Genomic DNA, 144,179 nt, shown 5'->3' with positions numbered 1-144,179 from the left:
GCCTCTGTCCCACCTTCTTTTTAATACTATTGTTGGAATCTCCACACATTCTTTTGTTAAAGGTACTGTCATTGTGTGTGCAAAAGTATGTTGGTGGATCATCAGCATCTCACTGAAATAGCCAGTACTGGGGCTATAGAAAAGGAGAAAAGGGCAGTTGTCAATTCTATCAGCTGTATTATACTATTTTGCTGTTAGTAATAGGGAGAACAGCCTTGTTTTCTGTTGTGATTTGCTGTAGAAAAGGAAGTATGATTAAAGGCAGCCACTTGAGAGTGAAGAAATAAATTTCTTCGTTTCATTTTTCACTTTTTATTTAATGTAAACTCTTTTCAATATTATAGATTATTTTTTATCACAAACATTTAGCCAGCAAAATAATTTTATATAACAGCAAATAAATTCTTTTAATGCATTAATATGCCACTGGGCTTAATTTCTTCAGATAATAATTTCCTTTAATAAAATCAGTGATGGGAGTTAAGTAACAGAAGCTGATATAAAAACATGGTGTTTAACCATTGAATGCTATTTGGTTTTGTGGTTGATCCTCAGTGAAAAGTAAAATTGGAGCTGGATGACCAAGAAGACAGGGTAGATCGGAGCACTGGTAATGTAATTCTCTTTTTCTCACCTGCAGGTCACTGGTTCATATCTGTCTCAGGTTGCTAGTGACTAAAATTCATTACTCTCCAATGGTTGACCAGTGGCCTATGTAAAATGAGTTGCCTTCTTAGTCAAGTTACTATTAGAAAGGTGTTCATATCACAGGAAACTCCATAACTGACACCTTTCCTGATTGATAACCCTTGTAATGGTGCCAAGCACCCATTTGTCACAGGGACGAGAGTTTGTTCCTAGCATGCTCTAAAGATTCATTGTTTCTTTTTCATAGAAGAGGCACTTTGATTTTAAAGCAAATAAAAGCCCTGCATAGAATGTTTTAGTACTCTGCGTGTGGCTCCTGGGCCATGCTGTTATCCTGTTTAGAATGTTACTGCTATACTATATTTTGCTTTTCATTCTCATGCAGAAAGTTGGTATCAGAACATCACCTACCTAGAAGGCACAGTAACGTGTTTGTTCATTATGATTTCATTCAAGGAATCACTGTTCACTCAATGACTGCTAGGCAAACGGCTTAGTTGTCAGTTTGATATATTGGCATTTTCTAGAACATTTTAACTTTATATTCTGAACCTAAAAAGTATGCTTACTTTAGGCTGCATGGAAACTAACAACCTTATTTTTTTAAAATCATTTGGTTGATCATGGCAATAAGTAAATTCAACAAATTAAAAAATTGAGCAACATAGGAATAAAAAATGCACATTAATCTTAAAGTGCTCCCTTCCAAAATGACACTTCTTTCTGTCTTTTATTTTTCTTCAATTTTTTTTTCCTTTTTCTTTCCTTATTTTTTCCTTTTAAAAAATTGCATATATTTTTATTATTATACATTGTAGCTTATGTATCCTTTAACTCATGCCCAAAGGATCACCTCAAGGATTCAGGTTTAACAAAAACAGTTCCTAAGACAAGACCCTGAACAGGCTTTTAGATATTTAATATTTGTTATCTGATTTCTGATATACTGAGCCTCTGCAATTCAATTGATGATTTAAAATCTAGCAAAGTCTAGTGTAAGTAATATTACTTACGGTGAGAGGTTTTTAGTGTTTTTCCATAAAAGAAGCATCAGAAATGCTTACAAATACGATGGATATAAGTTTTCCTTTCTGCCTCACAATTTCCCAAGGCACTATAAAATTAGAGATTATTGCAAATTTTTGTTTTGTTTATGCCAGTTAATTATTGTATTGTTTATGCCAACTTCTGGTTCAGCTGCTCTATTAATAGCATGGTATTTTTACGCTTATGTATCCATAGCTAAGCAAAGCGCACTGTTTAAGAACACCATCCTCAAGAGAATATATAATATTGGTTTATATAATATTATATAACACTGTTCCATAGAACATACAATATTGATTTATAGTATAGAAAATTGGTTTTTATACCACTTAGATAAAGAATACTTTTACAAAAATGAGATGGTTTGTCATGAATCTCTGTGCTTACTTAGGAAATGTATGATGATAAATTTTACTACATTGCTAATGTCTTAAAAGTTCTAAAAATAGATTATCTACTTTCTAGCATGCTCTCTAAAATATTTTGTTTATTTGACTTGGTAGTGAGTGCCTGTATTTTGTATGGTAGAGAAACCAGTTATGCACTCACAATTTTTCACCTGTGTTTTTGTGTTTTATTATATTTTATTTTTGTGGAAGTATGTCAGGAGGACCAAAATGTTCCATACATATGAAGTATGGATGGCAGGCTTCTTCAAAGGCCATTTCTTCTTTCTAAAACACAGGACTATGAACTCTTGGTGCTGTAATATATAAGTGCTGAAACAATTTGGTAATTGTGCAACTAACGCAAGTCTCAGTGGCTATAAGCTGCAGTTGACATCACTTCCCTGTCAGCTGATTTTCAAATTCAGGTATCTAATTTTCCTGGCATCCAAAGTAAGTAATTCCAATCGCATACTGAAGAAATACTTAGAAAGTGAGCACCTGGAGTTTGTTAAAGGCTATACATTAAGTGTGAATAGAAGGTGAATATGACTTTAACTTTCTGAATATTAAGGTATTTTGTGAATAAATCCAAAGTGATTAAAATTATATTAAAGAGTTTGTTTTAAATCTCTTTACTGAATAATCATTGTACAGTTCCTTTGGCCATAGTAGTTCTGAGAACTGTTCACTACAGAACATATAACTCAAATTAACTTCATTGCCTTGTGGGCTAACAAATACATTCTGCTGTTTTTGGCTGTCTAGTACTTGCAAGGAAAGATTTACAGTCAAGACTAATATACATAGATCTTGGTATGGTTCACTAATTACTCACAGTAAGATAGATTAATCACTTGGATGTAATTTGACCCAGAAAAAGAGTTCTTTTTAACAAGCTAGAGTGGATTTGAAAACTCTTTTTTAATTTGGGTTAAGAAAAGTAACATTTAGTAAATCATATTTTTCTGTTTCAGACAGGGTTTAATCCAGCATTAGTGTAGAGCTGACAGAAACAAGCTGAAATCGGCTTCCAAAGGAGAAATTCCTTTCACTGTGATCTCCTCCAGCTGCTCAGAATACCTATTCTTATAGCCTTCTGATAAAGGAAAAACTGTTCTTACAGGAGTTTGTCTTTGCTTTAAACTTCATTTTTATCGAATGTCTGTTCTTCCTACTGGATGCAGCACTCCTCTAATTCTTACAGCAGAAGTATTAGTATTTCCCCTATTCTATTTTTTTTTTTTTTTTTCAAAATAGTAGCATTGAAATATGAAAATTCTCAGAATTTCAAATGTAAATGACAAATAACTCTAACTCTGAAGTTTTTCACAACATAATATCTTTAAAGTATAATTGGGTCTGACTCAAGCCATCCTTTCTCATTTTGCTTTTTGGCATTAAAAATGTCCTAGATGCCATATGAAGGATTTTCTTTGAATATCTTGTACAGAAAATTCTAATATCTGTTTTGTTTTGTTTTTTTTCCTCACAGAATATAAGAAATTAGAAGTAAACACATTAAATGCTTAAACTAAAACCACTACCCGATAAATCACATCCTCTTTCATATTTTTCTTTTAAATAGATTGTAACTGGGAAAAAGTATTTGAGAATATTTTTCACAGAATATACTAAGAGTATGACCTAGATAATGGGGATTAATATGTTTTCTACCATCTTTATTGACATTGGTATCACTCCTGAAAGGTGGTGAAGGCATTAAGGTAAAAACTGAATGCAAGAGATAAAAAGTGTAACCACCTAGCTTGTAAAAAGCAGTCTTCTGGTATGGGACACACCCACAAGATAGATAGTGATTGCTTAAATGTAATACAGAAATGATAGCTAACTGCCTTTGAGTGGATTTTGATCAGTAGGATAGAACAAAGAAAAATAAGAAGCTTTTAATAAATAAGACACTTTGAAGATGGAAAATACCTTTGTTAATTCTGACTAATGATGTTGAGTGCAGATGTAAAACTGATTTTATGTGGGTGCTTAATAGAGGTAAACTGCTGGTCATAGCAAAACTCTGAAAGCTAACTCCCAACTAAAAACCATTCTGCAATATATCATTGCAGTGCTCTGAAGTAGTGTCTTGAATTCATTGTAGTCATTGATAACTTCTTTCTTTCACAACTAAGTCAGATCAGCACTTAGCTGTGAGAGCTCCTCCAACCGCAAAGCCATTCTCAGCAATCATTACTCTGCAAAATTCAAAGTACAAAATGATTTATGAACTCCTTACCTTTAACCAGGACATTCAAGAATGGGACACAGCTCTGTCAAGTTCAAAAAATGTTTTGAAACATTTTTGAAAATGGTGCATTGATAAAATTTTGTTCCTAACAGGAAAAAGATATATAAATAAATAAATTATAAAGATAAGTGCTCTGTTTGTGAGATAAACCATACCAAGCACAGCACAGCCATTGTAGTCTATTGGTTATCTGTAGGGTGAAAAATATTCCAATTAGATATTGGTTTAGAATAACTCATTTTATGTTTGTCCTGCTCCACTTATCTGGAACCTGTTGCTTTTGAAGTGCTGAGTATACCTGAGCTGAATAAAACAGGATCCAGAAACAAAAAAAGAAAGAATATGGAAGTTTCTTAGGAGAGCAGCTCCCATTGGTATTAATGATAGGACCTAGTACTGTGATAATGGAAGAGAAAGTTCTTTCATCCTAAAAACTGAGCTAAGACTTAAGGGACAGGTATGATCGCTGCATTTATTTCAGTAACAGCTGGTATAACTATATAAAATATTAGAAAAATGAACCATCAATTGCAAATATTAACTAACTGCAGAACTTAAATATATCAGCTATTCTTCTTTTTAATTTCCAGAAAAGCACGCAGATGAGAAATACTCAAAACAAACTGTTGGTACGTTCCTTGTCAGCAGCATCCTTTTGTCGCGGTGACTTCATCTGAAAGTTTGAAATGGAAGAGTACAGGAGCCACACTCCAAAGTAACAGGTTTAAAATGCCATTATTTGTATATGCAGCTGTCCACTTGATTTCACATTTGTCTTACAGCTAAAGTGATAGAGAGTGTCAGAATTAGTGGTATGTATGTGGTGATAATAAAAGAATGGTCTTGAGATGTTTTCATACGTGTGTGGTGGAGGCAGCCAAACTATCCCTAAAAATCACAGTCCACGGTCTTCAATAATGTCATTCCCCTTTGACAGAACTGAGTATGTAGTTCTTGATTTAAGGTGATATTTAGAGTGGACCGGGGAAGCAGGGAGTTGGGGGAAAGAGAAAAGGAGCAAATGGCTGCACTAGACATCCTAACCTTTTAACAGCCATGGCACTTGTGTTGAGCTTTGATGCTCAAAGATTTTCAAGGGCTTTTTCTGAACCTTCAGTTGTTAAAACTTGGCCAGTCTACAGAAGCCAGGATTACAGCTCAGTTTTTGTTCTGACTTCCCACTGTTAGTGAAAAAAGAGCTGGAGGATTGTTTTAAAGGTAATCCCCGAGCACTTATCTTTGGCCTCCAGATAGCACAGGCTGTTGCTGTGGAAGCAGCCAACTACAATGTGTAAAACATATTCATTAAAAATACTGACAGGCTGCAGTTTAGCTCTGACCTCATGATTAACAGTAGAAAGAAAGGGGATTGTGTGTGGGGGGGTGGATTTTTAATCTCCACCCAGGAGTTGCATGAGTAAATCCTGTTAGAAAGAAGAGGATCTGAGCATGTATTTCAACATTTGAAATGCCTTAGATATCATTTGGAAGAATCTAGGTTTACTGGGAATTAATAATTCAAATCCTTCACTCCTATTTTTAACCTTCTTTGCTGCTAAATTTTTAAAAATTCTAGTGAAATACTATATCACCAGTTATGGGGGCAAAGGTAGTCTCTACAGATGCTATATATTTAATGCCTAATAGAAGAAGGGATGTTTTCTTCAGATAAATACTGTTTTTTGTTTTGTTTTGGTTTTTTTTTGGTTGTTGTTATGGGGTGGAGAAAAGTCAAGACAATGCAGGAAATTCTACAACTGAAAAGTCAATAAATGACCCGAGCAGTACAGGGTGTTGATATCATTGTCCCAGGATGTGACTTACAGCATGTTCAAGACTGCTTTAATTCTGTTGCTTGAATCCCAGTGCATATAAAGCTGAGATGAAGGCTTTTCAGCTTAGGAACATCTTCATTGTCTCTAATATAACAAAAAATGATGGTTTATGATACTCTGAGATACTTAGAGGTAGTTTGTGATACTCTAAATATCTAGAACTTAGCAGGATATATCAGAAGCCTTTGGAAGGCTGATTGGCTGAAATTCTGTTGAGAAACCCTGATAATTTCTTAATTAAAAATATGTTTATAATAACCAGAGCACACAATTTGAGCACAAGTGTTTTTACAACCAGAGAGCATCCTTTGCCTGATGCACTAAAGATATAAATATACAAGAAAGAGATGCTGCTTGAATTTCAGAGGCTTACATTTTAGATGTTTCCAGAGCTCCATGGTAGCCTAAGCAATTCTCTCTGTGAAGTCCAGGGACTAGTGCACAAATCTCTTGTATCTATGACTTTTTTTTTTTTTTTTTTTTTTCTTCTCTCCAAGCGTGCAATTAGTAACAGTAGTAGTTTAAATACTAGGAAATCTGCTGCATAGTTACCTAATGGCCTTTAGTTTTAATGGTTAATTATGGATTTTTTCCCCCTTTAAGTAGAAAAGTGTTGTTATAATGAATTTAATTAAGCAAAAATGGATATTGGCTTACAAGTTACAAAAGGTTGCTATGCTCCAATAAATCATAATTAAATGTATTTAGTGTAATAGTAGCAGTCATTTACAGTCAGTTGCTCATAACTAATGTTAATTGTTTCCTTAAATGACAAGCTCTTCTAATTATAAAGAAAGCAAACCCAAAGCTCAGTTTTGTTAACAAACCTGATGTTTACATTATAAAGAATATCACTGTTTTATTCATGAGCAGTTGTACAAAATAGTAAAAAGGTACTATCCAGGGTGCCTGGAAGGGTTTGAATGTGGCTTATTTTGTTGAAAAGTAGTTGCTGGTTGCTTCAGTGAAGTGTTGTTATGGTTAGGGAAGGGACATCACATGAAATGTAGAGAAGATGCCATAGGGAAAATTTTGTAGCTCAAATGTACCAGACAAAGCACTTCAAACTGAAGTACAGACTATGTGAACTCTGTTCATTATGAGGTGGGAACCAATACATTTGGGGTTTAAATGTGGAATTTGGCAGCATGCAGTGAGCACATGCATTAAAGACAATGGGATTATTCAGATGAATGACTAACTGCACTGTTGTAGTTTTAATGAACTATATCTTAAAAAGCAACCAACAGGCAATCTCTGGTTACACTCTCTTTTAAAAAATGCTTTTATACACATCAAAATATTTACACAGAAAGTGCTGTCCATTTTATTTGTAAATGTGAGTAAGACTTTTGAAAAAGAACGTGTTTTTCTGTGTATTTGGAGAATGTGTATCATTTACGAGAGCACTGCCATAGTTAGTGAAAATTAGGAAAACCACCCCTGCATACCCAGTTTTTATTACTCTGTGGAAGCCACTATGCTGTATCTCTTTTGCTCGCAACAACATCCTTATGTGCACGTGCTTTTCTGAACCCTGAAGTACTGATTATTAATGCTGAGAGGAGGGGCGAAATTCTTTCACTGCAGTTGATCACGACTTTGTCAGCATCCCCACTGACACTGATTTAAACTTCGACTTTGGGGATCTGTTTTAACAGAGGAGAAATGCTGCATGTGCAAGTGTTGCAGAGAAAAAAAAGGAAATTCGAACTGTTCACTATTGTAGCATTTGGAATATTTTGAGTCCTGTTTAGATACAAAGTATAAGAATGGCTGCACTGCGGATCTGAGTGTGTTGTTATTATATTAAATATTTAAAATTTGAATTATTTTATTTATTTCATTGTTTGTTACTCTCACTACTTCCAGTCTTGACAATGAACAATTCTGGGAGACAGGGATTAGAAGCAGCTGCAGGCCTCTGTGTGATCTGAAGGGCACAGTAGGAGTATAAGGAGTTTAAATATCATTCATTTTCCTTTCCTTTCCTTCTCTTCCCCATCTCCTTCCCCATGCCACTCTGCATGGGAAACAATCAGTCATTCAGAGCCAGGCACAATGACCCCCTACCTTTCCCAGTCTGTATCCAAAAATCCTTTGGCAAAGCAGGCCTAGACTCCAGCTAGCTCAGCACTGCTGGAAGTCACATTCTGTTCTGTAGGACGTTGGGCTTCATGAATCATGAGCTTGTACTGTACACCAAGTACCTTCAATCACTTGTCAAAAATACTGGCTGACCACTGCCAGAGCACTTTGCATATTTCCACTTTTGTTTTAATCCCTTTTCAGTTTTCACAATGAGCCTGTGGAACCTCATTGGAATTGAATTCTTTTCTGATTAAACTGTCTTCTCTTCAAATCCAGCTTTGCAGCAGGAATGCCAGTGTAAAGGGCCTTGCATGGCAAGGGTACACTTCTGGTGATTGATACATCTTCACTTCCTTGATGATTATCCCCAATAAATCTTGTTGGTATTTCCAGCCATGATACAGTTGCCCTTTACACCCATATAAATCTTCAGACCAAGCAGAAAATTAGCTGAGTCTAGACATTGATCTTGTGATGTAAATTGTACCTAGCCAGCAGGGACTCCATTGATAAACAATGAAGCAATGCAGATAACTTACCAGCTTACTTTTAATCAATGCAGCTTCTCACAATGTATTATTCCAGCTATGAGTCTAAATCACTGTGCGCTATAAGAGTTGTTTTCAACACCTTTTAATCTAATTGGAAAATCTTCCTTTCTACTGGTAATAAACACTCACTAAACTGTCTGCACCTAATTGAGCTGTAGTAATTTATATAAGTTCCCCACTGCTTTTTCTCCCTTTAATCAGACAGACTGCTTTATGTCTTTAACTAATGAAACCTAAGACTTCATCAAGTAGATCTGATCAAATGTCGCTACTAAATAAATCTTCATTAACACTGACATGTCCTGCACATCCCCGTGTCCCAATTCATCATTAACTTAGAGCAACATCATCAAAGGAAGGTGATGGCCACTACTTTATTTACATATATAATCAAGCAGTAGTCATCTATGTCACACCAAATAAGAATCTGAGAAGACAATGTATCAGAGCTTTGTGTGAGGTCTTAATAATCATAACTACACTGATGCTGTTTTCTGAGTACACTAGATGTGACAGAAATGCCACTAATTGCCATGCACATCTGTAGAAAGTTTTCCCTCTTGCACTAGCTATTCAGATCAATCCACCCTTGTAAAAATAAATAGTGTTTCACACCTAGCAGAAATAATCAAGCTGGCTTAGATAGCAGTAGCTGTACAGTTGCTTGCACATTGATTTGACTTGCATATCAATGAACTGAAAGCACTAGTCACCTAGCTGGAAACATATGCTGGTATCGTTGTATACCAGCCTAGGCAGCAATGGTTGTTACAAAATAGAATAGAAAAAGATAGTATTCCTGTATCTGCTCTGAGCGACAATAAGAGGGTTGTCCAAAATAGGCCACTATCTGCATTAAAATTACAGAGGAAAGAAAGATAGACTGCTCCTCTGGGAGGCAAAATAAAAACATGGTGGTGCAAGAAATACTTGAACAAATGAGAGATCACTGTTAAATGTTGCAACAGATTTAGTGGCAGCCAGAGATGCTGGAGTTTCTAAAGATGCCCATAGGTGCTAAGTAAAACTATAAAAATATGGAAGAAAGCTTTCTTCATTGAAAAATGTGTCTTCTTTACACACAAAGAAATCAGTGGTGCTGAAGGACATGCTCAGAATAGCAGTTGTATTTCAATGTGTTCTCACCATTATTCCTGCTTATAATTTTGATTCTATACTGTCTTTCATTAGATGACAGTAACAAATGAGTACTTCTGACATTATGTGTCCCTTCAAATATTTAGTAAGTTGTAAATGACAGAAAAAAAAGTGACTGATATGTCAATACTGGTATACATTCACTTGCCATTGGGAAATGGGATGAGAACTGACAGATGAATTGCAAAATGTTTGAGAGGGAATTGAGGGGACATCAAATTGGTAAACTGGACAAGAAGCAGCTGAGAAACAGCTAGCTCATGGTGTTATGGTCTGATAGGATGAAAAAGAAGATAAGTTTATCATTAGAGTTTGTCAGCATTCTGGTAACAAAGATAGGGCCAAGACGATGGTGATATGCATGCACTCACTCACACATGCTTAGTTTTGTAGAAAAAGAAAAATGTTCTGTGATTTTGAAGACTGAATAGAGCTGCATCTGTCCTAGCTTGGTGTATTTCTTGAAAACCCTTTTGAGCAATCATCTGCATACTCTGATAGAATTACACCTACTCAGTTCTATGTATATTTCCTGTCTTCAGCAATTACTGTGAATTGCTAACCAGACTTTCTGTATGTGTGCATACTTGTGCAAATCATGTTTGATTCTGTCTGTGATAAAAACTATGTGTGAGCAACCTTCTGAGAAGACCTCTAGTCACTTCTATAAACGTTTTTTATTCGCATGCAGTGATAACAGTTGAGTGAAGGTGTGAAAAGAGGATGCAGGACAGGGATGGATAAGCCAGTACTTTCATATCATGATATGCAGGGTGAAGGAAAAGTTAAGGTCAGGAGACAGTGAATTTAAGCCTTTGTCTGCTATTTGTAATTTTTGGGACTATTCATCCAGACTATTATCTCCTGAGTTTAATATTAGTCTCTGGAACATATATAACAATTATTGGTTGCATTTTCATTGTAGATGGAAAATATAAACATAAATCTAAGTTCTAATCTTTAAGAATAGATGGTCAGACTTGCGTTTTTCCAAGGGAAGATTTTAGCTAGAAATAGTTCTGTTCACTTGAATTCCCAAGTATTTTCTAATAAATAATAATTCTTCATAATTCTAATGCCAGAAGATAAAATGAAAATTCATAGGAGGTTATTCAAACTTTAGAGATTACTCATGTTCTGTGTTTCTTTAAGAATAAAAAGTGATATTGACTCAGTTGCACAAAAATTTGCTGACTGGAGAAAGAATATTGTCCAAAAGATGAAGATGAAATTATATTTTTAAGTACACTTGGAAAGGCAGAAATGGAGAGATACTTGTTACCTTGTGGTTAATACTACTCCTCTGATACGCTGAATATAACACGTACATTTACCAAGTGAATTCCAGAAGGGATTGATATCTGTCAGGTATATTCCAAAAGGGCATAGTTTATACTTGGAAGTCATTTTGCACTCATATACACATACAACAGTTAAAGCAAATTGCATATTTAGGTTCCGAGAAAGAGATGTCACAGAATTCTGTTCATGCATAATTCATCTTTCTTGGCTATCATCTCATTTTTAAAGAGGTCATCCAGCATTTCCAGTAAAAATGCATAAGATCAACTTAAGCTAATTACTTGCCAGTCACTGCTTTTCTTTTTTCTCTTTTTTTAAAAATCTGGTTCTGAGTACTGAATGTGTAAAACATGCTCTGATCAACTTGACTGCACATGCAAACAGTATCAGCAGAATAAAGCATACTTTACAGCTTATGATGTGCTATTGGAAATTTGGAACCTGTAGGTCAATGACACTGTTTTATTTCTTTTTCAGTAATGGTCAAGAGAACAGGATGAACAACATCATGATCAAAAACCATTTTTTTCCACTGCTGCTCCTTAATATACTGTCCTCTGTAATAAAAGATGCTATAATAAATACTTTCTGTTTGTTCCCTGTCTTGAGGTCAATGTGCAGCACACTCTGTGGAATTGGCTTTTTCATTTTGTTTCAATGAAAGCCTGTGAATATGCTCTAGCCAACTTACCAGACTGTTTGTTCTGCTCAGCTTACCAAACCATGTAAGTGTATCTTTACTAAATTATCTGTTACTAGTCTGTACTGATGTCATTCTGGTGGGTGCTCTTCCATCTTCGTTTTATTTCCTTTCTTGTTTCTTTTTCCTTCACTCGTTAAAATACATATACACTCGCTAAAATTAGTTGAAAACTAAAATAATAATCATAAAACCAAGATCTATACATTTTATTACAGCAAGAGTCTCTGATCTAAATGCCACAGCACTTTAAATTCAGAGAATAAGGCTTGCTGACCTGAAGTGAATTTAAGATAAGCTGGAAGGAAGAGCTGAATGGTGAAGCTGGGAAGAGAAGTTTTAAAAAAATAATTTACAGTTACACAAACTTACTTCTTTTATTACTTTTGATTGATTGATTGATTTTAAACAGTCGAAGAATCTTCAGCTAAATCTTCTTGGGGACTGAAAAAAGATTCCCAGCTGGCCTGGGAGACTAACAGCATGAAGATCTACAGCTGATCAGTCATCAAGCAGGACTCTTGGTTTGAAGAGCTTAGTAATTATTCTGACAAGTATGAAGGAACACTTCTCTTTGGATGAAAATTTGCAGGCCACATTTTTTTTTATTTTTCCTGATATCACGTGTGACCTCAACCTTTTTTTTTTTTTTTTTTTTTTTTTTTTCTCTTTCATTCCATGATGTGAAAAGAGCAAACTCAGCTGCAAAGAATTAAAGATTATGAGTTGACCTTTTTCTCAGTTAAAATGTTATCATTTAACAAAGAGTCTTACTTGCAAATGAACTTCTAAAAGAGGGCTCACTGAATTAAGGAATATGTTATTTAAAACCTTTCCCCAGCTGGGAAGACACTAAATAAATCGATGGATGAGAACACAGATGTAACAGATAAAGCTGTCTGATTAAGAAGGAGCAGCAATTTCATTGTACGGAATTGTAATTTTTCAAGATTAGTTGCAGGTATGTGTAGATAGCCCGGATCTAAACAGCTATCTGAGAATAGTTTACTTTTATTTATTTCTGAAAAATATCTCAAAATTTCTGTAGACCTGCAGGATTACTTCTATTACTTGGGAAAAAGAATAAGTTTGTACGCAGGAATATTTTTTTGGCTTAAAAGAGAAGCAAAATTTACATCTCCAATCACTCTCAGAAATATTTTCCTTTCCAAAATTAACTTCTAGAGAGACTTTAGATATTAAGGTAATGTGTATTTCTTAGTTAACTACTGCTACCCTAGTGAGTTTTTCAAAATCAGATTTGAGCTTAAAAGTTCTCATGTTTATAAGCTGCCATGAAATATGCTTGCTTTGCCATGTGCTAAAAAAGAAACTGTTGGATGCAGGTCTGAAGTGATTTGAAGAGGCCTGTCATACCAGTCTATGAAATGGCTCCATTCAGTGTACAGAGAAGCATCAGCTGATGATGTCTAAATCAGGATGTGCGTGCGTGTGTGTGTGTGTATGTTGTAGGAGTGGTTTGAGATCTTTTTGGAGAATGATGAAAACATTATAATATGTAATCTCTTCAACAGAAATTTTTATGGGTTCCAATTGATTACCTTAGTAAGGATTGGAAGTTACTGGTTTCAGTTATGAATCTAAGCAGATTTCATAAACTTTGCCTAATTAACCCCAATCTCTTGGTTCCATCATATTTTCTCTGATATTATTTTGGCAGTTCCTTTCCATAACTGGATTGAAATGGTCTAGTCTTTCTAATTATAGTAATTAATCCAAAGTTTGCTTTAATCAGCAGATTCTTTCCCATACAGGATAGTGAGTTTTTATGTGGAATTCTCACAAATAATGAAATCTGCATTTCATTTATATTTTAGAGAGCTTTTTAAAATTTTTTATTTATTTTTTAACTATTGTTTTCAACTAAAACCTTTAACAGATACGCAGTATTTCAGGTGAAGATTTGCACTGTTTTTTTGATGTTGTGTTCTATACTTACTCTCTTATCCCTAGATACTAGATTTTCAGCATGGAGGGTCTTTCCATAGCCAGTTGTATAGTTGTAAATGCTGTGTAAATGTTACTCTTTCCACTCTTCTTACCCTGAAAAATGCCATCAAGATATAAGCAGAAAATATGACTATTGTTTCTGATACACACTAACATAATCACAGATAGTAGTAGGATATTTCCTTTCATAGTCTGGATCAGTAAACTGGGAACATTATTTACCATACCAATTTACAGTTAAAAGTGTTAAGTGCTTAAGAGCTCACTGTATGTCTTTTTGTCAATAAATCAACTAAGACCCATCTAGATTTACTCATAGATGTTGATGTCATCTGTATATATATGTAATTATGAAGAAGAAACTCAGTATCAAAGAAAGTAAAATTATATGTATTGTAATAATTAGAGAAGAGAACATAAGTATAAAATCAAGAAAATTTACTAGGTAAGTGAAAGTCTTCAATTTTTATGCTCCCACATTATATATCATTACAATTCTATCCAGCTGTTCATTCCTTGAAACTTGGTTAAAGTGCTATATTTAAAGATTTATGGACTAGTTTCTTCACAAGTATAGTATATAATTATCTGTGACTTACAGGCAGAAAATGACAAAATTGAATCACTGTCATTGGTGTCTTGGAAATAAAAGGTCAAACTATATTTATATTTGCTTGAGCTCATAGTAATCTTAACATATGAATTTGATAAAATATGATGCAATAATAATTTGTGAAATTCACAGAATGCTCTAAAACAGAATGTCACTGATCAGCTATTTGAAAACTAAAAGAACTCACAGCCAGACTTATTTTTTTTCTTTTTTTTTTTCTCTATATTTTTGTCTGCCAATTTTATGTTAGTTCATACATACACCTAGGTCTCGTAAAAGGATAGATTCATACTATTATTTACAACTTTCAAAAAGAACCTAAAAATATATGGTTTTTTTGTTTGTTTGTTTTTGTCTTTTGCTACATATATTTGACTTGTACAATATATGGAGGGAATGTGATGGTTTTGCTCAACCTAAATTTGCACAGCTCTGATAGTGGATCTTGATCCACAACTCAGAATCGTGTATTGACAGCCCTGGAAGTGTATAGTAAGAATTTATAGCAAACTAATAGAAAATCTTATTTGTGCTGAGAGACAGCATCAAGCAGGCAGAGCAACATCCAAACATCCATGCAATCAGCAGTGGTCTTTACAACAAGTGAGAGAGGAAGACTGCTGGCAGACCGCTTGAGACTTCAGGGAACAGAAATTTTGAATCCCTATGCAACCCTCAGATTTTTGAATAGTTTTTATTTGGCTGTCTTTTGTCATGTGTGACAACATGAAAGCAGGAGAATACATGGGTATTTCTGAATATGCGATATTCTTTATTTACTAGTATATGCAGTGTTCAAGACAGTCCAGGGGAGCTATGTAAAAGCAATTGGAAGATAGGGAAGTGATATGGGAGAATCAGCATGGCCAAGGGCAAGTCCTGTTTGACCAAACTAGTAGCCTTCTATGATGGTGTCACTGCACCAGTGATGTTATCTATCTGGACTTCAGTAATGCCTTTGACACAGTAACACGCACATCCTTCTCTCCAAACTGGAAAGGTATGGATTTGATGAGTGGGCAGGGATATGGACAAAGAACTGGAGGCAGGATGGAACCCAGAGTGGTCAATAGCCCAATGTCTGGATGGAGATCAATGATGAGTGGCATCCTTCAGGGGTCAGTGTTGGAGGACTGGTGGATGGCAAGCTGAACATAAGCCAGCAATGGGCCCTTGCAGCCCAGAAAATTAACCCAGAATATTGTGCTAGAAGCTACCTGGATATTGTCAGCTGCACTGCTGACGTTGAATTCCTGTTTTCTCTTTGTGAGGGGGTGTTGGCAGAAGATCATTCCTGAGAAAAAGAGTTCAAGTGATCAGAAAAGGTCAGCAGTATCTTCTATCTCCTCAGATGGCACAAGTTTTATTTCCACTATCTATTTTATGTTATGTCTCATTTTCTTAGGGAGCTCAGTATGTTGTGCAGCCTTCATCAATCATCAGTCATTCAGTCTTGGTTTGTATCTGTCTTCTTTGTTATTTTGCACATTAGCACAGACTTGTTATCTATCTAATCTATACAGATAAATTATGCTTAAAAAAACAACTTGCCTCTGTATAAAAAAATTAATGAAAGGATTGTTCTGCCAAGAGAGGGGAGAATGAGCTGTCAAGTCATATGAGCAACCTGAGGAAAGTACTGCTGAAACATGTGTATGGTAAAGGCTTCAGCTGAACAAACACATAGTATCACAGTAGTTCTTTAGACATCTAGCAGAGATTCTTCACAATAGAGTCACTTGCAAAACTTCTGCTGCAGGCTCTGGGGGTTGCTGCTCAGCTGTGGCCTCCTACTTTGAGTCTTTGCCTTGTTTTCTCAAACACTGGGCAAGATACACAGAACTCACCAATATACTGCTAGGGAAGAGGTGATCGGCATCAGGCCTAAAAGAAGACTGTTTTTTTCCTTATCTGACCAAAACTTGCTGTCTGAGAGCTGCTCAGAGAATAACTAAGGCTGGTAAGCCCTGAGGAATCTAGTGAAGAGATGTATGAGTACAGTTCAGAACTGCAGCAGCAGCTGTCTGTTACCCTGTGAAACTGTCAAAGCAAACTTTAATATCTTCCATGCCTTTCTACTCATTTATTTCCTGCACATTGGTGCTGGGGTGGCTTCTGCTCTAAAGACCAAGAGAAGATGTCTGGAATATGGAAGTTTCCAACTTTTAAATGAACAAGCCAATCTTTCATCGTACCCAGATGCACTCACACACATATATTCATCATTTTCCTTGTTAAGCTTATATATATATGACCATTGCCATTTCAACCTTGAAATTTGTCCTCTCCTGGCATTTTTCCCTACCACCGGTCATCACTGTTGTCACAGGAATCACAGTCAAATTAAGGATGAGCCCAAACCTTGACATCTTTTTTATTTATTGGAGAGGATAACTGGCAATAACACCAGCTGCACAAAGCTGCTCCTTCACTGCTTTTTGGAAGCATATCCCACTGTTCTGTAAACAATAAGAGACAAGATTTCTGTTTCAGGAGCTGTGTACTGCATTCTTGTTTGTGGGACAACCGCCAGGCTCCAGCCTGTGCTGCCACTTGCTTACAAAGTCATTTAGGAAGTAAGAATGCACAGAGCAAAGACAGACAACATTGCAGTACAAATGCACAAATAGCTCAAATAGCATCCTAATGGTGTTGTAGGGATTTTTTTCTGAATTTGCTTCTAAGGTTGTAAATGACTGTAGAAAGCTCTTCCATGGATATTGCTGTCAAGGAGATGCTCATAAATATTCCCTCACTGTACTGAGGCCAATTTACTATGTTGTGCAGGATAAGTGTACAGTAAGATGCAGTTCAGAATGGCATGTAACATAAAAAGCATGCCCTATGCAGTGTCAATTTTTACAGAAATGTTTTTATATGGTCTAGACAGATTAGAGCAACCAAAAACGTAATACAGCATCATTCACATCCTGTACTAATGGTAACAGAAAGACACAAAATTTGTGCAGTGCTCCTTCCATTTCTTTCTTACTATTTGTATAGTAGCTCTTATTATCCTGCAAGAACTTAATGAACTTTTAACCCTTAATGCAAATTATGGTCATTCAGCTGAAGGAAAAGAAGAAAGCTACTTTGCTTTTCTGCATCAGATCTAACTCATTTTAGGGCACCGCATTTTAAGGCATAGCATTGACTAGACTCATGAGTAATCTCTTATGTAAGGCCACTTTAAAATGTACTTTTAGAAAAAGTAAAGTGCTGTTGTAATTCATTGCAATTACTATATTTTAAGTGTAGGATATCAGGAACTGTGAAATTTTGCTATCACAGATATGTATGTTTTACTTAATGCATAATGCTACAAAGGTATTCCTCCCATTATTGCAGAATATGCAGACAGTACAAGTGAAGTAAGAGAGTGAAGTAAAGAAGGTAAAGTAAAAAAGAAAGAGAAGTGAAGTAAGAGAAAGTGAAGAAAAGAAAGAAAGAAAGCATGAATTTTACCAGGAGAGCACATGTTTTCTACATTCAGCCTACTGAATGAAGAGAGAAGCTTTACAACAATATGCTGTATTTTTGGGCAATTGTATTTTATCCCAATTCCATGAAGAGTGTTTTATGAGGAGGTTAAGTGGAATTCTGTTTAGTACACAGCATTTATATTGCAGCTGCAGTACTTAGAAAACAATTAATCATCTTTTATATAGTCCACTTTTCTCTATTTTGTTGCATTTTCTTTTTTACTGCTGGAATTTCAATTACAGTTAAAGAGACAAGATTCAGGTTTGGTGCCAGTGTTCCATGGTTCAGCACATGCCTGTGGCTTTGCAGCATAAAATGTAGCTGATACCTTCAGAATCAATACATCTCTTGGATAACACAACATTCCAGATTTTAATCTAGTTGGATAGTATCTCAGTGTCTCTGTCTCTCCTTGCTAGTACTTATCACAGCATATTTAGCCCCAACAAAAGGGAAGTCTGCTCACCACTTGTAGCTGAGGCACAACTATAAAACCTTATGGAAGAGGGCTAGGAGGCATAATGATAAATGTCAGATTGTGATTTTGACATATTAGCAAAGTGCATAGAACGATATGCTAAGCCAACATCAGATAAATGCTGTTTCCAGGTTTGCTCTTTTCTACTGTCCAGGTGATATGCTGGGTGACTCTATGTATCATCAGGTGTTAGAACTAGATCTTTATGGCCCCTTCCAATCCAAGCCATTCTATTATTCCTTACTGTGCAGTCAATATGTGAAGATGCATTAAAATCTTTTTTTCTTTTTGCAAACCTTTATTTGCCACTCTTTTAGATACATATTGAGATCAGGACACCAAACCTAGCACTTAAAAATTTCAAGAATTTCAGATCTGAATTAAAACATTACAGTTTAGTCTTGTCCTTCACTAGTAACCTTGCTTATATCACAGCATCAGGTTTTCTTCTTCTTCATAAACTCCAGGTAATGTATGCAACAGTTTAAGCTTTAGAAAGTTGCATATTCAGTTATTTTGCCTGATCCCTAATTACTTCAACCTGCAGTAAAATGTCAGTCTATCTAATTATCTGGTTAGTCTTCTCCTGGGTCCAACATAGCCTGCAGGTGTGCACAGTAACATGGATTGCAGGTCTGACAGACCCAGTGCACCTTCCATTTATTAGGCTGGCCTTTAGCAAAGTTGGTCAAATCTCTTGTGTTTTCAAGGTACTGCTTTTAATTTGAACTCTTTCAGACAAGACTAAATCTGAAACTTTAGCAGACTTCAGGGAAGTCTGTAAATAAAATAAAAATGAGGCTGAGGACTCTTATCTAGACCTAAAGAAGAGTGTCCAATTACTAGGTAAACCTTGGGTGGTGTTTTTCTTTTTTTTAAATTCCCTTCCCACTGCAGCTGGCCAAACTTATTCTGAATTCTTCAATTGATTTTGTGGGCTTAAAGCACAAAAGAGATCTTGCTTTGTTAATGTTCCTGTTGCACTGTTGCACACTTGTAAGTGCTCTTTTGGTCTCTGTTCTTTTTGCATTTTCCTTTATGTAACACTTGCTCTTTGTAATAAATACAATAAATGCACGTAAATAATCTAGAACTGCTGAAAATGCATCAGGTTTGAAAGGAAGCTGAAGTCAGCTTGGTTTAGGCTTGAGATACAGATGTTTATAATGAATTAAATTAAAATAGATGTGATATTTCTAAGTTCCTGTCCAGTTTTCCAGAATTGTGAGCTCCTTTGAGAGTTACTATAATGTACAAGAAGAGGTATGCTGTGAAGATCGAATAGTTTATATAGTCTGTGTGCTAGCCACCGTCAGTTTACAACAGTTGTGCAGGGCCTGTGGTGAATATCCCCATCTTGAGCCTGTTGAAAAGTCTGAGGATTCAGAAGTACTGAGTTAACTTTGAAATGACTGGGAAATATTGGTGCACTTCTTAATTTTGACCAGAAGAGGAAGTGGAAGTACCGTCATGAGAAATACCATTCCTATGAAAGTTTTCAGCTTGCTGACAGTGCAGTGCAGAGTGTTGTGCAGTTACAGAATTTTAGTGAAGCTTTGTGTAAAAAGCTTTTCAAGGCTTTCAAAGTATGGATAATTTCTCATATCATTTTCATTAATACTGAGACCCAAACTGAAAGAAGAACACAAAAACTAATATTTAAAGGAGATATCATGAAAGCAATAATTTTTTGCCCTCTGTAAAACTCCCGTTACAGGAGCTGAAATACTTGCCAGATCAATTAAAATGACATTTAAAAATCCAATTTAAATAATCAGGAAACCAGGTGACCCATTTTCCATGAATTTCCATAAGATTTTTTGATCCATATGGGGACTTCTGAAATTCCCAGTTCTGATCAGATAATTAATATCTAGTATATTACTTTTCCAGGTTATCAGAAAGTGCTTTGCCTCTGTAAAAAACATATAATTCACCAGATTTTTAAATAAACCTTTCAATTATTTTTATCAGATTTATTATTATTAATTTTTTTTAACTGACGAAACTGGAGATATTTACCCCAAACCAGTTTTACAGCCATATCATCATCCAACAGATATTTCAGTTTTTGGTTTTTTTTTAATTGGATATTTTATCTTGATCTCCAGTCCAATTTCCTTATCAGCCCTACTAATCTTGGAAAGCAAACAAATGTGTGAAAACTACAAGCATAAAATTGGGATCTGTCTGAATATTAATGTCTCGTCTAATAGTGATAATGCATCATGAAGTATTGTAGTAATAAGAAATATATAATAGGTCTGAAGCTCAGAGCAGAGATATTTCACATGCAGTGAATCTCATATGAGAAAGATAACCATTTCACTTCAATAATTTTTGCTGCATTTGAAATGAATAGCTACTTACTTAGGAAAAGGAGTAATATATTATTTATTCTCTACCTTGATGCTATTGCCTGATCACTGAAAGCCTCCAAGCAAATAAGCAGGGGTAACTGGAACAGTGGAGTGGGCATGGGCTAAGAGCATTGTTTTCATTATAAATTTAGGTGGTAAGATAACACCTTCCCAGTGAGAAAAGCTACTGGGGAACCTTGGCCTTTATTAATGGGCCTCATGAGTCAGTCTGCAGCAGTGATGTATCATGCTCATTTATGGAAATGATGTACTGTGAAAATGCATTATTTTAAAGAGCAAGAAAGTGGATTGAAACAAGTATACACCATAAGGAAACTCAAATCAGTCACGATGTATGCTGATTTTTGGGTGGTCCCCATTTGCACGGATGTTTAAGCAAGCACTCTAAATGGAAATGCATTTGACTTTTTTTTTTTTTTTTTTTTTTTTTTTGTGACTAGCTGTAATCAAACAGCATTAGAATTCAGCTGATCTCATAGAAGATGATTAAACAAATTTCTTCTTCATTCCCAGCTTTTTCTAATGGGAAAATGGAGAGAGAAAACATGTTGATGAAAATGATCCCAGATGGAAAACCACGCCTTAAAAGAAGCTTAGAGAGGAATGCCATTTTTTTCCCACTACACTCCATCTCCTCTCCTAATGAAAGAATCCAATCATTGAGTTATGTTAATAACTTGAGGAGCCAGAATCTACCTATGACTGTCAGGCATGCTTACAGAATAAATATTCAGTGAAAAGCACTGGAGTTTAGTCCTACTACACTGACAGTGTGGTAGGTCCTAGATGAGAGGAAAATAGGCACTGGTTTTATGCTTTTCATAGAGTAGGCATAACTTACACTTATCTATTAATTGGTAGTGAAGCTACTTACTCTTTCGGTCTATAACATTTAGAGCACTGTGTAATTTTCATCAGCCACAAAACTTCTTATTACATGGGGTGAGTAACTTCTATAAGGAATCTAGTATCATCTATAAAATACCAACTGAACTTTGTGGTTCATTTGGAGTTTCTAAAGGTTAAATCCCTAGTCTGGGGCTACAGCAGAGTATGGTTTCTTGAGCAGTACTTACTGAGATATGTTTTTCTGGGCATTAATTTACTTCTGTGTTTGCTGCTGTTAATACCAGTGGGATCCTAGTGAGTTGAATGTAATCCTTGTTATTCTGGGAAGCATGACAGAAGAAGGCTTTGCAGGGCTTTTCTAAAGACCTTTGACATGCAACAAGACTCTTCTAGTGCTGTGTCTGTGGAGTCCCTGCAGCTGGCAGAAACTGGCTCTCTGCTCCATTGCCACCAGGCTGCATGATAGCTGAGAATAGTCACAGTCTTGAAATGTCACAGAGCAAAATGAAGTCTTTGACATAGGAGGAACTGATACAGTAGTTGGAAAGCTTGGGACCAAGACCTTTTTACAAGTTGGATGATAGCTGCCGTTTGTATATTTTTTTGCACATCAGCAGTGGCCATTGGAGTAAGGCTGGGGGAGGGGATTGGGACGTAGTTGCCTGCAGCACCTGGCAGCTGGGCCTTGCTAGGTGGTGCTGATGGTCCCTGATGAAACACCTGGAGTGTGAAGCTGGGCATAGTCCATAGAGGTGATAAATTAATGGTGATATAAGCTCATACAGGATTTGGACCTGAGGCTGGTGAGAGTCTTTCTAATAGGGGTTTTGCAGTGGGGGGGCTCAACAGGGATAGGAGCAGTCCCCTCAAGTCTAGCAGATTAAGGTGGATTTTGGGCTACTTTCAGGATATGCTCCTCCCTGGGAGGTAACTTTTTCAGTCTGAGTGCTGTGGGCTCCCTTTGTTGCACTGTAGTTGAGGTGAGTGTGGCTGTTATTTGTGGTTTGCTCAGGGTTTCCTACTCTGGGTTGTATGGAAGGGCAATTGAGAAGATCTGTGGTCTCTGGGAAGGAGGTGTGGTGGGGATGGTAAAAGAGCAAGGAGCTTGCCCCTAGCCTTGTGGGGTCATGAGACCTGGGCTCCCTGCATTGCAGAGGTACTTTGGTGGCCTTATCCTGGATGGGACAATGAGAGGGTGATGCCCAGATTGCAGCGTGAAGGGCCTCACCTGTGTTTACTATGTGCCTGCTAGAAATGTCTGAAATACAGACTTCACAGATGGCTGGGAGACTTCTGTGGTGACCAGAGCACTCAGTCCAAGAACTTTCAAAGAAGGAGGAGGGTTTTGAGATCCACCCTGAGGCAAACTTATTTCTGCATACCTCTGGTATGTGACTCAGTAGATCAGAAGCCCAGGGGGTGACTCTGCTGCAGAGACAGGTTCATTGTTTGTGACAGGGACAAAAGAGATTTGAGAGGACAGATCTTTGTTTATCAATAGCCAGAAAAAAGATGCTTCTCAGAGCAGGTGCCCTAGGTGCTGAAATGTTTTTGTCAGGTCTGAAATGGAAGCTGAAAGGAAGGAGTAGCCAGTGACTCATGAAAAACAAGCTCTTGCTTTTGTGCATTCTGGACTATCCCATTTCTGAGGGAGATCATACCCTCCTAGGTGGCAAGTCACTGTCTATCATCTTCCTGTTGGTGTTTTGCTGAGCTTACTACTAACTGCTCCTGTGCCAAAACATTTTGAATTATCTTGAGGAACTGAGTGAGAGCTAGTGGTTCCTGCTAGAGTATCAGATACTGCTTGTACCTACCTGGATGATGTGATGGGATAAACTTCAATAAGATTTTAAATGCTACAACCTGCATACTACCACATTATCAGTGATGGTAATTTCATCAAATGCTGTTGATCAGTTGCCATCTTTAGTTACTGAATTTCTAGATGAGTCTATTGGAGCTGTTCTGGTTTGTAACAATTTTCTCATGTTATTTTTTAATATTTTTGTCATGCATTTTTTAATATTTTTGTCATGCATGTGTTATTTGGAATAGCATTTCGTTCTCTTGTTGCTGTTCTTCAAAGATAAAGGAGTATCTTATGGTAAATTATGAAATGTTTGTTATTCACCTCAGCTCCCAGAACAGCTCCAGAAATGTCATTCTTTTCTCTTAGGATGGATATGCTGCAACAGTAACTGTCTGTATTTATATAGTGCTTTTCATACTAGAAATGTCTGGCCAGCATTCACTAATTTTGTGTATTCGCTATAGCCATAGAAGTTATGCTACAACATTCTTGTCAAATGTCCTGCTAAAGTCAGTTCAGTGTTACACAATCACAAGAGTCAGATCCAATTACAGTTTTTGAGATCCTGCTATGAAAATGTGTTCAGCTGCCCTGTGAAGCAAGTACTGAGTTTATCTACTTTTCTCTTACAGTTGAAGTAATGGAGTTGCTGCATATCTGAAAACATATCAGTTATCAGAACAGTGTCTGTAGCAGAATTGGGACCAGAGTTCTTGATCTTTACTCTTCAGACTGTTGCTCATATGCTCAACTGCTTTGTATGCTATACTTTGTTTGGGTAAGTCATTTAGCAGAATATGCATTTACTTAATCTGATCTATGCATTTTGTTTGTGTTCAGAGGGTAAGATTCTGGTGTCCTTCTGCTGATAGAATGACTGATGCTACACGGGTTTCAGCTTCATTAGGATAAGGAATGTAAGTGAAGGCAGAAAGTGGTCTTTTGTGATTGTGAACTTTTTAAATGCCCGGAAGATTAGAAGGAGTCCATCAGGAAATTACACGGTTGGAGAATTTCGTGAATTCTGTGTTAGACAGACAGTAGAAAACAATTCTGGTTTTGGAGCTATTCTGATCTAGAATGCAATTAAACACTGTTGGCTTTGTAATGATGAAAAGAGATATGGAAAACCTTGCACAGTGTGCAATATTGGTTTTGACTGGCATGTGTTTGTTTTGGGTAGGAAGGAACTGCTAAGGAGGGTTAACACAGAAGAAAATTAAGTGTATGTCTTATGTCTAGCCTTTGATCTGAGGCAGATAGTATTATTCATTCTTATCTATTCCCATATCTTTGTTATGAAACTGTTCTTTCCGAAGTTGTTTTTTTTTTTCCTAAAACAACTCGTTTTATACAGGAAATACCATTTAATATAGAAGATAAAATACAAACCCAACAACTTTTTTTGGTGTGTGTATATATATTTTTATGTTGATGACCTTAACTATGCAGTATATTGCAGCATGCAATATGGTTTTTTTAAAATGTTTAATATCCTTACTATTTGAAATCTCAGAGAAAAGGTGTGTAGATTTTCACCAGTGATTGCTGCAATTTGGATTTAATTTATTCTTTTTCTTCACTTGCCGTGGTTTTATGCTGAAAGTCTATTCAGTCTTACAGAAAATCATTTTGTTCCCAGATAGATTTTTGACCCTCTGAAAGTAGTACCATTACTACAGCACTATTAATTTCCTTCCCTTTTAAGGCTCACTGTACACACTGATATTAGAAGACTTGAGTTACTCTGGCAAATAAGCACAGAGCCTAGGGAATCTGCAAGAAAAATGCTGCTTTGTTTGGAGCCTTAATTTTGGTGGTATTGTTTAAGGCACTATGGAAGTTTTGAGTTCCCTTAATGAGAAAGGGCTAAGATCCTGATTATTCAAGGTAACTGTGAAGAATAAAATGCATGCACCGCATAAAATGTGACTTCTGAAACGTGTAATGAGTATCTACTGACTGTTTTCTGCCATTCTAACATTTTTTGTAAGGTTTAGAAATAAATGTTATTGGAAAAACTGTGCAACTTGGTACTGAAGGAGGTTTGTTGCTATAGCAGTTAAGGATTTTGGTTAGGAACATAGTAGAAATATGTTCTGCTGCTGACTATGTGGCACCTATTATTTAGGAAGGGGAAGATGCTGGACATTTAGGTTTTCCTTCTGGAATGCTTCCCTGAAGTCAAACCTTATGGTAAGAAAGGCATTGCATGGACTGTCAGGAGTAACATTACTTCTCTATGAAGGGTATCAGCCTGAGCAGTAGCAACCTGTCTTAGGAAGGCCATAAGTCTGCTGTGAAGCAATTTCACTGGTGCCATCTCACTCCATTGAAGGAACTGAAATAAGGACTCTTTGAAGAAGTGTTGAACTTGCAAAAAAGTTTCCCAGATTGTTAATGTTTGCCAACAAATCTGTCTTGTTTTTCTAATTTAGTAACAGCTGCTGTCTTCATTATCACTTCTCTTATTGCAGGCCTTTATCTGAGTGATACTGCATAACAATTTGCTCTACAGCTCTCAAGAATATCTGTGTAAAGCAGAGCTCTGGATGCTAGTGGTCCATGTCAAATTTAAAACAGAAATAGTACTTTAATTAAAGTAGACTTACAAGAATTGCGGTACATATTAAATATCTACTAAAGGCATATTTTCTGCTCAAGATAAACCACAGTTCTCTTGCCAGTTCTTGAAATATTCTGATAGAGGGTGCTGGTGCTTTATTTTAACATCTAAAAATGGGTCAGCTTCACTTGCCTTTGTTTTTAAATCTCACTGGATTTTTTGTTGATAATAAACCCTTAGGAAAAGGTTGAGATTTTGTCCTTGTTTTGTAATGAAGTGAGTTAGAATCAAATCCCACAACAACTTACTTTAAAAATAAAGTAAAAAAAGATGTTTGTTTGCTTTTTTTAGCAAGCAAAGTTACAGATCAGTGTTTCTGTTAGGAAATGAAATGGCAGTAAATGGCATGGTTTGTGAGTGGTTGCATCAGCAAATAATAATAATAATAATAATAAAAAAAAAGCAGGGGTAAACAGAACATGAAAATGTACTGGTCTTAATTCACTTGGCCTCTGGTTTGAATAGCCCTGTGGAAGTGCCTAGACTGATCTTTTATTTTATTTTATTTTTGGAGAAAGTTGGAAACTGCCTTCCCTGCTGGTTGCATTTTGACAACTTCTTTTCTGTTATGCTCTCCAGGCCGAATTTGTTTTGGGTGCAAGGTCATTTATGGTAACCATGCATGTGAGGGAACCACTAAGGTGACCAAATTCATTATGTTTTTTTGTATGCTTTTTCTTGGTGAGTTTAAACAAATGATGTAGCATGTAGTAGGGGATCGTGATTCTCATCCCAGTTCTTCCCTTCTGTCAGTTTCCCCCCACAATTTCCTAAGATAAAATAACTTTAGAGTTCCTATGTCTATTTACTGTAAGAGAGGTAAAAATTCTACGATAGACCTGTAGGTGACTACTGTGGCCATCAGCAAGACGAAAAGCTACGTAGTGATAAAGCTTTCTTGAGCTTGGATTATGTTTGTGGATTGAACTCCCACGGGAGCTGGGACCAATGCAAACCAAGGCACCTTCTGTTCTAGGTGAAAAGTGCATATATTTGACCTTGTCTTTCCTAACAAAATATATAGCAGTCTGTCTAATAAAACAAAACACTCCACTGCACATGATTTTGCCCCTGGGGAGGGGTGAGGACACCAGCACGTGACAGATGTTAGTCATATCACTTAATGCACTGCTGGAAAGCACTCAAGTATTGCAGTGATGAGTGTGAATATAAGAACCTGAATAGAAGAAGAATGAAATAGCAATTGACTGGTGTTTTCCATTCTGATTATCCTGGGGCCTAAAATATGGATTGCCCATGAAAGTACATTTCCTGAGAAGAAACACAAACCATCTCCGAATAAACTGATGAAAGCATTTTCTATTCTACTCTCAGGACTGAATATTTGCTTGTCACTGTCCCTGCCACAATGAGTTGCGGCATAGATGCACTCACTGGGAAGTGCAATTATGAGGGTAATGCATCTCCCATCAATTTGTATCAGCTTTCTGATATGCCCCACTAGAATACATGCAAAGCTAGTTTATTTTCACACCTGAATCCCTTGAGGCCATCACAGTCTGCATCTAGACCACAATGCAAATAGGGATATTAAGACTTAGGACTCTGAGTGCAATGGCTTCCGTTACACTGCAAGCCTCTCTGCTACTAGAGACAATTTTTCATTAGCTGCCAGTAGCACTGTCTTGTGTCTTTGTTCTAATAGATTAGTGAGGAAGAAAACAAACATACAAACAGTTATGTTGCCATGTGACATAAGCAATCATATATTTTGCTTCCTTTTGCCTCCTTAATCTTTAGCATTACTATGAAAGCTGAAGTTTCATCTTGGAGTTGGTGACAGGTGTATAATATATCTGTCTTGGTTGAAGCATCCATGTAAAAGTAAAATGTATGGCATCTTATTCAAAATGAAAACTTCAAACAATGTAGTTTCAGAGTGATTTGAAATGATTTGTTTGTTCCTTAATCAGTGGTTGTTTCCAATCCAGCTTAACAGGAATTTACAAAATGCTACAACATTTTGCACTGTGGGTCAGGTTTTTCTCCTCTGTAATCAGATAAACTGCTTCTACTATCTGTAATGTCAAAGATCTGGAATGGATACTTTGGCTTATCACTGGTGGTTAGGCAGTTCTGAAGGGAACTCAATTTCCTCTGCCAAATGAAGTGATAAAAAGCAATAATGGGCTTTGGATACAAAGACTAGTTCAGTGAAAATTCATAATTTGTATCAGTGGCTACAAATAGTCCTGAACTGAAAAATCTGAGTTCTGTGCCGGTTTTAATACTCTTTTGGAAGTGGTTTGGATGTAGATGCCGCCTCTAATTGTTTGGATTTTTGCATGCTACTATTATCACATTTCAGGCAGTCTTAGCTTCTACTCTTTCTGATCTCTTTAGTACAATAGTATGTCTGTATTTCCAGTAGATATTTTTTAAAAGAAAGAGATTATATTAGTCTCTGTCCTGCTCCCAATAAATATTTACTGTAAGCACATACCTCTTCTAGCTACTTATTATAGAAAGTTCAGCCTGGGCTGAAAAATATCCTGAAATAAGAAAAGTAAACTCTAGTTTCAGAAAAGCACAGTAAGCTAGAGAAATCATTGGCATAACCTTTACATAGAAAATCAGTAATTGTGTTCTTTCGTATGCCTTAATAGAACAGGGTACCTCAGGAAATCTACGATGCTCAGTATGTATCATTCAGATGCTCTCCCAAAAGCTAAGTAAATTGCTCAAGTAGGAATAATGTTTGGAGCAACAAAACTACAATTTTCCCTACCTCCCTCCTGCTCTCCCCTGCCTGTCCCTCTGCCAAAGAAAAAAACATGCCCCCTAAATTCAATCAAAGCCAACCCAAACAAAAATCTTAAATAAACTAAACAAAACAACAAAAGCTTTTGGCAGAAAAACTAACTGATTTGGAAAATGCAAATTTTGTTCATGAACTCAAAAGAATTCACATCTCTTTGGATTAATGGTGTTGCAAAAAACATCACTTCAACATTAGGATTATCGAGAGTATTCTGAGTCCTTTCATAAATTGCCAGGATCTGCTACCTAAGTTTTACTGTTCAGGTTACAGTGTGACTGTTGTTCCTTCAGTGTGATGGGGTCATGGGCTAACAAAGTCAGCAGAAACACTGTGAAACTTGGAAACTCTAAGAATTTCTTCCACATGGGTGCAGGCTTTCTAGCAAATGGTAGTGAAGCTCTTTGTATGCCAAAATCTCTTGCCAAAGCAAGAAGGAAAGATAGCTATTAGCTCCTATTTCTTGTGTAGGTTTTGGATACAGAAAGGATTGGATTAATATCTTGAAAAGATGTAGTAATATACAAAATAGATGAAAACAAAATCGTAACAAATTTTGTTCCATTATGGAAGTGGTTCCAGGCTGGGATTTGGCTCACTAGATTTGACGGAAGAAACGGACCTCCTATCTTGACCCTCCTTCTGTACCCAGGTGCAGACCAACAATCTGCAAAAGTAATACTGTAGAAATTTTTAGGGCAAATATTTGTATGTTTGTCTCATGAATTAAGAGATCAGAATTACATGACTTCACAGAAACATTGATTAAAAAAGTGGTCAAGCATTGGGATATGTTCAAAAATTGCAGTTGCTTCGCTGCAGTCCACTGTCATCTGTGGGGCCAGCAGAAGAGATCACATTCCCTTAGGTGGCAGTTATATCTCAGCTGTTTCAACAGTACATATTTGTAGCTGAAACAAGAGGATTTGCTGCTGTTGTATTGGAGTCTTCATTGTGGCAATCCCTGCCAAATACACTAAACACGTTAAATATCTGAGCAGATGCATCCTGGAAACTCTGCTGCTGGTGTCAATTGGAAATCTTATTTCTTACCTTATGAAATCTAGACAGTTTATTTACTGTCTCTAAGAAATGTTATATCTCCCTGAGATTTGGATGCCAAATTACTGCACTTCTAAAGACTTTTTTTCCCCATCAGTTTAACTACATTAGTTTGTGAAATAACACTATCATGATATAGTTCTGCCTTCCCTTCTGCTTATATCTTTGTCAAGCACTCTCTCTCTGTCTGGGTATCTCTTCTGTCCCAGCTATTCCCTCATTCCTGTTTTGTCCTGTCTTACTAAGAATCCCTCACGCTTTGCACTTTTCAAAGCATTATTATTCACTTCAAAGACATTACTGAGTCCTGAGAAATGTATAGTGGAGGGAATTTTATAGAAAAGAGGGGGAGGGAAAGAGGGCTGCTGGCTGTTTTTTGTTGTTGTTGTTTTTTTGTTTTTTTTTTTTATTTTTATTAACAAATGCCCTTTGGTAATGAAGGCTTCAAGGGGGCTTCATTAGGGCTTAAGAAAAAAACAACATGAAAGTTAATTACCTGGAGCCAAGAATCTGTGTTTTCCCTTCAGCAGTCCAGCACTATGCTTTAAAGGCAATCAATGGAAAGTTGTCTGGCAAACATTCAATCTTTCCTTGAAATGTTCAGTGTAATTAGAACCTCTCATGTCTGTCATGAGAAGACAAATGGTTTGTGGGCTGTTAGTAGTTGAATATTATGTCTTCAACTTTTATCATAATAATTTTACTAGTATTTGTTGAAATATCCCAAACTGAGGAATGGGAACTTATTACTAAGCTAATTGCTTGCTAATGAATAGCTGTTGCTCATGGTGAAACTATTTTTTCCCCTGCATTTTCTTTAGGGCCATCGGTATTTGCAATGCAAATACAAACCAACTCAGAAGCTTTCTGCAAAAAGAATAATGTATCCCATGATTGTGGCCTAATTTTTGTTTCTGTGAGTGGCTACAAGCCACTGTGGTGAGAAAAAAAGGAAAAAAAGTTAAAGACAGTATAACTGATGGAAAAGAAACAAAGATTTCATTGGTCTCACAGAATTTTCTGTCTGATATTAGCAGGAAAATATTTTATGTCTCTTTTTTTTCTGCTATTATTTTGTTGATACATTAAAGAAATTATACCTTTGTGTGCTGCTCTTGCCTAGAAAAAAATATGTCATAAACTGATAGTTGTAATGTGAGGATGTGCTGTAGCTTGCATCCAGAAAGGATGCAGGCAGATGTGCATATGTGCATGGGATGGAGATGTGGAAGAGTTGATTTGAGTTTAGGGAGCAGTAATATCAAATCATTTTTGGAGAGACTCTGTAGTGATAATTCTTGTCACTGCAAACCTTTGAAAAATGATAAAGAATCTTAGCTTGAACAGCCAGTTCATCAGTGGATGAATGAGTCTGCCCTGTTTGCCTTGTCACCTTCAAAGCAGCCACAATTTTGCATCATTGTCATTACTTGATGTGTGTGGGGAGTTATAAAAATGATTTTAATGTATGAGGCTGATCAGTCTCAGAGCCAGTTATAGACAAAGTAGTTAACTGTCTATAAATCAGGATATTTAGCATGCTAAGAGAAAAAGGAAGAATATCACTAGGCCCAGTTGACCAGGAATAGTTAAACATGCAAACTATAATTCATCTGTGTCCTTCCAAAAGTGGGAGGAAATCATATTAAAAAGTTGCAGGTTTCACTGAAGCTGAAGGGTCTGACCTAGAATATCCAACTTCATTGTGATATTTCATTCTAGAAAACATTTAACAAGGAATAACAAGTAGATAAATTGTGTTGTTAGTGCATTAGATAAAGCAGTTTGGAATGTAGAACTTGGTATTTTCAGTTTGAAGTGTGCACTCCACAACACTGTCTTGTGTACAAGATCTCATACTGATGGTGCGCAGTACCTAATGGAATAGAACAGCATGTGATTGTTGCCTGCATTAAGGCAAAAGTATACCTATTTCTGTGTATTGCTGCACATTAATGAGTTAATCAGCACTGTGTTTCTTATAATAATACACATATTACTATCATTTGCTTTGTGTTTCTTTTTGGAGCACATCTATGACAATGTTGCGCTTCTCAGTTCAGAATAAGTGTGATCAACCTAACCGGATAGATGTGTGTCCTGTATATCATATACTGTGTGCCAGGCAGTGTTCATAACAAACAAAGCTTTAGCTCTGCTGTATTGATGCGTGGCCTTTTGGTTGGTTCCCTGGTCACTGTAAGTTCCCTCTTCATGTAGCATTCTATGTAGGTTGTTCCATAAGTCATGCCTCCTGTTTATATCCATGGAAAATACAGTGGATATAAAGAACACAATAAAACTCTGGAAAAGCAGATTTTCAGCACAAGACACTCTTTCAAAACATTCAGCACCATTAGCTATGCATTTTTTCAGCAATGGACAGGAGCCTGCGTATAGCTCTCGTAAGAATTTTCACCAGAGAGATGACTCACGGTTGTCACTGATGAAACACACAACCCACGGTCTCAGTGTGCTCACGTCCATTCTTTACTCTTCAGAAACATTTAGCAAGCATTGATGTTTTTTTTACACATGGAGGAATTCAATGACACCTCTTTGCTTCATATATACTTTCATGTCAGGTACCATTTTGTCAGACTGCCCTTTTGCTGCTATTTGTCACTTGGCAACAAAATGCAAGGGAATATTGGTGGGAAGATTCAGCCTCTACTACCATATCACAAGTACCCACCTCTGACATTGTGGATGAGAGTAATAATAAAATAGGAGGCATTACTTTCATTGCAGCTCTCATAAGTAAAATGCTTTGCTCCTTTTCTTATCCTTCTCTGAGTCCTGTTGCTATAGACTTTCCCTTTCTTCTCTTTGAATGCTGTCCTTTGTGTGTGATCTTTTGTTTTCTTTTATTAAAAAATAAAATATATTAAAAAAATCTAAGTCTTTTCTATTATGCTCTCCAGGGTTTTGCTTGCTTGTTTTTTTTTTCCCCTGTTTGGCCAGCCTGCATTGACTTTCTTGGATATTAAAGACAGTCTGAGCAGTCTGAGGAACATATTCAGAGCTCTTAAGTTCCTAAATGATGTCGACAACTTTCTTTTCTGCACTCAGACAAGCCCAATCCCCTGTGGATTCTGAAAGCACAGGACTGCCTTCTTTTTTACTTATTGTTGTTGCTACGTCTTGCAAGCTGATAATATTAATGCAGAGCAATCCATGCATGACTGTAAGGCAAAGCCTTGACAGATCAGTATACAAGGGGTACACAAAGTAATTGCTACTGCTTGAAGCCACTTCACAGGAGCTGTGGGAGGAAGCTGAATAGTGCTCAGACTCCAGTCGTGATCTTGAGTCAGCTCTGCATGTTTTTGGAAATATGTTGATAGCTAAGGGGAAGTTATGTGTACCTTCCACAGTGTAATCCATCTGAAGTTTGTTTGTCCTTTCTGGGCCTTCTCAGTGAATCTGATTGAGAAGGTCCAAGGCAGAGACAGTGTGTTGATCATAGAGAGAGAAAAGATGTTAGCAGGAAATAGGCCAAAAGAAAACACAGGAATTCACAGACTCTGGTTGTGGGCATCCTAACCAAGAGGAACTAAGAATGATCTTGTATTTGAGTGGATAAAAATTATACACTTTATAGGAAGATAGCCTAAGAATGCTCATTTTACAGAGAGGAGCAGGCATGATTAGCCAATGGTATAACATGAAACCCCCACTCTGGTGTGTAGGTTTAGACTTCTCAATGCTTTATGTGGTGGAGCAATCTGTCAGAATACAAATATACTGTATGTTGTGCCTAGATCACTTGAGAAAGTCTGGCAATTGGAATTCTTGTGTAGCAAAACACAGACTGTGTTTGTGTCAGCTCTCTTCCCATACTGGCTGGTATCTAACATAGGCAAGACAATTGCTCTGGGTCATATGAGTCAAATCATTGTGTATGCATGCTTTACAGAAGAAAAGACAAAACAAAACTATCAAGCTGCACATAAACATCCTGAGTGCTTCAAACTGATTTTTGTAGTCTGGCTGCTAGTGAGATTTTCAGATACTGATGCTATGAAAGGGTATAATCACTACCCCGGTGGTGCAGTGGTATGAATGCTGCCTTGCAACACCGGGACCTGGGTTCAAATCCCCCCTGTGGTGCAAGTGGTAGAAGTGCCGCTCTGCTACACAGAGGCTCGAATCCCGGGGGTTGGACTCGATGATCTCTAAGGTCCCTTCCAACCCACAAGAGACTATTATCTATTATCTACCCTTATTTGTTTTCAAAGTTCAGTCTTCCATGAATTATACATAGCCACCTTGTTCTTCTTCACATTCTACTCTGTTCTGTGTATTTTAATTATCTGGGATATTTTCTCAGCCTTTGCCTTAAAAATTAGATTGTTGTATTGAACAGTGCCTGAACTGTGCAGTAAGTACTTCAGCCATAGCTTGTGCCTGGATTCCTGCCTGTATTTGTAGCAGTAATTCCATTTGTTCTCTTCTGCTTTTTATCTTGCCTTCTTGGACAATTACCACCAATTGATAAAGAGTAGGAAAGCTCAAAGTGACCTGCCCTGATGCTTCCTTGTGCCAAAGAAAAGAGTACCTGTAAAATGTTTTCCACAGTTCCAAGTAGGAGCTAACGCTTCTGTAAGTAATGTATCACCGGACTTCTTTTTTCCTTGAGTACCCGCTTGATGAATGTCTTCTAAGAGCAATGATTTTATAAGATGTGGCTATAACTTGGAAAGAACAACATTGGAGCCCTGAATGCTTTGTTCAGTAGTAAACCTTTGAGAGCTTTATAAAATGATGTTGATAACTCCAGTCAGGAGAACCTATGTGAAATAACAGTACCACAAATTCTTTAAAAAGACAGTGACAAAAAACAATTTGTAAGTAAAATACTGCAGTATGGTGTTTAATGACAGTGGCATACAAACAAATGCATGTCAGGAAACTGATGTATTCTCTAAGTTCTTCCTATTATACGTTTGATCTAATCTAAATCCATTTGTAAAGATTTTTAAAGAAGGGTTTTTTTTTTGTTTGTTTTTTGTTTTTTTTTTTTAAGCTAACATTTGCTATGTTGTTTTACTGGGAGTTAATGAAAAGGCAATTGTTGTCCTGTGCAGAATGACCACCAAAAGGCAGGAATGAATGTGCTGAGCATGGTGTCTTTTGTCTTGAAGTCTGAAGCAAGCAATGATTCTTTCTGAGCAACGTGGAGGGAAATGGAGTATGAGAGAAGAGTGTTGTTCTGAAGTGGATCTCTAGTGTGTTACCCTACTTATGAAAAGGCTGAGACTGGGATATTTTGGGAGTGCTTTTATGTTATGTCATTGTTTTTATGTTAACTATGAAGGATGCTTGTTTCCAAAACCTGATGAATGCTCAGATAGGCTTAGGAGTTTTCATAAGTTATACCAAAGCAGCAAAATAGATCACACTGTTGTAGCAGTTCTAGTAGTGATCACTGGATGATCTGAACGATGAACTGAATGATGCTGGCTGTGCATCGTTCCCAATGCGTTCAATTTGTCCAAGTGCTTTCTGCTGTACTCTCATATAGCTGAACTCTGGTGTGATTTATGAACTATAAAAAGTCTATATCATTTTGAAGCTTGTGGACTAGTTTGGGTAACTGACTCCACCTTCCACTGTTGTCTTCAAAACTTTCATGGCATCTTACAGAACAGATTTACCTGCAAGAAAACTCTGAAGACATTGGCAGTAAATATAACTGGTATGTGGCTTAGAATAGACAGAGTCTGTCTATTTTTGTTTATTTGTACATTAATAAAGGTTGATTATCCTAGGATCTCTATATTTTGATGGACTTTTTAAAAAGACTTGACATACAGTAGAGTTCAGCATCATTTGCAACTCATGTTTCATATATATTGTCCTTGTGATCATGTTATTCAGAGGCTTGCTGCATGGGTATATCTTAAAAATTCTCCTATTTTTATTTATTTGTTTATTTATTTATTTATAAACAGGGATTCCAGAATATTAACATTTAATTTTGGAGTTTTCCTTGATATGGCCTTGTTATTGGAACCTCCAAATCAATAAGGTGCCTATCAATTTTCAAACACTGATACGCAAGTAGCTGTGATTCTTTTTTTTATTTTTATTTTTTCTCGTGGGAGTTGGACTTAGACTTAATTTCCTTTTAAATAACCTACTCAAAAGTAAGGTATGCTGTCCATGTAAACCTTGACATCAAAAGGTCAAGTCTTCCACAAGCCCTAAGGGTATGTTAATGTCTTTTATTTAATACACAACTCCTCATTGGCTAATTTCACTTGGGAAAGTAAAGCCTTTCTGTCATACATAGACTTGTAGAATGTCTGAGGTGATAAACAACCTTAAAGATCATCTAGCTCCAACCTCCTTGTCATGGGCAGTTTCTACCCTCTAGATCAGTCTGTGCTCATGACCCCACCCAGCCTACCTGGCCTTGATCACCTCCAGGGGCATTCACAGACTCTTTGGAAAACTTATTCCTGTGCCTTGTCACCCACTGAGTAAAGAATATCCTCTTAACATCTAATTTAAATCTCCCCCTTTCTAACTTAAAATGATTCCTCCTTGTTCTATCAACTTTCCATGTGAAAATTAGCCTCCAGTGCTACATTCACAGGGAAGATTTTGTTTCATGTGAGGTCAGGCAAATGGTTGGAACTGCAAAAAGCAATTGAACCCCTTAAAGCTGTAATGAATACATTTGTACCCAATATGAAAGATGAACCTTTTCTCCTTATGGACACTAGATTGGCTAAAGTGGCCAAAAGGATATTGGCATTTTGGTTTATTTCAGAAACTGTGTAGTAAGCAGGACTATGGAGGTGGTTGTTCCTTGGCACTGCTTAGGCTACACCCTGAGTACCGCATTCAGTTTTGGCCTCCTCACTGTAAGACACTGAGGCCCTAGAGCATATCCAGAGCACAGGTATCATGGGGATTGGCTGAGGTTACTGGCATTGTTTAATCTGGAGAGTAGGAGACTCCAGGAAAATCTTACTGCATTTTTTTTTTTCAGCTACCCGAATAAGAAGATTGTGGGATGATAAGGATTGGCCTCTTCTGTTAGGTGGCTAGAGACAGGATGAGTGGTAATGGTCTTCAATTGCATTAGGGGAGGTTCAGGTTGGATGTGAGGAAAAAATATCCAAAAGAGTAGTCAAGCATTGGAACAGGCTGCCCAGGGAAAAAGTGGTGTAACTTTCCCTGGAGGTGTTAAAGAAATGGGTAGATGTAGCAGTTTGGGTCATGGTTTAGTGGACGTGGTGATGAATGGTTGATGGTTGGATCTGATGATCTTAAAGGTCTTTTCCAACCTTAATGATTCTATGATTTACTGATAGAGTGTTCTGTATAATCTCCAGCACTGTGTGCCTGAAAAATCTTTGGGAAAAACTTCATCTGAATAGGCTTGTCTATCTAGCTTCAGTTAATGATTATTTCTGTTTCTAAATAAGTGCTTCTGTCTCTTTCTTATATTAGCTTTGAGAACCTGGAGAGGAATAGCTAAGAGACATAATTGAAATGTTTATCTACGGTATGTCTTGGTTTAGATTAACTAGCCTTTTGCATATAATACACCACAAATGAGTACTTTTTGGACATTCTTATTCATCCCTCTGTCATTCCTCCCTTATCGCAAAGAAAAGTTCCCAGCCTGTGTATCTTGAAATATCCCTTGTGGTGCCTTTGTAAGCAACATCTTAAAGGTTACTCCTAGAGCCTGGCTAAATGTTACCAGCTCTCTAGAGAGGAACAAAATACCCACTAATGTGGAACTAAAATCTTTTAAACCTTTTAAATCTGGTAAACCTTTTGATAATAAGAAATACTTTGTCTCAAATATTTCATGTTATGCTTTAAAGTGCACCTGTTCGCCTGTGCCTTACAAGAAAATTAAACATTAACAGCCTCTCATTAATATTATAAGCCTGTTGGGATTATCAAGTTTCAGGAAAAAGTGTTTACACAAGTCTGTGGAAGAATCTTGAAAATTTCTGGGTATGAATGGCTCAGGAGGATGTTGTAAAAGAGCATTCCTTTGGCTTATTGGTTTGTATCAGAAACAGGTGAAATTTTGCAATCTTATACTGATATCTAGGTTTACAAATGAATATTTACAACTTGGAGTTGTAGAGACAAGCCTGTAACAGCAGGCAGGGCGGTATTGCTAGCCTAGTCTGGAGGGACGGTGATCTGCATCACCTGAGCAGTTATTTTTCTAAGCCTAGCTTGAAAGATGAAGGAACTGAGGTCACTTGAGCTTCACTCTAGGTGAGGCTGACTTGTTGAGTACCACAGCTGAGCAGTTTTCTTTTTGTGTCTGGGATGTGTAGTGCAGGACCCTCTGCATATGAATCCTGCAGCTACTCATACTTGCAATGTTTTAAACTTATGTAGGATTTTCAAGAAACCTATGTGTAATGGTAGAGGGACCAGCACAATGGGAAGATGTTACAAAAGAAAGAAGAGAAATGCTCACCTGTCTCTGAGGATCTAGGCTCACAGAAGAAACTCCACAGAGCAGGGAACTCCAACAAGAGATCCTTCCTTGTTGGCAGTCAGCCCTTAAATGAGGTCCAAGAGAGGTGAAGCCAGGCTCCATCCCTTCTGGTTACACCGGAGAGTTGCCTTCACCTGTGCTCCCAGAGCTCAACTAGTGGTTCAGGCCATACACTGTGAATGTGCTGTGTTCTTGCACATCCTTTCAGATTGAAGTTGCTTTGAGTGGTGCTATCTCACGAAAACCTTCCTTTCCTTAATGGCTTTTTACTTGCTAATTAGGTGAACTTCATTTACAAGATCATAGCTATATATAGTGCTGATTTTCAGTAAACACGTCAGGGATTTTTGAGGATGTAAGTGCTACTGTTATGTTTCTGGCTATGAAACTCTGCTGTTCAGGTGTTTAGGTGCTTAAATGCCATCACACATGTTTTAGTTCAACATGATTGCAAATTTGCTCCTCTAACAGTGGAAAAACATTTAAAGAGAAGGCCCAAATGCAATGCAAATGCTAACATTAAAATTAGGTAATTAGATTGCTTATCTTAAAATTGATTTTTCAATATGTCTGTCGTTAATCCTTATGATTTTGTTGCCACAGTGGGGAAAATCATCTCATGATGTTCCACCTGTGTAAGTAGGAACTTCTGGCTTCAGAAAACTATGAATTAACATCTTTTGAACTGGTAGAGAGATCCTAACACAAGACTAGGTTATCAGGGTTAAGAAAAGTGATCAAGGAATATATCTGTCCAGAGACTTTAACAGCTCTCTTGTTTTTTTGCATTGATACACATACACCTCAGTGAATGTATAAGTGTGCTCTGAATTTTTATCAATCTGGTTAATCAGTGTAATTAGCTGAAACCCTTGAACAGCCGCATCAGAAGATTTCCCTTCAGAGCTAAACACCATTTATCTGTAGAGCCTCATTTCCGATCTTTTCTCATGAGGGAGATGTATAATTTGGGGGAAAATAATGAGATTTGTGAGTATCAGCTCATGATTTGTATGATGAGTAGAGACTGTATTGTGGATGGAGCATTTAGAATGCAGTTGAATGGGACTATGAGGAAGACATAATTCTGTGCTGTTGTAGGCCCTTTTTGAGAGTCCAGACCCTAAATACTACCTGGGGTAGAGCTCTGAGATGTAGTTGCTCCTACAATGGTCTCTCACTGGTGGCTTGTAATTAGTGATTGTGTCAGACTGGCTGTCTCAGCTTCTCAGTCCCTGGGTAAAAATTTCAGGAGCTCTGAGCTGCCCTCTCAGGACTGTGATTGGGGGGCCAGCATCAGTTTGCTCTGTGAAGATCAGCAGAGCATTTCCGTCTTGCCTCCTTCCCTTATTTCCCAGTTACTGAGGACTTGTTGTCTAACACAGTGGAAGAATGACTTGCCCTGCTTTTAAAAGTGTATTTTTTAGGAGAGAACTTTGCATGTCACCAATAAGACTATGAAGTCAAGGGGTTCTCTGTACCTCCAAGCATCTTTCTACTGCCAACACAGATTATGTCAGATTCCCTCTTCCTTTTATTTCAGAAAGATGCTCTCCTACTCATGCAGAAAAATTCCTGTGTGGAAAAACAACCACTGGACGTAGCAGATTAAAAACTAATAATTGCAGTATGAGAATGATCTTCTGGGTCTGTTGTGACACAACTACATTTTATTGAATAGGCAATGTGATTACTGGCACCATTGGGTAGATGTGACATCAGCTGGCCCTTGGGAGGCTGGAGAGTATTCCGTGCATAAATATCACAGTCATTGTCCTTTCATATGTTGGCTAATTTTCATAGAACCTGGCAGTGTTTGCTGTGGCCTTGTGGTTTTTCAGTCAGCTGTCTCTACTTGTACACAAATAATTCCTATGGAACATGTTTGGAATGCACAAATCTGTTTTCTGATGTGAAAAGCATATTTTACCATCATTCCACATGAAGGAGTCTGTTGTGCATGAGACCATTTGTTTGAATATAAGGTAGAGAGATATGAAAAAAAGTTTGTGCCATTTATGGCATTGTATGCTGCCCTCAGAATCAGGTCTGGATTTTTCTCCATATGGAAGACCTTGCTTAGAGTTTAAATTGAATTGAACTGAAATGCAGTAAAAATGTAAATGGAAGCAGTTATAGACATGAGAAGCACAAAGTAAAGCCTGCTAAGCAAAATGATTTTTTAAAAGCTGTGTACCAAGTTCATCTCTTAAAAACAAACAAACAAAAAAACAGAATACCTTCTGATTCCACTTGAGATCATATGTACATTGCAGTGATAAAATAAATTACTTAAGGTGAACTGTGCTAGACTTGCAGGTGTTAACGTGAGAGAGTAAAACAAGTGTGGTTCTTTTCCTCATATTTATTCAAGTCTTCCCCCCCCCTCATCCCTCCGCGCCCCTCCCTTTTAAAAATGCCCTCTCTATACCTTCTCTAGTCACTTTTCCCCTGCTAATATTTTGAAGATGGTTGAATGTGCAAAAGGAAAACTATTTGATGTAGGCCTTGAAATACTGTGCATGCTTTCACTGCAAATATATTACTGTTAAGTCTACACTAGCTTTTTTTTTTATCTAGGAATTCTCTCTATCGTGTAGAAGTAGATTATGCATTTGTTTATATATTGGTTTTAAAAATGCATCTCTCACAAAGAAGTTCTTAAATGCTGATTTTTATTTTCCTTGGCTTGATAGGGAATCTTATAAGTGTTATAAATATCTAACAGGTGGGAGTCAAGTGGATGGAACCAGGCTCTTCTCAATGATTCTCAGAGACAGGAGAAGTGGCAATGGGCACAAACCAGAACACATGAAGTTCCATATGAATGTGAGGAAAATCTTAAAGGTTTACAGAATGCTGGAACAAGTTGCCTCATCTGACTGTGGAGACATATTCAAAACCTGCTTATATGCTTCCTCATGTTTTTCCCTGTAAGGGACTCTGCTTTGGCAGGACAGTTAAACTAGATGGTCTACAAGGGTCCCTTCCAGCTCTTATGGTTCTGTGGTTCTACGGCATGCACATACAATACCTGCACTGGAGAAAAATTCTGTGCAGGACTCTATGTAAGAAGTTATATGTTAAATGTTTCTTGTTGTGTAGAGCTACAATGGATTCTATGTAGTCTGTGGTAGCAATCATATTTCTTTTTTTCCTTTTGTTACTGTAGTCCAAGACGCTTCCCAGTTATTTTGAAGTTCAAACAGCAACTCAGACCTTGCTGAAACTCTTAGGATTTGCATTTTTTTCCTGAGTTAATTTTTTTATTTACTGATATATTTATATATATATTTATTTATTTATTTTCCCTGATGTCTTGCAGTAGCATAGGGTTCCATTTTTTATTTTTTATTTTTTTATTTCTTTAAACAAAAAGCAATAGAGTCCGAACCAAAGTAACACAAGGTTTTAAAAAATCATTACTGGGAAAAGGAGAAGTGACAGGGTAGAGTTCAATTAGAAGCACAGTAAGGATTTTATTAGTCAAAGGCAACATTATTTTGTTTAAATTCCCATATCTTCAAGATACCTTGACAGTTTGTGTCAAAGCATAGATATGGTGATACTTTGCAGTCCTGCATTCTGCATTTTAGTGCTCAGAAGTGGAATGATTTCTCTGGTCATTGCAGGGAACTGGCAACACTTTCCTCTAAGGCAGAAAGCTTTCACTATCTCAGTTGCAGATCAGGTCCTGTTTGCCCAGATCTTTGAGCAAAACTTATGTGGAATTTCTTGAGAACTACTGTATTTAAGGACCTATTACTTCAAAATAGTTTCTTGCGTCCAAAGCTTGTCTTTCAGTCAAGAGATTTTAGTGTTGTTTTTTCCCCTCATTCAAAAATAGACAATTTTATTAAATTCTCAATAACGTTCTCATTTGCCAGTAATCCTGAGACTGTCAACAGACTTTACCAATAGTCTTTACCAACTGGCTTTCATTGGTTAGAGATGGGAGTTTTGGATCAGCTAAAAAAAATTATGTTATAATCTCTGATAAAGATCAGGAGCACACACAAGTCGAGGGAATGTTGCTTATGGCTCCAAAGCTGTTTGGCTGTTTGAACGCTGTGATTTAGTCTCTCATTCTCATGGGGATGAGGAAGAAAAGTGTTTTATATTGGTGGTTTTCTTTTTTCTTTTCTTTTCTTTTTTTTTTTTTTAATCATGAAATACTGAAGTAGATGAGGTTGTGGACCTGTGCTTTTTCTACTGGTGCAGAAAGTAGGGAGTAGGCTTTGAAATACATTAGAGTGATTAGTCAGGATGACTTTGCAGATCTAGTAATGGAAGTAGTGCTGGAGTTGATGTGAAAAGAGGGGAAAAAACTACAATTTGAGATAAATGGGCAATTCACAATCAGTCTAATCACAGGCCCTGATGTATGAAGCCTTACTCTCTCTCTCTTAAGAATCACTGTAACAGCAGCATTCAGAGGGTGTGTGTGTGGGGGGGAAGGTACATGTTTTGAACTTCAGTTTCAGGCCTGCCACTGCATTTTGTATTTTCTGTTTAGTAAATCTGGCAATGAAGGTACATCGATTTCAGTATTGTTTAGCATCCAGCTGTGTCATTGTTGAGCAGTAAGAGTGGCAAGAATAATCATAATCACAGATCACCTTACACAAGAAGAAAAAACCTCAACATTCTATTAAGATCTGTTGTATTCATTTTGCCATATTTTGATAACTAAGTGCAAATACAGTAACTGCATGATTGTTACTAGTTTATGTGCAAATATAGCTTCTGGTCATTAAAAAAAAACAAAACAAAAATACCAGCCAAACAAAAATGATCCAGCTCTATTTCTTATTGAATGCTAAAATAATTGTTTAAGAATCTGTATGTCACTTTGAATGGATATAAACACAATTTATTTTATTTAATTAATTAATTTATTTATTTATTTTAAATATCAAACACATAAAAGTAAACAGTTCCAATGATTAAGAGTCTTTCTTCATAGTCAAGATATATGCTAGCTATGGTACAGAGGCACAGTGAACAAGGAAAGCCTGTTTGGCTTGATGTCAAAAACTAAGATGTTTCTACATCTACTGTCCATTATTCCACAGCATTTGGATTTTAGGCATTTTCTTTGAGGTTTTAAATGATGGCTAGATAGACCTGAAAGAAACAAATGTTCTTTTTTATTTTGAGTAAATTGTTTAGTTAGATATAGATAAAAAGTTGGTGAATCTCCTGATGACTGTTCCAAGGCTTTTCTGATTTGAGTGAAAAATACAGTATGACTGGAATATCACTATTGTTATGATAAGGGCTCACTCTTTAGAATGAAGTGTTCTCTTATCTGTGCTATCAAAGGAACTTGACATTCTCTACAAATGTGCATACATTAGCTGAGTAAGATGAGGGACAACACATGATGCTTTGAAAGAGAGAGATTAAGTTTTTAACAAAGAATTATTCCATGGAGTGTGGATGAATAAGAGACGCTAAAATCCCCACTGCCTCTTTTACTTGCAATTGTTGATGATGTTTACAGAATGACATAGTCTGAAAAATCCATTTATTTTCAGCAGAAATTATCATATACAAACTCTGAGAGTGTTTCTGGCAAACCTCTGTTTGGAGTTGGTGTCTGGGTGTTAGCTTTGTTTGTCTGCTCTGCTTCTGCTTGTGGGTCAGTGATGTGCTGCTCAGGTACACTCTAAAGTTCCCAAATCTGCCTAAGCAGAAGAGACCAGTAACTATGTCCATTAGTCACCACAGGAAACATTAGTTTTCTGTGCCTGCCTTTCAGAGCTCTGTTGAGGGTCTCTGAATCACAGGGGTTGTGACGCAGCATTGATACACTTGGCTGTGGTTTACAGGGAAGATAATCCATTTTACTCTGACCTATGCCCTTGCTATCTGGAAAGACAGTGTGGAGAGTGGGTGTGTTCAGCATGCCCTCCTCCTTCTTTCCTACTGTTAGTGTGTGTGGCATTGGGCCTGAATTATGTGCCACGAGTGTCCTCAGATAAAATGTACAACTCTTTCTTGATTGCATTCCCATGTGCAGTCAGACTGTCATGACTATGTCCAGTGCCTTCCCCTTCTGTCATCTCTGTGATCTTTTTTGAAGGTTTGTCAGCTTCTGTCTGTAGTAGAACTGCTGTGATTGGCAGGTGTAAAGGCTTTGGACAGCTTCACCTTTGTGTTCATCTACAGAGGTCTGGGGAAACCAGAGAATGTGCTGCATGAGTCTCTGTGCCAATGAGAGAACTTTCTCCAATAAATGTGCCCATAAATGTGCTGTTTTCTGTCTAAACTCATCTCTTCTATGGAAAGATAGTGTAAAAGACCAAAAGGCTATCATCTCAATAATTACCTTAATTTGAGGCAGGAAGCCTGCTGATTAGTGCCCGTGTCTCTAGTAACTGTAGGCAGGGAAGACAGTGTTTGGAGGTGAGAAGAGTGAAATGTGTATCCTCCTTCCTTGCCCACAGGAGGCTGTGCCAGCTGAAATATCTGTTTGTCCTTCAGCTTAGCTCTGGGGTAGTGTAGAAAACTAAGCCTAAACTTCATGGCTGTATAAGGAGAATATTCAGGTTCTGTGAGGTGTGTGAGGGGGAGGGGGAAGTAAGACAGAATAAACCTTATAAATAAAACTATCTACTAAGATAGAGAAATGGAAAACAATACTTATTATCATAATTATGATAAATATATCATATTTTGGGCCCTTCACTGAGAATGGCCTTGGCTCTGTACAACCCAGCTTAACAGCAAGTATAAAAGTTAGGGTTATCAACTGTTGGTTTTTGTTTTTTTTTCTAGAACCAAAACATAGCATCATACCAGAAACACTGAAGAAAACAATTCCATCCCAACTGAAAATAAGACAACATTTTACAAGTTCTACTGTTTTTTCTTTATTATTTTTTTAAATCTTGTTTATTGTTTTTAAGGTTCTATTTCTGGTCAAAGCTCACAGAAAGTTGTAATTCCTGTTTGACCAGGCTTGCGCAGGTACTAATGCAGTCTTGTAGTATTCATATGGTAGATCTGGTATGAAATTTACCTTCTGTATGTTGTTGCTTATATTGACCATCTGGAAGAAGGATAAGGTCACTCGAAAAGATGATGAAAAGCACATTCTTCTTTGCATATATGCTGTCTATCCTTCCTTATCTTTTTTTGGATAACAAGCATGGATTAATGACAGCTCATGATGATGTTTAATCAGCTTTTATTGTTTTCACTTGATTTATACTTAAACTTGATGTATGTCAGACATTTAAATAATGATTTTTATGGTTTTAAAATATGAGCTTTTAAAGCATCTTGACCTCTTTTTAGCTACTTCATTGTTATTATGATTTTTGGATCTTATCCCCGGGCAGGGGAAGATACAAATGGATGGAAAATGTTATGGCTCTTTCATGTGATCCATGGTTTTATATTTCAAATTTTTTATATTTTTAATATATGCACACATGCATAAAAGTTGATGGAGTTGGTATTATGATGTAGACTTGCATCAAATTAAAATACCACTGGATTCGTTCAGTATTTAGGAAACAAGACGAACTACAGATGGGTGATTCCACATTTGGAGAGGCATACTGGAACCCAGAGAGATTTTTTTTTTAACCATTGCAGCATGAATATATACAGAAATATATATGTGAAATATGTTTTACTATCAAAAACTTCTCATTTTTTTTCTGTTTAAGAATTGCAAATAGTATTAACTGCTTGGCATCTTATTTTTCTACCTCCAGAAAATGATTTATTAACTAGAGTTCAGCTGCTTTTTGCTTTTGTTGCTGTTGACAAAAGGCGTGTTTAAGCATGTTAAATTGGCTTAATGCACTGGACAGAAATGATGGCTAAGAGTAGCAGAACTTGCTGCCAACGCATATTTCTCCTTTGTACCATTTATAAGGAATAGTTAATCTGACCTCAAAGAAAAGAAACATATGCTTCACCAGATAAGGTGCTAGAGATGAATGAATCTGTCTGCTATGGAGTATTTGTTGGTATATGAGAGAATAAAGGAATGGAGCACAAGGGAAGGAAGACTTACCAAAGTTCCAGAAGGAAAAAAGTGAAGAAAATCTGGGAAGTGACAGAAATGAAAGAAGAGAGGGGGATTAATTAGGAGGAAGGTAGAAAGGGAGGTATGGTGGCAGAAAGCACTCTTCCAATGTCCTCACTTATTATTTTGCTCTCAGCTGTGGTTCTGGATTGGAGTTTGAACAGTGCAGGTCTTTGAATTGGGCTAATAAAAATAATGCTGCATAAGGAACATAGTTTAATAATTGCCTAACCCTGCTAGGCCACGCTGTCAATAGAATCTGCCTTTAAGTAGTATGGACAGGTACATCCATGTCTTTTGAATGAATTATATATTTTAATTTTATTCCTGTAGTAAATACCCCGAAACACAGAAAATTATCTGACTCTCTAGAAGCTAGAGATAAGTGTGAGTTTTTGTAAAGGAGGAAATTAAAAAATAAGAGAGGCATGAACAGTAAAGAAAGAAGAAAAAATGACTCTGAAACACAAATCTGGATGCTGTGATGAGGCAGGATTTCATATCCAGGCTGCTGGCTTCAGTCTCCTTCAAAGGTGGTGGCAAAGATAAAGGAGTAAGATGACAGTGTTGATGGACCTGATATGTGGTCACTGGAACCTGGTCTGAATTACATTTTCTTTAAAGCAAACTGTCTATAATCATCATCCTTTATGGTATGCCTCATGCATCCTACCAGGGACTGAAGGAAGTAGCGATATATAGACATTGTATACACAACCAATGTTTTTCTTTTCATCTCTACTTTTTTATTTCCTTGACTCTACTATGAACAGGTCATTGTGAGCATTCAATATTTTCAATTCATTCAATTCTGTAAAGATATGGAAGTTAATATATATTTAGCCTTCAAATAGAAATAAATTATTAGTAACCATTAGCTTGTGAATATGAGTTTTGGAATATTTTAAAAGACTGGTTAATGATTGAGTTATGGTAATTGGTTTGTTAATTTATTTGTAAAAGAAAATACAAAAAAGCTACTACATAACTCTGAAATTGACTGTACAAACTTGCCACTTGTATTGATCTGAAATTCCTGCTTAATACTTCCTGTCTTTCAGTTTCTGGCTGAAATCTGTGGCCCATATGACCACTATCACCTGTGTATGAGCTGGGATGTGATGGTGTATGAAATTAGATGTTACTCCATGTCTCAGCACAAGACACTGTCACGGGAACCATGTGGGAGGCTCTTCTCTCCACTACAAAGAAGGCTCATACCTCAGCTCTTCATGCCTCTGCTAGTGGTTGTGATTCCAGGATTGTGATTCCTTTATGTGGCCTGAAAGATACTGTCCCATTTCAACTCTGTCCTTTTCATTCTTTTTCCTGCCTTTTCTTTCCTTCCAGTAGTTTTATTAATATATAGTACTTCTTGGAGCTAAATTTTCAGTCCCTCCACAAATACAAAAAGCAATAAATAAGCAAAATAAATGTGTGGATTTGATTTAGAGTACATTGCTGATAATATTGAAATCAGCAATGCTGTGAAGGTAGTTAAACTTTTAAGTACTTCATTAATATGTCAACAACAGGTTTTTTTAAATTTAATTTAATGGGAAGTGCTAGAATAGAGCTGGCTAATTTCCAGGTGCTGTTAAGATCCATCTCTGAAAGTGGCTTACCAAATGTCTTTTGTACACAAGCCTGTTAGTGAAGGGAAGGGAGCTGTGCTGTCACTGAAATGGTGGGCTCAGTGGCCCACCCTTGCTAGCTCTGGATCATCCACAACTTACAGGTGGAGTGACTCTAACAACAAAATCAATTAAAGGGAAAAATCAACAAGGCAGTAAAAAGAATTTGTTGATATCAGCAACAAGTGGTCAACTTAGATTATTTCCTGAGGAGTGGACAGCCTGAGGGTAATCCTGAACTAAATATTTTTGTGTTCAATAGTTTTCTTGTTTCTACTGGAAATGATACCACAGCACACTGTTGGCAGCTGTGACTGGGATAAGGTTAAACAAACTGACATTTAAAGAGAAGAAAAATTGCCCTGGAAGGTGAACACAGACTCACTGTCAAGCAGATGTCACCATAAACTTCTCATTCAGTGATTGGCATTAGCAGTGAAAGTGCCCAAAGACAATTGATAAGGGAGGAGAACTAGATGGCAGTACCTGCCTACTAGTTTGGAGCCTGTCAGTGAGAACAGTTCAAGTTGACAGCACATTTCAAAACTTTTTAGGGAGGAAAAGGGAAGAGAATTTTTCTGATGTTAATGTTTAACTTGCTTCTTTTTTACTTATTTATTTATTTATAAGGAATATTGGTAATTAATTCTCAAAATTCAAGCATTAGAAAATTGTGTACTCTCATTCTTAAGGCTAATAATTGATAGGACAGGGACTTCTAGACTATGAAATGGCACCCGAACTGTTTTCTCCATATTCAATTTAGCATTTAGCTAAGGAAATAACAAAAGAAGTTCCACATTGTCTCTGCAGGCAATTACTTTGGCATCCCAGTGACAGCATTTTCTGTCACAGAGATGCTTGTTCAAAAACAGGAATTGGATTTAGTGGAATTTAGGTCAATATGTAAAATATAGCTTAGCTAATGTTGGAAGGGAGATAAGTAGGAATACTGCAAAGTTTTTGTTTTTTATTTTTCCACCTCTGTGGCTATGCAATGCTGCAATTGTTAGTATGCAAGTGTTCAGGTACTTCTGTGGTCACTCTTTGAAAGAAAGGCTTGGAGTTTGATGAAAAACAAATAAGAAAATAAAAGTGTTAATTTGTTCTAAATTGCCTTGATGATGTTAACTCAAAGTACTCAAATTGATCCCTTGCTTTGCTAAATTTGTTCACATAGCATCTCAGATATATCCATTTCTCACTGAGGCAAATTGTACCTTTGTGTCAGAAGTGTCTTTTACTGAGATGCTGTTATCTGAGTCTTCCGTGACTCAGAAGACTTCTTGTCAGATGGTCAGACAGGTGGAGGAGACTTCTTACAAGGAAAATTCTCTGGCCTTGAGTAGTTGCTTCAGCAGCTTTCAGTGAAGAAGCAACAGGTTGTCTCCAACTGTGGGAGTCCTGAATCTCAAATGTCTCTGTACTCCTCAAGCAGATATTAATATACCTATTGCAGAAGTATATAAGTGTATACCTATTTCATCATTACCACTTGTCTTCGGTTAAAATGATACTATTTTTTTTTCAAACAAATATCTCTGTGCTTTCTCATCAGAGGAAATCAGAACACATGATGCAGTAAGAAGGGTATGAATATGATTAGCCCAGTCCACAGGGATTCAAATCTACCCTCTGTGGAGAGTCTCAGTTTCTTGGCGTAGTGTTTCAGAAGGATTGAAATAGAATCTATGACTTGCTTTGTATCTTTCTCTGCACTGAAAGGTTTGCTTAAGCCTCCATTGAACCTATTGGCTTACTGATTTGTCCCTGATCAATTTTCTTTTTCTGAGCCATATTTTCCTTTTTTACTTCTGCAGGCAACACAGCCTTTTCTAAAAACAAAAAAAACCCACTGAACATGTGTTCTTAATCAGTTGCTTTTTTTTCTGAAGCCTTTTTCATTTTTCTTTTTCTTTCCTCGTTTTTTTTTTGTTTTTTTTTTTTTTTTCCCCCTCTCAGTTTCCCAGCTGGCGGGTCTGGCATGGTGACATGGTGTGTCAGGTTGCATCAGTCACATTGTTCTCTGCGACATCCCTGCTCAGAAGGAGATGTGACTGATGAGAGGTGATGGCATCACATTACAACCAAGGCCTCAGCTGGAGAAGTCTGAGCAATTCTCTTGACCTTCGTTAAAAGATACATAGTATGGAGAAGCGGAGGGCTGCCTTTCATTCCTCCCCTGCTCCTCAGTCCCTTTTGCATCAAAAGTTTTGCTAGCTGTATCACCCAAGTTATCCTGGGTCAAGAGCTGCTGCAGCTGAGGTAGTTTTAAAGGTATGCAGGGAAGAGCTCAGGGATGTCTGTATCAATGGCACAGATTTACCCACAGGGAAATGGAATTACTCTGAGTCTGATGAGTGTTATCACTGTGCTCTCAACACTTTTCTACCTAATTACAGACATTGTGTTGCAAGCTATTCCTTACAATTAGGGAAATGAGTTCAAAGCATTGTGATATTCCCTTAAGTTCTACCAGAGAGCTGAAGTACAGGTCTGCAGCTTGCTGACATCTCTAAATGGCAACAGGCAGCTCCAGCTTGCTCCTGTTTAAAATGAGCAGAAATAGGCTTGTGCAGAGCTGGAACATGAAGGTTTAAAAGACTGATAGCCTTTGTTAACCTTCTAGTAGTACCCAAAATAAATAGCTGAGATTCCAGCCCTGCCTGCAATATCTCTTTACGCTATCCTGCAAGAGACATAGGCATTTCTCTCCTGTATGTTGCAGATGCGTTTTCTATAAAGAGATACCAGTAGTGTTCTGAGCAGTTAAGCAGGATAAGTTTCACTGTTCTGCTACCCAGCTTGCCATTTAATGCTTTGAATACCTCCATGCAACCCTTTTCAGGTGAGTGGCTGCTTGGTTCCAGATGACATTTTTTCAGTTTCTTTTCTGATTGACAGTGGCACAAAGTTCATAGGTGAATTACTCACACTGGAAAAAAAATAAACAAAAAACATTATTCTCCAAACTGTCTAATACAGCCATGGATTGTTTTTTCTAGTATTTCAGTAGTAAATAAGACAACTGGAAATGAAACAACATGGTATGTATTACTGCTGGTAACAGTCTTGGATGAATTGCCATATTTTTCTATTTCTGAATCGTGACCCTGACTGAAAAGTTTCCTTCAGCTCCAAATACAGGATTTAACTTAGACTGACATCTATTTTGTATTAACGTGCCCTTCTTTCAGCTTCTTCTGTTTTTGTTCATAAGATAAAATACTTCTGATTTTCTGCCTCTTCATTTATTTTGATGCTTTTCTGGAACATAGAATCATAGAATGGCCTGGGTTGCAAAGAGTACCACAGTGATCATATAGTTTCAACCCCCCTGCTATATGCAGGGTCACTAACCATCAGACCAGGCTGCCTGGAGCCACATCCAGCTTGACCTTGAATGCTTCCAGGAATGAGGCATCCACAACCTCCTTGGACAACCTGTTCCAGTGTATTACCACCCTCTGTGTGAAAAGCCTATTCCTAGCCTAAACCTCCCCGTCTCAGTTTAAAACCATTCCCCCTTGTTCTATCACTATCCACCCTCATAAACAATCATTCCTGCTCCAGTTTATATGCTGCCTTCAAATACTACAAGGCTGCAATGAGGCCACACCATGATTCTTGTGCTTTTATTTCTCAGTCTGACTTATTGTAACTTTTTTCCCCCCTTTTCCCATACTTTCATTTTACAGTCTTATTAATTTTTCCTTTATTTCGACCATTTCAGTCTTCCTTGATTTCATTGCTGCCTTTTTCTGTCTCTGACTCTGAATATATATACCTGAATATATATATATATATATTATATATATATATATATTAAAGCATATATATATATATATAACTGCCTAGTATAGAATATAAACTAAGGAATTTGGAAGGGCCCTCTGAAGGTTACCTGATACTGTCCTCTAGCATGAAAGCTACTCTAGAGTACTCTAAAGCATTATCTTTTTCATTTTTCTACTTATGTACTCATGCATTTATGAACCCATGGTGTGAACAGGAGAAGTCCATGGGCATGATAGCTAGCCTGTTTTCAGTCTTGCTCCAGCTCTGCCCTGGTCTCACAGGTGCCTCTTCTTAGGGATTCTTTAAGATATCTTCCAACCCAAGGCAGTCTATGATTGTATGAATAGCTGTACATCTATGAAGAGAAATCTTCGTTTTGTTTCAGCATTGCCTTGCTGGCTGCTGAGCTATTCACAGCCTGCAGTCAGGTTGACTTAAGAAAATACTCCTGGGAGCTGATGGATCTCTGTGACACCCACTAAGCTGACTGAACTGCCATAAGGATGGATTTATTGAACTGTGCTGTCAAACTATTGCAGCAGGCTCAGCTGACAAAGATTTTATGAGATCAGAAGCTCTTGTAAACAGTATTTGCTGCAGTGTGACACATGTTGGTAGGTTTTCTGCAGGAATCTGCCTGGCGTGACTGGGTACGCTGTGTTTGTGTGGTCAAGCAAGATGAAACTAGTGTTCATTCTTTTAAGAAACAAGAGGTAAAGGTTTGTAAGTGGCTCAAGATTGCTTTTTCCTACCCCCTACCAATGGTCTGTCTTTTTTTTTTTTTTTTTTTTCCCCAGAACACAGTTTTTCTACTTTTCCATCTCAGTGCATGTCTATGAATCAGTGCTGCAGATCCTGTCAGGCTGCCCTGTTTTGAACCAGACTCTTGGGCCTCTTCTCTAGGGATGGCTGCCAAGGAGGGTCTGTCCTGGCCCTGCTGGGGAGAAGGCCAGCTAGGGCTATGCAATGGGCTGGGGAGTGAGGGGCTGCATGCAGGGTATCAGTCTTTCTTCAGACTGTGGCTTCTGTTTTCTGCTTGGCTGCGCTCACCGTCTTTCTACTGCCCCTGAGGGAATTGCCCTCTTATTACCACAATTACAATCTGTACACATTTCATTAAACTAATATCGTTTCGCGCAGGCTTTCTCCACCGAAGCGCACAGCTGGAGGCCCATTTCTTTTCCTCAGCTTAAACACTTTGACAGGTTAAGAAAGCTATTATGGCTGAATAACAGGTGTTGCAAAACAATGTGCATTTGATGTTTAAATGAGAGAGCTTCTTTATTGACTGCCTTTATTGCAGCTAAGACTCTCCTTTTTCAAGATGACTGGATTTTTATTGGTTTTACTGCTTTTTAAAGTGTATTCTGTTGTTTCAGAATAGGTCCGAAGTGACTGTCTGCAGTTATTTGTTATTCTGATGTCTTTTCTTATTTGCAGTTTTTTGCCTTCTCATCCAGGTGAAGGGTACTGGTGCTAAATAGAAGAGTTTTATTTTGTCTCTGCCTCACTCCAGTACTACGCTTCTTGTTCCTGGGCAGATCCTGGTGGAGCTATAAGCCACTCTGCTCCATTACTTTGTCTTTGCTTATTATTTCTAATCAGATTTGATTCATTTCCCATCTATCTAGCAACCTATATTTAGAGTTTCTAGCTGGGCTTTAGAACGGTTTGCAGAGATTTTTGGAGCATTGCAGGAGATGCAGACATATGCTGTTTGCTCACTGCCAGTGAAAATATGTGCCCAAATCCATCATATTTGTTTTGGAATCTCACTGCTTATGCATAGTCTGTGGCATTAGGTGATGTGATTAATATAGTGTGTTCACAGATGATCTAACAAGTAGCATGGCCTTGTGAAATGAGTTTGAATATCAGCAATTCAATATAATGTGGCATTTAATTAAACACAACAAATATATTATAAATAATAAAAGAGGAAAAAACAGTATTCTTGATATAAAAAGAAATATCTAAATTCTCTCTAAAAATAATTACTCATATTTTTATTTATTTATTTATTTATTTTAATTCCCTCCTATTTTTTCTGGCACTGGTTGGAATTTAGTAAATACTTTTTGAATTCAGAAGGACGTTTTCTCTCCCACTCCTTCAAGTGGATTTTGCCTAATGCAAGCAGTTTTAAGGAGGACCTGGACAGAAGAAAATATTAGTGTGTAGTAGAACAAGGACAGTGTGGCTATGGCCTCGTATTTCTTTTCTATGCTGCTATCTGTTTTGACTTCCAAGTTTGCAAAAGAGGAAATTATAGTAAGGTGACATTTAACAGTCAGACATTTGGAGAGACTAAAGCATTATTGGGGAGGAGGAGAAGAGTCTGTTCAAGTCAGATTCATTTAAAGTCAGTCTTTGCTGTGTCTGTAATTCCCAGCAGGAATTTAGGCACTGGTGCCAGGTCTCATTCCTGGCTCTACGCTGAGCTTGCCAGCTCCACCATACTGTGAAGGGAGTGAGGGAGGCCATCAGGTTTGGAGGAACTAGGTGCAGCACTGGGGAAATCTCACAGGAGGTCTAGCTAACTAACCTTATTACACCAATTTTTCTTACATGACTGATGTGGACGCCATCTGAATTACTTGCAATACCAAGCTACAAGAGGAAGGAAAATTGATCTTATACCGTGTGTGTAGATGGAGAAGGTGGGAAAGCAACCAGCTGTCACAGCCACATATATATTTTTATATATATATAATTTTTCACAATAGGCATCAATAAATTACTTTTGTGATCCTCTAGAAAATTACATGTAATGTTTCTAACTATTATGTAGATAGTGGGGTATATAAAATTTCTGATAATGCTGAAAAAAGCAAAATGCTGATATTACTTTTTTTTTTCTGTACATAACTGACTATGCAGAAGCCTGTCAGGAAGTTGTCGTGAGCTTTGTGTTTTTTCTTTTTTCCTTCTTTTTGTTTCCATTTTTCACAAGTCAACTACTGAATGTTAATTTTTTCAGTTGTTGATGTCTTGCATGCTCAAACCTTTATGTGTCAAAGCATGTGGAATTTTCTTCATTGCAGATAATGTATAATGCAATCCTTACAATGTACAATTAATGAGATACTTTGGACACTTACTGGAGCAGCTTCATTGAATGCAGTGGTATTCATTTGAATTCATAATGATGTATAATGATGGTGGATAATTGGGCTGTTCTTGCAGGTCTTTTCCAACTTTGGAGGTTCTGTGATTCTGAGAATTGTAGAATCATAGGATCACCAGTGTTGAAAAAGATGTCCAGATTATCCAGTCCAACCATCCACCTACCACCACTCTTTCCTTCCCTAAGCCATGTCCCACTGTACAACATCTAAGTGTTTCTTGGACACTTCCAGGCTAAGGGACTCAACTCCCTCTCTGAGTAGCCCGTTCCAGCACCTGACCACTCTTACAGAGAAGAAATTTTTTTTAGTATCCAACATGAATGTCCCCAGATGCAATCTGAAACCATTCCCTCTAGTCCTATTGCTGGTTACACAGCAGAAGGGGACAACTACCATCTCACCACAATCGCCACTCATGTACTTGTAGAGGGTTACAAGCTCTCCCTTAAGTACCCTCTTCTTTAGACTAAACAATCCCAGTTCCTTCAACCGCTCCTAATAAGGTTTGTGCTCTAGAACCTCCATCAGCTTTCTTACTGTCTCTGAAAGTGCTTCAGGGCCTCAGTGTCTTTCTTACAGTGAGACACCCAAAACTGAACACAAGACTTGAGTACCAGAGCTGAGTACAGGGGGATGATCACCTCCACGCTTCTTCTGGCAATAATATTTCTGATACAAGCCAGGATGCTATCAGCCTTCTTGGCTTCTTGAGGACAGTGTTTGCTCATGTGTAGCTGGTCTTGTTGAACTTCATCCTGCTGGCCTCAGCCCAGCTTTCCAGACTGTCCAGATCCCTCTGCAGGATCTTCCTACCCCCATGCAGACTGACACTTCCTGACAACTTGGTGTCATCTGCAAACTTAGAGGATACATTCAATCCCCTCATCCAGATCATCAGTACAGATTTTAAAGAGGATAGGCTCCAATACTGACCCCTGGGGAACACCACTTGTGACCAGTCTCCAGCTGGATTAAACTCCATTTATTATTACACTTCAGAACCTGCCTGCAAGAGAGTTCTTTATGCATCAAAGAGCACATACATCCAGGCAGTGGGCTGCTGACTTCTCCAGGAGGTACTGTGGGAGGCAACATCAAAGACTTTGTTAAAGTCTGGGTGGACTCCATCAACAGCCTTTCCCTCATCCACCAGGTGGGTCATTTGGTCATAGAAGGGGAGATCAGCCTGGAGAAGCAGGACCTGCCTTTTGTGAATCCATGCTTGCTAGGCTTGATTCCCTGGCAGTCCTGCATATGCAGTGAGATCTCATTGGACATGACCTACTCCATAACTTTTTCTGATACTGAGATCAGGCTGACAGGCCTTCTTTATAACACTTCTTGTAGATAAGAGTCACACTGACAAGCCTCCAGTTCTCTAGGGCCTTTTAGTTTACCAGGAATGCTCATAAATGGCAAAAAGTGGCTTGGCTATCACCTCTACCAGCTCTCTCAGCATTCTCAAGTGAAGCCCCCTGGAATTGTGACAGTCTAGGTGGAATAGTTGGTCTCCAAATGTTTCTACCTGAATCCCATCCAAGATTTTCAAGTCAAGGGGTATGGTACCTTGAAGATAACTGGTCTGACTTTTAAAGACAGGTGTGAAGGAGGCATTGAGAACCTCAGCCTTTTCCTTATTCTCAGTGTTTTGTTCCCCTCCACATCCAGTAAAGGATGGAGATTCTTCTTAGCCCTCCTCTTACTGTTAGTATATTTGTAAAAAAAAATTGTTTTCCTTAACTATAATGGTCAGGTTGAGTTCATGCTTGGTTTTTGCTTTTCTAGTTTTCTTCTTGCATATCCTTAGAGTTTCTTTGTATGCTCCCCAAGTTGCCTGTCTCTTCTACCACAGGGGTAGATTACCTTTTTCTCTTTGAGTCTCAGAAAAAGTTCTCTGTTCATCCGCACTGGTCTTTTCTTTACTGGCTCATCTTGCAGCATAGGAAGACATTCTGTTCCTGAACCTCTAAATATGAATTAGTTTTGGTTGTTTTTTGTTTTCGTTTGGTTTGGTTTTTGTTTATTTATTTGTTTTTCTTCTCTCTCTACATGTCAGTAAAATCAAATAATTGTTATTTCCTAGTGAGCTAAAATCATATATACAACAACTCTTGCTTTCTGAAAATAAATTAAAAATCTTGGTCACTATTGATGGATGTACCACTATTACTGAGCCCATTTGTCCTGTATGTGATTGGGCAGGAGCCATGATTAAGCAACCAGCAGGAGGCTGAGGAGTGCCTAGTTACTCATTCCTTTCAGTGTGTACTGTTTGTGCCATGTAAAGCAGGTGGGTGATGCTCAGGTCAGGAGTCCAGATCAGAGGGTAACTCCCTCTGTGAACAAAGCTGTTCAAGAACAGTAGGTCTGAATTCACAATAGAAATGGCTGGGGATGAAATAGTGGAAATGGAGATGGTGGCTGTGGTGGTACAGGGACAGTAACACATAGGCAACAAAGGTTCTGTGTGTTTGTATTGTAGACTTTAAGGAAAGAGAAAGAAAGAGTGACTAAAAATTATCAGGCAGGATGTAACATTGGCCCAAGTGTAACACCTTGCACTTGACCTTGTTGAATTTCATTAGGTTCACGTGCACCCACTTTTCAAGGCTTTTTAGGTCCCCCTGGATGGTATCCCTTCCTACCATGGTATCAACTGTAACACTCTCCTTACCTTCTCTCTACCAAGGCACCTATAGAACCTCTTCTCATTATTTTTCAGATCTCTCAATGAGTTTTGCACTGTCTGCACCTTGGTTTTCCTTATCCAGTTTCTACACTGGATGGCATACCTGTATTCTTCCCAGGTGTTCATTCCTGCTTCCACTGCCTGTATATTTCGTTCTTTTCCATCAGTTTGACCAGCATGTTCTTTGCTTAGCCATACCAGTTTCTTTCCTCCTCTGCTTCATTTCTTATGCTGGGGGATGGAGAGCTCTTGTACTCTCAGAAAGGTGTCCTTAAAGAGCTGCCAGTAATGTTCGATTCCTTTGTCCCTAAGGATTCCCAGAGGATCCTATACAACAGTTCCTTATGCAGCCTGAAGCTTGCTCCCCTAAAGTTTAGGCACTTTACCAGGCCTGCATTCTTTGAGATCACAAACTTGGTCAGGGCATGGACTCTACAGCTCAAACTGCCTCCAATCTTAACCTTTTTAATGATCTCTTCCAATGATCTCTATTGGTGAACACCAGGTCCAATAAAGCTTCACCTCTGGTTTGTATGTCCAATACCTGGACCAGGAAGTTATCCTCAACAAATTCCAGGAGTCTCCTGGATTGTTTGCAGCCCACTGTGTTGCTTTTTCAGCAGACATTCAGGTGGTTGAAATCCCCATCTGGATGAGTTTGTAAGCACAACACTTCTTGTAGCTGAAGCAAGAAGGCCTCGTCAACAGGCTCCCCTTGATCAGGCAGCCTGTAGTAGACCCTGACCACCAGATGTCCTTTATTGGTCTGGTCCCTAATTTTAACCCACAAGCTCTCAACCTGATCATGGCTGTTTCTTAGAGGCAGCTCTTCACAATCTATCCACTTCTTAACACAGAAGGCAACACCCGGCCCATCCTGCCCTGCCTATTCCTTCTAAAAAGCATGTAATCCTCAATCATAGCATTCAATTTTTGTGATTCATCCCACCATATTTCTGGGTTAACAGGTAATAATTTTCTAGTTTCATCACAATATCTTTCTTCTCATGCTTATTTCCAGTGCTGCATGCATTGGTGTAGAGGCACTTCAGCTGGGCTATCAGCCATGTTACCTTCTTGGAGGAGCCCTCCCAAATTCCTCTGGGACAAATCTGAGGTTTCCCCTGCTGCTTCCTAAAGTGACAGTGTTACCTGACTCTTCTCTGTCACTGAGAAGTACATCTCCCTCTTCTATCAAATTTAGTTTAGAACTCTGGTGACCAACCCAGACAGCTTGCTGCCCAGTATATTCTTGTCCTTCCTGGTCAGTTGCATCCCATCTGACATCAGTGTGCCTGATCTCTTGGAGCTGCTGATTTAATTATAATTCCTAATATATAAGACAATATTGGAGAGAGGGGAATGCTAGTATGTAAAAGGAATGAAGACAACTATTTAAGCAAGGCATGTTGTTTTTCAGCTCTCATTTCACCTCAGCTGGCTCAAAGGAGCAAACTGCAATAGAAGATTTTCTAAGCGTAAGTACTTGAAAAGATCAAAGTATCTACCTGCAGGAGCTTTGGAAAGAGTTAATAATGGGAAGGCAAAATAGTAATTCCCATTAGTTTTTCAAATTTGTTTATTTGGTATTAGAAGATTATGCTGCTTTTTCAACTTTCATCATCTTCCATCCTCACTGCATGTTCTGCCACAGGTCTCACAGGTCTCTTGGTTGCTAGGGTTTTCTTTCTTGAAATCACTTCCCAACTCATATTACATCTGTCAGCTCTCTGACTTGTATCTCAAGCATCTTCTGGGAGATCTGGAATTTGAGAAATTGACTAATTTCTCAGTGTAACAGAGCCTTCTGTGGTGGTTATTAACTTCTGTTGTTTATGTTTTATACACTTAGTTCCTTTGTTAACCCCTCCCTCTTCTCCTACCCTGATGCTCCTTAATGTTTCATCAGGTGCCTTTTTGGCTTTTGATGTCTGCTGTGAGGAAATGAAACACAAGTGGCTGATGAATACCTGCACCTTGGCAGCACCTTGGCTGCTTTAAAGAACTAGCATTATGTGGCAGCTCTGGCTTCAGTGACCCACTGGTCCTTGCCCAGTTTTTTGGTTTGTTTCTTATTGGTGAGGGCAAGCCTTGTGAGTTTTAGAGATCTGGAAGTAAGGTGCTCATCCTGTGACTGACAGAATAACAGGTGTGTGGGAAAGTGGGTTTCAAACTTTGAGCAGTTGCACGGGTAAGAAGTGAATGCAGTGAACTGAAAAAACATTTCTGAGCCAGAGGAGGAAGATTTGACTATTTTTCTCTTGCTTGCACCCACTGTTATTGGAAGGATATTTGCAGGTACAGGCACATAGAGGGACTGAAGTTGTGTTATTGAACTGATTAGACAGCAATTAGGGTATCTTATGTCCAGGATATATTAGCATTAAAGAGTAGTAAACATTGTTTGTGGACAGCCTAACTCTGAACTTTTGAACTGTGGTGTAAATAATGTGCACAATGGATGTACGGACGGCAGAGAAGGATCAGACTCACATTGCTGAGGAGAAAATTGATGGATTCATCAATGGGATTTATTTGTCAGCAGCCAGGAATGGGTGCCCTCAGAAGTATGAATTTTATCATTAGAATGAGTTCCAAAAACAAACTTTGTTTACAGCCTCAGCTGCTACCATGTAGGAATTAAATGTCTTGGGATCCTTCATAATCATTTCAGTCAGGGTTGAAGAGAAAAAAAGGTTGCTCATAAAAAGAAACTGCTGCAGGCCTTCAACGTTAATAATTTTGTCTGTGGAATTATAGATTTATAAACATCATAAAATTATAATGGAAAATCAGTAGAAATGCTACTTGAAATTGTTTTTCACCTTGATTGCAAAATTCTTTCTGAAAGAGTGATAAAACATGGTTCTGAGGGCTTTGCAAAGTCTTTCCAAGGTCTGTAGGTGAGATCATGGTAGAGATGAAGGCTACCTGAGAAGTTTAGTTAAGGGTCTATATAATCCTCACTCTCTGTTTTCAGCAAAACTTGATGGCAACTGAAAGCAGGTGATGTTTGATACCTGATGTGCAGCAAGGTGATAGATTCAGTTCTATGTTTAGTCATCCAGTGTAAACAAAGAACTTGCATCAGCTGAAGGAATGCAAATGCTTGTAGGCATTCCCTTGGGGTTGCACACATCTTGTGCATGTCTTTGTCTTCTAAAAGTGGGTAACGCTTGAACTAGTCAAATGACAAAGTACAGCCAGATGCATTCAACATTTATATTCATTTCCTAGGAACTGAAGAATGCTAAAGGTTTGGTTCTATGTGTAACAAGTATGTTTGTTGCACATAGTTATGGGCACTGAAGTTTAAAATCACTTTTTGAACAGTAGAAGAGGGAGTGCTGTGGAACAAGTGTATTCCAGAAATCAGATGGTGTAATCTGTGGTGCTGAATTGAATGCATAAATATCAAGATCTGATATCTTTAGATTAAATTTATAGAGTAATAAAATACTCATTATATAGATGGCTCTTGTTTTAATATGAAAGTGCAAACAGGCATGTGTGTGCGTGTCTATGTATTTCTGTGTAGACAAGCAAAAATCATCTTTAGGTTTTCTTTGGAACTGATCTCATATATACTGCCTTTATACTTCAGGTGAGACTAGTGGCTCAGAAGCTGTAAGAAAAGATCCTCTTGGAGTGTAGATAGCTTTTGCAAGTTCAGAAAATTCTTGCTTAAGAGCCTTTAATTTAAACTTAAACATGCTGGGAGAAGAACAATGCACAGAACAGTAGTTGCCAGCTTTCATCTTCTTCCTTTGTGAATCACTGTCCTGGCAGCACACTGATTCTTTCTCATTTGTTATTGTCTTATGCCCTGTCTAGTTTCAAAATGTGCATTATCCTGCATGTTAAGGATCCTTCTCAGATAAAGAGAAGCAGTAATGCTGCTGGCTGTTAGAACTCCAGAATAAAAAAACACAACATTTTGATCCTCAGGTAATGGTTCTGAAGAAATTCTAAAGAACGGAAATTCTTCAAATTGTCTAAGATGTTCCCTGGGACTGAATTCAGTATTTTGGTAGTAGATGATTGTCAGAAGGAAATAAAAGTACCTTGAAAGTCACCTGTTTTTTCTAACACTATCTGATGCTCATGAAAGGACAATTAAGCTTTGTGGTAAAAGTACTGAGCTATACTTTGATGGCGAAAATGTTACCGCTTTGACACTTGTGTATCTCCTTTGGGTTTAAGGTGAGTGTTTTCTTTTAGTGTGTAGTTGTAGCACACAGGGAACTAGACACATCAGATTTTTTTGGCACTGAAACAATAATTTAAATTTAATTAAATTTTCATAGGTTTGTGCAATTAAACAGTACCATAACAATTTCTGAACATGAACAAATACAAAGATGTGCTCCTTCCCTGACATTCGCTTGTTAGAGGAATCCGCAATTCCTGAAAAAAATCTATATATCAAATGCTACACAAAGCCTCAAGCCCTGTGCTTTTATTACTGTGAGGTTGAAAACTCCCAGTGATAGATTACACATGATGAATTTGTCAGGAAATTAAAGCACTGAATAGTGGGCATCAAAGTGTTATCAGAAAAATCTCCTGTCCAGTGGGAACAGCAGCACTAGAGAAATGGTACCTGTGATAATATATAATTTTAATAGGGCTGTGTCATGAGGGCTAACCAGATGCCAATGGAAAAAACAAAAAAAAAAACAGTCAAGAAACTAGGGGAAAACCTATATAAAAGGAAGACAAGGTAATGGCAATATTTCTTCCTATTTTCCTATACTAGCTGACAGGTATTTTAAAGACATTAAAAACTGTTTTATATTTATTTATTTTAGAGTGCAATACTGCATTATCTTCTGCGATCACTCCAGGGTGCTTAGATGAGAAATGGTTAAGGTTAGGGTTGAGGAAAAAGTGAAGTGCTACTGCTATTGGAGAGGGGATAGAAGGGGATTGTTGTAGGATTTCTCCTTGAGGAGTCTACTGTTAAACACCCAGTGTAGTAGGCAACTGTGCAAAAGTATGAATTACAGATTCTGTGTGAAAGACACGGTCTTAAACAAGAAAGCAAATTAGCACTCCTTTAGAGCTCTGATGGTATTTCCTTGTGGATAAAGAAACTGATGGATAAGCATGTGCACCTATCTTCCTCTATTCCTTGTTCAGACCCAAAGGCAGAACCCCTGTGTCTGAGTCACACACCTCAAGGACTGGATGAGAGCCTGCTCTTATCTTGTAGGAAAGCTCAGTGAAATTTTTTCAAAGATGCAGCTCTTGTTGTTATTCCCACGTAGCACCCACCAGTCACTTCCTGCTGCCTTTGTCTTGGAGCTGTGAAGCCTTCTCACAAAATGAGACCCAGAGTCCAGTCCATGCTCTCCTCATGTCAAGCCTGAATCCAGAAAGATTCTCTTCTCTTCTGTCTTCTGTATACCTGCTGGTTTAAAGGCTGTTTATTAGCTTGGACAAAGATGGTGGTAGATAAAACTTAAAAAGGTGCTTTACTTGATCAGTCAACCAGAGTGATATTTGTCAGTTCTGAGGAGCATACCTGGTTTTATTTTGAGCTAGGAAAGTGAATGTGTACATTACTGTACTGAGAGCTTGATGAACTAAAATAATTTTTAAAATAATTTTTCTGGAACCACAGGATGTGGGTTATAGAATCATAGAATTACAAGGTTAGAAAGGACCTACAAGATCATCTACCTTAACCATACCTACAGAAAACCCCTAAACCATATCTCCTAGTGCCCAATGCTTCTTGAGCATTGCCAGGGATGGCAACTCCACCACCTCCCTGGGCAGCTTTTCCAGTGCCTGACCACTCTCAGAACGAAAAAGTTCCCTCTTATGTCCAGTCTAAACCTCATCTGATACAACTTGTGGCCATTTCCTTGGGTCCTGTTTGTTATAATCTGTAATATAGACTAATATAAAGCTTCCAATATGTTTTGTGTGTGTTTTTTTGTTTTGGTGTTTTTTTTGTTGTTTTGGTTTTTTGTTTTTGTTTTTTTTTTTTTTTGAAACTTGACATTTAGAAAATATAACTCGAGGCTCTAAAAACATATTGCAATGAGGAATAGTTGGAACAAAGAACATGAAACAACAGCAATAATAATAAAACTTAAATTATTGATGGAAACTTGCATTAAAAAAAAAAAGTCTTCAGATACACTTCTGCACTGTTTAACACAATAACTTTTTAAAGCAATATCAGAAGTACCTCTGAGAACAGGATTCAGGGCTTGAGAATCTGCCTTTCACAAGGTCAGCATCTGTCTTTTGAAGCAATAGAAAAAACAGTGTCAGACATGTGGAAACAAATTCAAGGCATAGATTCAGACTCTGGTACCACCAAGGTATGGGAGCCCCTCCCTTGTACTCTGGTAAAATTGGCCCTTTTCTGTGAGATCATCTTTCTCAACAAGCTCCCAGCTGCATGGAGTCATCTTCTCTGTCTCCATGAAAGCTTCCTGCAGAGGACTCATATCTCACACTGCAAATCTCTCTGTGTTAGTATATTCTAAGTATATGTGTATATATTTTAAAGTTCTAAAAGAGATGTGTTGTCCTTACAACAGTTTTTCTGTGCCAGCTTCTAATCTCTGAAGTTTCTGATGTGCTCTCTTGGTACTGTCCTATCAGCCAATGTTGCTGGAAGTTTTACCTGCATGGTTTGTAGGCAGGAGTAATTTCTTGAGCCCTGATGCTGCTGACTGTTCTTTTGCAGTGGCAGAGATGTAGAGTTGATGGGGAGCTCTGATCTCAAAGATACATGGGAAAAAAACAAATGGGACACTAACTCCAGTAGAAGTCAGGAGAAGATGGACAAGTTGGTGCTATTCCTATAGGTTCAGGTTTGTTTGTGGGATTTGTATATGTGTGTATGTGGTGGGGGGGTACTGTGGATAAATGCTGAGCACATGGCCCTGGGTTTCTGCACTTCACTTAATTTAAATATTTGCATATCTCTTGGGCTTTGTTTCAAAAAACTGTTTAAGAAATGTAAAATTCTACAAAAAGCATTCTAAGAATCATTTGATTCAATAAGAAAAGCAATACAGAGTAGCACAGCGGTGTTCCCTGCTGGTGGAGCTGGAGAAAGAGCTGCAGTGGGTGTGAGGGCTTAGCACAACAGACTGCAGCGTTCCTGCCATGAGCTGTCTGCCAGAGCAATTACTTTGAAGCAATTGTTTCACTCGGATCAGATACAGTAATGTGAGCGCAGGTCCCTCGTGGGTGCCACATTCAATTAGCAGGATGCAGACGAGGTGCTTGGGGGGCCCGTCTGATCACATCTCTAGAGAGCTGCCTCAGGGGCTGACAGCCACCCGGCCACAACATGCTGTCCATCCCGGGTGGCTCAGCGCCCTGTTCCCATCTTTGTGCCAGGCTGGCGTATGGCATTGCAGCAAGGGGCAGCTGTGACTGGGCCGGCAGCTGGCCAGGGTGTAGGAGTATGGTGAGATAGGAGGGCTGCAATGGGTCCACAGATGGTATTTTCCGTGCCACTGGTTACAGCATGTGACAGACACCCAGCACTGTTGCACGAATGGGCACAGTTGTAGGAATAAGTGCAACAGCCCAAAGAGCAGTCTGAAATTGGTTACTCTGCAAAAAAGTGCATTGGAGGATAACACGTGTGTGCATGAGAGATATGAACACTTGGTGAGCCAAGACACCTCCTGCTGAGGTGTGCAGTGAGCTAACACTGATGAACTCAGCTCTTGTGCAGTGTTACTGATTCAGTTTATTGTATGTGGGAGTGAATGGCTAACATCGGGTTAGTGGAAATTATGGTTTAGATGAGAACATTTTCTACTGCAACAGACATTACAATAGATTAAATAATGGAGAGTTGATCTTCTGATATAGTTTCACGTCAAGGAATCAGAAATAATCCACTTCATGTTGACCTGAATAATGTAGATTTCATTTACTTTGATGTTTTGTGAAATAGTAGGAGAATTTCTTGTAATAGGCAATATAACATTCCCTGCACAAAACTGAAAACTTTCAACTGCTGTGTGATAACTGTAGTCATTCTGCCTCTGTAGTCCAGTACTGTGCTATAAATCTCTGTAGTAATGTAGTTGTGCATACCTCTGAGCAAAATACACTTCGCAGTGAAATGAGTGCAAACTACCAAAGGGAATTTACCATGAGCTCAGAAAATACAGTATGTATCTAGTCAAGAAATAAATATTCAAGAAGTGGCAGAAATGATCAATATGGATGACCAGGGAAATATAGGAGGAAGTCAAGGCCAGGAAAAATGCAGCCAAGATGTCTCTAATTTATTTATTTTTAAATATTTTGCCAAGAAAATCCCACTGAGGGCTAACATCTCATTTCCAAGAAATCCCTTAGGATAAGTCAGAAATGTTAGTTCTGAAAGAGAGGATATAGAAGGCAAAAGAAAAAAGGAAAACAGAAATGATCAAGAAATCTGAGATTGAAAATGAAAGGAAAATTACATGGGACGTGAATATGAATAATATATGGTTATACAAATGTAAAGCGTAAGGAGTAAGGGGTTGATGAGAAAGACTGCAGGCCCTGTGGGGGAATACTGAAAGGAAACTTATGACAGAAGATGTAGATTTTTCTCTGAAACAGAATGACTTCTTTAAATCTATCTTCACTAGGCAGATTGGCAGGGAGGATTGGAGGAGAGGGAAAATGAATCAAGAACATAATTTTAAGTGGCTTGCTGGGTGGTTGGCAAGATAACTTCTTCCACACAGCTTTAAACTTTCATGTGCCAGCAAGCTACGGAAAGATGGGAAGCTGTAAAATTTAATGAAGGATTTTGATTTTCTCTTGCTTCTACATAGAAATAATCAAGAACAAAACTCATGTTTTGAGAAATTCTTTACATTAGAAGGATCTAAAACTCCCACATATGATGTGATGGTGGGGAGCAGGGTGGAGGTACTATAGTATGGATTTTAATGATGAAGTTAAGAATTACTTTTATTTTGTATAGCTAAGAATTTTTAAGAATAAGTTTGGGGCTGTGCTGGAGGAGTACTGATTCTGTGGGATACTGGCACTGGGAATAAAGAGAGATTTGATTCAAAACTGCCAGAACTCACTCTGTTTCTCCATCAGCCACAAAATCCTAGAATTATGTTTCACTACCGATCATATAGAACAGAAAATACCTCAAACTTCAATGAAACTGCACATAGAAAGCTGAAGCTTTCAATTAGGTGCCTAATAAGTCATTCCAGCACTAAATTTTTACAGTCTTTGTGATTGCATATTTACTTTTTTTCTTCCTGTTCCATTCTGTTTTTCCCATATCATTTTGACATTATCTTGATTTTATGAAGCACTTTAACTTGATGTAATAATGGACATTTGTTGAGTGTGTTTTAATTAAAATATATATACTTGATTCTCCTAGGTTTCTTTTTAATCCTGAAATGTTTGATTATCTCAAGTTTACAGGCAGATTTACTATAGAATTTGACCTCTCGAAAACCTTCCTTACTTGACTGAGATTACTCAGACAGGTAATTTAACTGCTAACTTAGAAATCATAACAATGACCCACTGAGAAAAGCTGATAGATTATCTGCTAATTCAAAACAAAGTAGATTTCTATAATTCTACTGGTGAGCCCTGATATCAGAGCTTAAAGAAATAATGATTCATTTATTTTCTTGTTTTCTTTGGGGAGTGTACTTGTCTGTGTATAGGTGCAGGAAAAGGGAGGTTCCTTTAGTCTTTAGATCTGGGAATTCATTGGGTTGTAATACTTATAAGCTAGTGGAGGATTAAAGGATAAATGAGGAGAAAATGCATATGTGCACATGTAACCTTTGACTTTGGAAAGATTTGAGCTGCTGATTAAAATAAAGTTGGGGGAAAACTGGGCAGATACAGACTGGTCAGAAAGATGGTGTGGCTTAATGAAAGGGAGGCCATGTTTCACATATCCAATTAACGTCTCTGAGGAGAGATGGTCAATGAGACTTGACAAGGGTAAAGAAAAAGATGTAATGTATTATGACTTCAGAAAGGCTTTGTGACACAGAACCACCCAAAAGGCAAGTACATTTCATTAGTCAGTCTGGATCTGATAGTGGAATTATTCACTGGATACAAAAGGGCTTGGGAGCTTGGACTGCAATGAGCAGCAGGCTGCTATTCACTGGTTAACAAGAAGTGATGAATGAACAACTGCAGAATTGGTGTCCAGACTGGGCCTGTTTTCATTATAATGAAGCAAACTATAAGCAGAGCAGAAAATGAAGCATTAACACTTGTAGTAAACAATAATTTCAGCCTAGACAATTTTCATCAGCTAAAGGGCGCTGGGTAAATTACAGTCTAGCTACAAAGCTAGCTTATTTTGCTAACATAATGAATTATGAGCTAATGGAGAATATGTTCTTTTTTTCTTTTTTTTCCTTTATTTATTTATTTATTTATTTATTTATTTATTTTTCCTAAGAGAAATGAAAGAAAAAATTTTTTGAATGATTTCAGGATGCAAGTTGCTTTGGAAATAAAGGTTGTGTTTGAAGATAACATTTTAGCTGTAATATTAGAATTGTTCAGCTCCAGAAATTGTGGCTCTTAATGACTATGTGCCTTTCTGATTTAAAAGGTTGCACAGCATTTACTCCAGGAAATACTAAGAACTGCAGAAGATGAAGTGTGATACTAGGTCATTGCCTGGTGTGATTATTTTAGGGTTTAAAATGGCACAGCAGTTATGTCCTTAAACTTATATATATGACTCTTGGGAAGGTCAGAGGTACAGAACCCCTCTTTTAGGGAAAAGGCTGGATACTGAGAAATATGGTGCAAGTTAATATTCCTCTAAAAGATGGATTGTCAGCCAAAATGTGCTGCAAAATTTGTGTGAACTCAGGTTTACCTTGCATGTCAAACACTTGCTTTCATTTGCTGGCTTTCTTTACTGATACTGTAGCTTTATGCAAAAGCTGCATACTGTGTGGACTACAGGCCTGTGACTTCTTTGAACACTGTGATACTGAGATTACACAAGCAGTAGTATGTGCAAATTGGAGTGAGGCTTTTCTAAGCGTTCCCAACTGATTAATCTATGGTCTTTATCAGAAGACAATGGTAAAATCCCTTTTGGCTTTCATGGAAGAAAAAGAGTTTGTTCTGCATAGTTTTGAAAATCCAGCATTAATGCTGTCCCTCTTGCCTTTGGCCACATATATTAATGCAAAAATCTGTTGATTGGTTTTGGTGAGAGTTATGTATAAGCAATCAAGAGCAAAATTGGCTGTCACGCCTATAAAAGTAAGTCAGACCTTGGGGAAAAAAACAGAAACCTCAGTTCCTTTGCAAACCTTTTATTAAAAACATCAACGGATACAGTTTCAAAAGAGGTTAAATACTATCAAGGAGACGTATACACAGTACTATTTCTGTACATTGTTCACACCTCTGTGAAATCCACATTCTTAAATGAAGCCCTCCAGCCAAGAGAAAATAAATAGTTTTCCTTTCATTTTCAAACAGTAAAAGCATATTCCAGCGAATCACACTTTTCTGAATGGTGGGATGATTAGTTTTGATCTTCTAGTAGCCAGAGATGTGTGTGTTGGGGCTTTGCAAAGTGCTTAAGACCATTATCTGTTCTACAGTGGAGTAAGTTGCCCTGCAGTGTGAACTCTCAGTCTGAGTAGAGTGCTTTTCTGTCTTAATTGACTTGTGCTCTGGAGATTTAAGATGATAAAATAAAACATTCTCCTCAAAAAATGTATCAAGACTTGCATGGCTTGAATGTAGAACTTCCAGATGTAGCAAAGTCCATCCAGAGCCTGTTACCAGCAGACATCGCACTGTGTCTGAAAGCAAAATCTAAAGCCTTTTAATTGAATCCTATGGAGACTGGTTGGTATCTGTTTCTCAGCTCAGTGAAGACATCTTGTTTCTTAAGTGATGTTTTTCCTTTCTTTAATCAAGAAATTACCAGGCTAGTTGCTCTATCTCTCCTTTCCTCCCTCTTTCCTGAGTGACCATATTTTTTCATTTAGATCCATGCTGGTAGTTAGTATAGCAGTGATGACTGCTGTATACTAGGCTCAAATAGCTGCAGGCACTGGAGTCCTGATTTCCTGCTGTGCTGCCTATTTCTCCCATCTGTGCCTGCTTACGACTAGTTCTACAGTAAGTCCTGAAATGTGACCCAAGCACTGAATATTCAACTTGACCTCCATTTTAAAAAGCAAGTGTTTTATTTTTAAATTACTCAGGAGAACACAAATTAGTACTCAGGACAAAATTAGGGGCATGATAGTCTATTGAATTGGACTCTAAGAGATAGAGGCTTTTATTCTAAATCTGAATCATGTATGTACTGTCTGGAAATATTACTTCAGGGCTCGATTAACATGAGAAAAATGGTGTTAGAACTATTGTATCATGACCAATATATACAAGTCCCCAAGCCTGCTGATAGCTATTCAGAAATTGGTCTAACCAAAAGGCTACAGTCATGGGCTTCTTGTTTTGTTAAATACCATACCACCAGCTGGACTACAGAATTTGTACAATGCTGGGAATTCTTTCGTATGAGTAATACTTTTTTTCAGAGAAATAGATTTAAAATAATGGGGTTTTTTGTTTGTTTGTGTTTTTGTGTGTGTGTGTGTGTGTGTGTGTGTGTTTGTTTCTTTTTTGATCTATTGCTGGGGATGAAAAACATTTGCATTGTGTATTTCAAAAGTAGACCTTCATTCCTAGTTACGCTGTGTCAAATTTGCTTCTGCCCCCTGTGGTGCTGATGTTGTGTGCTGCTGTAAATAGTAATAATAATAAAACCAACCAAACAAAAGCCAATTAATACACAGCACTTGAGTATCTTTTTCTTCAGGTACATCATATTAAGTGACAGAAATGAATAATTCCACTATGTGCTACAAAACTTCACAAATATTAATGTAAAGAATCTTAAATACATAATTTTCTGTTATACACTAATAATTTTAACATGAATTAAGGAAGAGCAAAAGTACCTAAAAGAAATGCTTCTACTTCTGTTTGCTTTGCTTTGAGGAAAATTTTGAGGTGTTTCATTTTCTGTGCAGCTCTGCAAGTAAATCCTTCCCTGTATTGAGGAGTAAAAATTATCAGAGGAGGAGTTAAGTATATAACTTATTATGTCTTAAAATGTTGCAGCGGATACAAGCAGTATGGAGATAGTGAGAAATTAGGCAATCTTCTAGTAATCTTATGGCTTCAGTATAAATTTATCCAAGATGAGAAAAGCAAATTTTGGTAACATCAGGTTTGGTGATTTTCAGACACAGAATTTATTAGAGGTTGGAGTCCTAAGGCCTGATGAAATTTATGGTCACCATCATGGTTTTTTAAGATGAATTTTTATAATAGAATTTTGTAAAAGTTTTCAAACAGTTGTGGTATTAATAAAATTATGAATGTTGAAAATTTGATTATACTTGATGTCTTAAATGTAGCTCAAATCTGCCATGCTGATGCTTTTTTTAGGATCTTCTAGAAATTTCCAATATTTTGCATTTATTTTTAAAGACTTGAATACTGTTGCTTAGAGAGAATTGCTACAATACAATTTGATTTTTCTTTATATATCTCTGTTTTCATTTTTCTCAAAATATTCAGTCTTTTATTGATCTTTAACTGATATTTGTGATATAAGGATTTAATTTTACATATAAAGCAATTTCATCTTGTGAGTTCAAAAAATCTACTTTTATGTGAAAGTAACTGCTTAGGTAGAAGAAGACTGCTACAGCTGAGTTTGGGCATTATGGAATAAAAAGTGTCTACAGTCAGTCTTAGAAATCTGAAGTCATTTGGGAACATTTCTAAAATGGAACCAGAAAAATAAATACATCTAAAAAGTGATTATTAACTTTGTCAGTCTTGATCAAATTTTAAATCTAGTTGGCTAAAGTGTAAACTCTTTGTATCTTTTTTGCATATTTTTTCATACTTGCCAAAATCTTAAATAATTGGCATCTCATGAGAGTTTCTTTTCAATATGTTTTTTTGTTGTATCATAAACAAAAGTGCTTGTAACCAAGAGATTAGGAAGTTCAGGAGGTAAGAGATTAATGTGGATAATTAGAACAATGAGAACTATACTCCAGGCTAAAAGAAGTGTTTGATATGTGGTTAAATATCATGTTCAATGTTTAAGCTGTTGTAGTGATAAGGATGTATGGCATATGTTTGTTCACCTAAGCCATCTACTGAGATTTTTTACTTTGATTTGTATCAGTGCCAAAGTCAAACAGATTGGACAATAGGTTTTCACCTATAACAGTGAACCTAAATTTCTGCTTGTTCTGGAGGAAATCAGAGTTTTGTGTTTTGGATCAGTTTGACTCTCTAGAGTGAAAGAAATATCCAGAAAAGTGACAACAATGCTATTAATAGAGTGAACAGTGTGCCTTAAATGAAATCTTGTACATTGCAAAGAAATCTTTCTAACAATGCTAACTCAGATTCTCTGAAGCATTTTGATCTGGACAGTTGTAAGTAGTATAATTTTTTCCACTGATTACATTACAGTAGTCATACAACCTATGGTCCTCTCGGCAATGATAATATCACAGGAATCATCATGAGAGGATTTTGGAGAAGTCAGTGTGTGCTGGCAACGATCAGAGTTCGTCAGTGAAAACTCACTAGCGTATAGCGTAGTTGTGGAAATGTCAAGTTCGTTTTTTTTTTTTTTTTTTTTTTTTTTTTTGTGCAGCTGAATTTGGTGTTTCAACCTCCTGCAAGTAACTCAGCCTTAGTTTTTCCATATGGTTATCCCTCAGCTTGCTTTCCTTGGCCTGATTACAGAGAGAAAGAAATCAAATTTGTATATGAAGAGTATCATCATCTTACTTTTTTTTCCTCCTCTTATATTCTGTGCAAAAACATCCATTTTTCTGTGTCATTGGTTATTAGTAACAAAATCCTTTTTTTTAAAAAAAGAGAAATTCTACACATACTTCAGCCAGTGTTTTCATTCCCATTTTTTCATATTCAGAAGCAGTCTGCTTACTGTACATCTGTTGTAAAACAAAAGATGACAAAGTGGTTTATATATCAGTTTGATTTATAGATAAAGACTTAAACGATAACATGATAAAGCAGACAAAACCTGCAAAAAACCTGGCAGATGAGATGCATTAAATAAAAGGGTGGCTATAAACAGCTCAGATGACATGTGTGTGTACCAGCATTGTCATCAGCATGCATGAATTTCAGCAGGGAGGCTGCTATAATAAGATGTGTGAAAGCTGATAACTTGAAGAAAGAATTCTATTTTTTTCCAACTGTAGAGATGTTTGCCAGGAGTCTGTGAAGTAAATTTTCTGTAGCAAATCATAAGAATGAGTTTCTTTTGATGTCTGTATGATACAAGCAGGCACATGACAAGAAGCTCCCTTCCCCATCCTTAAAAAGACAGTCTTGTCTGGTGCTTGGTGTTAGGTGTGAGACTGAAGTTTGGTGAGAGACCTTGTTTAGTTATTATGTTTCCACTTCTCTTTGACGTTGTGAAGAAATTGATCAAGGCAAGCACCTCCCTCCCCCTCATCAGATGTTAAGATGCAATGTCTTTTCTTATTAAGCAGTTGAGGAGGCTTATGTAGCTGCTTTCTTCCTATGTGAATTGGTATCTCCTTATTCCTTTGTGATTTACTGCTTCTGGAAATTAGGAGAGAAATGGGTCTTAACTGGATGGACTTGGAAAAGAGATTAGCAAAACCTGTCATTGCACAATTCAGGTATAAGAAAGCTGCTGTTATATCCCACCAAAGCCTTCTTTTCTTTAGTCTGGACAATTCTGCATTACTTAGCCTTTCTTTGTAAGGTAGGTACTCTAACCTCTGGATCATTTTGCTGATCCTTTGCAGGACACATCCAATTTGTGAATAAGTTCATGATCTTTGGAAACACAGTAAAGATCTCCAAAACAGGAAGCATTCTCTTCTGTCCAGCAAGGTGGGCTGACTGCAAAAATCTGAGCCCAGACGGTTACCATTCAATAGGGCCACACCAAATGCCTATAATTACTTATTTCCTGTATATTTACAGAACAACTTAATATAAGACACCACAGTGTTTTGTTTTGTTTTTTTTTTTTTTCCCAAAAAATATTACATGGTTCATTTGCAGTAAAATATTTAGAAGTAGAACCATAGAATATTCCAAATTGGAAAGGATCCACAAGGTTCTTCAAGTTCAGCTCCTGCCTCCACAAAGGACCACACAAAATTCGAACTCTGTGTCTGGGATCGTTGTCCAAGTGCTTCTTGAACTCTGGCAGCTTGGGGCTGCACCCACTGTGCTGGGCAGCCTGTTATGTGCCCACACACCTTTGGTTCAGAACCTTTCCCTAACCCACACTTGGCCCTCCCCCGACACAATTCCATGTCATTTCCATGGGCTGCCTGCAGCCATAAAACCTCCTTTCAGCCTTCACTGAAGGCCAAAGGGCCTCAGTTAGTTCTTGCACATCTTGCCTTCTAGACCCTTTACCATCCTCATAACACTTCTTGGAATGCTCTTTTTTATGCAATGCCCAAAAGTGCACAAAGTGCTTGAGGTGAGGGAGTACAGTGAAGAGCAGGGTGGGACAATCCTTCCTGCCCAGCCTGATGCACCCCAGTGTATGGTAGACCCTAAGTACTGTTTGAACACTGACTTTTCTAGGGAATAAATATCACCTTTAAAGTCCTCAGCAATGTGTCTAAAAATGGTAAATTGCAGGAAGACTTCTGTTTATCATGCAGCCTCCAGGTCAAGATTTATTTATGCTGTCTAAGAAATCAAGGCATAAATGGCTTATAATGTGATAGAAATTGCTATGCTTAGCATAGTAAAAACAATTGTATCACAAACAAGTTTCCTTTTAATCTGTCTATATTTTTTTCTATAGCTCTGATAGTCTTGGTTTTTGTGTGAGTGTGTATGTGTATGTATTTGTCTATCTCTGGCAGATATTTGTCCCAAATATTAGTGGAATCCTGCTGTGCTCTGCAGTACATTACCACATAATACAGGAAAATTCCTAATCTAAGCTGCTTAGTTTAAGAGGCAAGACATATGGTGAGTGAAAATGAATCAAAAACAAGAATAAATTATTTCTCAAGTAATGGTGGTTTCAGTTGGTACCCTGCTTTTATAGGCATACTCTTGATAGAAAGGTGGATGGAAGCTGAAGTGAATCCCCTCATTGAGGGCTTTGGGCCTGGCAAGCCAGAAGAAACTGAGATGTTGTTTCCCTTCATCTCTAAAAATATTGACAACCTAGAAATGGAAGTAGTGGTTCTGATTGCAGTTCTTGTACTGGAGTTTGAAGGGGGTGTATTTGAAGTGACTAGATTATCTGATTTTCAAAAGGAAAAGTAAATATCAAAAATCTTCTTTTTATATTCTCTGGGTTTTGGTAGAGAGTGAATTTAATTGCAACTCCTGTACTCTCTTCTTTGGTATTTTTCCTTTAACGACATATCGTTGTCGTTGGTTTTCTCAGAATAACCACAAAAAAGAAACATCTATTATTTGAAAATACCTTTTCATTGTCTGTTATTTCATACAGAATGCTATTTAAAAGTAGTTACAAAATGTGACAGTGGAATATATTAAGAGGCAGAAAAAGTAATAGTCTCATTCCACATTTTTAAGGAGATAATATACTACTCCTTTTTTCCTTTTCTTTTATTCTGTGCAGCACACTAATCATCCTAGCCACGTTGAAGAACTGTTTTCTAGTTTTTGTATGATTTTTTTTTTAAATTATTATTATTATCTTTTTTTTTTCATGTTTTATTTTTGCAAGTGCTCTGAGGAGAGGTGCTCAAGCAGTAACAGTTTCTTAAATATGAGTGCTTAGGACTGCTAGCTCATGAACTAATAGTAATTCACATGTAAACCTACACAAATCCATCTCTAGTAGCAAACAGTAGCAAAAAATATATTTGGAAAGCATCACAACAGCTATGTCCAGCGTTACAAAATGTAAAGCCACTGACTAAAAGCTTCTTTGATTTTAGTCTTCCCTCAGCAGATTTCTTTGAGTGTCCTCTGACCACAAGGATCAAAAGGTCTCTTAGATTAGGTGGGACCTTTGGAGGTTTCTGGTCCAACTTCAAAGCAGGGTAGGCTGTAGGGTCAGGCCAGGTTGCTCAGAGCTTGATCCTATTGGGTTTTAAAACCTGTGAGGACAGACACTACCCTGCCTGGGCATCTTGTGCCACTGCTAAGATGTACTCACAGGGAAAACATTTTTCTTTAAAACTGATTCAGTCCTCCCTGTGCACAATTTATATTCTGGTGCTCAATGTAACGAACCTTGGAATGACAAGAATCAATTTCAGCAGCAGAGAGGCTGGAAATGAATTAACCTGCTGCGTGCTTTATTTTTCTTTCTTTGATTATCTGTTCAACACTTTCTTAATCTATACTTTTGGGAGAGGTGTTGTAATGATCTCACCTGTCTTGTTAAAAATATTAATAATAATGATAGGCAATAGTAAAATCATAAGTGTTAGCCCGAGGTTCTGAATTTGATTCCATGCTTATAACTACAATGAATGAGTTGTGATTACTCAGTGAAACAGTTCTGATGCCCTGGGGAGAGGAAGAAAGAGGAGAACGGGAAAGTGGGAAATATATAGCTCTCTGCTTTCCTGCTTTATTTGCAAAACAAAGTCAGAGGAGTGCTATTTAATTTTGAGGATTCTTGCACATTTTGTGTCCGAGGTGTCTTCGCTGTACTTCGTATATGCCTTCTGTTATTAAAATCTGCAGAGAAAGACATTTCTCAAATGTCCCTGCTCTTATTGAACAATCACGATAAACTTTAGCAGCCTCAGGTAAAGTGTTACAAGCTATGACAGCCTTAAAGGAACATCTGTGGATTTTCATGTGTCAGTTGTTAAGCAATTGGAGCTGTATTTCTAAAGGATGTGGATTTTGAGAGTTCATTATTTGCCACCAGCACAGTGTAGCCAAGATCAAATTTGGATAGCATTTAAGGAAATGATGAAAATAAGTAGTTTCTTACAGAGGTTTTTTTGTTTGTTTTTGTTTGTTTGTTTGTTTTGTTGTTTTTTGTTTGTTTTTAATGAGAAAATTACATGAAATACTGTAACATTTTTGATTCAAGTCTGCCTGGATTTTGAATCCTTTTAGCAACATAGTGAATTTTCTCTTTCTGTAATGCTTTGAAAGCAACCATCTCAGTAAGGCAGAAAGGTGGGACTAGTAACAGAATAACTGATCTGTCATAGTACAAGCAAATTTCTTTGTTCGCATTTTATATTTCTGGTATGTGTTTAATGCAGTACCGTGAGATGATTATTATTAACTCTCTAGTCCTAACAATAGCAGTGAAATATGCTTATGACTCTTTAATTTCCCATGCTGTGACTAGTACAGTGAAATCAACAAAGCTAACACTTTGCACAAGCCTTCTCTGGATCAGCGTAAAGAAAAAGTGTGTCATGGCCACCTCCAGCACCTGGAGTTCTGGAGTCTGCTACTGGGTATTTGTATTGAACCTCAGCCACCTAACACAGACTATTGGACTACTTAAATGTCTTTTCAGGCTAGTCTGCCCAGCTGTCCCTGTTTCTGTCAACACAAGCTGTCTTGCTTGCTCCCAGAGTTGGCCAGCCGTGGAGTCAGGAAACCTTGAAAGGCAAACCCTAGGGAAGGGATGAGGAGGAGAGTGCTTGCTTAAGAACAAGCCAGGAAATATCCCTTGCAAAAAAACAACAACAACAACAACAAAAAAAAAAACCAAAAAAACCCCACAAACAAACAAAAAAACAAACAAAAAACCAACAACAACAACAACAAAAAAACCCCACAAAACCAAAACAAAATAAAAAATTATGTATTAACAAATTTTTCTTTTGACTGAGGAAGATTATTTCTTCCAAGTTGTGAAATGTTTTGTGTGAAAGAAATTCATTTTTCTGAGCTGCTTTGTGTCTGTTACCCAAAATAAAAATGAATAAGAATTAATCACATGCATTTCTTCAAAGTCTTTTTAACATCTTGGAAGTTCTACAAATATGTGCTAGCAAGTTTTACTATAGGAAAGGAATTTGTCTTAGCTCCAAATTCATATTAGCTGAATATCTGATATAAAAAATTCTTTTGGTCAATGACTTTCTTTCTCAACTGTCTAATTGTTTAGGAGAAGAGTTAGTAAGCAGCCTTTTTAAAAAGACTTTTTTTCCCCCTGCATATTGCCAGTATTTCTGCATTTAAATAATGTATCATGTATTTATTACTAATGACTTAAAGGCTCCTAAAGAATCATAGAATCATAGAATTACCCAGGTTGGAAAAGACCTTGAAGATCATCAAGTCCAACTGTAACCTAAACCATAGTACTCTAACAACCCTCTGCTAAATCATATTGTCATCATAGTATCATAGTCTCATGCGGGTTGGAAGGGACCTTAGAGATCATTGAGTCCAACCCCCTGGGAATCAAGACTCCTGTGTAGCAGTGCGACACTGCTACCACTTGCGCCACAGGGGGGATTCAAACCCAGGGCCTCCGGTGTTGCAACGCGGCATTCCTACCACTTGCACCACCGGGGCATACTATATCCCTGAGCACCACATCCAAATGGCTCTTAAATACATCCAGGGATGGCGATTTAACCACCTCAGTGGGGAGCCTAGAGAAGCAATGCTGCTTTATGTCTACAGTTTCATTAAAACAATAGTATGGAATACTATTATACTATTATTATAATATTATATATATTAATATTATATAATAAAGGTATACCTTTGGTTATTGAGCTATGTATCTTAGTCTTTTATGTAGAGGATCAAGTCTTGCATTTTAGTGCTGACAGGCAAAAGTTCTGTTATGTACGTGAAGTACTGCTTATAATATGTGAAAGATGTAGATCATAGTTTTCTGCATCCAATTATTTATTTGCAATTTTGTTTTCGGATATGGTGTGCAAGATTCAATTGCAACTTTCTGTCTATTTAAGTTAATTTGACCTTGCTGTAATTTTCTGGCTTTGACTATATACTGAAAAACTGTCCAGAAGGGCAGGTCACTTTTTATGTCAGCATCCCACTAACCAATAGACAGTAGTACAGAAGGATGAGCTAGAAATGTTCAGTCTGTTCCTCTGTCTCAATGTCACTGAACAAAGTCTGTTAAAGGATAAGAGCATTCAGATACTAATTCTACAATGAAGTGGGAAAAATACAAAGAAAAGTGGAGATTAGTTAGCATCCTTATTCGAAATAGCTGAGGACAACTTGTGAAAAGTCTTTTTGTACTTTCAAAATCAATTACAGTTCATGCTACATGATAGCTTTATTTTGTACTCTAGTTAATACGTAGTACTAAGACTGTAACCATATGTATATTCTGGATGGGTCATAGTACATTTTTGTGGTTTTTTTTCAAGAGTTAAGTTTGTAGTGGGATTCATACCTGTAATTTTATCTAACTCTTAATAAGGAAGATGCTCAGCTTCTTTGTGTCTGCCTTTTTATTTATTTATTTATTTATTTATCTATTTATTTATTTATTTCCACTGTTCAGCCTTTCTTTCTTCTGAGATGTGCTTATTCTGTTTGGTTTTGGGTTCATTACATAGTTTTGACCAGGTCTTAAATGCAGGATTGATACTGTCTTATTTTGTCTTCACAAACTCACATTTAAGACTTGGAGGTGAAAATGACATGAGTATAGTATCTGTGACTTGGAAACTGAAAAGTCTGTATCTAGAACTTGTAGCATTTTTATCAGTGGACTACAGTATGATATATTTGCTATTAAACCCAGAACAAAAAAATAGATAAAATATTCTCCCATTTCTTCTTACTTTTCAACATCTTCTGTTTCAGCTCGGTAGAGACAAGAAGGAGTGATGAGGTCCATTTTGGGTTGTTCATTAGCTGAAACAAACATGAATGTTATTGTTTTCTTTTTCATATCACAAAGTATATATGGAAGTAGTTGTGGTAGCAGATCTGTGTATAACAGAGTCAAAAATGGAACATCAAAAACCAAAAATATCGTGAAAATATAGTTGCATTTAGTCTATTTTACCTTAAAATCATGATACCTTTAAGGTAATTTTATAATTCTGTACTAATAAAAATATGCAGTTGCATTATTTCTATCAGTTATTCAAGGTTGTTCACTCCCATCTGGAAAAAAAAAAAAAAAAAAAAAAAGTATTGGAAAATAGTGGGGTTTTTGTTTGTTTGTTTTGTGATACTTAAAACAAGCAAGCTTTTCTTTTGATATGTTAAATGGTAAAGTTAGCATTTCATCAGAAAAGAGAAATCCCAGTTCTATTTGCATTTTTGGTAACAGCCAAATACTTTCTGTTTAAAAAGTCTAAAAAGTTGAAAGTTACTTTTCATTTTTCTAGTATGCAAAATTTAAAAGCAAAGCAGACATTTACTGAGAACATATGATTTATCACTTTCATGAAGAGAGATGTGTTTCAGAAGAAAATTATCAAGTGGTTCAAATAAATTTGGATGAGGATGTGTGAAACAGTTGAAAGAAAGCAGAACCCCTAAGGACAGCCTCCTCCTTGAATCTCTGCTGAAAACTTTGACTCAGAGTTTTTATAGTTGATGCTATGCCTGTGGTTTCTGCTGGGATTTGATTAAGAGATGGTAGTAATACAATAATATATGCTTCTCTTCCTTACAATTCCCACCCAGTTTTGCAGATCTAAGGAACAGTCATTTGACTGCAGGAAAATAATGTCTGGTGAGGCTGCTGGTGGGGATACAAGAGGAGGAGAGTATGAGAACTCAAATAATTGGAAGGGCTCTATCAAGTAAACAGTACTAGGCTTCCAACTGGTCTTACTGACTTGTCATGAAAATCAGGCTTTTCTGTAAGAGAGGCTGTAGGGCCATGTATAACCTTGCTGGTAATGAGGAGTATAACACAAAGTATTTCTTCTGAATTTCTGAAGGTGATTTCAGTTTCTACTGATTGATTAAGGAACTTGTTCCAGAGTGATCTGCAATGATATGTAAAACCATGATTTTAAGTATAAATTATTGCAACCTTGAAGACCTTTTCAAAAAAGGAGTGGAGCGTTCATTTAAATTTCAGTGAGTCTGAACTCTGCATTGTTTGGTCTGTAAGATGCATAAGCTCTTAGCTGCCCACTGTAATTTTTACAGGACTTCATCCTTGACTCTTCCTGTATATTCTTCTTGGTTAATCTGGTTTCATTGAGAAAGAAAATCAATTTGTTATTTTAGTTATTTCTGTGGAGAATTTATACAGTATTGTATAAAGCACAAAAAACAGTCTATGGAAAAATAATTATATTACAGTAGTTCTTGTTTCCTTGGCACTGTTACATCTCCCAAATAAATGAATAATATGGAAGAGCAGGGTCTTGCTAATCTACACTCAAGGGAAAATCATCAGATTTGATTATTGGGATTTGAAGGATGCCCACCAGTGGATATATTGTGGTAGGACAGAGAAGGAAATTTTTCAATGCAGAAGATATTCCTGAAACAAAATGCTCTTTTCTCAGTATTACAGGACAGAAATATTTTTCCTCTCTGCTACTGATCTCTTCAGCCTGTCAGCGACTCGTTCCAGCTATTCCAGCATGGGCAGAAAATTTGCCTCCTTTATGTTTATCATCACTATATCATGACGGCTATCATGTTTTTCTACCTGTAGAAAAATCACCCTCCCTTCCCAAATCCATACTGGTGGCTGGATGAAAGGCAGGGTTGGAAAAGATAGAACGTGACCTTGAGAGGTAAGGGTGGCCCCAGCAGAAATGTGACAGTGTGAACAAGAGGGTGCTGTGCAAGAAGATGCCCAGCTTTGGGATGACTGCAGAAGCTCAGTTTGTCCATGCTGAAGGCTTTGATCTCTGTGTGTGGCATTTCCTGATCTGCATCAGAATATTTTAGCCAGCTGAGTAATGCAACATTGCTGAGGTAAAGCCAGTCATCTCATCTGGCAGTAAAGCCTCTGTCTACCGAACAGTGTGTTTGTACCTCAAGAGCTAAGCATGATTAGGCTTCATCACTGTTAATCAGAATTACAGCTAGGATTTTTAACCTGTGATAATAGTTCTTGACTGTGTGGGCTTCAGCTAAACAGCTCACAGACCTGACTGTGAGGCTGACAGTAGATTCAGACCTTTGGGAAAAGAGTTCTGTGTGGAAGTGAAGAGTGAAATAGTCAGCATTATCAGGGTTGTCTTTAATGTATGTTCCAAACTGTCAGCACTGAAAAAGATGATAGGCAGGAAAAAATGATAGGTGTTGGTAAGGGATAACTCAGATTATCTATAGAGGAATGAAATGTTGATTTCATATCAAACCATTGCCAAAAACATCAGGCCCCTTTTCACCCATCCAGTAAAAGCAAACTTTGTCTTTTCAGAAACAGGAAAACATGAATCCTCCATCCTTTGAGAAAATTATCCTGCAGGCAGCTACGCCAGCTGCATGCTGCTAATTTTAGGTTTTGTTGATGATTATGAAATGCAACAAAGACAACAAAGAGAAAATAGCTTTTTGAATTATAAAAGGATCATTTTTTTCTTACAATGTACTTACATACTGATATACTTGCAGCTGCTATCTGTTTTGCAAAATTGCTACGTAATTTGCAAGAAACAAAACAGCCTGCTTGGATACTGTAATGCTGAAAGTAACAAATAGCCTATAAAAGATGTACCTAGGAAAGATTTTTATTAGCAGTAGCATTTGAAGAGCTTTATCCAGTGAATAAAAATTGCATTTTAGTTAAACTGAAGTCAGGTAGCTGCCATACTGTGGCCTGTGTCTGTTCCTATGAGATGTTTTCTCTTGCTCTGTGACATCTCTGTTATAACTTGCATGGGCTCTGCTCATGTTCTTGCATTGTAAACTGCTTGCCTGGGACAAGCACCGTGTTTTCTGTGCATCTGCAGAATAGCTTGCAGAAACTGCAGGTATGGTGTAATCGTAACATTTTACCTGTAACTTATAACTTGAGTGTTACTTGTCATTATTGAATTATAACAACTATAAAGTAAAATGCTTTAAAAAATAAACTTAATTGCTGTTTTCAAATTAGATGGTTAGTCAGAAATAGTCTTACACTGCTTTGCTTATGCATACAGAAGAAAATATGATAGTCACCTCAAATCATATGATTTGCCAAAGAGCAAATTTCAAATGCTTAATGGGAACAACTTCTAGAGAAGCTATGGCTACCCTATCCCTGGGAGTTCTGAAAGGGGTTTTGGGCTGAGGTCTAGTGGGTGGAAATTCTGACCATAGCAAGGGGGTTGGGACTATGTGAACCATACATTCCCTTCCAACCCAAACCATTCTGTGTTTCTATGATATATACTCAAAAATAACATTGCAAAAATAAGCATAAGAAAAATCTGGGGAAAAAAACTTGACTCCATGGTGTCTGGTTCTCCAGGACTTCTCTTCAGATGTAAAATATCTGATAGGGACTTCAGTTAAATAGCCCACAGACCTGACGATGAGGTTCACAGTAAATCTGGAACTTTGGGAAAAGCATCCTATGGTTCATCCCAAAATGATCAGTAAGGTCCTTCTGAGTTTTAGGAATATGATTCATTAGGATAAATTAGCAGAAATAATTTCTAGTTGGTATCAATCTTCCAACAGCTCTTTTTTTCTTTTATTTACTAGTCAAAATGGGGAACTGATATTTTTATTAGCAGAATATATTGAATGAGTTAAATATTCAATGAATATAGTTGAATGAGACATAGTTATTAGCCAGCACAAATGCTGTGAGGAGAGTGAATCATACACCTTGCTTTTTATTAGTGTTATTATTACTATTTAGCAAGATATGTTTTCAGATGTGCTATTAGTACTACCAAGCTGGTGCACCATAATGAAGCTACTGTATTAATGTTAAAACCTGTATTAATGTGAAGTCCCCAAGCGTTACTTACTGTGGTGAAACAGTTTAGACATTTTATAATTGTTTTATTTATATATATATATATATAATTATAATTATAATATATATTATATATATTATATTATAATATATATTATATATATTATATTATTATATATAATAATAATAATATAATATATAATATAATATATATATATATTATCAGCTTGATCTCTTTATTTCTTGGCTTCTATTTCACATTCACATTTTCTGCATTTCTCAGGTAGAAATGCATCTGTGTTCACAGTTGTAAATAGGTCAAATTTCTTGATGTATACAAAGTGTAGAAATGTTTCTCACTTTTGGAAAGAGATATGTTAGCACCACTTGGGTGTTCACTGAATTTGCGGCTGCAAAATAAAGAAAAAAATGTGTCCCACCTCAGCATTTTGCAGTCATGAATAAAAGCTGAGGAGAAGTATTATTTAAACTGAGCTATAGCATTTTATTTTTCCACAAATTTATACTCCTTAATCCAGCCTTGGATGCTATGTTTTAGAATAAATGCTTTTAAAGTCAAATTTGTGGCTCATGATCATCAGTCTGACTTAATCATTTGAAAAACAATTATTTAGAATAACCATGTAATTAGACTTTTACAACAATGGGTACTTGTGATTATCAGCAAATACCATTGACTTCAATAGGCCATCCATTCGAATAATTATTTTCTAAGGAATTTGCATGTAAGTATATAAATGATCTATTTTTATCCCTAAAAGTTATTCTTCAGCTTGTTAAAGTTATCCCAGGTGAAAAGCAAAGCAGTCAGAGCACAAAATTCAGAACTGTTCTAAGCCATGCAGCTACTCTGGATTATCTCTGCTTGTGTTTCTGCCATTGATGCAGTTACTTCAGTGCACCTTAGCCCTTGTTTTGCAAGAAGCTGTGTGTTTTTCCAAACTATCAGCCCTGGATATTTAGAAGCAATGGAGGCCTGTCTCCACTGTGAATAACAGAACTGAGCAGGTAATCAGCTGGATGAACTTGGCTGCAAGCTCTATTCTACCTTCTTGTTTGGACCAGGCAGCCTATGCTCAGGTGACTGCTGAGTTCAGCAGATGTTTCTGCATGATGGGCTGGTTAAACTGAGCTGGCTACATGTATCAGCATGACAGTCTAGGCTGATACTCTAATAGAGAGAAATCTTGCAAAGTTCTGTTTTGTAAACCAACTTCTATTTCTGCAAGAAGGCAAATATATTACTCAGCTGCCAAGTAACATGGCTGTGTTCAATGGAGACAGTCCTATTTAGAACATGGAGAGACACAGCCAGGTTCTGTCTGATAATGAGAGCTGGGCAATGATAATATTTTCTAACCTCTGTGGTGCTTGTTCAGAGCAGTGGTATGCTAGTGAGAAGTAGAGCTCAGTTCTCAGTAATTCAGTAGACAGCTTGCTGTACCCTTACCACTTTGTCCTCTCTCTGGAGAATTTAAACTTGCAGGCACTTTGTGCTTGTTTTCATTCCTCCCTTTGTCCCTTTGGTGATTTCTCCCACAGTCTCCGGGAGCTGCTGAAGATTTTCTGGCCTCTTTTATCAGAGCTCTGCATGCAGGCTGGCACTTGGCTGCTCTACATGTTGTTCTGTAGGCTGTGGCATAACAGATAGGAAAGCTAGGAAGCACTGAACTTTTCGAATTAGCAGAGTCCATAAAATATTCTACACAGACACATCTAAAAAAATTATTTTGAAATTGAAGTGAAATTTTTTTGAAGTTATCAACCATTTATAACCTGTAGATGGCTTAAGTAGGCAAATAAAAATTTGTTATAATTTGCTGTAAACAGATTTAATAGAAAGAAACCTTTTAAGACAAGAATATTATGTAAGTCAACCCATTCTCATGAACTCATTTAGTTTTCATGAATAGCATTTCTATAGTGAAAAAACTCATTCATGACAGATCTCTGAGTCACTGTAGAGCCAGGAACTAGAAGGAGGAAAATAGTTGTTTAATGTTTTAAGAAAGAGTTAAGGAGGAATGGTGAAAACGCGGACCATAATTCTCAGATCTCAGTGGTATACATATAGTGGAAATTAATTTTTAAAGGGACCATCAGTCATTTAGACAAACATGAAGATTAAGCCAGCATATTTCCACAAATGCTGATTATTTCTTGAGAAATCTTGGGGGGAAAAATAATAATAATAAAAAAAATAATTCCAAAAATTGTTGGGATAATTCAGAGAACATAAAGATAGTTGTAGTCTGTGTGGATCTTGAAAATAAATTTCTTGCTGTGCTGTGTTCTGTATAGGATTGTTCATTAATCATGTATGAAAGCTGCTATTCTTGAGGACCAAAATCTCAGTGGGTGATAGAAATCACAGCTCAGAACCGCAAGTTCAGAACTAACTCTGAAAAAAGTAGTATGAAATTCATGGAGGTTAATGCTGCTCATCTTAATGCCATGCAAAAATGTCTTGGAGAACGACTTACAGGTGTGCAAAATCCTGACAGAGTGCTCAATCTTGTTGAAACAAAGTTATGGACCTTCAGGAAGGCTGATCTGTGAGTTCTGCTGGCATTTTAGATGAAGCTACAGGAATCTGTGAAATTTTGATGCATTGCCCTGGGGTCATCTGGCAAACCAATACTGAGAATGAGAAAACCATAAAAAGGATTGGAGAAAAAGGAGCTTTAGCTATTTGGGTTTGCTTTCCTTAGGAAGACGAGTCACCTGCTTTCAAACTGCACTTGGTCAGCTGGAGAAATACAGCAGGCCAAGATGTGATCTGAAGAGAAAGTGGCTGGGCAATATTACACAATGATGCAACTGACATCTGATGAGCTTGTGGGTGCTGAGGAAGGATAAAATCTGCATGCAACCACACTTGTGTGCCAACAGATGGGTGTCTTGGTTGTTGTACTACTTTGACATTTGCTGGCAGTTGTGCCTTGTCCTGAGTGCCCCAGTACGTATCACAAGGAGAGAGGTAACCTACTCAATTTCCAGGTGTGAAGCAGCATTGGAATTATGGTGTGATCCAGATTAAAAGGTCAGGAGAAAGATAATTATACAAACACAGGACTAATGCTGGAAGTAAAAAGAAATTTGTGGCCTTTTTAACTAAGGTCTGCATTTGTTCATCTACCCATCTTGGTTTCTTTTTTTCTGCTACTGCTCATATTTGAGGCAGCAAAAGTAATAAGCTCTGTTTAAAATATATATCCTGCCTATCTATACTTAGCTTCCTTTTGATGCTTCCTTAATACAAGAATGCTTGTATAGACCTTAGACTTTACTTACTGTTAATTTTAGGTGATTTAAGCAGAACTTCCAGGCTAAAATTGTTTTGCAAATCTGCAGTGTAAGGTTTGGTTAATGTTATCTTGTACAGATCTGCAGCTCTGTGTGAAACTATGATTCAGGTTTTTATATTGATGGATTAATTTTTCATTGTCTTCCACAGAGGAGGAAAAATTCCTTCTTTGTACACAGCTCATTCATTTTTACATATCCTACAGTGTCATACCCCTCTCCATTAACACAAAGACTTCTTTTATTTTATATGCCTGTAAAAAGCAGCAGGCTTCTCTCCTAATCAGTGCTGTCTAGGTTCATTGCTGAAGGGCCTAGGTCATTAGTAATAAAGGTCATTACTTGATGTTTCCAGCACACAGAGACTTTCAGATGATCCCTCCCTCCTTTTAATCTCTCAGTGGCAAGTAACAAGTCTAGTCTCCTCTTATTACAGTTATTTCTTAAAGAATAAACTGGTGAATTCCTGAGAACAAAAGCTCTATAATTGTCATTGCATGTGCATAATAGATGTGAATATGACTGTACAGGAAACCTCGAAGCAGAGAAATGAGGAAGAGAATTAGGTGTTAGTTATTACATTCACCTTAAGTTCCTCCAAGGGGCTGAATCAAATGCTGAAGGAAAATCCCATGGAGCCCTGAGGCTCCATGTCATGCCTGCCCTCATTACCTTACTTCTTAGCCTCCTCTGATTCCTAGCATCCTAATTGAAAAGACACTTTGTAGTAAGAAGATGTTTTTGAATCACTTTGAAAGCCAAGCTCCTATGGTATTTTTCCCACCAATTGTTTCTCTCAGATCTTTGAGCTTATTAAACAAAATGATCTTCTGAGACTTCATGGAGTGCGGGCATAACTCAGCTGCCCCCAAGTAAGGGCAAAAATAGCACATTCTAAACACGATGTTTTGTTCAGGATTTTAATCAGTTTGGCTTCTGAGTGTTGTCTCATATTTTCCTTCCTCCTCTTTTTTCTCCTTCAATCATCACCTCTGTCTCCGTGATTAAACAAATGATGTATATTTAGTGGAGATGTTTTCTTTTTAATTTTTATACTGAGAATCTATATATTTTTATAGTGAACCTAAATGCTTTATTTATATAGAGATGGAAATATTCGCCTGTGGTAGATGTAAGGTATTTTTATAGTTGATCTGGATAGAGTCTCATTCTTGCAATTTTTATTTGATGACAGCAAGGTGGGTAAAGATAGTGCTAATTTAATTCTGCCTCTTTATTCCTCACCCCTCACTACTTCTGTTTTGCAGTGCTTAGAGAAGTGTGAGGCTGTAGTTCACTGGCAAACTGCAGATTCTCTCCTGAAGTTTGTGTCTTCCAAGACTTTGCTGAGAGTTCTTAAAAATACTTATGAGTGAGTCATTAGGAGTGGGGCAAATTTACATGCATGTCACTTGAGACAAGGGTCAGATTTAAAGGTCAAAGGGTGACGAAAAGCAAGCATTAGGAGCCCCTGAACTTTAACATGCATTACATTTCTGGACAAAAATGAATTTCTGGATATTCTTCAGCTTTTCAAATTTCTTACTTTGCTGAGAGTAGTGCACTGAAGGAACAGTCCTGAATAAGCTGATCCCACCCCTCCTACTTCATCTCCTCTTTCCTCCAAGCAGGGCCCTGTACAACAGCCTGCATCACTTTCTTTCCCATGACACCAGAGACACCTATTCTGCAATTCCATACCTGCCCCTATAGTTTAATATTTTTTAAGAAAAATGGTAGCTGGGCAAAGCTTTGGAAAAGCAACAAAAGGAACTGTCAAGCAGACACATGATAGGAAGATAAGTGTTGATTTCAGTGACTTCCATGAGAATAAATATTTTGTCAATTTAAAGCCACCTGCCTTTCCCACAGCTAGCTTTTAAAGTATTGCTTTATAAATGCAGTTGTGGAACACACAAGCAGTTTCTGATGCTTAGTGATAAATTATAACCAGTTGCATTCAGAAGAATACTTTCTTTCTTTATTAAGAAACAAAGTGGTAGTCACAACCTTTCTGCTATTGCTTTGTATGTTCCGAGATTGACCTTTAGTAAGGCATAGTAGTGATGTTTTCCACAAGTATATTTAGGAGCCTTGAGAAAGCTTATAAGTGGAAACCTCTGCAGTGCTGTTGGTGTCCTCATCTATGGATAGGTCAGTTGTGGCAGGAAGGAAATAAATGGCCTTCTCTGCTTTGCAAGACAATTCTATTTGCCAGCTTACAGGTATTTACTCATCTTAGGTTTCAAAATTTCTTTTATACCTTGGCATATCTGTTTTGGAGACAGGCAGAGTTATGTGTAGAAGGAGTCTTGGAGCACTGTCAGTCCAAAAGAAAGTGTGACTTTATTTTGAAACAGTCCTATATACATGGTGTGCAACTGCTCTGTGCTGATGTACACTGAGAAGAGAAAAGCAAAGCAAGTTTAAGTTAAATGCTTCTGAGATGGATTTTATTTATTTATTTATTTATTTATTAAATGCCTGAACCCGATATGGGAGATTAGCTGCTTTCACTGAGAATTGCAAAGGATATGAATTTTAAATGGTAGATTCCTGAAGTCTCTCAAAACAAAGCAAAAAGTCTGTTTTATTTCTCCCAAAACACAGAGCTGTCCGTTCACTGCAGTATTACTCTGTTCTGTGCATGTAATTTCACTGAACAGAATCATGTTGGGTAGAAAAGGTCTCACAGTAATTCATTTTTAAAATACAATAATTTGTAGAATTAGTAGGATTTGAATTATTTCATATTGGCTAATATTATCACTTCCTTGTCTGATTTTATTTTGTTTTATGAAATGTTTTGTTTGTTTTATATACTTGGGTTCATAAATATGTAATAAATTTAAAGTGTAAAATTATGTGGATATTAAAATACATGTTTATCATTTGCATACGTTTCGCTGCCACCAAGCCAAGAAGGTGAATAAAGTACTGAATATAATGAAGTTAAGAGAAAGAATCTGAAGAGCATATAATTACTGTGCGTTATGACAGAAAGTTCTCTTTCCTGGAACAATCCCTCTGAACAGGAATCAATGATATTTCCCCAGCCTAGGTAAGGGACTTGTTTGAGCTGAAATGAACTGTGCAATAGGGAAGAATCCTGCACTAGCAGGATGACTTAACTCTAATTATTTTATTCTGTATTTATTTTTTTTGAAATTGGATCTTGCTTACAGAAAGGTCAAAAACAACATGAGAATGTATGAGGTACCTGGAAAGATTAGTATTTAGGAGAATGCAGGAAGTGTTTGCTGTGGGTGTAAAATTGACTGCTCAGGCAAAGCTTTTAGCAAATGTTAGTAACTGTTAAATCACATAATCATTTACCTCCAGTGTCTTAGGTCAATCTGTATCCTTCCACAGAAAGATAAAAGCCAATTGATGCATGTTAGACTGGCACTGTGAGGATGTGTTGTTTTTGAGAAAACCATTAGTATTTTTTTGCATTTTAAATTCATTGGTTGGTGTTATGATACCTCATTACGGCTGGCTGCTGCAGTACAATTCCTATCATTTACTTAAAAACTCATGGGCTTTCTTCTGATACAGGTTCTGATTTTTTGGCTGTAAGGGATGACAAATGTAACAAATGTGCCCAAATCACACATATATCTCCTGACTCAGTGAGTTGAAAATTACTGCTAACTGCCTCGTTTATTTAATGAGTCTGATTGCATTCACTAGAAGCTTTCTTCATTGTTGGAAGAATAGAGTTTCTTGATCTAACAGATATTTGAGGATTTTTCTGAGTGATAGTTACTTGCTATGTGCCTATCAGATCAGAAAAATATGCTGATGTTTGCTATTATAAACCATTATATTCATAGGGATAGTATTACCACACAGCTTAGCAGGCATCACGATGCAGGCTCTGTAAGATCATCTGGGACATCTAATTCCCACTGAACTGAGGAGCAATAAGAAACAAAAAAAAAAAAAAAAAAGAAAGAAAAGCAGGATTTATCAGAGTTGCTTCTTTGTGAAAATAGTCTTTAGTAATGTAGGGTGTACTTGTACTGTGTGATCCTTTATGACTGACCAGAGCTTTGAAACAGATTTTTGCTGGAACTTGAATTTATCCAAATATAGAAAATACCAGGACTGCTACCAGATGCCAAGTAGGGTTAAAAGGAACATCAGGGTATGGAACTGAAATAACTGTGTAATCCAAGTGGATTTTTGGGTAGGCTTTAGGACCTGGTCTAATATTTTCAGTTCATTCTAGCAGACTTTGATTCATATCTGTTAGCAGGGAAGCAAGGGATGTAAATTGCCATTCTGGTATAAAGAACAGAATGGTGATGTGTTTGTTTGTTTGTTTGTTTGTTTTTTCTTTTTCCTTCCCTTCACCTCCTTGACTTAAAGTTTTGTGGCTTTTTTTAATAACCTTAATTAGGTTATTGATCTATTATATGACTGTTCTGCCATTAATCTGAACTTGCTCTCTTTGGAGCTAATGAGTGGGGAGGACCTAGAAAGAAGAGAAGCAATAAGGATCATGTTAACAAAATCCATCTTCAGAGCTGTTACAGACTTCAGTCAGAATGGAAATAAACTGGCACTCAGGATTCTAGATTGTAAGAAGCTGTAAAAATGTGCTACATCTTGTTTTCTTGGGGATGTACCATTACACTTCTAGTTGTTCTTTTTGCATGTGTAGTTTAGTAAAAACTACTGCTTTGATGGAGGTGGGGATAGCCTATGTAATTCACAAATTCTTATTTTGACTGTCTTATTTCGCCATTATTTCTCCTAAACCATGATGTTGCTTGCCAGGCTTTCAGCAAGTGTGGGGGTAATACTTAATTTCACTACATCTCTAACACATAGTTGGAAGGTATTTTTATATTCTTTTTAGTTTTTTCAAGTTGAAATGGAATAATTTGGGGTCAGGAAATAAAGCAAATGTGCAGCTTAGATTCTTATTTAGGTGGAAAATTTGCTGCTTAGAATGGTCTGAGTTGGAAGGGACCTTGAAGTCCATCTAGTTCCAACCCTTCTATCATGGGCAGGAACACCTCCCACTAGACCAGATGTCCAAAGCCCTGTCCAGCCTGGCCCTGAACACCTTCATCCACAACTTCTCTGGGCAGCTTATTTCAGTATCTCACAACCACTGAAGCCAAGAATCACTTCCTAGTGTTTAATTTAAATCTACTTTATTGTAGTTTAAAGCCCCTTGTCCTATCACTACATGCCCTTCTAAAAAGTCTCTCTCCATCTTAATTTAGGTCCTTTTAAATATTGAAAAGCTGCAATAAGGGCTCCCTAGAGCCACCTCCTTCTCTAGGAGAAATAATACCACCTCTTATTCCAGGATGCGGTTATTACTGATTTTAATACACATATAATATAACTTCAAGTCGCATCCTCAGAATATGTAGATACCTGTGATAGCTTGCAGAATAAATAATCTATTTAAATAACTTGATAATTTATTAATGTCTTCAAAGTGAGGTTGTTATGATTAAAGCCAGCACTGAACTGGGAAAACTCTGAACCTATGAAAGTGAAACAAACTTATCCTAAGCCCTAGGTTACAAAGACTTCAGTTTCTTATCCAGGGACTCTTTCTGTTTTCTTATGAAATGAAAAGGTAGATTGAAGATTAAAAACAGAAAAAGAGAGGGGAAAAAAGGACAATATATATATATTGTATATATTATATATATATTATATTGTATATATTATATACATATATTTTTATATATATATAATTTCAGGTCACCGCTTCTTAAAAATATAGTCTTTTGGGAGATTTTTCTGCCTCAAGAATAAAGCTGCACATGGCTACACCACTTACTTCATACTGTAAGTTTCTGTGTGTCTGTGTGCTATGCAAAATGGCTTTCCCATAAAAATTACAGATTTGACACTGTGTTTATGCTATAAATAAAGTCTGGTACAGAAAACAGTATTTGTCTATATTGCTACACACTGCTCTTTTTCAGTTTAAGTGACAGTATTTCTGAATATTCTGTAACAAGGTTTCTTTCTGATTTGAAGGATATGGTAAGAGAGGACACTGCTCTTTTTCAGTTTAAGTGACAGTATTTCTGAATATTCTGTAACAAGGTTTCTTTCTGATTTGAAGGATATGGTAAGAGAGGATGGAGAAGAGCAGTAAGTGATTCTAGGATTTTGAGATTGATCAGTATAGCTTTCTTGAATGCGTACAGCCTGGCTTAGGCTACCTACAGAAGTGTATGACACCTCTTAGGGTGTGCATGTTGGCCCTGCAAAACTAGTGTGTTGGTATGAGAACTGTGAGTGCCGTGATTGATAGAGACGGAAATGGTAAGAGGTGGTCTGAAAACAACAGAGGAAAAAGAAAGAGAATAAAATTAGATAATAATAAAAAAGTTAAGCAGCCAATGTGTTAATTGGAATACCTAATGATTGTACCTAACATCTAGGAGGGACATTCTGTGTAAAATATGTAGCAAAACCTTGGTGAGCAGCAATGAAGGACGATATAAAGCAGATATATAGAGCTCCATTCCTAAAAATTGTAGTAACTTTAGTCAAACACCTAGATGAATATAAAAGGAATAGAGATGATATGGCAATCTGAAGGTAAAAAGTAAAAAGTAAAATTCAGAGTTGGGGTGAAGTGTGCTTTGTGTTAAATGCTTATAATGAAATTCAGTATAGTTGGCAGCTGAGTTATGTAACAGAGTAGGGAGTAGTGAGATATCGTATATTTCAGAGTCATAAATATGTCTGAGACATGCTTAAAGTACCTTTCATAACATTTGTCTGCATTTTTTCCCTGACAAAATATTTTTCCATTTGAAGAGGTGGAAATGTTCATAAAAAAAATTAATTTCCCTCTGGAATAGAAATTTACAAGTACACAAAACCTCCATTGCTTGTGGTTGTTTCTTTTTTTTTTTTTTTTTTTTTTTTTTTTTTCTCTCCTATTTGAATATCAAACTGATAAGGAATAAAAGAAAAAAAGTGGTGATGTTTTTTTTAGGAAGAAGATAAATAAGGAACAATTATATAATTAATAATATAGTCAGTAATGTGAAAGAATATCTGAAGCCAGGAATTTCAAGTTGTGTGTTCATATATGGATACATATACTTGCATATGTGGTAATAAAATGTACTAGATTGTAGAAGCAGCAGGCTGTGCTTCTGGATTCAATTGCATTTTCTAACTGTTAAAGATAACTTGTTTATCCTGTGGCAGCAAACAGGAGCACAGGTCCTGCATCACAGTTGGACCATACTAGGTGAAATTAGGTAGAAAATTAAAAGATGATTCAAGCACTTTTCTCAAACAGCTTTTTGTTAACTTATTTATTTTTAAGCAATGATGGTTTTACGTGAGTCAGAAATATGGCTTGGTAGGCTCTGGTATCACCAGAAATAAAGCCACGTGGGCAGATTGCTGCATCCCTGTAGTCTTTGACTTAGTTGGAATGAACTTTGCACAGGTGTAAAGAATTGCAGGTCTGCCTTTGGCAGTAAGAACTAAAGGACCTGGTTTCATTAATACTGAGATTAATAATGATCTACTTCTGTATGAGTATTTAAAGGTTCTTAGAGCTTTAGAAGTGTTGTTTTGTAGGACAGATAAACTGAAGACTGTCTCACAGGAGATAGATTAGCACTCTGTATTTGGATTAGGGTAAAAATCTATTTTTAAACTTTCTGAGCTGTGAGACTCTAACAAGAAACCGTAATATGGAATACATGGAGGTGCTGTAATGAGAAGAGAGGGTGAAGTGAGCACACTGTCTTTAAAGAGGAAATGTACACTCTAATTTTTCAGTTCCCTCAGTGCTCTGCTTTAATTCAGCACCACTAAGAGTTTCTCCCAATGCAAACACTGGTTCTAGAGCAGTGTAAAAAAGCAAGATCTTTAGCAAACAGTATCACTAATTCCCTAAATGAGAAAATAAAAAGATGCAGCATCAGGAATCAATGAAGAAGTAATATTGTAAGCTGTGGCAGTGCTGGCTGACCTTAGAACTACTTAGAGAGATTGGTAGAAACTGAATAATAAGATGTGATAGGGGTTTAAGTATTTATAAACAGTAACAGCTTTTCCAAAATGAGAACACAGCACAAAGGCAGCCTCTGCCTCAAGATAACTAAATGGGAGATAAAGGTTAGCAGTAGACTAGATGCAGACAAATAGCTGATATAGGTGGTGTCCCCATGGAGACAGTCAGCAGCACAGCACAACCTGTAGGAATAAAGCAGGAGAGAACAAGCTTCTTCATGTGGCTTATCCACCCAGAAGCATACGGCAGCTCAGTGGGAACAGCAGTGGCTATTGCCACAACTGTCCTTGTACCCAGCCTGCTGCCCTTACTTGCATCTTCTACCATAATGCTGATAAAGCTTTCATAAGTCTTTCAGGTAAATATTTTAACTAATAGAGGTGGCTAATTATAATAATTTCTGAAAGTGTGTTTTCCATTCTCTGGCTGAGCTCTTAAGGGTGCCTGTAACACCTGGCATCCTCTCTTCCTGTTTGAAGAACCAGCTTGAAGGAGGCTCTTGTCCAGAAGCCCTGTGATTTGAGTGGGCTCAGTTTACAAAGATGTCTGCATGTCATGCTTTTCTGTACCCATAATTCGTAGCAGACCTATCACCCCCAATTCAGCATCTTTTCCTCTCATCTTTATGAGGTCTCCAGTCCTCTTCCCTTTATTTACTGAAAAGCTAAAGAAAAAGCCTCACTGTTCAGCAATAAAGCACGTTAGACACTTGTTATTTCTATCCACAGCAATTCAAGGACTTGGGTTTGCAAAACATGTACAGTATAAACATAGATTGCAAGTGAGGAGAAAGCATCACTTAAAAGAGGCTGTGAGATTTTTTCATGCTTGTCACTAAATGTAAGAAACTTCATGTAATTTATTAGCTTTCCTTCTCACTTCTTTTCTTCTCCTTCTGAGGAAAAACCTGTGATCTGATCATTTTTAGAAGCTAGTAGAAAGAATACTAAGAATTCCCATTAGCTGCTTTCGCACAGCCAGGAAGTCATGTATGTCAGGTGAAAATCTGAAACAAAGAGTAAGGGTTATTTCATTTTCTTAAGTTTAAAAAATATTTTTCCTTTGGTAGCTGACACATTCCAGATGAAATAAATGAGATACCCCTGGCAGTTTTGTAGTTCAGCAGGCTTGTTCCCTTCCAACTATGCTACAACACAATAGAGATACAGGACAAAGTTTCCATAGGTTATGCATTTTTCTCTGACTTCACAAAAAAAGCAAAGCTTGTGGAAGTAATGAAAGTATATGGAAATAACTGTTTAGTTCAGAGAAAGCTGATCTGGCTAATTTACTGCACCTAATTGGTTTGAATGTAGGAGGGGAAATGGTTAAACAAATCAGATATTTGGTCAGCAGCACGTTGCTTTTGTCAACTGTGATACCCAGGTGCAGGTTCCCATTTCCAGACTCCTGGCCATTATAGGCTGAGTCACCAGAGTGCTGAGAACTACAGTCTGCAGGCATCAGAGTGACAGCTGCAATGCTCCCCAAACTGTCCTGCCAGCCAATGCATGGAACTGCCTAGACACTTCCATGAAAGGAAATATTTTCCATCTGTTTCCTTAAACAGTTGCACTGAAGCACCTAATCTGGTAGTTAGAAGAAATGAAACATAGAGGGAACTATATTGAAATCAAGAAGAAACTGACATTCCTGCAGATAAGCTCTAGTTATGTAAAATCTTAGATTATTCATATTTCATTTTCTCAGGAACAGAGCAGTAGGAAAGTCTATACTGGAAAGAATGGTAATGAAACAGGGAAAAAATGCCATACAGAGGCTTCAATTTGAATTGCATTTCATTCCTCTAGTTGTTTTATTTATCTAATTATTTTATCATTCAAGAGATGTAAGTCTCATAAACGAGAATCCTGAAAGAAATGACTCATGTATTCTAGCATGCGCTGACTCTCAAATTTTCTTTCTTTAAGAAAAGAAGATTTGTTAAAAAGCAAACAACAAACAAGTTGAATTGCATTTGCCAATTAAGTTTTTCATCATTGACATCATTAACTTCATTTTTTGATAGGTGATACTCCTGATGGAGGAAGATGGGGATGGCACTGGATTCCATGACAGAAGGAAAGAAAGCAGGAAGTAACTCCCCAGTTTGCTTGATTTTTACCTGATGATTTACAAGGTATGTAAATGAGGAGACAGCCACAGAAGGTACTTTTAATGGCATCTTAATGCATCATGGAATTTACGACAGGGCATGAATAGCTTGTGCACTCAACTGTTGGAAGCAGATGCTGCCATAATTCTACTTAATACTCAGTAGCAAAGTAAAGCATATTGTTTTTTGTAGAAATGTTTATGAAACATTAATAAGAATAACATGCACCATTCAATGCTGGCCATATAATGTGAAATCTTTTTATAAATATTGATAAGGGTGACATTAGGGTTCACTGCATAAATTGATTTCAAGTAGCACTTCTGAGATTCTCTGTCATTTCTTCCCATCTTAGTCCTGCTGGGATCCTTAAAAGAGGTAGAATAGAGAGGAATCAGTATTATATGTATCTAACATAAGGGCAGCTTTCAGACAGAGAGACTTTAAGCTGCTTTGGCAATAGCACAGGATGTTTTGTAGTCTGAAACCAGGACTTTTCACCTATTTTTTACTACTGACTTTAGAGGAGTTATTGAACTTCATTATATCTTGTGCCTCACATCTATCTATCCAATGTATGTGTATAAATTCTAGATTTCTTTGTGTTGACCTGTGGTTTCCATGAAATAAACTTTGGAAAATTTGTGGTTTTCTATGGGTAGCTGAACTGTCCAAGTTAGTTTTTTTCACTATTACTGGTTATGGGATTTTCAAGTGTTGTTTGTCTGCAAGTAAGCTTTTGTCACTTTCTCTGTATAAATTTGATTTACTGATTGCAAAAATTATATAGTCTGTCTTTCTCTTTTAAGTAGTGTGAATCAGCCTTTGAACCCACACATCTCCACATCTCTGACATTATTAGCAATGGTACTTGACTGACAATAAAATATTTTGCTACCTTGTTCTGGTTGAAATAGGAGATTCAAGCTGTGAAACTTTTCTCCCCAATTTTTTTCTCTTTCTCTCTTTCAAAATCTGACTTAATTGCTAAATATCCTTCAGTTTTTAGGGTCTCATTATGAGATCTGAAATGATCAGAAAAAAAGTGAGAAAGATCTGATAGGATTGGGGGTATCTTTATTTTTCATATACAGAATTAACTCTTGGAGAAACTATGCACTAAATCTTCTTGACGAAGACTGCAAACGATTCAGTAAAGTTGGTTGTAGAGAAGGTGATTTTTATTATATTGATGAGCTTCAAATCAACCATGATAAAATATCTGTGAGGTTTGAATGAACACCTTAATACAAAGCCTTCAGAAGACATCTCTGGATGCTTTAAGTATTTGGGAAAGATGAAATGTCTAGTGGAGCTTGTTGCACAACAACCTGCCAGTATCTATTCTAAAAATGGCAAATTGTGATTATTTGAACTGTTTGAAAAATGACTTTTTATCTCCTTGGAAAACTCTGAATTTCTGGCAAAGAACCAAACTCTATTTTTTTGCTATAAATTTTTAATATTTGTATCTGGGATTGCTGTCATCGTATCTCAGAGAAGTATTACACTAGTGGCTCATTTGTCCACCTATACTGTTAATGCATTCCCAGCCAATTTATATGGTCCAGATGACATCACTGTCTTGTTTAAACATCTAGCACCCATCAAAGAATTAAAGTATGGTAGTTATTTATTTCTAACTGCAGTAAAATGCTCCAATTATGTATCTGAATCAAAATAGATATTTACCAGGTATAGTTTTGATGGAAAAATTTGTAAAGTAGTCACAAATTTAATTGAACTGACAGTTCACGGTGAAATAGTTTTATTTTGTGAAAAAGCACTGTGTGCCATGGCGCTCACAACATTGCTGCTAAGCTGCTAGTTGGAGTGGGGGGAAGGATCAGTTAGCATTTAGTAAATGATAATTCTGTGTGAAAAATTGACCCAGAAAGGAAATGCAACCCAGGTTTTCTTTCAGGGTGGAGCTGGAGCTACTAATATGCAGGGTATTTTCTTCTCTGCTTAATTCAGTGGAAAGGCTGCTATTAAGAGTCCTAACTCTTGCATGATAAAAATAGTGTTTCTGACAGAGAATGAAATTTCTAACTTAGTGCTCTCTAAAGCCTTTAAAAATTAAAATGAAGTACAATTCAAATACATACGAAGGAAATTTTAAATAAAAAAGGGGACAGAGTCATGGTTTGTACACTTTGATAAGTATTTAAGCATTAGTTGCTTCACTGTTTCCTAGGAAAAAAAGGAAAAAAAAACCCAAAAAATGTAAGTATATAAGTTATTATTTAGTACTGGAAAAAGATTTGAGAAATAATCAAAGAGACCTAATGTATTTTATGTATTTCCTGTATTTGACTAGTAAGGATCTTATTCTCTGATGTCATGAAGCTTGGCTTTGGTATGAGACTCTTTTGAAAAATTTGTTTTCTTTGACTAAATCTGGAATTCCTTTTTCTTCCCTTTTTTTTATTTTTTCCCCTCTTTTTCTGCTAGGAGGGACAGGGGAAGAGGGGAAGACAATGTGTTTATTTTGTGTATTGTAACTGTAATAATATGAGAGCTCTATTAAATTTAATTAAACAGGTTTAATGACCAAAATGTTAATGCCTTTCCAGTTTATTATTATTAAGTTCAAGCCTTAATGTGATTATTTTTACTAATTAATTCAGTCTTCAGTCTGCAAATTATCTTGATTGCAGGGTCCCCCCCCCCCCCTAAAATCTGTGGACCTTATACCGAGTTTCATTAATGTAATCAGGATTTGAGTCATCTCCACAGAAAGAGTTTGAATGATCCAGTGAGGAGAAGAACATTATATAAGTTCTGTCTTGGAGAGCATGCACTTTGTGGTGTTTGTATGTAATAAGAGAAATTCAATTACTTGGCAATGTAGTGAGTTTAACATTTGGCAGAATTTAAAACAAAGAAGCTCAAAATTATAAGAAAGGAATAATAAGGCCCAAAGCAAAATTCACTCTCAAACAATTATTGTTTTCATTAACTCTTACTAAATTCTGCAAATTGTATTAACATGATGATATGGTAAGGCAGGATATACCTGCTAAGAAAATCAACAAATTCTTGCTTCTAGGTAGCCTATCATAATCTGTGCTATTTTTTCAATTAAATCCTTAAAGAAATAAGAAAAAAATGAAAGTAAAAGAATCATAATTAAATACATAATGATGATTATGTACGTAAAAGGACCATAAGGTATTATTGAAAGATTTCCAGACTCTCTCTGCAACACGGTAAGTCCCTTGTTTCTATTTAACTTCCCTGGTTATAGTAAAGGGTGGGATGAATGTCTTGCTTCTGTAGGCATTTGGAAAATGGGGATTCATAATTGCTGAGAGTCCCAAGAGACTGAAGCAATGAATGAGAGAAGTTTTTAGGGTGTTCTGTCACACTCTTTACAGCTGTCCAAAGACTAGTGGAGGAGGGTAACACTGAGCCAGGAAGCTCTGGGCTGAGAAAAGTATCACAACATTTGCAATCCTAAAGGACAGACCATCCTTCAGGTAGGAACATAGACAAAATGCAGCAGGGATGGGAACTGCCATTATCTTTGATGTCTCTGAGCTGGTTTTGGTAGTACTGAGGTTCTAGCACTGTATTTTTTTTCTTACATCTGTTAAATTTATTTGTTATTGATGCATATTATAGATGTGGGTAGCAACTATTTCAAACACTTTCTGTTCACTGGGTATGTGCTTTGTATGCACTGGCTTGTTTGAAAGCTCACAATTAAAATCATACTGCAGTAGTGTCTGATGCTATCAAAATCTTTCACAGAAAGAAACATAATAGCTAGTAATGGCTATTATCCCAGTTTGATTTTCAGATAAGCATTTAAGTGTTTGGAAGACTATCTAACATTAGACTAGATTTAGGGAAACTTTACTTGATCAGCAAACATGCCTTTCAAATAGTTCTGGAAACCAGAAAATACATCTTATAATATTACCAAGACATTCCTTACCATCCCCAATCATTTAGAGTCTTAAATGGACTACAGATTGCCTCTTGCCATCCATGCAGATTTGAGTAGAATATTCTAATATATTAGATATACAAAATTGGGTTAGAAATCTTCCTAGAACAGGCTGAAAGGCTTTTATACATCCACAGCTTTTCTGATTTTGATCAGATAAAGAAAGCCAGTGAGGTATCACTCCTGTGGTAAAATAATACAGCATTGACTTTCAAAGCCGTGCTTAAAACTGTAGCATTTAGATTTAGAAAATTCTTATATCACAGCATTTCTGTAGTCCTAACTCAAACCAGAAGGTTGTGCACTTGCTTATAGACATACACTGACATACTTGAGGCAGGGAAATAGCTCAACCCATCTTATACTTGCAGAATGAAAATGATTATTCCTGTATTTCCTGGTTTGCACAAGATTTCAACCAGTTGTTTAAGAAATTTTTATGTTTATCAAAATTTTTAAAGTTTAATCTTCAATGCTTTCTGAAAGTGATGAACAAAAGGAATGAGCTGGTTACTTCTATTAATTTCTTTCTAAATTTGCTAAAGATTTATGCATACTCGGAGTAGAATTTGGCATCATTTTTCAAGTTTCAGTTATCTATGATAATTCTGATAACATGTACATTGTACTGTGATGTTAGGTAACGCTTTGAGAAAGAAAGAATTTTAAAAATATACTTTTTTTCTCTCAAATTTTTATTTGCAGCAGCGAAATGAGTGCAAAACACTGGCACTTCTTCTTTCAGCGATTCCAAGTCTGATCCAAATGCTTAGGACAGTGAGTGAAGCTCTTCCAAGGGCTATGAGTTTTAGTGCAAATGTGAATTATATATAATGGAGTTAGCTCCATTCCAGATAGCTAGTTAATTTTTTTTTAAGCCACCATAACTACCTCTAAAATGCATTGGGGTTTTTTTGTTGTTGTGCTTGTTAAAGATTGTCTTTCAGCAAGTTATCAGATTTTTATCTGAATTTGTCATTTTAAAAACATTTCCTCTGGAAATTTGTTTAAGTGGTTGACCTTATTATTATCTATTCTTATTAAAAGCCAGTAGCTTTTAATTACAATAATTTCCAGTAAGGTATTGAGATGGGGTAGGAATGACAATAACCTATTCTGTTGGTTTGAAGCAGCTCCCTTGTGTTCAAGGTAATTCAAGGTTTATTAGGCTAAAAAAGAACAAAGTCCACAACCTACTGGAGAAATCTTTAGCCACTGAGATTTGGAGTGAAAAGGCTCCAGTGAAAAGGAGTGAAAAGAACAGGACAACATTATTCCCATCTTGGAGTCTCCAGATCAGTATAGGTTTAATTCAGGCTATACAGTCCTACCCAGCCTTGCTCTCACTTTCTTAAAATTTGATTTTATTTGCATATATATGACATGCATTTAATAAAGAGTTTATCAGTTTTAGGAAGAAGAGTGAGTGCATCACACCCAGCCCCTTGAGAAATGTGCTTTGGACAGACAACAATTTCTCTGGCAAATGGAGAGTTTTAATGTCAAAAATGAAGGTGTCCAGGGATTGTACAGGCTAAGATGATCACTAACAGGGGAATTTGAGAAGACAGATTGGAATTAGGGGAACACAGTGCAAATTGGGTTGAATTTAGGCAACCTTCTCCTTAAGGTAGCTATAGGCTCTTTGAAGATAAAGTTATGTAATTATGTGTGGGGAATTTAAGTGCAAAATTCCTGTGATTCTTAGTAATTGGAAAGAGAAGCAAATATGGCATGTTTTTTAGTACATGCCTATGAGAGCTAAGAATCTTTGAAAGAACTCTGACCCCTCAACATTTCAATTTTAATGCAGCAAGGACTTAATTCAAACATATGCCTATCAATGGGGAAATTCTCATTGGCTTCAATGGACTTTTAATGAGACTTCCAGATGCCTGGGGGAAAAAAAAAAAAAGAAAAAAGAAAAAAAAAAAAAAAGAGAGAGCTTTAATTTGGTAAAGAAAATTCAGCATCAAGGACTCACTTAACCAGAGGAGTTTTATCTTCACCCAGACTCATTACATTGTTCTGTCATTAATAATCACAGTGCAATGTAATTGAATTTTTAATGGCATTACATGGACCTGTGTCTATTCCATAGTGCAAGTGTAAGATTTGTTCTTTTGGTTTGATTTGGCTCCCATCTTAAGACAAAGTGAGCAGTTTTATTGTGCTATTTGTCAAAGGGTGATGAATGGCTATTACTTAGTAGGTGGACTGGGTGATACTGAAAATGAATGTGGGGAGGAGCAAGTGCACATCTCAAATTACCTGCTCTATTATATAAATTACAGGTGGTAGGTGGCAAGTGTCCTACAAAATTGATGGGTTGGCTAAAACTGTGCCAGTGCTTCTTTGTAATGTATACCAAGATGAATCATGCATAAAACTGGAAGTTGTACATTTTCAGTTGTGCTTATGATACTTGCTTTCCCTTAAATTGAGTATGTATATTTGATAGAAAACATCTGAGTGTAAAGAATTATCTCCTACCTTCAGCTTGGTGGAGAGGAGCATGAAATACCGTGTTTTCTCAGCTTAATTTTTATTGTTATTCAACTGCAAATTTTGACTTCACAGTGTATAAGCAATCCAAATCAATTTTGTAATATGACTCAAACAACATTCTAAACCTATATATGAAATACCTATATGTATGTGTGTGCTTTTATTATTGAGCTGGTGATCTCTTAAGACATTCTGAAGAAGCTCTGAAAATGTTACATAAGATTTTATGCAGGTTGAAAAATAGCAGTCTTTTTAAGAGCCATCTACTTTCTCTTTTTTTACTACTGCTTCTTCTATGACTACTAAAATTTTATTTCCATTTATTTACTTGAAATTTGACTTACTGTACAGTTTTGTGATGTGCATCTCAATATTCTGTAGGCCTTACAAGGTTTCAACAGCCTAGAGGTCTTATCTCAGCTTGTTTCTGTTGAGCACTTATAATATGAGCTGTTCAGTCTTAAAGAGTAGACAGCAGTAGACAGCTGACATCTCAGTTAAAGAAATAACTGAAATTCTGGGAAATTAGAAAACTATATTTTCTACAAAATAAGCTATGTTAATATATCCTTAAGTGAAACTGGAAGCGTATTCTATCTGCTTGGATTTATAAACCTCTTGAGTTCTATAATTTGTATTTATATTTTTCCAGACTGGTAATTAAATTTCTGAGGATTTATGCATAAAGCTAATAAAATTATCATACAGATCATATTTAAAGCCCTTTCAAGGTATCCACTATTATGGTGAATAAGCTTGTGCCATAGTAAATGAGCACTGATGATAAACTGTGGCTATCCAACAGCATTGAAGAGCAAATTGAATTTATGTCAGAAGCAATCCTGTGGAAGCATCGGCACCTGCCCATGAAATATCCTTCCTTTACACTGTACAAAATATAACTCAAATCATTGTCATTGCCATGAAGCCTGCAGTACCGTTCAGATGCAGTTGTAAACCTGTGCAGTTCTGCTGTTGTTTTACTGGTGTAAATTGAATTAACTTCTGCATATAACACAAAAGCATTCTCTTGATCTACAATGAATGAAGTATGTAATGGAGGAAAACAATATTTCCAATAGATAAATTCTATAAGCAAGCGTAATAGGCAAAGTAATTTGGGTATTCCAGAGCTGATTAATCCATGGATGCAGGACAATGAGCATTACAGTTTGCTGATCAATCCTGGCCTCTTTTAGGTAGTCAAGTGGTCGATAAATAGAGTTGTCTAATTTCGATCCCATACAAAGTATCAGAAACAACACCAAATAATGAGCACCAAGAGAAAAATGGACAGTAGTATGTTCATGCTCCTTTCCTCCTTTCCTCCAAGCCCACATGTAATTATTTGCATCTGGGGAATGTCTGTAAGGAATCTTTTAACCATTGCAGAGTAGAATTTAAATCATTTTGACTGAAAAAAAAAAAAAAAAAAGTAATAGAAGTAATAGTAAATATGAAGTAGAAGGATGTGTCACAAATTTCACTTCAAGCAATTATGACCTGGCCCACAGAGTAACGTTATTTTGTACTTACTTCGTGTGTTCTCAGTCAGGGAAATGTACACAGTGAAAATGGTTTCTATAGGTCTCAGTGCTGAAACAGAAGGGGGCTGTCAGGATTATGCCTTGAAATGACAGAAGGTGACTCAGTTCAATTGACTTGTCTAATAGAAAATCTAACTAAGGTAGAAAAGCAAGCATCTAGCTGGGAGCTGAAATTGTATTTGGGGAGAGGAGAGCTTGAAACAGTGAGCATTCTGCTTGTACATTATACAACGGTTCTTGATCACTGGGTGACTTACTGCCTTTTGGCAGTCTGCTGTGAGTGATTCCTACAGTCCTAATGACATAACTCTGTTATAGATGATCTCTGGTCTGTCAGTGAGTTCTGTTTTGTGATAAAAGTGACTAATGAAAGACTGAAGAAAAAAAGAGCTTTTGTGGTCAGCTGAGATATCTTTTTAGATAAATGAGCTTTTACTAAAAGGAATGGTGGAATTAATCGAAAATATTATTGCTTGATTTATATCTAGAAATCTTGATAGAGGTTCATATTTTTACTTGAAAGTATACAGAATATCAGCATCTGTTGTAGATAATGAATAAATAATATTCAGAAATTCTCTCCCCTAGAAGCATGTTCTTATTATAGAACTTGGTGTGGAGATATTAGCAAGCAGTATACTAATATTTGCATGAAAAAATGGTTGCTAACTTGGTGTAGTGGAAATGGGAGGTCACAGCTAAACCAGTGATTGGGCACCTAGTGGGAAGGCAGGGCCAACCCAGTGGAGCTCAGGTGCATGCAATGCACCTGAGTAACCAGAAGAGGTGGAGCCAGGATCCACCCCTTCCCAGACCTCATTTAAGGGTTGGCAGTGGAGGTAAGGGTATCTTATTGGAGATCCCTGTCTACCTGAGGCCTTCCAAAGGTAAGCAGTTTTTCTTCCACCATTTGTGCGGCTGCTGCATTTGGGCTTGTGCTACACTACTATTGTAACTGTACTTTCCATCTCATTATAGCATCACAGCATTGCACTTGAGTTTACATTTATTTATTTATTTATTTATTATGGGTCCTGAGAATAAAAGAGGAAAGAAACTGTTGGTGTGTGGTTAGTGAAAAATGTTGGCATATTGTGGAGGTGATCATATTCTTTGTAGTCAGTACTTACCTTCAGTTTTCTCAATAAGTGCTGATACATTCATATTAGCAGATATACCCTGCTTAGGCTTGCAACTGCTTTAAGAAGATTCTCTTTTTCAGTAATCTTCTTCCAGCTGAGATGGAGTTTGATTCTTTTATTGTATCTGGAGAACTGACTTTCTGCTTATTTTTTTTGGAACTCTGCTGCGGAGCTTGTGCGTTTATGTAAATATATCAAGAGTTGCTTTGTCGTGTGAGTGTGGACAAAAGAAGCCTCATGTACTTTGATACTGCTCCCAGTTTATATCCTAATAGGCATCAGCATCTTGAACAGAGATTCCTATCTTTGTTCTCCTTACAGAAATATTCCCTGTTTGCGTCACCTCTACTCGCTGGGAGCTTGAACAGAGTAACTGGTTTGAAGTGCAACTTTATTGTGATGACTTTCCAAGCAGCTTTAAAAGATATGACATAGCCTGAGGAAGTGATAGTAGTATTTGTGGCAGAATATTTCTGCTCCTATTAGTAGAGAGAGAAAATACTACTGTTTTTCCATTGCTGTTGCAGCCTTCCCCACCCCCCCACCCCTGAGAAAGTCCGACTTTAACAACTTCCAAAGGGCAAAAACAGTTTTTGGGAACAAGACACAGCCTGCATTGATCTCCCACATACTGCTTTTTAGGTAATGCTCAAATCCAGGAGAGGGAGGAAGGAGAGAACTGCTTTTCCCCTGCAGCCCCCTCTAGCAGTGCTGGGGGATTTTGCAGATGAGAATGTCTTAGATGTTCTCTGATGGTGCCAGTCACAGTGCTTGTAACGTGACTCTGTGAAGGAAAGGTAAGAGTTGGACCTCCATTACCAATCTAATGAATTGCAGAAGTTAACCTTCTCTGGAGAGAAAGAAGTCAGAAGCATTAAAATAATAATAATAAAACTACATATTTTCAGCCATGTTGGAGGTATGATTTGACTATACTACAAAAAAGCCTTAAACAAAGGCCACGTTTAAGTACTAAGGCTTCTGAAATGAGCAGGACAATTTGAGATGCTTAAAAACAATGAAGAGGGGGAAAAAAAGATGGTCCAGCCATTGCAAGATTTTGTTGCATTATTAATGCACAGACTCTATACTGTCTGCTCTAATCGTTATGTGCCAAATTGAAAAAGTTATGTAAGAATAGCCTGCTGCTGGGCAGCACTGCAGTTTGTTGGATGATTCAGTTTAGCTATAACAGGCTTATACCAAAGGGAAAAGAGGGTGAGATTTGCATGGTAGTCTGTTCAGAGTTTAATCTAAGGAAGATAAGTCTAATTTTGTATCTTTTATTTTGTCTCAGATGGCAATGAGGTCAAGATTTTGATGACAAACTTCCAGTTTTAGTTTTGGTTCTCTGCTCAAAAGCAGAAAGTTTTTCTTTCCCTAATTTTTCTAGATTTCATGAAAAAACTTTAAAAGGGTCTGCTGGACAAACTGAAATTCTAACCATTAGAATTAGCTAACGCTTTCCACAGAGCTGCAGCAAATGTGCTATATGAGGTTTTGTGCTTTACATCAGAAGCTCCTCATTCACTGTGAAGGAATGAAAAATAAGAAACCAAAACTTTCAGTGAAAATGTTATATTTCTTTTCCTGATTGACAACACACAGGGTGACAGGAAGTGCCAAGGGATCAGTGCAGAAGTCAGTATTGCTGCCAAGTGATGTTGGCTTATCTCTGTGTTCAGAGCACGGGTGCCTCTGGAAAGATGCAGTGTCCTTCATTCAACCCCCCCATCTGTAAATGTCTACTTTGTCACTGACTTACCTAAATCAATCTATGTCCATGATAGGGGGGCAGTAGGCCTGTGGACCCCCTGACCCCAAAAATGGGAATGGGGAAGGGGTAGAGAGGTAGGAGCTGAACACAAGGAAACAAACAGAGCAGTGGCAACAATCTGATATTGGAATGCAAGATAATATAATATTATCTAATTAAAATTGAGGCTAATAAATCAAGTAAAATGAGACAGAGAGGTTTCCAAAAACCAAGAAGCCAACTTTGAGCCTGAAGACACCGTGGCTTGGAAGCATGCCCACACCCACCGGCAGGCAGTGAGAAAGAATGAGCGTCACTTCCGAATTAAGAAACCTATTCTTTCTCCTCTCTGCTCAGGTGACATTCCCACTGATACATGATGAAGTGATGCATATCACTTTTTCAGTAATATATGGAGAACTGTTCCTTCTCAATATACTTTCTCCATGTCAGACTTTGTCCACTTATGTATGTGTCAACCTTGGGAAAGAGAAGCCAGTAGTTTTTGACTTCCAATAGAAGAAAAGGAAGACTGAAATGTCTTTCTGTTTCTCAGTGTTTTAGAGATTTAATTTTCATTTCTTTATAGGATGTTTAAGAAAAAAAAAAAAAGTCACTCATAAGGTGTTAAAGAACTAACTAATAAAGAACTAACAGCAAAACACTTATTGTTCTCCAAACTACTCTAAAGTAGTATTTCATGTAGTCCATAAGAAACATTTTGTAAAGCTATCAGAACATGAAATATGATTATATGCTTGTTTACTGACAACCACCTACAACAAGTATTTCCCATACCTCTGTTGCTATATACTTTGCCTTGCATTCTCAGCCTTTGGAGGCAGCGATACTTTGGTGCAGCAAACTGAGAATACAGGACTGATATCTCCTATAAGTACTTTCTTAAATGGCAGTTTCCCCTGGTGGAGACCATTAACAGAGATACTCTTCCTGTTACACTTTTATATCTAATCCCAGATAGCTCTGACCTGGTTTATAAACTGAAAACTGAAGGTTTTCAAGATAGCTTGCCTAGTTGGGAATGGTTGGAATGCTACTCACGTAGCAGCCGGATTCTCTCTTGAGTAAGTAGGCAGTTCTTTTACCATTTGATTTGAATTTAATAAGTGTTTCTTACAACAAAAAAGAAAAACAACCCAAGCCAATCATTTGAGAAAACTGGGTGCTAAATTTGAAATGGCATTTTCTTTATTTTCTTTCTTTCATTTATTATTATTATTATTTTTTATTTTACATTTTAAATTTAATTTTATTTTTTATTTTCCCACAGCATCTTCCTTGGGAAATATGTTTATGTGCTGTCTGCCATATTTTGTATGTGCTAAATCAAATTCTAGATGACTGTCTATGTAAATGGTCATTTTCTCATGCTGTAAATATATAGGTAACACAACTGTATTGTGTCCATGTGGGTGAACTGCAAGTACCTGCATTCAGCTTGAACTGGACCTGAATACATCAGACTAGAATAAGGGTTAGAGCAAAAGGACACAGCAGTGTCTGTTTGTCCTTCATCTTGGATCTGAACTGTCTGAGGTCTTGACTGCTCACATGTTCTTGAATGATGTTGGAAGCAGTTGTTGACCTCTGCAATACACTATGCTTTTCTCTTGCTCACCAAAAATACAAATTGTCCCAAGGTGTCCATAAGCTTTGATGTAAAATGGTAAAGTCTGATTTTGCAGAATTTAATGCTTTTGTTTTCCATTAAAATGCAAGAAATAAGGAGATCCAGAACCAGGCAAATAGTGGACCTGCATGGTAGCCACCAGTTCAGTATCACTAGGTGTGGGATGTCCCAGTGTTTTCTGTCAGTATTTTTCATTAAAGTGAGACCTCTTTGTGAATTTAGGGACCTGAACAGTTTTACTTAAGATTTTACTGCTTTGAGAAGAAATGTCTTTAGTTGTCACACTAGTAGTTTTGATGGTGGTGGTGGGGTATGTAGGATATTGCTGTCAGCAGGGAGCTTGCATTCAGTTAGCTTTCAATTGGACCTATCCACATATAAAGATTCATTAATGTTTATCCCCCTTGGGTATAATTCTCTGGGAGTTTCATGCTACCCAGAATGGCTTTCATCCCCTGTGCCATACTTCCTTGGATTGCTGTGCACTGCTTCAGTTCTTTTATTGACTTTTTGTGACATGCCCCAGTTCTAGATGCACAGGTTTCCATCTCATCAACCTTCCTTAATAGCTGCTTATGTCTGTTACCAAGCCTAGATGCAGTGAGCATCAGATGGATTTTTGTTGCTTTTTCCAGCAGAGTAGCACTTGTCGAGACTGTGGGTTAAGGGATCTGTGGGAGTGTATCTGCCTTCTCATTTGGATGACTTCTCAGCAGGCCAGCTGCCAGGGTTGTCCCACTGGATGCATAGCAAAAAATAGTCTGCTACCATTTTGTTTTGACATTTTTTGAGTCTTCAGTGTACTTGTCACTCACCAGCACATGTTCTGTTGTCTTTGCGCTATTAATACAGCAGCAATAGCCACTTGGAGATTCACTGAAGTGCAACTACTTCTGCTAGCAATCCTCTGCATTTGCCTTTAAATTACAGTCCTCCCGCTGTGATTTACTTGCTGCCGTCAGACTTCCATAAAGGCTGATGCGTAGTAAGATTTTTGAATGTGACCCAGTGGAATTATTCTGGAGTAAAAGAAGTGTTTTTGAGACTTAATCATTGACTTGTGAGACATTTTTTAAGAAGGCAGTCTCGGGTGCTAATCTGTAATAGCTTCACTAAAATTAATAGAGTAGTTCTGGATTTCCAGCACTGTCATTGGAACCAAACTTGATTCAACACTATGATTCATGAATATTTATTTTAATGTGTGATTTTCTAAATGATTTCTAAATGATTATTTTGCCTTACAATGCCTCACAGGAGTGAATGCCATTCTTGGAGCACACTGAAGTAGCACAAAAATAAGCTTCTGGTCTGAAAAATGAAACTACTGCTGCTTCTGGTCTTGACAAACTCAAATTTTCAACTATAGAGAAGAAAAAAACCAAGTATGTGTGATTATTGGTGACTTGAAATAAGGACAGCAAAAGATAACTGTAGGGAAGGAAAGAAGAGGAGAGAAGGCAGCTCGCAGGTCCAGATTTTCTGTTTGCAATTGATGCAATAGGATCATACTGCAAAATGATTATCTGCCTCAGCTTAGGAAGCAGAAAGGAATAAAAAGATTTCTACTGTGTGGAGTGAGAATGCTCTGGACTAAAAACTTGTTTTATCAAGAGGTAGCCCAACAAAATGAGAGCACATTTTATCATTGTCAGTGCAACTGATGTACTGTTTGTATACTTTACATCTAAAACTGTCAAGTAGGAACAAGAAACTCTTTTACAAATACATCAAGAATAAGAGGAGAGTCACCACTCTTTACTGGATGAGGAATCTGTCCACTGAGGATAAGGAAAAGGCAGAGGTTCTGAATGCCTTTTTTACATCTGTCTTAAAGATTGGACCAGTTATCCTTAGGGTACTCCACTCTCTGACCTGGTAGTCTTGGCTGGGGAGCAGACAAAACCCTTGACGATTCAAGAGGAAACAGACACCTATTGCTCCAACTGGACTGCCACAAATCCACGGGGCTGGATAAGATTCACCCGAGAGTGCTGAGGGAACTGGTGAAAGTGACAGCCAAGCTGCTTTCAGTTATCTATCAGCATTCCTTGTTGACTGGTAAGGTCCCAGAAGACTGGAGACTTGCCAGCATGATTCCCATCTACAAGAAGGATTGTAAGGAGGACTTAGGGTACAGGCCTGTTACCCTGACCTTGGTGCCTGGGAAGGTTATGGAATAGACTATCTTGAGGGAGTTCATGCGGCAAGTGCAGGACAACCAGGGGATTACACCCAGCCAGATGGGTTCATGCAGGGGCAGGTCCTGCTTGACCAACCTGATCTCCTTCTATGATCTAGTGACCTGTCTGGTGGACAAGGGAAAGGCTGTTGATGTGGTCTACCTAGACTTCTGCAAAGCCTTTGATAGTGTCTCCTGCAGTATTCTCCTGCAGGAGCTGGTAGCCCATGGCTTGGACAGGTACACCCTTGGCTGGGTAAGGAGCTGGCTGGAGGGCTGGGCCCAGAGAGCAGTGGTGAATGGAGATAAATCCAGTAGGAGACAGGTCAGGAGTGGTGTTCCCCAGGGGTTGGTGCTGGGACCTGTTCAATATTTTTATTGATGACCTGAATGAGGGCATTGAGTGCACCCTCAGTAAGTTTGCAGATGACACCAAATTGGCTGGGAGTGTAGATCTGCCTGGGGGTAGTGAGTGCCTACAGAAGGATCTGGACAGGCTGGAGAGCTGAGCTGAATCCAATGGGATGAGGTTCAACAAGACCAAATGCTGGGTCCTGCACTTTGGCCACAACAACCCCCAGGCAGCGCTACGGGCTTGAGGCAGAGTGGCCAGAAGAAACTGTTGAAGAAATTGACATAGGGGGGTTGATTGATGCTTGGCTGAACACTGAGCATTGAACACTGAGCCAGCAGCGTGGCCAAGAAGGCCAATGGCATCCTGGATTGCATCAGAAACAGTGTTGCCAGCAGGAACAGGGAGTGATTGTCCCTCTTACACAGACTTTGGGCAAGCTTGACCTCAAGTACCGTGTTCAGTTTTGGGCCCCTCACTGCAAGAAAGACATTGAGACCCTGGAACATGTTCAGGGAAGAGCAACAAAGTTGGTGAGGGGTCTGGAGCACAAGCTTAATGAGGAGTGGCTGAGGGAGCTTTGATTATTCAGTCTGGAGAAGAGGAGGCTCAGGGGAGACCTTATAGCTCTCTGCAATTACCTGAAGGGAGGTTGTAGCGAGCTGAGGGTCAGCCTCTGCTCTTATGTAACTGGTGATGGGACTAGAGGGAATGGCTTCAAGATGTGCCAGGGGAAGTTCAGGCTGGACATTAGGAAACACTACTTCTCTGAAAGAGTGGTCAGGCACTGGAATGGGCTGTCCAGGGAGGTGATGGAGTCACTGTCTCTGGAGGCGTTCAACAAATGTTTGGGCATTGTGTTTAGGGACATGGTTTAGTGAGAACTTTTGGTGATTGGTGGACAGTTGGACTGGATGATCTTTTAGGTCTCTTCCAACCTTGGTGATTCTGTGATGCTAGAGACATAACACCTTAAATAGATGTTTATTGTGATACAGTTATTTTAAATCAATATGAATTTGTATAAAAAAGCTTGAAAATGTATTAAACTTAACATATAAATGCTATTAGTTTGAGATGGAGAAAAATAGAGGCTATTCAGCTGAAATCAGTAGGTAAAAAAGGTGAGTATAGCACTTTATGATATCAGCCATATCTTTCTGGGAACTTACAGAATTCCTGTCTGTGTGTCTTAGGGCACAGTCTGGTCAGGAATGGGGAAAGATATGTGTACTCTGATGTTTGCACAACGCAGCTTGTGGCCTGGCATTCCTGCTATTTGTCTCTTAATAAATCTAAGAGATAGTAATACTCTCCAGTGCTATAACTACACATCAGTAAATAGCAATTGTTTTAGTTTTTATGATTTGTCTGACAGAAAATATTGCAGGGAAGTCTGAATGATCTCTAATTTATAAGTGAAATTCCATTACATAAAGAGTTTATGAGCATGCAACAGATGATGTACAGCGGTGGAGAAGCAATATCTTACTGTTCCTAATGCCAAAGGAGCTCTTAGTCGTCATACTCAGTGTGTTTTGAAAGCTATGGAACATGTACACCTATGGTACTGGCTCCTACCCACACAGCTTCCTCATAGGCAGCAGGCACTGGATGCTTATTTTCTGCTGCCAGAACATGACAGGTCACCCGCCTTCCTGTAATATCCACTCCTTCAGCAAAAATGCAACATATTCCCAGACTGAAATATAAAATAAGCTATACTACTGTTTTACATAATGTAAAAGACTCTGCCTAGTGCATTCTATTTAGGAGTGGTAAGATCTTGCTAACACTGTACATGATAAAACTTGCACTTATTTCAGTATGTGAAATATGACTGTTGAAATATATCCTCTGGGAAAACTTAGTATTACCATCCCATCAGTAAAATGACAAAAATCTTAATCTTCAAAACAAAAGGACATGTAATTTATGCTTTTCTAATTGTAATTTTTATAACTTATCTCCCAGGAATAAGAAGAGCAGGTTTGTTCAAAGGGTGAGTGTTAATATTTTAAGAAATGGCTTTTACTGTAAGGAAAGAAGTATTTCTCTGACATCCTTGAGGCAGGCAGCTGACCTCTGGAGAGGTGATGTTTCATGAATACCTGAATGGTTAGTATTTCCTAGGAGCTAATTATATGTCGTTGCCTGCTCTAGCACACATTTTTAATGAGATTTCATGAACTATAATATATTCATAGTCCTAGTTTTGAGCTTTTTAGTCTTGAGCTTCTCATCCATGCCTTACTAGAAACTTCCTAAATCCCTCATTGGAACTGGTCCGTAAGCCTGAGATAAGTCTGCCTCTTCCCATCGTCTGTAGGATGCACATTTTCTGTGTCTTTCTCTCTTGCCCTCACAAATTAAATTTTAATTATGCATCTGTGTTGGGCATTGAATCAAACAGCTAGCTACTAAGAAACAGACAATAGCAATAATCCCCCTGCATGGCAGTCCCTCTTCCCTTGCTAACAATTGGGCCATTTATTATTCTGCTCATCTAAACAATCGCACCGTAATAGCTGAAGTGAAGTATTGCGACATAACACAAGGTCCTTGCTTTTTCTAGTGTCTTCAAGACATTCACCTCAAGGTAATGTAAAACAATTCTAGCTGGACAACAGAAATCTGAAAAAAATATAGGAGAACTTGCTGTTTGTTCTGTCAGTTGGTCATAAATGAAACTTTACAGTATTATGTTATACAAAATAGCCACTAACACTGAAAGTGGTAATTTCCCAGGGAGCTAGACCAAACTGATTTATTTTAATGTACATCAGATATGGAACTCCATTTAATATGTAATTTCATGCTGTTCATTTTTTAAAAATAAATAAATAGATTCCTCTTCCTAGCACAGTTTTCATCCTGGAATTCCTGGGATAAATCTGCATGAGTTGTGACAAAGAGAAACTGTCCAAAAATTACTGATTCTGAGATGGAACAGGTTGAGAACAGGGAGGCAGTTGAGAAGTGTTAGAACATTATTCCAAGGCATTCCAAGTTTAGTGGGGAAACATTGGTAGTAGGTAGACACTCCTGGCAGGGTAAGTTCAAGAAGTAACTAACACTCACCTATATTAGGAAGTGTATTTGTGAGTGTCCTACAAAGCAAGCTTCATTTTTCTTCCCTAGCTTGTGAATACCATTTTTAGTATTTATTTTACTTCTTGTACATGTATCCTATGTACTATATTTGTGACTTAGTTGAAATTCTGTTTCTGGTAGATCTGTGGGGAAAAAAAGACGTTTGCAATACGTATGTCCCTTATCTGTATTCACTACTAATGCAAACATGTCTGCTTTATTTAATTGGCCTTATCATCGATGCATCACTGATATGATTTCATAACTTATTTGAATTCTCTGAATGTATTTCTAGGTTATAATTAATGTCATGTTGAAAATGTTCTCCTTATAGTTTATTTATCACAACACTTCTTTAGAAAACAACAGTTCCTTATTTTTGAACTTTTGCTGCTGAATTCACAGAAATTCACATAATTTAAATTAAAGGGAAAAAAGAGAGAGAAAAGAAAAGGGCAGAGTGTCAGCCAGAGCTGTGTGAGGATGAACGAACAAGGCTCTGTGATGAACTAAACCACTTAAAATAGGCTTTTTTGAGAGACCTGTGAAAAATTGTTCAAATAGGAGCATTGAGTTGACCTTATTTTCCTGTTGGTTACTGTGCTTTCCAGATTAAAAGCTGTTTTCTTTTATTGAAATCGAAAAGTGCCAAACATTGAACTTGCTTTGTAAGACATACATCAAGAGAGAAAATATTTCACTGCAATGACATGACCCGACGTGTTAAAGCAGATAATAAATGACACCTTGTCAATGCCACCAATTTATTATTCCCTCTCTTGTACCTCCATGTCGCAGTAGGATACCACATTCTTTTTAATCATGGACCTATGTTAAACAAATTTTTACCAGAAAAGAATATAAAATACCTCTAGATGTTTCCCACTCCCTGACCTCCCAACCATCCCAATGTAAGGTATAAAGACAAAGGCTGTGTTAAATTTTTCATTATTTTATTCAATTTCTTATCCAATTATGTGAGGCTCTTCCATCACTTGCATGAATGTATATGCTATAATGTCAGCTGCTGCACATTAATCAGGATTTTTTTTTTGTTCAGTGGACACTAGTGCTAAATCATCTCACTGGAAAAAAAAAAAAATAAGAGGCAGAACAAGAAAGATGGAAATGAATAAGGAGGAAATTCCTTTTTATGCAATTACAACAGGAAATCTTTAGAGTGGGTAGCCTTCTAGTCAAACCCCCAAAGGCCTGGAAGTGCATCAAGTTGTTGTACATGTTTAGTTTTTACTGAGTTAAGGATGAGAAACTTCATCCTATGGCTTAACTTTTCACTATTTCTTATAAACCTGCATCAAGCACTAACCACGGTTAGAATTCTGGTCTTGCTTAATTATCATAATGAATAAGCCAGTAATTTTAAGAAGGTTTGACTTCTGGAAAATAGACAGAAAGAGGGCTTTTACTGGGATGCAAGTCTCAATGTAAGGAGTATTCTCTTGGTAACTATGGAATTTTAGGGGTGAATAAGAGGCTTTCATAAGGGGAAATACACAGTATGTTCTAAGTTTGATTATTTTCATTGAACAGGAAGAAATAGTATATCCCACATGATCCTCTTAAGGACCCAATTCTCAATTTCAGGTCAGAGTTAAAGGTAATAGTTATGATTAGCACTGATAACAGAAGTATCCTAGAAGTTAAACTTAGGGGACTTTACCTTGGTCTTCAGTATCAGGGTTAGGGTAACCTTGTATGCAAGAAATCAATGAGACCAAGAGCATGAAGTTGTACTGTGTTGTGTAGACATTTGAATTTGAAGCAAAGCCTGGGATCAGATGAAGTGAATGCATTTTCTCATATTTTGGTATGGTTGCCTAGATATCTAGAGGGTTGAGGTTAGTTTGAATGTCTCGTGATCTTCAGGAATGTGTATTTGCTGGGTTTCATGTGGCTAAGAGAGTGTGCTTGTCTGCAAAGGAATGTTATTTTTAGGGTTACATTCATGTTGAAGGTAAGGAAATCATCCACATAGGACATCTTCTCAAGAAATCTTTCCATTTAAAACACTGCACTGAATACCACGACTGTTTTGCCTTGTTATCCTGTCCCTCCACCTCACCCTGGTGTTAAGTCTGTGATGAGAAGGTGTATAGTTTGCATTGCATAATATATATGCATCATAAGTAGTTGTTGAATGCACATGTGAAAACTTTTTGTAATAAATGGGACAAAAATGATGTGGGTATGATAAACTGCAGAATGGAAAGACTTGACCTGTCAAGTGACTGGGTTTATATATTTTTTTGCTTTTGAACTGCTCCAGGAAACTTCTAGTAAAAGTCATTAAGGCCAGTAGCCATTTGACTACAGTGAAATCAATGGTAGATTTTTGAAAACAAGCACACTTAGAAATTTATATTTAAATAGTGGAATTTTATTGCTTTATGCATCAGATAATTTTCATTTTTAAAAGTATAGAGGCTTAAAAAGTGCTTTTTATGACTTCTACAACTTCTTCAGCATAATGCAAGCACCTTAGCTGTCACAGTAGATACAAACGCTTTAAACTTATGGTGTGTTTCATTTCAATCAGCTATGCCAGACAACAGCTTTTTATTACATTGCAGTATAAATAAGAATATATGCAATATGGTACTTTATGCTTAGACTATGAATTATAGGCTTACATTTTTAAAATGAAATCAAATCTAAAATAAAGCAATGGGGATAAAAAATAAGGTTGTGCAAGTATTTTAGCTAAGGTGAAATCCAGAGTTATTAACTTCAGTGTGTCAAGTACTATGGGGATTGCACACTCCAGTTTCTCCAGATTTTTATAAACTCTCCTTCAGACTTCCTCTGTTATACAGTGTCATCATACAGTTGTTATACAGTGTCATCATACTATGACAGAGGTAACTGCAAACCTCCTGCAAACTTGTCACAATACCTACTTTACAACGTGTAAAAGCAGCTAGGACATATAATCAGCATTCAAAGATACTACAGAGCTCCCATGTTGTCAGGTACTTGTGCTAGGGCCTTCAGTGGGAGGTTTTGCTCTTTGTCCCCAGGCTCACAGAGACAGGCAGTGGGCAGTTTCAGTTTGGGTTGAGTCCAAAAAGCTGAAAGCAAGGACTTACAAGTGTTGTCAAGCGAATATTTTTGTCTCTTCTAAGCCCCTTTTTAGTCTTTTATGGGCAGGTAGGTACACTTGTATGCATATGCACCCATGTACCTATTCAAATAAAATTCTGTTGACATCCCCACTAACTTAACAGTATTGAAACAAACCCAATGGCACTGTAAGACAAATTTTATTGAGATTCTGACTCAAGACGAGTGCTGTGATGACAGCTTGTTTGCTTTTAATTCTGAGTTTTCTACAGATGTAATTGCTAGGACAATCTGTTACCTTTGCTCTTACAGAGAATTTCTCTGGTTTCTTTCATAATGGATAGTATTTCTGAAGACAAAAAGGTGATCCAGATTTCATTCAACTTTTATATGTCATATCCCATTAATACTATATAGCCTGCTATCATGGATTTAGCACTTGAAGATCTTGTCTGGTATTGTAAAATGGCAACATCTAGGAAATACTAGTTTCCAGTTCTTCATAATGAAGCCTGTTCTCACTTAAATTCTGGTCAAATTTCTCTTGATTACTTTTCTTCTCATTCATCCCATTTTGATGAACATGGACTGTATCAGCTATTCTCTAAAGCCTTGTCAAGGATTTATTGACAGCGTAACGTTATGGTCATGATGATATCACCATTTGCTTCAGAGTGGTTTGTCCCTTCACTCATGACAAGCTCTGAATGTAGTTTATCCTGTGAATCCTGGTCAGTCGTTCTTAATGAGGCAGTTGTTGAGCACTGTCTTCTAATTTTTCCAGTACTTACTCTGTATGATAGTACTAATACAGCTTTATTCCTTTAGGGCTGGCACACTTGGTGAGGCAGCAACCAGGAGAAAGGTGGTAAGACTGAAGTAAGCATCACATAGATGTAATCTGTTTTAAGTAGACATTGGTGCCTGCCTAATTTAGAGTGTTTAAAGAGAATGAGTATTCAACAGTGTAGACCTCTGCATCGATCGCTGCATCAACACTGTTGGATTAGAAGAAATATTAATGGGTGATGGCAGTACAGTGTATTTAATGGGAAATTGTGTATATTATGTGAAAGGGTTAAAAAAACCCTCCAGTTACTTTGCAAAAGCAACACGATGATAAATAGGAAAAAGAATGAGTTGTCTTATTGAAGAAATTACATTTCTGTAACTACCATCCTTAGTGTATTAGGGAGTAATATCTAGGATATGGATGTAATATGGTATATGAGTTTCCACGTTTGGCTAAGCCGCCTACACAAGTGACTGTCCCCAGTGAAGCTTAGCCTGGTCTGTTAGGGATAAGAATGAATGACTGAAATAAATCACTTTTTCTTCTTTCTGAGTAACAGTTCTTATGCAGCCTCAGTAAGAATACAGTTAGAACTGTATGTAGTTTGGGCCTTCTCATGACGAAACTGAAATTAACAGATTAAGTGAGATTCAGAAGAGGGCAGCTAAAATGCAGATAAACTCAAGTGCAGTTGTGTCTTGTACAACAGACATACGTGGTCACAGTTCATTTTAGTGAGGTAAAAGAAGAGCACTTGGAAACACTGCTGACTTGTAGTGTGTGTGTATGTGTAGTATTTTGTAGTAATAAAATTTTTATACTCTGTCAGAGAGCTTTTCTCACTTCAGTAGGCTTGATTCAGCCTTATTTAATGAACAGTGGGTAGGAAGCATATCCCTGTGAAATAAATGTATTTACAAAAAAGCATAAGCACTTGTTTAACAATGGTGACAGTGGTGGGAGTGTAAGTTTCAAATACAATAAAGGGCAGGAAAAAGAACTTTTATTTTTCAGATAATTAGTAAAACTGGCAGCTCAGAATAAGAATTCTTAAAAACAGAAGAATGCTTCTTGAAAATGGTCACTTTGCTGGAGCCTGGAATTATCCTGACTCGTAATGGGAAGCAGAATCTGTACCAGGAGATATACTCCACAGGACAGCCAAAAAAGTCAGATCAGCTGCGGAGTAAGAACTCAGTGTTCAATGTTTCTGCTACAATAAACTTTTAAAAGTCAAATTGAAAATCCATTGATCTTAGGGTTTAGTATAAATACAAGAGTCTGAACCCACTTCAGGGCTGCAATACTGTTATCTTCTCAAAAGGTTTTTTTTTTTGTTGTTGTTGTTATTGTTGTTTTGTTTGTTTGTTTTTTATTTATTTATTTTTGTGAACTTCATCTACTTTCTGTTTGGCAATCCCACTTTGTTCTTTTTTGTCTTCATTCTCTGTACTTATCAGCTTCCACCAACATTACCTCATGTGCAACTTTATCAGGGCTCCCAGAGCTTTTTCAGTGAAAATCTTCTCCACCCTGGAGCTTCCCATTCATTTGCATTCATATTTTGGTATCCTATTACAACAAATCTGTTTTCTGCCACAGCAGCATGTCCCTCTTAAAAAGCAGTCAAATTTTCCAGCAGATAGGCTAAAATCATTGATTACAACAGGAAAAATGTCAATAGTGCTTAGATGATTAGTAGCACAGTGTCAGATATGATAACCTAGATATGAAAATGAGAAGGTGAGATACTATGAGTACTGCAAACAGCACATAAAAATCTTGAAGTCCATAGAGGAAGCATTCAGGAACACATTTTCTCCAGGCAGGCCTATGGCTATTAGAATTATGCTGGCAAAGTTGGTGGCTTTTATACTGGCATAAACATTGTGAAAGGGAAGAAATCAGCGTCTGGTTTCTAGAGATTAAAAGGAAAAAAAATGCACTAGTTTCCTGTGCCATTTTTGAATGCAGGTCTAGCATGTATACCATTCCTCAGAACTGCCTCTGAGCCCACACACATATGACTTGGGAAGGTGGGAGGTCACCCTTGCCCTAAAGCCTCTTACCAAAGGGATCTAAACTAATCAATATAGCCTGGTTCAAACTAATTAGGGTAGACATAGGCACTGAAAAGATAAAAATAGACTACCTATCCTTACAAGACCCCTGGGGGGTGTGAGAGTGGAGAGAGGGCTGCACAATTGCTGACTCTGAGGAAGGATCTGCAACAGAGTATGCAGCACATGCTTTCCAGCACCCTCTGGCATACCTGACAAAAAGCAGTGGCTCTCAGCTTATAAAGGTGAACTGCAAGAACAAGGCAGAAATGAAGCCTAATTAAGCACTGGTTTCTGTGATGAGCTCCTCCTCTGGGAAGGCATTCTGGGACAGTCAAAGGAGAAGGACATTAAAAGGCCTTTTATTTGAAAAATTGTTTCATGCTCATGGACTCCTCTCAGGGTCAGTTTGCTTCTCTGACGCATCATCATTCAACAGTACAAATAGCTGTATTTTCTATTTTTATTTTTTTATTTTAATTGAAGTGTGTGTGAACTACAAGTTTGATTTATGTATTTATTCATTTAGGAAGAGGAAAAGGAGACACAAGAGTTTATCTAACTGGTTCTTGTTCTAAAGTCATAACATAATTAATAATTGTCTTTAAACGTACATAATTTTCCCTGGATTGAGAGTTTTTCTACAGTGTGATTTCTCATTAGCCACATTTTGATGATGTGATCTCAGAAAGACAAAGCCAACAAAAATCCAATACACAAACCTCCCATCTGTGTAACAGTCACAGGGTGGAGATTCTCTGCAGTCCACAGAACCCTCAAAACATAGGTCTACAGGGCAGAATACACTTCCTTTTTCCTTTTTCTTTTCTTTTCTTTTCTGGTAGAAATAGTGTTTGTGACATTGTCTGTGACAAAATTATAATAAAAAAGAACAGTGTATAACTCAAATAAAATACACATTTAAAACTTTTTCACATTTATGCAGAGTTGACTCGCCTTCCAAGAGAGCAGATTAGCGCATTAATATTCTGGGTGGTTCAGCACTTTTCTGAAGATCGGGGCCTTTTGCTATGTTGCCAATGAGAAACATAAATTCATTGGTCACCACTGGTTGTCTTGGTTGAAGCCTGAAGAACTTTTAAAAATAGTTAGCGTTCAAAATTTATTTTCTTCTTTATAGTTTTGTCCTTCCTTACTTCAGCATTTCCCTTTAGAAGGACTTCAAAGAACATGAGCAAAGGTGCGTGGTGGCTCACGCAGATCACCCCTGCAGGTTACAGTTATAAATTTCCTCTGAACCACCTTCACCTCTGCTGTACTTCGGGCATCTCTCCTGCTCTAATCTCTGTATTGCCTGTGAAAATGAGAAGCTGCTATCCAGACACACAGCTGATAAAATTTTCACAGCTCTTTTAAACTCCCTGCAAATATATCCATCTATGCTGTTTTGACCATAGGGACTTGCAATCATGTTATCCAGTGAAGCTCTCGAAAGTTGTCTTTTAGTCAGCGAGCACTCTTTAGCATCTAATTATCACATGAAATAGATAATTTGGTCGGTGCTGTAGTGCCTCGTCGCAGAAGTCAATGAAGCCATTATACCACGGATCAGTACAGACCCGAAGAACTAAAGACGACTAGTTCTGCAGAAACACGCTTTTCATGTGCAAAGCAGCACATGTTGTCTGACTAACAAAAGCGCAGAAAGAGACAAGGAGTGGAACTGTATTAGATGGATACCCTTTATATACAGATGAGAACGTAAAAGCAATGGTTTGATCCGAGATTTTCTTCAAAATCTTACAAGTCATTCTTCTGAATTTTACATAAGCAAATTCTTAAGTATTATACAAAATGCCCCTGCTCTTCACAGCTAAATTGTTGTTAAAAAGCAAACACAACTGAATGATTGGAAGTTTGAAGTGCAAACAGATGTTGCTTTCGAATTAACTTGCATTGCTTAACCACTGACTCGTTATTGCAGAGGAAGATGAATCAACTTTGCATGCTGTGGATGCTGGCTGCCAATTTGCAGCATGCAAATGAAATTGTAGCTAATCCCTAAATGGCAGTTCCTCTAAATGCAATGGAAGGGCTAGTTTTTAAATGCAATTTGACTGGAGTTTGCCTATACAACTATTTATTTATTTATTTATTTATTTATTTATTTATTTATTTTTAGGAGATTATGCCAACTGTTCCCATTAACAATAGAAAAGTATCAACTGTGAGAGGTGGTTTAATCCAGCTCATACTAGTACAGTCATTTACTAATCAAAGTGTCCCAAATCACAGCTCCTGTACAATATTTGTTTCCTTATCAAGCAGAGCACTGTGTGGTCATACGTGAACCATGTGTACAACACAGTGCACTTTGACTGGCACTGGGACAAGAGAGTGTAAAAGTGCACGTTGAGAAGATGGAGTAGTTTAGATGCTGTTGAAATGCCAGAATCTTTGCTTACAATATTTGCTTCCAGAAGATGATTGCAGATATATTCAGAACCCTAAATTCTGCCAAAACATGAGAGTTCTCATAAATGACTTTAAGCTGAGTTTGCCCTTATTTTACTGCACTTGTGTCATGTCAGCAGATATTAGAGGCAACTAGTCATGTGACCTAGAGTACTTATTTGTAATTAGGTGTCAAAAATAAAATGATAACAGCACTCTAATTCCAATGGGTCTGTCTACCTGAAATGCAAATCTCTCCATTTGAGTAATTAAGCTATGAAATTTAGAGTGCTCCAAAGCCTTTGATGTTTTGAAGTAATTAGCAGTATGGGGAAAGATACTGCTTTCTGCAAGTACCAACAGCTGATTTGTAATAAAACCAATGTGTTTGGTTTTCTGTTATTAACTAAGTTGTATTATTCATTATTTACCAGTATTTTGCCAGCTGCCATGCATTTGTAAAAATGTTTGTATAGCCCAAATGCACTGCTTAGATGAGTACAAACTGTTCCAGCCATTAATTACTATTTATGTGACTGTAGCTTGTAGGAATTGATCCTCATCATGCAACAGAACCCTGGTGTGCAAGAAGCTGTACAAACAAACCCCAAACTGTTTCAAATCTGATATCAGGCAATGCTGGAAAATGATCAAAGGTAAAGAATATCTATAAAATAATTTTAAACATCAAATTATTTTGGAGAAGTCAGTAGGAGTATCAGAAGGAACACAGGTCTGAAATAGGGAGCATTACATTTCATTGCAATTCATGGCACTGCAACCACTTGACCACCTTCAGTGTTGTTTTTATTTTTATAGGATTGTGGTCATTCAGAATGGACTGTTCAGAGTTGTGTGAAGAACTGCATACCCTAAATGTCTGTTGGATAGTTTACAAGCTGTTGCATATTGTATCCCTGGGCCAGTGCACAGTGCCTGGAAAAAACAAACTGGTTTATCTCCTTGGTCACTGAGGTGATAGGCAGGATCTGCTGGATGCTGGGCACAGAAAAGGGGAGTGCTAGATTTGGAGGAAAAAGAGTAGACAATAAGCACAGCACAGGCAATGATTACTCCAGCTGCAGGATTACATTTCTTGTTGGGAGATGTACACTAAAATGCTTCACCTCAGAAAATGTGATCAGCCCAGGTGGTTACTCCACTAACTTTTTTTCAGATGACTGGCAAGGGACAGACATGCTGTGGAAAATACTTAGTACTAAAATTCAGACTCCTACCCCTACAACTCTGTAGTATTTTCCAACAGCGGCATTTGAAAACTGTCTGTCTCTTTGTACCAGCAGAAATGGTGTGATTCTTGCTCAGTGTTCTCATATGGGAGTACAGTAACTCCTAGTTTAACCTCAAACTTGCAGCACTTTTATCTGGAAAACTATAGGCTTGATTTGAAAGGCTAACTGAAATTTGAGTGTATATCCCTACACGTGTTTACATCCATTTTAAGTATTTGTTGCTCATGTAAGTAGAAATTGTTTATTTAGATGATGCTATCTTTTTATTTTCCTAATTATTTTATCATAGAATTAGAGAACGATCTGTGCTGGAAAGAGTCCTAAAGTCCATCCAGTTCCAATATTCCTGCCATAGACAGAGCTGCCATCCACCAGTTCAGACTGCCCAGCACTGTCCAACCTGGCCTTGAACACCTGCAGTAATGGGGCATCCAGAGCTTCTCTGGGCAGCCTCCTCCACTGCCTTGCCACCCTCTGAATAAAGAATTTTCTTTTACTGTGTAATCTAAATCTCTTCTCTTGTAGTTTAAAACCATTCCCTCTTCTTCTACCACTATCTGCTTGTGTAAAAACTCAATATTTTATAAGCAGCTTCTAATGTTCCCAGGTCTTTAGTGGTTTGTGGGTTAACAGCAGAGTGATACTAAGTTCAGCTCCTGCAGAATCACCATGTTAGTCACTCCTAACTGATCTTCATCTAATTGTTTTTAAAATCCTGCCTAAGATGACCTTCCATGTCTTCTCTGGGGGACCTACCTGGTATTTACCACCAACCTTTAATGGCATACACTGGGGCCTGTAGGTTTATGTAACACACAGGATAATAAATGCTAAGCGAAGAAGAAACAAGCTACTGTATAATATTTTGCAAGGCCAATGAAGAATAAAAAGCCTTATTAATTTATTGATACTAAAATTAGCAAACAATTTGCAGAGAGTTTTCAAAGCTGTTTACCCAAAGTATTGTAAGCAAGTTACTTTGGATGTCGATGCTGATATCTTATGCTGAAATGTTTAGAATACTGCTTTCTGATCAATCACTGCTAAGCTTGAATTGCTAATGAAAAATATGAAGTAAGCTATTTCTAAACCTTTCCCTAAGTGCTGGCCATGGATCAAATTTGAGTTACTTTTGTGATAACTTAAGTGCTTTATTTATTTGGTGGGTAGGCAGTAGTGAGGGATCAGGGAGTATCATTTATACTACAGATCTTTCAGAGATCTATACAAGGTCTTGACTACACGTAAAAGATTTCTGAGGGTGGTGTCTGTGCGCCTTAGCCAAGCAGCATGTTCAAATCTAATAGATCAAAATATTCTCTTGAAGAACAGTAAACTTGGAGATGCTTCGAAGGATGACAGCGGGGAAAGTTTAGATGGAGGGTTCTGTTTGGAACTCATAATATCTTTACTCCTTCTCTTTCCCCCAAGTATGTATGTCAGCATCAGGTTTTAGTCAGTTTTTCATAAAATGCCACATTCAAGTAAAGGCAAAGGTATTGTATACCTGACACAGTTGCCTCTGATTATACCTGCAAGTGCAGCACTAGTACATGAAGATGCCATTTACACACCCAGCTACAAACATACAGGTACAAGACAAGCTAAGCTTACTTTATCATGTTTCATAATCTGCTGTATTTAGTTCATGGAATGGGCACTGTAAGCCCTATGATGTTTACATTACTTGTTCCTTCAGTGGTTTTCTTCCAGACATGCCTGCCTCTATGGTACATGAACTTAGAGTATGCTACGAGTTTTAACAAATTAAAGGAGTTAGAGAATCACTAAAGAAATGCATAAATAATAACCTTTCACATTATATTTTGTTACTATTTGAATGATATTTAGTTAAATTTTATAAGAAGTAATGCTGCTATCTATGCTGTGGGCAAAGCTTTTACTTGTAGTCAGAGCTCATTTTCAGAAATGTTACTTATATGGGTGACGTGTTAAAAGATATGGGTGGCTTGTGAATTCTCTAAGAGAGGAAGAGGCACTTGAGAGCTTTTCAACTCTTAAATGACAGAGAAGAGATATAAATAGTGGCTTGTTGCAGTATTAAAAAGCTTCACCTACATAGAAACCAGGGCAATATTTACTATGGGTAATAAATATTTGTAATTGTTATGCGATGCCTTCCAAATTATATTTCATGTCTATTTTTATTTTGAGCTATTTTTCAAAACTTCAGTTCCTCATGAAAACAAGTTGTATAGCTTATGGTATTACTCTAGCAAAATGATTTCCATAAATAAAGCAAGAGGCAATAGAAGGGAATGTGTATAAAGATTAATGCATCAGACTTTTAGGCTTACACTGACTAACAATAATTTCTGAGTCTTAAGTTATTGGGAAGGAAATCTCTCATATGGAAACAGGCAACAAATCCAAAACTACCTGAGCAACATGGGCAATTTACTTTCCTTCCACTTAAAGAACTGTATTTTTATAGCCATTTTCCTTCAGCTTATTGATTTCTTATGCAATTTTCTCCTCAGACAGAATGCAGTTAGATTTAGCATACAAATGGACACAGTAATTAATGCTTGTTTGCCAGGCTGATGCAGCCTACGAGTGCAGCTGTGAGTGTCCCTATACAGGACAGGCAGAGTTCTGTTCCCTTCCTACTGCATAGGGAGATGACCTGGGAGCTGTGGAGCAGGATGTGTCACCTCCAATGCTAGTAGCTGTAAAGGCAGCGGCAGTGCTGGTCCTTCCAATTGGGTTGGATAAGAGATGTGCGGACAGACAAATAACGTTTCCTTCTTTAAAAAAAAAACAACAAAACTATAGTCAGATGCAACTGGAAAACAGCACCTTACTTTCTGTCGCTTTCAAATTACTTTCCATTGAATTAGTTGTGGAACAAATCTGTGAAGAAAATGTAGCGAAATGTAAAGTCGTTGTGCTAATTATAGGCAGATAACAACCTCGCTGTTAAGCCTTAGATACTGCAACAAAAAATAGTAACCAATGTACACTGCATTCCAGCTAGCACCTGGGAAGCAAGTAGCATCTGTTTCTTTTGGAAATTTCAGCTTTGTTTCTTGCTATGGTGGAAAAAATAGCACAGTTAATTAGAAGTGGTCTTAGACTCACTTTAAATTGAAATATGAAGAGAAAATGGGTCTAAAATGTGAATACTTCAACCTTAAATAATATAAAGATCAAAGAATGAAAAGTGGTATCAAGAAAGTAAAACTGGAGAAATCATGAAGATATATTAAAAATCGAAATTCAGATCTGGAGTAAATTTGGCTCAGTTTTTATTTCATTCTAGCTTATGTCTGTACTGTTACAAAGAAGTAGAGCAACTCACAAAAATCCTCACGAGTGAACTCCTGTGTTTGGGAGTCACTTCTAAATAAAGAACTGCTGCTCTTTTGCAAAGCAGCCATCTTGCCATCTATTAGTGATACAGCCATACCATCTAAGGTTACCAGTAGTGCAGATCTGGAAAAGACTCTGCTACAAACTCATTACATTTTATTATGTTATTGAGCTTCTCTTACTGTACCTAGACTAACAGAAATGCCAGTACTGCAGCTCTGCAGACTGGAAAATGCTAATTATTTAATGGCCTCCAGTGCCAGTAAGTGAGGCACTAATGATCACTGTGTTTTGCTTTCTGCTTTAAAAATATACTCAGTATAGCTGACAATCATTAAAACAAGCCAGACTCAAAACACCTCACGCTTCCAATTACAAACAAGCTACATGCATTTTGAAACAACAATCTGGAAGTACTGAAGACCAGATGCAACCTTTCACCCTTCAGATCTATCTGCTTTCAGTCCTTTCTTGATTTCTGCTGCCTTGCCGTTTGCTCTGTCACTGCATGGTGATCCCTGTCAGCAGGTAATAATGCTGTGCAAAGTATCTCAGCCTGGCAAAGCACAATTGGGTAGGTACAGGTCCCAAAAATCATATCTTATTAAAGGGTAAACTGATGATCAGAAATCCTTACATGAATGCCTTGTTAGACATAAATTATGAAGGAGAATCAGGAAATTCAGCTGTTCACAGTAAACTTGAACTGTGAAAAACACAGATGCGGAGCTGCTGGGGAAGCTGCTTTGAGATCCTTAGGAACCTGATTTCTCATTTTCACTGTCCTTGTTTCTGTCAGTGTTGCTTTGCATGTTGTCTTATTTTTGGAACGAGGCTTCTTTTTCCTACAAACTTCAGAAAGCCTTCATCCATGGCTTACAGTTTGCAGGTCAGAAAACTGCCAATTTGCAGCACAGAACTTTGGTTCTTCCTTCATTATGACAAGTGCACTTTGTACAGAGTGTAATGATGCTGATGTCTTTAGCTAGCACAGAGCATCACCAAGGGTAGTTCTGCGAGTGGCTGAGCACCTGATCTGAGGCAAAGGGGCCCTGAGCACGCTGCAGAATTGAGCGTCTAATGAGGCATGCATTTTGCATACTTTCACAAAGTACAATACTGTTTGTCTGCAGAGTGTAAGGCACTCAGAAGCCAGGCACACAGTGCAACCAGAGATCAATTTTGAAACGTGCATCTCATGTTGTGGTTGTTGCAAGGCTTTTCCTTCCAGAGAGGTAGGTGTCTTGAGCTGTGACTTCTATGGGGCATTGGTGCAAGGGGGCAGAGTGTGGGTAGCTCCTTCTGCTAGAACTGCCTCTAGGAGCCCTGAGGCTCCTCTCATTTATTCCATGGACTGTGCAGACAGCTTTGCCCTCTTGCTCCACTTCCCTATACCCAGGAACTTACAGTTCCTGAAATATATTATTATTATTATTATTTTGGTCTGCAGAAAGTGACTCTCTGGCCTTGCTCTTGTACACAATTGCGAAAGCTGGTCAGCAGCACCGTAGGACAGAGTATGTGCCAGCAACAAGGGAATGCAGTTCTGAAGTAAGATACAGGAAGATTTTAATTTGCAGATGAGTCTGGTAGAGAAAACCATCCTGCTAGCATGGACCAGGGTCAGTTCCTGTTATGGCCTGATAGACACATTGGCAGGAAAAGATTACCTAGCAAGTCAACTCTATGTGATGATTTCTGCAAAAAATAAGGACTCTGAAAAATCATTCCTGTACTTGGGACCTCAAAATACAGAAATATGAAAAGTTGGATTGAGTAAAGATCTTTTAGCTCCACCTGGATATAGAATATGAAAAAGGAGAGTATGTTTAGTATGAACTCATGTCCAGTACTGCTTTTCTGATATTTTACATTTGTGTACATTTGACTTTATTCTAATGAAGATAAATTAATGAATATTGTGTTTGAAATGCACATTGCCCTGATATGAAGACTATCCTCCCTACATGAAAAGACATGTGAAGTGCCTTCTGTATGATGTTCATCATGATAATAAATTCTGAGGTTTTGATACCCATAGTCCTTTTCTAAAATAAAGTGGTGAGCTTTTGCAATTTTTCTCTGATAAATCTCATCATTTGTGCTGGTCTCAACTGTATAGTGTCTCATTATTACATTGCGAATTTATTTCCTCTAGTTCCTGTCTGTCTTCACATTTTGCACTTTGTCTCTTGTATTCTCTGTCCCTAGAAGATTTATGCACCTTTTTCTTCACCTTCACAATAGGGTAACAGGTATTTAAGTAAAAATTTTTAAAGCAAACATTACAAGACACTGTTTGCTGCTTATTGATTGGGACTCAGGTAAAGCAGCTGTTTAAAGGGCTGTAACTTGTTTTTAAACCTTCAACAAGGTAACAAATCAAGTCACGCATATAAGTGGTTCACCTGTGTGAATATCAAATGAAAGCCCTGACAAGACAAGAGAAGAGCATGTCTGTTCTGCGTGTTACAATTCACGAGGCATCTCTGACCAAAGCAAAAATCAGGACTCTTCATAGATCACTGTTTTCTTTTCAGAAATAAGATGTTTCAACTCAATTTCAAGTAATAATTCTTGGGATGTGAGCGGAGGGAAATGAGCTGGTTGAGCTGGTTTGGCTGTAATCTCTTTACCTCAAAACTTAGACAGAACTATTTTTCCAGCTGTGTAACTTACAATTTACTCAGAAAATTAGTAAGACTCATGCCTTTGCAGGTGCTAGTAGCATCAGCTGGATTTCTGGGCTCTAACTGAATCCTTATTCTTCTTGGATACAATGACTTCAATACAGGTTGTGGTAGATTAACCTTGGCCAGCAGCCAGATGCTCACCTAACTGTTCTGTCACTCCCCCTCCTCAGTAGGACAGAGTGAGAGGGTGGGATAAAAAAACCTGATGGGTCCAGATATAGACAAGGAAAGCCTTATCCATTGCCATCATTGGCAGAAAAAAATGTATTAGGGAAGATTAATTTATTGCCAATTAAAATGGACATGGACAGTGCGAAACAGGTATCAAAACAGGACAATACCTTCCCCATTTTTTTTCCCGAGGCTTGACTTCTCTCCAGACTCCTCTACCTCTCCCCTACTTGGGCAGTGCAGAGGAATGGAACCTGTGGGCAGTCCATAGCAGCTCCTTTCTGCCACCACTTCCCTCTTCTACCCCCTGTTCATGTGTGGGTCCTCCAAGGGCTGCACTTTTGCAGGAGACTCCACCTTAAGCACCTGTTTTTCCCTCCTCTGACTTGAGAATTGTTTCCCACATTGCTTTTTTCTTACTCTTTCTCTGTTTGTCTGGTGTTTTGCTCTTTCTTAAATACAATTTCCTGGAGTGCCACCAGCTCACTGGATGGGCCAGATGTATTATTAAAGCACTGCCTCCCTTCTGGCAGGAGTGGGATATTTTAAAGTGTTTTATTCCTACCATAGTAGTGGTTGATGCTTTTTTGCCTACAGCACATTCTTTGTAGTTACTTACTGTTGTTAACTTTGCTAACATCACTGTTGTTTCAGTTCGGTTTGTATGGTTATGATGAACGTTCTTCCATTAGCAGTCCTTCCCTTAAGACCACTGCAAACATTACCAGACTGTCTGGAAATGTGTTCAGCCTGGGTGAAAAAAGCCAGTGCATTGGTCTATGTTTGATGTTAGCATCTGCTTTTTCCCTCTTGTTTTTATCTGCTCTGAAGCACTGCTCCCACCTCAGTGATTCTACCTTTAACTGCAGCTATTATTGATATATTTTTTCAAGTTTGTAGTTCAGGTGACTAAGAAGGACAGTCTTGAACTAATTTTTCCCTGCTTCACAAAGCAGTGGATTTTATACTTAGACTGAGGGCCCAATATGGAATCCCCGAAGATGAATGTCTAGTTGTGGACAGTTTACAAGATTAAATTGCATATCAATAGTTGCATACACTGCAAGCTGATTAATGCACTGTAAGCAGATTGTGGAATTGTGTTGTGTAGGTTTTTCAAGAATTAGTTAATTTATTTACTTTTGAAAATACTTGCCCACTAGATTAAATGTATATAAAATAAATCATCCAAACTGTGATTAAAAAAGAAAACATATTTGATCATCATATCATGTAATTAAGACCAATAGTTTCTAGAGCATTGAGGGTCTGTCTTGGATGGTAAGAGCAATTCCTGCCATAACATCTTGTGAAAGTGGAGGCACTGTACTGATATCAGATGAATATAATGTAAGAGATACTGCAGGAGATTGCTGAGCCTCATCTGTAGATGTGGTGCAATGTGTAATGGGAGTGGTTTCAAGAGGTTCTCCATCTTGTTATGTTATGGCTAATGCATTTAAATAATCTTTTCTGGATGTGATGAAGAGGCATCTGGCAACCAGCCTGCTGTTGAGATGCTCTATCTGGCTCCTGTACAGTGGGATGAGTACCAAGCCCTTTTTCAGTTCCAGTGCTAAATTCAGTAGGGGTAAACCCTCCCTGATGCAAAGACCCTGTATGACCCTGCAGATCATGATAACAGTCATCTTTGAGGAATGATCATTTGTCCCCTGGAGCTGCAGTGACAGAATCCCAAAGGAAGAGATAGTCAATTCCCACTGTACGCTGCACTCACTTGCTTTTTCCTTTTTTTTTTTTCCCCCCTCCTTTTTGTCCTTTCCTTTTTCTTCTTCTTCTTTTTTTTTTTTCCCCCTCTCTCTTTTTTCCCTTCCCCTTTTTCCTTTTTTTCCTTTTTCCTCTAAAAACTGTAAATTTGTAATATCACCTTTTACAGCATCATTGTGACCTACTATAAGGGGAACAACATGTCAAGCTCATAAAAAAAAATTATAGATAAGACTTTCTAACAATCATATCTATGTTGAAAAATAAGGCAAATGATTGTTTCTCAAAGTCTTTGAGAAAAAGCAACCAGATGTAAGTAAGGATCTGGTATGGCTCTTTTATACTGTATTTGGTGCAGTGCTGGCTGCATAAAGAAGGCAAAGGTTCTAATTCCCCTTTGGTCTTCCTCTGAACTATCAATGCAATTTAGATTAATAACTGTTACTGTACATAGAGCAGCTTTTGAAAGGCTTCCTTGGCTCCAATGAGTGCTGAGGACTTCAAAGGGCAACAGGAAACAAAAGATTCACTTAATTTAGTTATTTCTATATTTAGAAATAAAGACATGGAATAAACCACATCTCAATATATTAAAGAGACAGGTAATGTTTTTCATGTAAAGATGGAAGAACTGACATGAAGCAGAGCATAACATGACCTCTCTCATCTATTTTGTTTTGTACAAATCTCAGCAAGTTGCCTATATATTTTTGTCACATGAATTTTTGTGCTGTTTTATTTTTATGTTTCAGTATAGCATATCAACTGTTATCTAAACTGCACTGATTCATAAGAAGTCTTACAAAAGCTACTCCAAGAGATGTGAAATTAAGAATACTGAAATACTGAATACTCCTAACATATACTCCTAACATTTTTTGGCCAATTATAGAAATATCCATAGTTCTTCAGCCAGCTTTGAATGTGGTGGAGGGAGATGGGAGAAGTTTTCAGATAAAATTTGGCTGCTATAATTTTCCTAATTGTAGGGCTTTTCCTCTTTTTTTTTTTTTTTTTTTTTTTTTAAACTTCTTCCTTATTTTGTTTTTCTTTCCTGTGCATTTTTCAAGTCTGTACTGGAACTGAGTAATGTTATGGATGTAGATCTTAATTACCATGCCTATTAGATGTATATTGTGTTTACCTATGATATGTTTTCTTTCATTTATTTCAGCTATAACATCTCTCTCTTTTATTCTGACTTTTTTTGTACTGTATTCTCAATTGCCTGCAATATTTTGAAGGTATTTTATATATATAATTCAGTCTAGAACTTCTTAACCTACTAGTGTGAAGGCAGCAGTTAATCACTTCTAGGTAATTAGATTTATTTTGTGAAATTGAATTGGTATTTCTTAAAATGTGAAGATCTAGATCATCTCTCAATCACTGCAGAGGGCCTCTTCTAAGTCATATTGATATACTGATGGAAAAAATGCTACATTTAGTTTTTATTTGATTGAAGGAGTCTCAGTGAGTTTAATTTTTCCTGTCCTGATAAATGATAATATACCTTTCTAGAGAAGCATCATGGCAAGTGGGCAGTCATATTCTCCCACTTATGTCTCATGTGATATCTCCTTTGTTTTGTACTCTACTTAGAAATAAGGTGGCCTATTTGGACAACTAAAGAATTGGCATTCTTTTTTATCCAAATGAATCAAAGTTAATACTTAATACTTCCTTGTATTATTTTAACCTTATCCTCTACTCCTGCAGCTTGCCCTGAAGGCTTTACTGTGAGAATGAGGACATAAGCATGGTGCTTGGTAAATACTTGATCACTTTTGCTGGCATGGAGTGAGATGTCAGCAGTGGACCAAATACAATACAGTGACATCAGGCAAGACTTTAGTTTAGATGGGATAAATAAGAGAATTCAGTATCAAAATGAATGGGCAGCTGTATGCAAAACAGAGCATTAAGATGGTAGTCACAAACAGTACAGCTCCTTTTTTCTCCATTCACTGTATTTCACCCTTTCAAATCTTTCTACAAAATTACTATATTCCAAGCCCAAATTTACAGCTCTGAAATGTATGGATAACTGCATAGAATTCGGCACCATCTGATATATATACCTGAAGCAGTAAGGCTCTATAAATAGTAACCTATGTTGCAACCTCAGCATGTCAGTTCATTTAATGAGACACGTGTGACAATCCTGCAAACTTTACAGCATCTGTCTAGAAGGAACTTCTTGACAGCATGGCAAAAATATCTGTGTCTTCCAGCAATGTGAGTCTGCACCAGCCTGGCACTATTTCAAAGTAAGGAACCAATGAAAAAATAGTGTTTCTAAACAAAACAGACCTGAAACAATCACCTTCTTTGAGGTTCTGTCATACCATGTTGTGCTGCCACATCACGCTGCTGACAGAACTTGTTACATCAGATAATGCCTGACATGACTGAAAAACAACCTTATACAACATATGCTAACAGGACTGAATTGTGTGTCTTTTTTTTCTCCTCAAAAGATTATGTGCTGACATTAAGACTACTGCTATGCTCCTTCATAAGCCCTTATTTATTTGTAAAACAGTGACTCAGAGGAGTCACACATGCTTAGGAAAGTTGATTTGTTTAATTTTCTGTGTTTTGTCTTAATATTTTCTTTTTTACATATTTTATTAAATAGCAGTATCAAAGGTCTGTGGCTGAAAGCCACACACTGTGGGATATGTCAGCATGAGGCTGACAGTGTATCTCCAGGATGCACTGTGAGAGGGACATGCAACTGGACATTCATATATATCTGTCAAGTACAAACATTTATGTATTTCATGTTGAGGAAGAACCATAACAGGTATCTAATTTAACCTATTCCACAACAACAGGCCAAATCATCTCTAATATCTGCATTATGACTGTGACGAGGAAAGGGACCTGGGGGTGTTGGTCGATGCTGGGCTGAACATGAGCTGAGAGTGTGCCCAGGTGGCCAAGAAGGCCAGTGGCATCCTGGCCTGTATAAGAAATAGTGTGGCCAGCAGGTGCAGAGAGGTAATCATGCCCCTGTACTCAGCTCTGATGAGGCCACATCTCAGTTTTGGGCTCCTCACTACAAGAAATTACCCCAGTGTAATTACCCCAGTGGGCCTGGGCAGCACCAGAACTGATATAACCATGCTAGAAGTGCCCAGGCATGTCAGGTCTGGCACATCCTTGCTACCCTCACCTGGCTCAGGTAACTTGGGCAGGGCTAGTAGCTTGGCTATCTGAATAGGGCATAGATTTTGGAGAAACACAGCAGAAACTCCTCATGTGGTTGGCTGTCATTGGATCAGACGGCCGAAGTCATGACATACACCAATATGGTTAAATCATGCTTCCTTTATTGCCTGAAAAGCCGTACTTTTATAGCAAATAGACTATTGGTCCACTCATTGGTGGAAAGCTTCTAGAATAACAATCCTGAGCCCCCCTCCATGCGGTCAGAAGTTCTGCAAACTGCATCCTGGAGGTGTAAATATTTTTGTTTGCAGCATTGACTTAGTTCCTCTAATCGGTCGCTGAAGGTCAGTCCAATGACAAGGTTATGGAAGTTCCTTATAGTCCTCAGTCTGGTAGCTTGGGTTGCTCAGCTGAAGGAGATCATGTCCCTTTTGTTCCAAAAATCCCTCAACAGTCTGCCAAGTTAAAGTATGTCCCCTTCCAACTTGAACCATGCTTTGATTCTGTGAGTATCCCAAGTTGTGATTTATCTACTGCTGTTTAAACAACAAGCTGTCAAGCTTCTGCCTTTCTGAGCCATCAGTTACTATGAAGCAGATACACTTTTAATGGAACTCAGCACAGTACGCTCTATGATTTCATCATTCTTTCATGTAATTCATTGGTCTTTTATGTAATTCATAAGTCTTTCATGCAATCCATTACATGTGGCTGAACCAATCATACCAGATGTCTTTCCTAACATGCTGTTTTAAGTTTTTATTATATAGGTTCCTAGCATCTGTGTAAATGCTGTCCTTTGGTGTGGGAGGAAAGTTGGCTGTGTTTCAAAATTCTGCTGTAGCAGTGGGTGAGATGTAATCATTTTATGCCTTGGCTCTTTATCTGTAAGATGATAATACTTTTGCTGCTATGGGGTGACAGGAAGTATTTTGATGATAAAGTTTTGAAATGTAATGGGAAGTTGCAATTAAAGATACTAGGAAAGATCTTTCTATGTATCTGTAAGGAGAATTGATACTAGGAAAGATCTTACTATGAATCTGTAAGGAACAACAGTTCTAGAGTCTGAATTTAGGTTTTAAAGACAGTGCAATACAGCTTTGAAAAGCAGTTTTGCTTTTACTTCTTTGTGCAGAACTCCATACGTGGTAAAAAAATGGAAAGCACAAGTCAGAAGGATGCTCACTTAGCATCTCCTCAGATACTGAGCTTGGGTGGAGTAGTTAAAAGGAATAAGTTCATCCTTACTTTCCTCAACTATGTTTAAACCTCAGAATAACGCACAATTTTGTTGAGAGCTTTAATGAATCTGGGATTTCCTTTCAGATTTTTTGTTGAGTTTAACCAATGGGTCAAACCACAAGATGAAGTTTGTGCAGTTTGACTTCTGCGTTGGCTGGAAGACAGCATTGTCAAATTCATTTAGTGCTGTGTTAAGACAAAGGGGATATTAGCATTCACACTCACAGTTCCAGTCTAGCAGTGCCAGACATTAAGAGAAAGTGCAGAAGAACACACTGTGCTAAGAAAAGTGAAATAAAAAGTTTGGTCTAAGGAGTTAGCCAGGATGGAATTCACTGTGTTTGCTGAGAAATGATGGAGCTGAAATGTCCCAAATTTATTTTATTACCCTACAAACAAACTATATTTGTTTAAAGTTCCTAATTTGTGCATAAATCTTTTGTTTCAGAGAGAAAGTGAGAAGGGAGAAAATGATGTAACGTAGAATATACAGAAGATCAAAGATGAAGAGATAAAAGCTGCAACTACTGTATGGGCTCAAAATTTTTCCTGAATCATAAACACTCTTAACTCTACTGCTTCATAGGCAGTTGTCCTGAATTCAGGACAGAGTCACAGCTGAAATGGAAATCCTCTATTACTGTGTTTTATGACCTGCATTGGCTGTTGTTGGCTAGTCCTATACTTAATCAGGCACCAAAAAGTCTGGGAGTATTCACAAGAAAACAGTAAACCAAATGGTATCGCCTAGGTCAGTGGCTCTAAAATAACCCCCTGTGGGCTATAGGGCTGCGAGCTGTTTTCTGAGATGGCAGCTGATTGTTGGCCAAGAAAAATCAATCTTGTATCAACAGATATAATCAGAACCCCTGTGGTGGTAATGATTCTGTCACAGTTTTCATTAGCTGGGAATGCTTTTGTTTTAGGAATGGGTGTTCCTCCCCCATTACAGTTTTATTGGTGCTATATGATATACTACCAAACCAAAGTTACCAAACTGCTTAATTTCCTTCCTGAAAGCCGGTACTTAATAGAAGGAGCATAAGCCAAAGGGATATGCTGCCAATATTCTAACCAAAGATCCACCTTCAGTTTTTGCTTCTGTTGGTTTGCCCTAAACCCATGAATTCTTTGTTCCACATTTCATAAAACACTGCTGTTCCATTCTCTAATTTTCAGAGCTCTTTGCTACTCCCTGGGAAACTGCTCGCCTCTCTATCCCATGCCTGTACCTCAATTCTCTAGACTCAGTGTTTGTCTGTCTCTGTTTTTTTTTGATGGAAGATTCTTGTCTTGAAGAAGTACATGATAGCACATCTGTTTCCTTTGCTAGCAGTGTGGTGGGGGGCATTTGGATAAACAGAAAAAACAATTTTTCTTAGGTTGTAGAAGTCAAGTGCTCAGTGTGATCAATTTGCTTCTTTAGAGAGTGGTATCTGCTGTTGGTGCATGTGAATGAGTAAAGCTGTTGTGAGAGACATGTTTGTATTCAATGCTGCAGAAGCTGTTCTTCATAGCTTACCAGGCAGTGCAGCTCGCAACTAGCCATTTAAAATGTCCTGGATATTTTGGGAGTTATTTGCATGTGAGAAGTGGGCCTTGGAGCTGCTCAGAGAACCCTGGTACACACAGGTAAGCAGCTCACATAAACCACCACATCAAGGCTACAGCACACAGCCATATTGATCTGTTGGTACAGATTAGACCAGCTCATGTGGAGCACAGCGGAGTTGTGTTATACTGAAATATAAGCTTGCAAATGTGATCATGATGGTACCAGCAGGGTCTGCATCAGAATGCACTCAGGTAGCAATAATCAAGCTGAGACCTCCACAAACTAGCCAGGGCAACCCTGTGTAATCTGGTTCACAGGGTTAGATGACCGCAGGCGATCCTCCTAGTCTCACACTCCTTTCACAAGAGAGAGTACTTGTATGTCTATTAAAAATTGGGCTTACCCAACTCTCCCTCAGTGTCAATGTTCATCCAGAATGTTCTGCACTGCTTCTCAAAGGCATCTTTCTTGGCCATGTTTATGCCCATGGGAACTACCTAATAATTTGAACATAGATAACTGGGCAGGAAAAACCAGATCAATCTGAGATATTTTTCATACTGCTTATTTACTGCAGTCATCCTAGAGATAGGCTGTTATATGGCATATCAATACCACTGGTCATGAAGAATGTGAAAGTGCATGAAAATGAAAGCTCTAGAAGTTTTATGAAGTAGAACTGATAGAGATCACTTCCAGTATCAGATAAGAACATTTTTACAGGTGATACTGGGAAACATTGAACAGGACTAAAGAAACCTGTGTTACTTTTAAAATAGACCCTATTAGATAAAAATCTGTGTGTGTGCACTTTGAGTTATGAAAATTATGCTTCGACTGTATCATAGATAAAAAGTGTGTGTGAATGAAATATATCAAATCACATTGTTTCCAGAGGTAGACTGTCCACATTTTTGTAAGAGGATTTTTGGATTACTGGATCTAATCAACTGATAAAAGCAGATTGTTATAAAAACAGATGACAACACACTTCATACATAAAGAATATATTTTCTTATGCTCCTCTGTTGCATTTGCATTGGATAACTTCTGGAGTTCCAACTTTACACAGCAGTATTACTAAAGCCATTAGACACAGCTTACAACTTCAAAACAACATTTTAGCATGTCTGAAGCCCACATCTTTTTTTTAAAGCTGTGTGAAAAAATATATTTTCACAGCCCCTTTGCGGTTAACCTTCTGCAATCAATACAAGCTTTTTTCCTGCCTCCACACCCACTGACAGCATCAAGGAGGCAAAGGCTTTGGCTTTGTGTCAAATTTAGGAAAGACTTTCACTTTTTTTCTGAAGATGTCAGAGGAGTTAAAATGATATTTCCAAGTTATTATTTCCAATGGCAAGAATTCCCTTTCTCAAATGCTTTCCTAGCCGTAGGGTGGAAGATAAGAGAAAGTATGGAATTGGGGCCTCAGAGCAAGTGCCAGCAAAAGGTTCCATGGGACTCCTTGGGCTTGGTATTTCTTATTCCCTAGCTCGCTGGGGCACATTGTCCAGTATTAAACCTAAAGCCCTTAAATCTCTCTAAGACTGCCCAGCTGTTTTGCAGGCACAGGCTCAAAGACTTAAAAGTCATAGTACACAATGGGGATTTTGTAGCAAAAACCAGATTCCAGCCAAGCCTTCAGTGGCTTGAAGGCATGGATATGCTATGGGAGATGCCTAAGAGGCAGCACACATGCTGCAGGAAATTCTCCTGAATACAAGACAGGAATTAAATCTTTTCATTGCTCAAACTCTTCCAGCTCTATTATGAGAAATAAATAAACCACATTTCCTAAAAACAAAGAAAGCACACAAATTTATTATTTCCACATAGGGGCAAGAACTACTGAAATAAGGTAACACCATCACACTACATTTTCTGAAAGTGGGAAAATTTCTAGCCAATTTTTCCTCTGCCATAACCTTTCAGTTACTGATAAGGGTTCTAATCTTTTCAAAATCCATCACCAAAATTAGCTGAGCAAATATGTATCTGAAAGAATTGCAAATACTACTTTTTTCTTAAAACGGTGGTGTCAAAAATGATATTATATATTTAAGAAAACAGCTTTTGATCAGTGTCATTTCTTACACGGAAATTGAACAAATAGTTTCCAGCCACTACAAAGGAAGAGGTGAATACTTCAAGGAAAGGGGGAAAATCCTCTAATTAACAAGCTGAGTTAGAGCTAAAGTAAGAACACTTCTATGTTAATAGATGCTGTCAAAGCAAAAGAAAGATCATTAACAGCACACCATAGTAACTTTTTGTTCGCAAAGTTTTCTGTTAGATTATTCTAGTCATCAAATATGTGGTTTTGTACACAATTATATACTCTGATTTCAGAGGCAAGAATATGTGTTCTGTGTTGGCGTGGTGTTTGTAAGAAGGGATAGTGTGTGTGTGTGGGGGCTTCAAGATTAATACAGAAATCATACGTTTTCACAGATGAAGAAAGCACGCTGGGTGCATGATTAGCACAAGAAAATTAAATACTAATACAACATCAGATCATCATACATACAGACTGGGAGGTGTAGATGGCTTTTTACCCACCCTTGCAGCATTCTTTGCAATACTTAGCATTCTTGGGTAGAGAGAATAATTTAAAGTCATGAAGAAATACCACAGTTTTATTATTGCTACTAATTAAGGTCAGATTTTGAATGAACTAAAATATTTCAAAGAGTGTATGAGTACTCAGAGCAGCAGAGCAGCTTCACTCGGGCCTTTCATTTTTAATATCTCTGCCCTTCACAGAATCATGGGGGGGGGGGGGGTGGAGGGGGACCGGGGGGGTTGGAAGGGACCCCTGCTGATCATCTAGTCCAACCCCCCTGCTAAAGCAGGTTCCCTACATTACGTTACAAAGGAAAGTGTTCAGCTGGGGTTTGAATATCTCTAGAGGAAAATCTACTACCTCTCTCATTTCCTCATAAGGGAGATGCTCCAGGCCGCTCACTAAGTGACCTTCTGCTGGACTCCTTCCAGGAGAACCTTGTCTTTCATGAACTGGGGCATCCAGTACTGAATACAGTACTACAGATGTGGCTTCAGAGTAGAGGACGAGGATAACCTACCTCTATCTCTGCTGCTGGTCACACTCCTTATAATGCATCCCAGGATAGCATTGGTTTTCTTGCCCAAAAGAACACACTGCTGGCACATGGCTAACCTGTTGTCCACCAGGCTAACTAGGTCCTTCTTTGCAGAGCTCCCTTCTATCAGGTCAGCCCCCACTGATGCAAGCTGTTATCCCTCCATAAGTATAGGATTCTGTATTTGGCCCTGCTGAACCTCATCAGGTTCCTCCCCACTGAACTTTGCAGCCTGTCCAGATCTTGCTGAATTACAGCACAGCCTTGTGGTGTGTCAGCCACCCCTCCCAGCTTCATTATCATCAGCAAAACTGCTGAGGGTGCATTCTATCCTTCCATCCAGGTCGCAGATGAAGACACTGAACATGACCAGACCCACTACTGACCTCCGGGGAACACAGTTAAGGACCTCCTGTTCTGTCATATGTCGACCTTCACCTATACCTTCATTATCCACTGGGGAGCTGTATCATCATGTCTGCACAGTGGGTATTTTTCTCATCTTCCCACAGTTTTGCCACTTGTTCCCTCTTTTCCTGTCTGATCAGCAGTAAAATGATGAGATTCAAGTGCTGAACTGCTTAGGTCAAACTGCTAAACCCTCTGTTGAACTTCTACTTATTAAAAAGTAGCTGGATTTAAACAAATGCCTCAGGACACCATCACGGACCTTGCATCTTAAATCTTGTAAATGGAAACAACCACTCCAGGTTCTGGTAGCATGCAGGAGAAATGCTGGCTCATGCTGATAGCTGCACTACTTGAACTATAAAGTTTTGGGATAGTAACTATTAAAGACACCCATGGGAAATTGATAATCACAGCCTGAACCTTTGATTAATCAACTGAGGCAAGTGTCAGGTCAGCTGTGGGAGTACAGGTGAGAGTAATTTAGCTGTGCTCCCAGAAGGGGTGGAGCTTGACTCCACCTCCTCTAGACCTCTTTTAAGGGCTGACCACCACTAAGGCAGTATCTCTTGGAGATTGCTCTTTGGTGGAGGTTACCTCAGTAATTTCCAGCAGACTGAAGGCTTCCATTGGGTGAGTTTTTCCTGTAAACAGCCTTTTGGATATTTACCACCACTATCTTTTCATTACTGTCACCACACAGAGGGAAATGAGTATAATAGTGACACTAGGAGAGGCAAAGCGCACTTCAATTAGAGCTGCTGATTTGGCATCTTGTCAGGACAGCGCTCACAAGAAGCACTAAGCTTCTTAATTTGTGTTCCAGCCTTGATAGAATAAGAAAAATTGTTTGTGTATCTGTTTGTACATGTAATTATACAAATATGTATATACACTGGCTGCTCTGAAAGTGATGCCTCATATTTTATTATGTTGACCTATGATGTCAGAGACAGATGTTGGTGGTATGGCAGTAGAGGTTGAACCTTCCCACTAATATTCCCTTATATTTTGTTGCTGTGTGACAAATGGCATCAGAGGGGCAGCCTCACAAAGCGGCATTCGACATGGAAGTGCATAGCAAGCAAAGGTGTGTCATTAAATTCCTCTGTGTGGGAAAAAATGGCACCTATTGATATTCACTGATGCTTGCTGAATATTTATGGAGACCAAACAGTAGATGTGAACACAGCGAGGCAGTGGGTAGCATGATTCAGCACAGATGACAGTGACGTGCAAGAAAAGCCATGATCCATATGGTCATGCAGATTTTAATGAGTGAGGCATGCAAACTCTTGTTTATAGCTGGCAAAAAAAGCATAACTAATGGTGGTAACTGTGTTGACAAATAGTGATTTGTAACTGAGGATTTGTTCTATTAAATAGTGTTGTTCTCTGTTGTAGTTTCCATGGAAATAAATAGGCGGTATTACTTTCAGAGTGACCTATGTGTGTATGCATATATGTTAGCACATATAATACCAGAAGAGGTTTAGACTAGATATAAGAAAGAACTTTTTCCTCTCAGAGAGTGGTCAGGCTCTGGAATGGCATGCCCAGGGAGGTGGTGGAGTCGCTGCCCCTGGCAGTGTTCAAGAGGCACAAGATATGGTTTAGTTGTTTGCTGTAGGTATGGTAATGGAAGGATGGTTGGACTAGATGATCTTGTAGGTCCTTTCCAACCTTGTGATTTTATGATTCTATAAAAAAACAATTAAACCTGTGGAAATAAAAACCAATACTGATTGCTTTAGAGTATCTCACTGTGTTTCCCAAGTGCTCAGATATTGCTGGTGAACT

General features: G+C 37.5%; 2 long non-coding RNA genes across 3 annotated transcripts in view; both read left to right on the top strand.

Moving 5' to 3' along the window:
* The window catches only part of LOC107313623, an 8,818-nt gene extending 3,758 nt beyond the window's left edge, over positions 1 to 5,060 (top strand). Inside the window, exon 3 of the long non-coding RNA XR_001555097.2 lies at positions 4,935 to 5,060. This is a non-coding gene — a long non-coding RNA (uncharacterized LOC107313623). The remainder of the gene's footprint in view (positions 1 to 4,934) is intronic.
* A 19,123-nt stretch (positions 5,061 to 24,183) lies between these two features.
* On the top strand, positions 24,184 to 142,835 carry LOC107313620. Of its 2 annotated transcripts, none has more exons than XR_001555093.2 (3): positions 24,184 to 24,347; positions 97,091 to 97,201; positions 142,315 to 142,835. It is a non-coding gene; the product is annotated as an uncharacterized LOC107313620 (long non-coding RNA). The 2 variants fall into 2 exon arrangements; XR_001555094.2 differs by lacking the exon at positions 24,184 to 24,347 and adding an exon at positions 92,766 to 92,855.
* Positions 142,836 to 144,179: the final 1,344 nt, after the last annotated feature.

The sequence above is a fragment of the Coturnix japonica genome, chromosome 4, assembly GCF_001577835.2.
Source record: "Coturnix japonica isolate 7356 chromosome 4, Coturnix japonica 2.1, whole genome shotgun sequence".
In the NCBI taxonomy this organism is placed as follows: domain Eukaryota; kingdom Metazoa; phylum Chordata; class Aves; order Galliformes; family Phasianidae; genus Coturnix; species Coturnix japonica.
Note: the sequence above shows the minus strand (reverse complement) of the source record. Positions and strands in the feature narration are given on the sequence as shown.